This window comes from Brassica rapa, chromosome A02, assembly GCF_000309985.2.
Source record: "Brassica rapa cultivar Chiifu-401-42 chromosome A02, CAAS_Brap_v3.01, whole genome shotgun sequence".
In the NCBI taxonomy this organism is placed as follows: domain Eukaryota; kingdom Viridiplantae; phylum Streptophyta; class Magnoliopsida; order Brassicales; family Brassicaceae; genus Brassica; species Brassica rapa.
In genome coordinates, this window is record NC_024796.2 from 8029716 (window position 1) to 8171883 (window position 142168).

Below are 142168 nucleotides of genomic sequence, written 5' to 3' on the forward strand. Positions count from 1 at the left end.
CTGCGGATAGATTTTTTAATCTCACGCGTAGAGCTGTAACGACTCGAGAGAAGAACACAAGATATGACAAATACGAAAGAGGGTCCTCTTTTTTTTTTTTAACTTCTGAAATTCATTAGGAATTGAAAAGAGGTACAGAGGTACAGAGGACTCAAATAACCCAAACCACAGAGACACTCTAAAGACCTGAAAAGACACACCTTGCCTAAAAACAGAGACAGTTGAACCCCCAACCCACACCACACCAGAGAACAGAGGACACATTAGAGGAGACGACTTTCATTGACAAAGAATTCAAAAAGCCAAGAGGGATGACCAGTAGCCACATAAGATTGCATTCTTCCTTCCCTGGTAACACTTTGAGCAATGATTGCCGCTCCTCTATTTTCCTCCTTCAACACGCTCAATAGCTGGTAATCCGCAATCCCCTGCAGCAGCGTCTTTAGCTCCACCACCTGATAACGCAAGGCAGGCCACTGGAGTGGGTTTTGCACCGCCATGAAAATTTCTTTATAATCCCCTGCAAAAACTACTTTGGTGTAATGCAGACTCGACATGCTTTCCACTGCCCAAAGAATCGAAGCCAGTCTAGCTTCAGCCAAGCTCCGCACATTCGAAAAGGCTCTCCGGCTATGCATACGTACCACTCCTCTATGATTCCTTACAACCCACGCAACACCCATCCGGTTTGATTGCTTCACCCAATCAAAACCCACATTACACATCAACCAATCTTTTCGAGGGGGGCTCCAGTTCCTTTTAATCGAGACTACCTCATTTGCACTCCGCTTAGTAGTTTCTTCTTCTACTTCTTGAGCTAAAAACCACTCCTCTGCCTCATATACAGCCTTCTCCTTAATCTCTTCCGGTAACCATCTTCTACCCTTGAAGATCAATTCATTTCTGCTCTTCCAAATACCCCATAACAGCCACGGCCATGTTCTATTCACTGTTATCTCTCCACGTTTACTGTTTTTTAACTTTAACAGATAGTTTAGGTTTCCAAACAGACTTCCTTCATCAAAACCAATCTTTGGATGAGGGATCCCAGATAAAGCCCACACTTGTCTCGCTGGATCACATTGGAACAGAGCATGAAGAATAGATTCTCCCTCAACGCCACACGACTGGCATCTTTCATCAATCTGCAAACCTCTCTTGATTATAAGCTCAGACACTGGCAGTGCTTCACTCAAGACTTTCCACAGAAAAATCTTAATCTTGGGGGGCGAGGTGATTTTCCAAACTTCTTCTTTAATGGGGTTCAGAGATGGGAGCTCCAACACCTCAGGACAGCATTCCTTAATCTTTTGATCCCTCGCTAACCAGTAAGCTGATTTCACCGTCAAATTACCAGACCTATTATGCCTCCAAGTGAAAGAGTCCTCATGAGATATCGATGGTGGGTTTGAGAGTATCAGCTCCACATCGCTAGGGACAAAGACCTCTTGTAACGCCGACTCATTCCATTTCCTCGACGTTGAGTCAATCAGATCTCTAACCATAAGATTGACATCAAAGGTAATACATTTGATCCAAGGAGCTCTCAAACCCGTCTCCGGATCATCTATCCATTTGTCGAGCCAAACTCTCGTGTCGCCTCCATTCCCTATACTCTTTTTCAACCCCTTCTGAAGAAGCTCCCTACCATGAATGATGCTTCGCCAAGCGAAGGATGGTCTAGCTCCAACCGGGGCTTCTAAGAAGTGAGAGTTAGGGAAATACCTGCTCTTGAGAAACCTTGTCATAAGACACTCTTGATTATTAACCAGTTTCCAAGCTTGTTTGGCAAGCAAGGCTTGGTTGAAACTCTCCAAGTCTTTAAAACCAATTCCTCCGAGAGCTTTAGGAAGGCAGAGTCTGTCCCAGGAAGACCAGTGGATTTTGTTCACGTGAGCTTCTGAATTCCACCAGTAATTTGCCATAAGGCTCTCCAGATTTTTTATGATCGTTTTAGGTAATCTGAAACAAGACATTGGAAAAACAGGAAGGGCTGCTGCTGTAGATTTAAGGAGCACTTCTTTTCCACCTTGAGATAACTTGCGCAGAAACCAACTGTTTAGCCTACAATGCGTTCGATCCTTAAGATAAGAGAGCAACTCCACCTTAGACCCAGAGAAGCATTCCGGCATTCCAAGGTATTTGCTTGTGCCTCCAATGTTATGAATGCCAAGGATGTCTTTCAGTTGCGCTTTTTCCTCCTCCAAAATCAGACCCCCAAAAGAGACAGAGGACTTTTGATAATTAATGCACTGTCCAGTTGCTTCTCCATAAAAATTCAAAATCTTTTTAAGATTTCTACACTGTTGGACTGAAGCTTGGCACAAGAACAAACTGTCATCAGCAAATAACAGGTGGCTCACTGAAGGACCTGTTGTCGAGAAGCTGATTCCCGTGATCATTTCATTCCTTTCCGCCACATTCAGCAGATGAGATAAGCCTTCCGTGCATAATACAAATAGAAACGGGGAAAGAGGATCTCCCTGACGCAAGCCTCTTGAAGGAGAGATTAAACCGAAGGGTTGATCATTAATTAGTACTGCAAAGGAGACAGAGGTAACACACATCATCACCCAACAAATCCACTGATCATCAAACCCCAACGCCTTTAATAAAGACTTCAAGTAACTCCATTCCACTCGATCATAGGCCTTCGACATATCGGTTTTCACAGCCATAAACTCAGAAGAAATCCTCGGATGCATCCTAAGTGCATGAACAGCTTCATGAGCTATCACAATATTATCTTGGATTAATCTTTCGCTGACAAAAGCTGACTGATTAGAAGATACCAAGTCTCCCAAGAACGGTTGCAGTCTCCTAACCAGTATCTTAGAAACAGCCTTATACAAAACCGAGCAAAGGCTGATAGGTCTCAAATCTGCCATGTTCTCTGGATTTGTAATCTTTGGAATAAGACAGATGTACGTGAAGTTCCAGTCAACTGGTAAGGCACCTTTCTCAAAAACCTCTTGAATCTCTTGAGTGACCGAATCCCCTATCACACCCCAAAATTTTTGAAAGAACAAACCCGTCATACCATCTGGACCGGGAGCACTCTCAGCATTGATCGAGAAGATTGCTTCCCGAACCTCTTCCTTGGAAAACTTACAAGTAAGACTTTGGTTCATAGATTGAGAGACTTTCGGAAGCATACTGTGAAACACAGGATCATACGACGGGGGGTTAGATGATTTAAATAGTTCCGAGAAGTACTGGATAGCGACTTCGCCTTTAGCAGCATCAGACCAATGGTCCCTCCCAAATTTGTCTTTAAGCTTCACTAAGTAGGTTCTCGCTCTGTTAGCTTTAACCGACATGTGAAAAAACTTAGAATTTCTGTCTCCTAGTTTCAGCCATTTCTCTCTACTTTTTTGCCTCCAAAACATCTCCTCTTCTTTGTAAGCTTGCATAAGTTCCTTTTTGATGTTCTGGATAACAAACCAGCACGAGTAAGGCTTGGACTGGAACCATTCCAATCTCTCTTGCAGCGACTTAATCTTGTCCTTCGCATTAAATCTTCTTTTTCTCTTCCATTCACTCATCACTTTCCTGCACTTCCGGATCTTGAACGTTACAGAAGACAGACCTCTGTTTCTACCCCACGCCAACTCCACCTCTTTCATCGCATCAGGATGATGGAGAAGCCTCCTATCAAACCGGAACTGACCCCTTTGAATATCTGAACTTGCTCTAAGGTTCACCCATACAGGTCTGTGGTCAGAACCCCTTTTATCCAAAAAGGTTTGATTTGAATTAGGGAACCTTGTGCGCCACGCTTTATTGCCAAAACATCGATCAAGACAACACTGAATATACTTCTTCCAACGCTGACCCGCCCACGTGAATCTGTTTCCTTTACTGTCTAACTCTTCCATCTCACAGGACATCAACATCTCCGCAAAGAACTTGAAAGACGCCTCCGGTCTACTCGGCCCACCCAGCTTCTCATCATTACTTAGAATTTCATTGAAATCTCCAACGATCACCCAAGGCTCAGACCTCCCAATTCCCAAACTGGTGATCCGATTCCAAACTAAGCTTTTACCATCAGAAGCTGGCTCTCCATAGACGCAAGTCAAAAAGAACGAAGAGTCACCAAATTTCACAAGACAATCCACAATATTTTTATCCGAACTTTTAATACAAAGGTTGACATTTTTCTTCCACAAAATTGCTAATCCTCCACTGTATCCAATAGGATTGACAGTGTGAACTCGCTCATATCCCAACCAAACTTGTAAATCTACAACTACATTCCGACATTTCTTTGTTTCCATTAAAAAGAGAATCTCCGGGAAGTGGTATTGACGCAACTCCCGCAGTCGTTGAATTGTCAAGCCTTGAGGCCGCCCCAAGCCTTGACAATTCCAGCTCAAGAAGCTCATTGGGAATGGGGCAATCCCTCATTTGGGATCGCCTTAAGGCATACCGCCTTGTTGGTTGCTTTGATCTCCTCTTCCTCCACTGAACACTTCCTCTTCTTACTACCCATCAACTGTTTGCCCTCTCTTTGGTTTTCAGGCGGTGCTTTTACTTGATCAGTAAGGACCTTGATCCTTCTCTGCCTTGTTGATTTAGGCGGTCTTCTCCTCACTGCTGCTTTGTTTTTCACGATCCCGGAAGAACAAGGAGCAAAGTTAGAAACTTTTACTGCCTTGAACACCGTTGGAAAGTTAGAACAAAAGGAACCTTCTGACGCAATGTTATCCTCTCCATTCTCAAGTCTCAGAGCCTGCGGAGCAGAACGCAGAGAGAGCCTCGAGTGAGCTTGAAACGAAGCCGCCATAAGTTTGTGGGGATTACTCTGAACACTAAGCTCTTCAGCATCCTTCTTATTCTCCAAGTAATCAAACACAATTCCTTTGCCTTTGTTTAGCTCAGAAGTAAACAAAGGAGCTGACTCCAATCTCAATGCAAGCCTCTGCGACAGAGGATCCTTCTCTGCAAGCTTGACCGACCGTTGAATCTTGTCTATCTTAACCTCACGATTTTCCCCTGTGTCCGCCAAGAGATATCTTCTCATTTCCTCCAATACTTCCTTAGCTATCTTACACCTTCCCGTAGCAGAGTTCATGTTTACTTGTTCCTCCTCCAGAACACCAAACAAAATGTCATCCTCATCTATAACTCTTTTCTTTTTCTCTAGTTCTGCAGAAATCCTCTCCCTTCTGACTTTAGACTCTTCCTGTCTTTTCCTCACAATTAAAGGGCAGAGATCCTTTTCGTGATTGAGTCTCTGACATTCGAAACATCGCTTCTGAACTTTCTCATAGCTAAAACGCACCACCGAAGATTTTCCTTTCGACGTCACCACCTTCGATGTACGTAGCGGATTAGCAACGTTGAACTTCACCAAAACCCTAATGTAATCCTGTGTAATAGGCCTAGAGGGGTCAAAAGCCACCAACACAGTCTTCCCCACCAGATCACCTAGCGCAGTGAGCGCCTCTGAGGTGTAGAAGTTTACTGGGATATCTCGCATCTGAACCCAAAGCGGGATATACTGAAGAAAATCCTCAGGCGGGTTTTCTACCCATCTCTCCAGCACTATGACCCAATCATCGAACGTTTGAACACCTCTCTCCAAAATGTCTAAGAGGTCGTGTTCATATTTGAATATGAACTGGAACCGTTCTTGAGATAGCGCTATACCTCTAACCCTTCCCTCCTTCTGCCATTTCCTCGGCATCTTCATAATGAGAGTAGACATCTTTTGGCGGTCCGGGTTCAGAAGTCTTCCCATCAAGCTGAGTTTGTTTTCTTCTGCTGAGCTAAACTCAGGAAGATCTGGCATCGTAAATGGAACGTCCTCCTCATCAAGAGATAACGCCATTAAGGCTTTATCCATGGCAAGCGACATGGTTTAATGCTTTTAAATCTCGCTACTCTTCAGTCAATGCTCACCCACTTATTTCTCTAAACTTCAATGTTTGAAGAACAGGAAGAGAAACAGATGAGATTTGAATAAAGCAGGCAGGATATACCTCGAAAACACCCAAAAGCGTTGACAAATTCTTAACCAAACGTGTTTCAGAAAGATAATCGCAAATAACCAAGCGATAACAACTTATTACCCAACGGATAAAAACCTAAAGCCCACTTGGGGTGACTTACGAGGCGATATTCTCCCTCTTCTCTCTAAACGAAAGAGGGTCCTCTTTAAACAGCCTTTTTGTTTTTGTTTTTTTCTTAAAATGTGAATTTTATTTATTAACAAAACAAAATTGTTATGAAAGTCTAGATTAATACAATCAATTTTTAAAACATGGCAAACATGTCATTTTATTTATTTATAAAACAAAATTGTTATGAAAGTCTAGTCTCATTTCTTTTTTTTTTTTTTTTTTTTTTTTTTTTTGAATTATACAGAGGTATCCTGGCCTCACAGAAGTGATCCAGACTAGTCACGTGTTGCCACGTGTCGGTCCTCTGTCCCTGGCGATGCCGAAATGTTAATTCCCCAGTGGCCGGGATTCGAACCCAGGTGGCGGTACTCACAGCTGTAAGCCCTTTACCACTAGAGCTAGAAGCCCCGGTTAATCTAGTCTCATTTCAAGTCGAATTGAAATCAATCTATTGTAAGTTCCTTATGGATGATTATGATATGGGTAAAATGGAGGAGAGGCAAATTTGGTGCCAAGTTCGCTAATAGGAGAACGTAAAGCCTTATGTTTCCATAAAAATGTGATCTTCATTAGCCATTTATTGTGGCAACAAGCTATTCCAAGATCGTTTAGCAGCTCACGGTCCACGAACTATTTCTTCTCTGAAACTTTCGCGTTATTCCTAATTCTAACAAGCTTTGTGTCTGTCTCACTAGTTACATCCATGAGGGGTTAAATGATTAACTTCTCTGGAACTCAAAGCTTGGTGAAAGATACCTTAAGAAGTATTGTTTTTGGTTGGTTTGTCCAATGGTTATGTCTATATTTATAAATATTTGGGCATTGGTTTAAGGATTTAGAATCTTCTAGGGCATAAAACGTATTTACAAATCTTTGTATTGTTACAACTGCTAAAATCTTCTTTAAGTGCACGATATGATATTATAAATATTTAGATTCATTTTTATAAATGTTTTTTGAAAATCTCCATTGTTGAAGAAGTTAAAACACTTCGATCTGGAAAGGTTACACAATTTTTAATTGGTCGTATATATCAATTAATCCGAGATTTATTTCTATTTCAACATGTTATAACAAATATAACATCCTGTTTTTCATATCTTTTTGATATATGTTCTTGCATATATTGTTGCAATAAAAAAATCACAACCTACAAATTTCATTAAAAAAACTCATTTTCTGCTATTTTACAACATATTGAAACCATGAATATATAGGCTATAGGAAATGATAATCCGTAATCGAGTCTCTAAACCATGAATATACAGAAAATGTGTAAGTATAACAAATTATATTATGAATTATTATGTTAGAATTTAATGCCACTGTTTATATGTGTCCGTATCTTTTCTGTAAGATAATAGCATAAAGTATAGTTGTATATTTCTTCTTGCTTTTTAGATCGTACAAAAATATAAAGTACAATATAATGTAGTCTAGATTCGTTCTAGGTTTATGCACACAGATTAAAAAAACATATAATTTTGTATATTTTCAAAACAAAAACACAATTACCTATACATCTAATCATATTTCAACCAATAGAAAAATAAATTATAGAATCTTATTAATAAATTTTGCATTGAAACTCTAAAATAACGATACTTATTTTGAAACGAAAACTTTTTCCTACAACTACAATTAAATCGAAACAGATATAGTATAAAGTATATGAGTAAAATCAAATATCTTAGCTAAATTACAACTATTTCGGACAATGGTTTCATAAAAACAGCACGATTATGCTGTACAAAGTAAAATGCATATAATTCCGTTGTACTAATTGATTGGCTAAATAAATTGTTAGGATAGATATATAATGGGGTTTATAGTTAATAGTAAATAATTTGTTAGTCTGAAATTATATTATTTATAATTAATATAAATAACAAATTTTATAAATATCCCTAAAGATTAAGTCTAAAATTGTGTTTCTATTTAGAGATCTTAATTTATGGAGTTTCCTCCATTTCCAAAAATTCAAATTATCCTTTTTGATTGCAATAGTATGTTTCGGCCTGCTACTCAAAGAAAACTAGAACAGTTAAACAGTTTCTGTATCAACATCGAAAAAGAAAACTCTTGAGGAGTTCCTCAGTCTTATATAACTCGTAATCTGCCCTTTTCCGGGAAACAACGATCATCCCATGCTACTCTCGGCTTAGTTGTAATGTGAGCCAAAATCGTAATCTTTGGTTTTATTCTTTGAACAATCTTGTTTTCTACTAAGGAAACAAAAAAAAAATCTTTAACAAAGAGTTGTGTCAAACTAGTATCATCGATCATTTGGAATCTTTGTCAGTTCTGAACATATTATATGCGTTTACATGAGACTAAAAATATTTTCTTTTCATCTTTTAAGCTGAAAACCACAAACGAAAGATTCCTTTTGACGTTTGTCATTAACACACACACATATATATATATATATATATATATATATATATATATATTTATTAGGAGGAACTTTTTGTTTGTCAACAGTTGATCAAAATTGTCTATTAAATAATAAAAAGCATGATCTAAAAAAAGTTGATTTATTTGTGCATGTAAGTCAAATATTTTTTGATATTCATTAATTATTTGATAATTATAATAGTAATGATTTTTCAAAGTTAAATAAACTATAAAAATCCTCTAAAACTGTATAAACTATTTTTCAAAGTTAGAACACTGTCTCACAAACTAACAACTAACTAATTGACTAGTGATCAATATTAATGGTGACAATTATGTGACATAAATGGTCGTTTATGCAGATTCCAGCCACATAAGTATCATGTGAACGGAACCATAAGTAGTTGTTTGTTTGGCTTCTTGAGGCGTGCCTATGTTTATGGGTCCACCTGCCTTCAATCCCATGCATTCACGATTCCTTCATATAAGACTGAACCGCGTAGAGTGATCAGAGTTGGCTTAAGCACCCGACTATCTCAAGCTTAAAATAAATCAACATTGCACATCTAAACATCAAGATTAGAGGTGTAAAAATGAGCTAGCTCTGTCAACTCAACTCAGTTTATAGTGAACTCGAATCTTTTATGAACTAGTTTAATTCTGCTCATTTATTATATAAATTTTAATATTTAAATTCGAATTCAGATCATCTAAATTATAAATTAAATGAGATAACTCGCGATCTAATAAAAAAATAATTACAAAATAAAATAAAATACTAAAATAACTTCTCCAATATTATTTGAAAATTAAGTATTAAAAAATCCAAAACATTAATATTAAATACTAAATAAAACCAACACCTAAAATAAATTAAATTAAAACTAAAACAATGATCCAAAATTTATATTCCTCGTGAGAGTCTTAAGAAATTTTAATTAAAACAATAAATATGATAAATATAGAAATTATCTTTTTACATATGGAAAATAGAATTTATCTAATATATATATATATAATTATAAGTATAAAAATGACAAATCTCATGAGCAAGGCCTTGCCTGAAAAAAAATTGGCATAGAAGCAAAAAAAAATTGACCTATTATTTATATAAAATAAAGAAGGTTAAAACTGTGCCTACATGAATTTAACCCTCTACCTAACGTACACATCATGATGTTCTGACCTATTGAGCTACAACCACTTTACATAGTTATTGCCCTTGTAAAATATATATCTTGTCCGGAACCTGAAACACATGCTTTATTAACTTCCATTCAGGTTCGGTCCTGCTCATGAATTAGCTCATGTTCATTATAGATGGTTCATTTAACTTCTGATCTAATTTAACCTCAATCACTAAATCCATTTATTAAATGAATCTAAAAAATAGAGTTTGTGCCCATGATAAATCTAGTGGAGATAAAACATCTCATGAGTTATAACTCACATTGACATCTCTAACTGAAATTAAAATAGACCATTAACATAAGCCAAATAACTTACTCAATAATACGTCAACATTATTGACAATTTTTTTGTTATAATATTGTAACTAAAGATCATCTCCAATGTATTTTGTTATTTTCACTTCTAAAATAAATAAATTATATAATAGAGATGAGATATGTCCTAATGTATTTTTCAAAAATAGCAAATTCTAAATATAAAGTATAAAATAGAAAGAATGCTATTTTTTCCTCTTTAAATAGAAAAAAAAAATTAAAGATCTCTATTATACTAGAAGAAATAGAGGTAGATTAGAACAATTTTACCTCTAAATGTCATTATAGAGGGAAAAAAAAACCAATGCATTGTTAAGTATCACATAAGCTACTCTTTTTTTTTTTGAGAAAAGGGCTTTTAACATAAGCTACTTGTAACTCAAGTAAAAAGGCCTTTACTACACATCTAGCTTATCACATAAGCTACTTGTTACTTTGACCTGTTAACATTCAAAACAATTTGTGAATAATTTAAAGAACTCGTTGACTGAACAATTTGAAGTTTTCTCAAAAAAGAAAAAAAAATTAGCTTTGACTTTATGTATTGTTTATTTTTTCGGGTTCGAAGCTTTGACTATTTAGAAAAGTTCTTTTAAACAAACACTTCAATTTTTTTTGTCAACATCACTTCAAAATTCAATCTCGCTTATAATATTTGACATTTCCCCAAACATCACTTTAAGATCAATCACATTCATCTATTTTTGTAACATTCTAGGTGTACAAAAAAAACTTTTTCTAGTTTTCAAACGCTACTTTCGGCAGTAGGATGAATCACCTTCTTGTTTGCTTTGTATTAGTCGTTCACTTTTGTGTTCGAGTTTTTCAGTTCATGCCCATCTTGGTTAGATCTCTCATTCGGATTTCACAAGATTATATCACTATTTTTAGTCTTATTCGCTACTAAGTTAAACGGCTAAAATACCAATTACTTTTTCCATGTTTTTATTTTGTCATAAAACCAATTAAGAGGTATTATATTTTGTTATCACATTTTTTAATACCTGAACCATCCATATATTAAAATGATATTTACATCTTTAGCAAAAATAATAATAATACTACTTTCAATTTCTTTAACCGAAGATTACTTGTATCAGTTGTACATATACTTTTCATGATATGGTAATTAGAAAATATTATGAACAAATTAGTTCCTCAAGGCTTAACGCATCAGATGTAACTATAACTCAATTAACTCATAAAGCTTCAAAAACAAAAAAACACACACACAAATTACTCATTAATTCAAGAATATGCAAGAAATACCACACCCCGTTGAACATTTTTTTATTGATGCACTGATAATACACAAATAAATATTATTATATATTTTTGACAATAAAATCACATAACCATAAAATTTAAAGAATATCCTAATTAAATTATATTTGAATATAAATAACAATGCAATATTTATTTAATAAAATATATTATTAGATATAATTGTAGAGCCGGTTTAATTAAAAACTGGAAAATATAAATTTGGAGCCACTTCTATTTAAATACTTTAAGGGTCTAATTTCTAATCAGAAATGCTAACATCTCTATACATTAGTATTTACTCATCGACACTGTAAAACATCACATGTTCGATTATTGGATTTATGTTTACGTAGTTATAAGAATATTTTGCTTTGTGTAGGCCTAGGCACAAAACCAGTAATCTGAAATCTGAACCAAACACAGACCAGAAAACTCGATACATACTCAATTTAAAATGTTATAATACTCAAATAGATCTTGTTGGGTGTTACAAAACATAACCAGATTTAAAATGTTATGAATCGAATCCGAATGCGTAAACTTAAAAACCTGAAAACCACAACAAATGAAAATCCCAAAAAAACAAATCTGAGGAAATCGATCATAATATCCAAATTAATATGTAATATAAATATTTGAAACATAAATATGTACTTCAAATAGTAAATTCTATATTTATTTTGATATGATACCTAAAGTGAGTATTTAAAATTAAATAAGTACATTAAACACTCAATTTTATATAAACAAGTATTTAATTCTTATGTTTTGCTTTTAAATAGATTTTACTTCGGTATCTCTGAACCGTTATAATCCGATTTCAAACGATATATAATTATTTTATGGGTTTTAAAATGTAGTAATAATTAGAACCGAAACGGATGTATTATATCCAAACCCCGACATGTACTTACAAATTGCTAGAATTAGGATTTAGTGTGTGTTACAAATTAGAACTGAAATCCAAAAAATCTGAAATACTCGATCTTAACCCCAACGGATACTTGAATGCCCAGATTTATCTTTGTAAATGAAAATAAGCTCTCTTTTTCCTAATCTTACATCGGATTTATTACCTACCTGGTCCATGTAACCCCAGGATCGAACATAATGCAATTAACAAAAAAAATGCTTATGTTTTAGTTGAGAGAATCACGTAAGATATGTTGCTTTAATGTAGAGTTGTAGATAGACATTATTAACACGGCACATTCCTAATGTAAAAAATGTAGAAATTAAACTCAACTTCCTACATATATCCGGTGTATATAATGGAAACTTCTATTAGTAACGTAAAGCACGTGGACAAACGTAGATATGACAATAGGGCTGGGCAAATAAACTGAACCCAAAAATCTGAACTGAATCCGATTCGATAAAAATGAATTTGAACTCGACATAAATATCGAATGAATTTTGTTTTTTGATATTTTGGGTTATGGGTATTATCCGAACCGAACCCGGACCTAAATTGATATCCGACAGAATCCGAAACATTTAAAATCACAAAAAGAACTTCTACCAAATATGATCTTAATTCTTAATATGTATCCAAAATACTTTAAGATATTATTAAACTTCTAAAATGATTATCTATTACATTAAGGTTGATGGTGGAATGTGGCGGTTGAAGCCTGAAGTTTTTAGATTTTGGTTTTATTTTCACTGAATAATGTTTCTCATTTCATGAGAACTTAGTTTTTGTTTTATGATTTCATTTATCTGGTTTTCTTTCTATCACTAACTATGTTTATCTTTCGGTTGATTTTGAATGATCACGTTTGATGATTTTTCTTATTTTTGAATCAATTTTTCTTATGTTTTGGCTATTGAAATATGTACAAATCATGTATTTTAAATCAGAAAAACCGATTCATGTATATTTCAGTTACAAAATATGTACAAATCAGGTGTTTTAAAACCGAAGAACCGATTGGAACCCGAATCCGAAAGTACAATGGGTTATACCGGTTCTTTGAAGATTTACTAACCTCGACCCGAACCTGATAGAACCCGAACCGGTCCCGAACTGAAATTTTATATAATCCGAATGAGACTGATTTTGATAAACCCAAAAAACCAAAACCCGAATGAATAAAACCGAAACCTGATTGGGACCCCGAATACTCATATCTAGATGACAACATATAAATGCAGATAAATGTTTAAGAACTATGATTTCTGAAATCTTTGGGAGCATATAATATAACTAAATATGGCTAAATATGTGCTTTTATTGTAGCTTGTAGAGTTTGACTTGTATTCGGATTTTTTTTTTCTTTTCCTGAAAGCCTGAAAGACTTGTATGCGGATTTGAAGAGAATTAGATAACGATACATTTCAATACCCTAATAAATTCGCCAACTACTCATGATTCTCTGAGTAGTAAGCATGCACCGACGTCTGTATTTACACAGCCCTTTATAACATACTTAATCACACGAGAAAAATAACTTTCTTGCGGATGATCCGTACTATATTGTCAACACTGAAATTTGGGGTTACATGTAACGCGCAATGCAAGTCCAAAACTTTATCATTTTGATTTATATGCATTTATTTTGTTATTTTTTATACATGCGTTGTAGCGTTTAACGACCACATCTTATTGTTGCTAGGTACACCACATGTATATCTGGTTGGTTCATTTGTTATGCTTTTCAAAATTTTCACGACTTCTTTGATATAGTTTTTAAATTAATATTATACTAAAATGCATAAAATGGATATATTTTCACTTTAAATAGAACAGCCACATGATTTTCTATTTGAAAACTATGCATAGCTAGTCTTGAACATTTAGAATCCCAAAACATATAAATTATTTTTGGTCTATTAGTTATTAATTTTTGAACTTTTGTTAAAACAAAATCTCCAAATATACAAAATATAGGATTTTTTTTCTCAAAAATATATTAGAATGATTAAAAATAATGATGATATGTTTTGTATTTATAATTTAAAAGAAGATAAAAACGTAGAAACTAATAGTGTCCTAGCCCTTTTTCAAAAAAAAAAAAAACTAATAGTGTCCGGAATCAATAGTTCGTGGATAATCTATACCTTTACTTTAATATGTCAAATCTTGTATGTTTTTTTTTCTCGACAAACAAACCCTTTCGGCGTTAAATACCTAAAATAACTATTTAAGTAAGAAATTAATATTTAGCCAAAAGAAAGTTAAAAAATATTTAATGATGTAATTTCATATGTATTGGTAATTAATTGTTCATTTAATGTGAACCCAACGTACGATTCTTACAGAATCACAAAAAAAAAAATCTTGACTTCACAATTTAATACATACTTATCAAATAGGAAATCATTTATCTCCACATAATAGACAAAAAATCATTTTTCACCACCAATTCCCAGTATCCTATAATCCTTGTGTCTATCATCGGTCACTATCATGACTTAACCAACATGTTATACTCGTTTGTATTGGCAAACTTAAATCATCAGTGCTGACGCAACAACTTATTTGCTGGCATCCCTTCTTACGTATGTACTAAAAACAAATGTTGTCAAAGACTAAATTTAGGTTCCTGGCTTCTTGACCGGTCTTGGCATTTCTATTGCTTTTCTTGGTAGCTGCATGCGTGATGCCTCTTGTCTCGGAGTCACATAATAATATTGATGACTCTATCGTGTCGAGGTTGTGAGATAGGTGTAGTTGTGGCTAGTTGATTGTTCTCCTCCATGTTGTTAAGGAGATTTTTAGCTTTGTAGGAAAAAGTTTTCTGGAAGTATCCTTTTTAATAGTTTGTTGATTTTTTCTATGGTGAAATGCAATCATTTGTTATGTGATTGTGGTCATTGTGACATTCACACCACCGCTTCGGGTTCCGTAATGTTTCTAGTCCTTTCATTATCCGATGCCACTTGAAATGTGAATTCATCTGCTTCAAAAAAACAAATATAGACAGATGGACCTACTTATGATTAAGGTCTTTTCAAACAGGGAAAGAAAAAGTTTCTCTCTCCTTCAACTCTGTTCCATCTCTACGATCTGACACAGAGGAAGGAGGAGATGAAACCTCGGCTTGAGCTTCATATGGTTCTGGTTCCAGTCTATCAGATTCGATTCTGGGAGGCGGTGAGTCCTATACACCGACGTCGCCAGCTTAGTTTCCGAGAACCAGTGGCTCCGACAGCATCGGTTTCGTCAGCTTTAGTTTCTGGGAATCGGTGGCTCTGAAAGCACCGTGTTCTCCGGCTTATCGGTTTGTGATCTTCGGTTTTGCTCTCTCTTTGCTCAATCGACTCTCGATCTGAGACTCCATGTTGGTTGTTCTTGGGTCGATCGTAGATGGTTGATATATTTTTTTAAAGCGTGGATCTGTGGTGGGTTTGACGGGTTTGAGGACGGTGTTTGGATCGCGTCTCTTTCCGACGATCTCGGCATCTTGTTTCCGGTGTGTTTTCCGGTGGATGCCGTTTTCTGTGTCGACGGCGTCTTGCATGTCGGGGAAGAGCGGAGGCGATCTGATCTTACGACACGTGCCCTCGAGTGAAGGTTTCGATAAGATGGAGCGGCCTTGTGACACGTGTTCCTCTCTGGTGAGGATCATAATACGTATCCCGACCATGAATCACGTGTGGTTCGTTATGGCGCTTATGGGTTTGGGGTTTTGGGCTGCGGTCCACTTTAGTTTGCTAAGTTTGCCCTCTGTATTGGGCTCTATGTCCTTTTTGTATGGTGTTGTTGGGCTTTGCCTTTGGACTTGGTCCAATTAATAAAATCATGATGGAAAAAAAAAAAGACAGATGGACCTACTTGTCAAGGTAAAGTTAACAAAAAAATTTATCAAAAACAAATGAACTTAATATAGATACTATTTTTGAAATTCACATAAAATTAACAAATAATTATTTTTAAAAAGGATAATTTTATAGGAATTTTTTTTAGTTTATTTTCACAAAAATAGCATTCAAGGAGAAAAATGACCAAATTTTTTTTACTAAAGGATATAAATACATTTATACCCTAGGATTAATTAATATACTCTTAGGGTTTAGAGTTAATGGGCCGGGTTTTGAAGATAGAGTTTAAAATTTTACAAAATAAATAATAAATATTAAAAAATTAAAATAAAAAGGGCTATTTGATCATTTTCTTCATTGAATGCTATTTTGTGACAAAAAAAACTAAAAAATACTATTTGAGAGAATTCATTTTTTTTTAATGAAATGCAATTTTAAAATTGCATATAAATCAAATCAAAACAAAAATCATTTAAAAACCATGATATATACTATTTTTAGATCGTCATAAAATAAATAAAAAATAATTAAGAAAGAATAAGAGGGTGTATTTAATATAACATTTGAGGTGATTTGACATTTAATAGAGTTTTAGATGATATCAATAAGTTGTAGAGTTTTAGGTGATTTATGTTAAACTACTTTAGAATATAACTTAAAACCATGTGATCTGAGTTTTAATTTTTTAGCTAAGAAACTCCACCCAAACACCCTAAAATCACCTGAAAAATTTAAAGCTCCACAACTTAAAATATTTTTAGTAACAGTAGATTTTAGAGTACTCTACAAAATGTTAAGTTCAATAACAGTAGATTTTAAATGAGTTTTTAAAATTCATGTTTGAATAACAGTGATTTGTCATTTTAATACAAATCACCTATAACCTCATTTGAATACACCCCCCTAAGACTTGAAAAATATAATTTTTAAAAAGTTTGTAAATTATAAACTAGATTAACAAAACTAACATCATTTAAAATTATGGGAAATTTAATGTTTATCACTTTCATGGTACCACTTTTCATCTTTACCACCACTAAAGGGATATTTTCAAAAATATATTCTTCATTAAGTGGCAAAAGTCTCTTATACCCTTATTATCTATATATATAATAAAACATTATTTAAATAAAAAAACAAAAAAAAACTTATGTTTTCGAATTATACTTTTAAATTCAAACTTTTTTTTTAAAAAAAATTGAATTGTTTTTTTCGATTTTTTTTTCAAAATTTCTTTTTGAAAACCGAAATTATGTTTGAAACTATTTTTTATTTTTTGTTTTATATTTTTAAGTATTTATTTATATATTTATTAGAATCCTAAATTTCACATTCCAAAAACCTTACCCTACCCCTCAACTCTAAACCCTAAGTCTAGATTAGTTAACCCTAGGGGTATAAGTGTCTTTTACCCTTCATGAAAAGTGGTATCATGAATGTGGTATTTGTGGCAATTTCTCTTAAAATTAACAACATTGTTATTACTATATTTGAAAAATGACATAAAATTAAAAATAATATTATTTCTATTTGAAAACCGTAAGAATTTAAATCACTTATAATTAAAAAGGTTAAGCTACATAATATTGTAAATTTTCATATAAAATTTAAATATCAATAAAAGATACCAAATCACAATTTTTTAATTTAATATTTTAAAATTATAAGATTTCCAAAAACATTTCCAACAAAATAAAATATAATTTATATTATATAGGTCATTAATAAGTTTTTGATAATTTAACATTTAAGAGGTTAATTAAAAATGCATGTCCTAAAGTATGTTAAAAATAGATATATTATTTTTAAACCAATATGTTACTAATATAAAAATTTCTAACTTTACAATTTAAAAAAATTAGTATGAATTTTAATATGTATTTTTGATGTAATATAAAATTTCAGGCTATAAACCATTAACTATTCTTAAATAGAATATTAAGCCACTAATAACAATATGTTAAGTATTTATTTTTAAAAAGTCAAACATTCCAAAAGAAATATTTTTCCAAACTAAAATAGAAATTTATATAAAATATGGTAGATAAAAAAATAAATGATTAATAATAAATCATCTTAATAATATAGATACTATTTTGAAAATTAACATATATAAAATGCAATTCTTAAATAAAATCATATACATATTTCTAAGTACATATAAAATAAACTAACTAACAAAATAAATATCATTTACAATTAAAGAACATTATATACTATTTTTAGAAATATTACATAAAATTACGGAATATATTTTAAGAGAGAATATTATTTTTTTGTTTTAAATCATATATAAATTTAGATTCGATATAAAATAAAATACACTAAAAATATTTAAAATTAATAAAATTGATATATACTATGTTTAGAAAATGATAAAAAAAATTAAGAAGAATACAAAACGGTTTTTTTTTCGAAGCTATAAGAATTTAAATCAAACATGATTAAACAAGTTGAAGCTACATAATATTTAAAAAATTCATATAAATTCAAAATATCAATAAATTATACCAAATGACAATTTTATTTTAGTATTTAAAAATGTTAAAATTTCAAACAATATTTATTGGAAAATAAAATAAAAATTAATATTATGTAGCTCACGAATAATTGAGTTTTGTTTTTAAATATGATTCAAAACTTGAAGTCAAATGCAAATATGACATGTTTTGGAATTTCATTTTCCGTATTCACCCTAGAAGTTCAAGTTATTCACAAAAATGCAATTATTATTTTTCCAAAAATGAGTATTTTACTCAATCATCATCATCTTCATCAAGTATTTACAATATTGACATTATCATCAATACACCAACAATCATGAAACCAATTTCAAGCTCTAGATGCACCTAAAAACTAGATATACTCTTCCTATCATCAATTCTTATCCACACAAACAATTTCTCTTTCACTTTCTTATTAATTTCATCCCAAAGCACAATATTTCTCTTACAAAATTGGTGAGCTTATTGAAGTCACTCAAGTTCTTGATTCTTGGTCAATAACGAGTGGTTATCTTCCGGGGTGAAGTTTTGTGTCTTTGAACAAGTTAAGCAAGACATCTCACGGTTTCTAGGTATGATTTTCGTTTTTTCAGATCTGTTCGCGAAGATCTAGAAGTCCCTTGTCAATGCTAGAATAGTTTTGCAATTTATTAGTTGGTATGTTTTTCGTAAAGGACTTCTACAAACTTTTCTTTATAACCAAAAAAAAAATAGAAGATTTTTTCTTTTATAAGCAAGTTAATTTTGCAATTGACCGAAGTTTTGCAAATATTGACTTTTCAAAGAAGACTTCCGGAGAATTATTCTTACCATCACATGAAGTCTTCGAAGTGTCGCAAGAAGTATGTGTAGGTTCATTTTTCAACTGACAATAAAAAAAGTAAGCATTTAATATTAATTAGAAGACAGTCTTCTGCTTAACGACTTCTCAAAAAGTCTTCTTTGGTTTTATTCTGAAATTATATTCAAATATCGTCAACTAACCTATGCAGATTTCTTATGACACTTTGAAATGTATCGGTCAATCGCAAAACTAAGCTGCTTATCGAGATTTGTTTTTAAAACAAAAGCAAGCCAATATTCACAAAGGAGGACTTCTCTAGAAGTCTTCTCTAGATTAGATTTCTTAAGAACTCTTCCTTCGTAAATTTGCAATTGCAAAAATGACTTAAATGGAAGACTTTTACCGAATTATTCTCTTAGGAAACTTCTGTAGAAGCCTTTTACTTCTGTAGAAGACTAAAACATGATTAAATTAGATTGTTTTAGTCTAGAAACTTATTTAAAAAAGTTGGAGCTTTTTTTATAAACCTTATCGCCCTATCCGGTCAGCTTCAGAAGGAACACATTTAGTATTACAAAGTGGACTGGATACAACACTGACTGATCAAAATTTGAAATGCCTTACAACAAATACGAGAGGTAGCCAGATCGTCTATTACTGGAGTAGCATGTAAACTGCATAGGCCGAAACCTAAACCCAAACTAGCCAAATAGTAGAAACTTTGTTCTCAACAAGAATCGAATCATAGACATATGGATTTACACCATACTCCAAATCTAAAATTGCCAAAAGAGAATAAAAAAACCAGGTTGTTGTCCCTTTGGTATAAAACTAGTTTTGTCCATTTTTTCTCCTTTTTACCCTTTGTATTTCTGAAAACTAATGAAATAAATAATTTTGAGAATCAAAAAAATTATTAAAAATATAAACAATTAATAAAACATCCATATACACAAGCTGGTAATTTTGTTTTGTTCAAAAACTTGGTAAATAAGATTTTTAAGATACGTTCTACTAAAAGTAGAATGCGTCTTCAACATAAAATAGTATAGTAGAAAACAATTTCTAAAATAAACACGTTCATCTACTTCTTTTAGAACGTCCATTTTACTATTTACTAAATTTCTAAAAAAAAGGAATGTGCATTCTACTAATCGTAAAGGTATCCACTTTCCTTCCGAATGCATCTTCTACGTTTATAAAGTATTCTAAATTTTAGGGAATGTGTTTTCTACAATGTACTCTTACGTCTACTCAAAATAGAAAATGTATTCAAAATTTTTATCATTCTTCTAAACTTTTAGAACTCGCCTTCTACGGATAAGAATACCTGATTTTTTGCGAAAATTAATGAAATTTCAGTTAAGGAAATATTATAAAAATCTCCTAAAAATATTTTAACTTCCTAAAACGTGTTAGGGTCGATTTTACTTGAAAAAATTAAAGAAAAAATGATTCTCCCTTCTCTTCTTCATCAATCTATGGTTTTTCCATAGTTTTTCTTTTGATTCTTCTCACAAACTCTTGTTCTCTATGATGCATATCTATACCGTTTTTTTTTTTCGATTGCCTTTCAATTTTTTTTTCATTTTTTCCATTAACTTCTTTTTTAAATTCAAATTAACTTTTAAATTGTGTTTAATTAGATTAAATATAGGGATAGTTTTGGGATTATGAGAAAAATTATACTATTGAGACAACTTCATGTTGGTTTTATACCAAGGGGACAACAACCTTGTTTTTTTGTTCTCTTTTAGCAATTTTCCCAATCTTTTATCACTAGATTAACACTACTTGGTTAGAAAATGGGAATTGTTGATAAGGAGAAGATACTCGTTTTGAACTATATTTACCAAATGGAACAATTTTGATTAGTTTTCAAAATCTAAGAGATTTCAAATGGACCTCAAAAGAATAAGAGAGCCTAATCGATTCAAATAAATGTATTTGAGATCCAATTACTCGTAGTTTAATGGTGAATCATTGAGATAGGAGACTTCGGAAAGTTGTGGCAAAATACGATATTTTTGAAACCCAAAAAACAATGAGCCAAACAATTTCCTTGGATGAAAAAAGTTTGTATATCGGGATTGTGATGCAAGAAGAAGAACTTGTGTACTATGAATTTGAGATGAACGCAAACCTTCATTGTAACCATCTATATTAATAGCCAGGGATTGTCTTGACTTCAGTTCAATGAAAATTCTGCATAGACAAAGAAGTTTGTATGTCTTTGTAAGAATCACTGAGAATCATCAACTAATTATAAATGAACTATCATATCAAACTAAAACTTGTTATAGTAATTTAATTTGTGTACAAAATTGTGTTTTCTCCTAATACATATTAGCTGTTGATGCGTCCATTGTATAATTTAGAAATGTGAAATCGAATCAAAATATGTGCTAGTTCGGCCAATATGCTTGCATACCAGGTTCTTAATTAGGTTGGATTGTGTTTGACCAAAAAATAATTAAGCCGGATTATATTGAATGGAATACGTCTTTTCGCCGTTTTAAAACCTCGACGCTACACTTTTGATCATGAAATTTAAATCTGCCCTAAAGCTTTGTTGGAATTCGTATGCCGATTGGAGGCTACATTATCTAAAAAGGTAAAACAAGAGGTAGACATCTCTTCGTTAAAATACAAAATAAATTTACAAATAAAAAAAGTATTTCAGAAAATTAGGTTCTCCCAAAATTCATGGTTATCAGAATAAAGTATACTAGTGGGTACCCTCGTGCTACGCACGAATCTAAATAACTGTAGTTAAAATTATTTAATAACCAAAACTATCATTTCAGAATCAGCAATCAAAATAAAAATGATTATATTAACTAAATATTCTATAAATAGATAACAATTGCATAAAATAGTTGCATTCAAATAAAGAGGTTGTAAACCAAAAATTAGTTTGAAATAGATATATGTATAAAGTATTTTATGTTTAAAATTTGAGATATATACAACACAACTATAGTTTATTATATTTGATTCACTAATTTTTCTTTGTATTTTTCTTGTAAATAAATCTTCCATTAAGTTATGCATTTTTATTTTAAGTACAACAGATAAAGTTATGACAGATTATGACAAAATATAATCGAAAATATAATACTTACTGTTTTTGATATTTTGAGACCTAACATAAAATGTGAGGCCCAATAGAAAAATCAATTATGAAAATGAATATCCATATTTAAATGCTACAATAACAGGTTCATCATTCTCCAACCTTAAAAAATCCATGATATATTTTTAATGGCTACATTTTTTTCTTCTTTCATTGTTCTATTTTTTTATTATTAAAGTAGCAAACATTTACTTGGAGCTTTGAAGAGAAAAATGTATCTTGGAATGCAAACTCTATTTAACGTATTTTAGATGAATTGGGGTAATACTTAAAAAATTCTGATTTTTGTTATTTTGAAATTTCTACAAACTCACGGGTGAACTCCTAATTTCAAAGTCTTCACATTTTTTCCATCTGTAGTAAATACTAAATAGATAACATAATTTAGCTAAAGAGAAGTCACACAACAGATATTAAAATCAATTTATAAGTAAAAGAAGAAGATAAATACTTTACCTTGTTGCAGATAGATTTTTATTTCCCATCTTTGTTTCCTTCTAGAAGCTCTGAAACATAAGTATACTCAAATGCCATTTCCAATCTGAATTATTTTACTGTTTGGGTTCATACTATATCTTGCAAATACGGTGAAATTTGAATCTTTGAAAAAACAGTTAGAAATAGACAAAAAGGAAGAGTAATATAAGTTTAAGAAATTCTTTAATATTTCGATCATTTTAAGAAGTTCTGGAGTCACCATATTTCAAACTGCGTGTGGAAATATATATTGAGAAGAAAACAGTTTCAGGATAATGAAACGTGGGATGAAAAACTTTTGAGAAAATTTAGGACTTTAGATTGTTAAATTGCAGAAAAATAGGGGATTGGGATTTTTTTTTTCTCGGTCTCTTTTGCCTTTCTTGCACTACAAGAAAACAGCGACATACTAAGGGAAAAAATCGTCGGTATGTCGTCAGAATAACGCAATTCCGACGACATACCGACGAAAAAAGTCATCGGAAATAACTCTTCGAAAATTCATTTTTCCTCGGAAATCCCTCGGAAATTTTCGACGGAATTTCGACCACAAGTTCGTTGGAAAGTCCTCGGAATATTCCGAGGAAGATGTCGTCGGAATATCCCGAGGGATACACTTCCTCGGAATATTTCCAAAATTAAAAAAAAAATATAAATTTATTTTTTAAAATTGAAATTCGAAAATATAAAATTAAAATTGAAATAGAAAACATATTTAAAATACAAAAAATAATAAAATAGTTTTTATAAATAAAAAAAATGTTTTATAAATACAAAATTAGCTATAATAAATATAAATATTATTATAAATATGAAATCATCTTTTTATAAATACAAAATAGTTTTTATAAATACAAAAAATAATAAAATAGTGTTTATAAATCAAAAAAATGTTTTATAAATATAAAATTAGTTTTAATAAATATAAATATTTTTATAAATATGAAATAATCTTTTCATAAATACAAAATATTTTTTTAAAAATACAAAAATAATAAAATAGTGTTTATAAATAAATAAAATGTTTTATAAATACAAAATTAGTTTTAATAAATATAAATATTTTTATAGATATGAAATCATCTTTTTATAAAAATAAAATAGTTTTTATAAATACAAAAAAATAATAAAATAGTGTTTATAAATCAAAAAATGTTTTATAAATACAAAATTAGTTTTATAAATATAAATATTTTTATAGATATGAAATCATCTTTTTATAAATACAAAATAGCTTTTATAAATACAAAAATAATAAAATAGTGTTTATAAATCAAAAAAATATTTTATAAATACAAAATTAGTTTTAAAATATGAAATCATCTTTTATAAATCCAAAAATCGAATTTATATACAAAAAACGTTTTTTATATTTAAAAATAGTTTCTATAAATACAAAAATAATAAAAAAATTATAAAAAAATTCTAAATCAATTCAACACAACCAAATCACAATTCTAAACCTATTACACAACAAATCACAATCCTACCCAATCACCCTAACAAAAATCTATCAAAAAACTTCTAAAATCATCAAATCTACTTAAGAACCTAACAAATAGGACATAAGAGAGTGGGATAAGGTCCTTACATGATTTGTAAGGAAATGGAGAGGATTCGCCGGAGATATCGTCGCGAGAGAAGGTGGAGAACGCCGGAAGGAGAGAGAGATCGCCGGAGAGGAAGAAGAGAGAAATGGGGAAGAAGATGTGTTTCGAGTTTATAAAACCTAGGGTCCGACGGATATTTTCCGTCGGAATTTCCTCAGTATTTTCAATTTCAATTTTCGCGAAATATTTGGCGGCTTGTTTGCCCGGTTAAATGAAAATATTCCGAGGAAATTCCGACGGCCACTTAAATATCCGTCGGAATTTCCTCGGAATAATTTCATTAATTCGAGGAAAAAGAATATCATGTGCATGTATTTCTATTAATTTATATTGTTCCTCGGAATTTCCTCGGAATATTCCGAGGAAATTCCGAGGAACACATGTTTGGGGTTTCAAAACATCAAATTTTTTTGCCCTATATCATTTCTTATACAAATGCAATGCATACCATTGAGGAATCTTTGTATAGATGATCATAAACCATGAAATAACAAAATTTCAAAACGAATTGTAAGTATTCCCTTTACCGTTCATTAAAGTGTATAAGTGTTTCTCTTATGTTGTGGGGATTTCGTTCATACAATCGGAAAAGTGTTATATAAGTGTTTCACTTAAACAAATTTTGACTTCATAATCAGTCTAAGACACTTAATAGGGGTTATATAAGTGTTATTCAAACCGCAAAACGTTGTTTTCGGTTTAAAAACCCTACTTCCTCGGAAAAGCCTCGGAATATTCCGAGGAAATTCCGAGGAAAAACAAGTGTTCCTCGGAATTTCCTCGGAATATTCCGAGGCTTTTCCGAAGAAACAGAAACCCTAAAAGCAAAGCCCTGAATCGTCGGAAAAGCCTCGGAATATTCCGAGGAAATTCCGAGGAACACTTGTTTTTCCTCGGAATTTCCTCGGAATATTCCAAGGCTTTTCCGAGGAAGTAGGGTTTTTAAACCGAAAACAACGTTTTGCGGTTTGAATAACACTTATATAACCCTTATTAAGTGTCTTAGACTGATTATGAAGTCAAAAATTTGTTTAAGTGAAACACTTATATAACACTTTTCCGATTGTATGAACGAAATCCCCACAACATACACTTATACACTTTAATGAACGGTAAAGGGAATACTTACAATTCGTTTTGAAATTTTGTTATTTCATGGTTTATGATCATCTATACAAAGATTCCTCAATGGTATGCATTGCATTTGTATAAGAAATGATATAGGGCAAAAAAATTTGATGTTTTGAAACCCCAAACATGTGTTCCTCGGAATTTCCTCGGAATATTCCGGGGAAATTCCGAGGAATAATATAAATTAATAGAAATTCCGAAAAAATATGATTTTCTCGGTATTTCATCGGTATATTCCGAGGAAATATGATTTCCTCGGTATTTCCTCGGAATATTCCGAGGAAATATGATTTCCTCGGTATTTCATCGGTATATTCCGGAGAAATTCCGAGGAACCCCAAATTTTGGGGTTCCTTGGAATTTTCTCGGAAATTCGTCGGAATATTCCGAGGATCTCATTTTCCGTCAGAATGTCCGTCTGAATTACGCTGTTTTCTTGTAGTGTTGTGTTTAGTTTTTATTTTTATTTTTTCTTTGTAAAATTATGCCATGTGTTAAAGTTTTATTGGTTATGTAACTTGTGCTTTAGTATATAAGTGATAGGAACGAAACATAACAGGTAAACCTATATGTGTCTATAGATGTCATAAGTATGTACATGTTTTCCCATCTCTAAATTTTACCATTGGTCAGTTCCATATATAAAGAAAAATTGTTTCTCATGGGTGAAATTAGGAGTGGACTAAATATCTATAACTTTTAATTCGATCTACGTAACTCTATAAAGTAAAACAAATAATAATATGTAATTCATTAAAATGAATCAAATATCATATACTAAAGTTTAGTATCTGATACATTATATATATACATATATATATATATATATATTGTGAGTGTAAAATAATGTCAGATTTTGATTATTTATTTACCAAGATATTTTATAACTGTTATTTACAATTCCTGGGTACATATATTATATAATTATTCTTTATTTATACAAGTTTCACAATACTTTCATTTACTAAATTTATTATTTAGTTATTTAGTTTTAAAAATGACAATTTTTTATTTATAACAAAATACTGTTTTTCACTATATTTTAGATTTTTTTAAAAAATTAACTTTATTTTTAGGAATTGAATCAGATGACCAATTAAAAATAGTTATTTTATGGGATACCAAGACACTGAGTATTCAAACGGCATCAGAACAAATCGAATCATAAAATTGTTAATCTGTACGAAACAGATCACGAATATCTTACAGATATCCGGCTTGCGTTCAAGCTCTAGGTGAAATGACACGTTAAGATCGCTGAATTAATTATTGTGAGACTTTAGTAAACTACTAATTAACCATATTAAAACATGCAGGACTGTTACAATAAAGAATAGGTTGGGAGCATGGAACATGGAAGTTTTCAACTGTTCGAACTTCGAAAGAACCAGTACGCATTAAATTTTAAATCTCATGAATGGAATTCGTAACAATGAATTTGGCTGTTTACAGAACGATAAAAATGTTCACATTTTTTGATGAAAAAAAACCACCAATGTCAAATTTGGATTCCTAAGTAAAAATAAGTTGTGTAAGAAATTACTGATTCAAGAACCTATCTCATCGATTACAGGATAGGTTGTCAAAGAATGGATTTAATTATTACATGGGATCTCTTATTACATTAAACGAACAAAACAATATTAGAATTGATTAAAACAACCTTAAACCTAGAGTATTTGTAGCTGAATTTAGGGTTTTGTGTCTAAAAAAAACAATTTTCCCTAGATTATATATTTTGAAGTCGGCTAGATATTTTCTCGCTTTTGTTTTGTTTTTTTTTCTCTTTTAAACGAATTAATTTTGGACCATTTTTTTTTTTGTAAACTGATTTTGGACCAAACATAGAACCACAAAACAGACAAAGTCGCTTTGGAACTAGTTAGGTCTGTGGAACCACATTTCAGGTGAATTTGACGTCTAGTAAATATTACTGAACAACAGAATTTTGGATATATTCGTATATAAAAATATCTTGAGTAATAAAGACGACTCGTGACTGTCCTTGTGTTAAGAAAGTTTCTGTCTTTCGAAGTCTCTACCGTCATTTACGGGTTCCCATCTCACTTCCAAGAAGACTTTTTGTTTAACGTTTGTTTTTAGAAAATACGATTTAAACGACAAATTAGATAAATTATTTAGCGTATCTGTTTTGTCAAAATCTTATGTTTATACGTAATTAAGATATATAGAGGTGAAATGGAAACTAAAAAGAACAATTTAAATACTTGAATAAACTAAAGTTAGCATCACAAGTTTAGTGACAGATTGTTTTCTTTTTTTGTGAAACGAGCGACAGATTGTTATTAAGACTGTTTAATACGAAACTATGATCATCTTATATTATTTGATTAAAAACTTATAAACGTAATAGAACAAAGAAATTATTCAAATTGGTTAGAAATTTAATGCTTAATTAGAAATCAGTTAATCATAGATATAAAGCTTATGAACGACTTAATATATAGACATTATGTAGATGTATTATTTCCTTAGTCTAAATGTTTTAAGTTAGATAAAAAAAACGAAATAGTCCAAATTAATTATGACCGTAAGGAGAAGATGGTTCCATACCAGATTTTAGGAAAAGTGAGTCAAGGTTTCACATCTCGACTTTGACTGCATAATTTTCGCCATTAACAACGGAATGTTTATTTGTCAAGCCTATTTTCCACGTTAATACTTTTCTATTGAGATGAACATAGAAATTTCTATCAACTTTTTTTTTTCATAAATATATTTAAAGCATACTCCAACTTTGCATAATGACTATTTTTTGTTTTATCAATCAATAGTTTGCATTATCTGGATTTGTACTCCAATAATAACACAATCACGGCATTAACACAAATTACTGCAATATTTCTTGTTTGCATAATATTCGTTTCCGTTAGTTAAAGTTAATAATTATATATATCAAAATATTTACTATAAATCTTTGTAGGTAGAGATCCCCAGGTTTATAGTTATATATAAATTAAGTCTTAGAAACTAGTTTAATCTTCAGTTTAGCAGTTCTAACTACATGGGTAATATGGGTCGCAACGATAAGTCATAACCATTGTTTTTGTACATGAAACGTGTTAATTCTAGAATGATTTAAATTTATGTGCTCCGGTAAGACGTAAAGAAAATTTACTCATGATCAAGATCGACATATGGGAGTGTGAAAAGTGAAAACCAAAGTTCCTTAAGGTACACTATTTTAAAATTTTACAAAAGTGCACTTATTAGATAGTGTGATGTTTTCACAAAATAAAAAATATCGGAGTTTTAAAATAGTATAAATTTTTTTAGAAAAGTGCACTTATTAGATAGTGATGTTTTCATAAAATAAAAAATATCGGAGTTTTAAAATAGTATAAATACATCCGTAAATAATAGTAAATTATTAATTAAAATAATCAACGAACCTCAAAAAAAAATATTTCCTTGTTTTCTTAAGTTTTTTTTTGTTTTTTCGAGGTAAATTCGCGTTTATTCATGACAAAAACCTAATTTATTTTAAGTTTCACTTGATGTATAATATTTCACAAAACCAGTCAATTATGGAAGTTTATTGATCTACCCTATAACACCTTATTTAGGAAAATTTAATATTAACGTAAACTTTTAACATGGTGCATAACCGAGTATCTGTAAGACTTTAGAGTAAAAGTTATACATCAACAGTTCGATTAGGCATGGACAAATTATCCGGATTCGAAGTTCATGTAACAAATAGAATCTAATTCAACATAGATATCTGAATGGTACATGATTTCCTATATCCAAAAAATCAATATGAACCTGAACCGAATCCGAAAATTACAGGCATCCAAAAATATATGAAGTATAAATATTATATATAAAATATTAGTTATATTAATACTTATAATAATTCAAATATTAAAAATTATAATTATAATTTTAAATATATTATTTTTTTGGATAAATCGGATATTTTAGATATTTTTTGTTAGTTTTGGTTATTTTTGGATATTTTTGGACATGTTTGGATATACAAAAATAGACCCTAATCGGATATTTTGGATAAAATGGATTATTTTTCTATACATTTGGATCATAATAAGTCAATCCGAACCGGGTTTGATATTTTACGGTTCATTCGGATATACTCGATAATATTCAGATTTGCCAAGTAGTGAACCAATTATTTAGAGTTACCCGATATGTACAAATTTTCCTATTTCGAATTACACCGATATTCGAAATACCCGATCCAGATCCTAGTCTGATACTTGGATGCCCATGCCTAAGTTCAACACTCGTTCAAACGTATATAATCAAAAAGGTTGATACGTTTTCGTAATGAATCAAATAGACGACCCAATTAATGTAACTACGACTCTTCAGTGTCTGCCACGTTAAGACTCATTGGTGTTTACATTGTCAACACTATTATCACTTATATTACAAATTAAGGAAAAAAAATTAATGTATCGAGTTATCCTGCTCTATAAATAGGCTGTTGCTCCAACACATATAACTTCACCCGAAGAAACACTCCTCTTATTTTAGGCAAAATTTTCTATCAGCATTTTTTTCTTTAATATCTCTCTTTTTGTGATCTCTACCTCACAACATGGCTATGAAAACTTTCTTCGTTGTTTCTATGCTTCTCCTTGCCGTCTATTTGCAAACCACACTTGGTAAAAGATTCATGGCCTGCAAATTACTAATAGCTTTTTTTTAATGTACATATTGAAGATATCTACAATCATACAAACTAGATATAATCTTATCATACAATATCTTGTTAAATCTTTTATCAAAAAAAAAACAATATCTTGTTATTCCTAGAAAAAGTAAGGTATTTTTGTTTATTTTGAATCGAAAAAATCATATTTAGATCGGTAATTAAAAAAAAATATAGATCACCATTTTTCCGACAATCGTATATAGATCACTTAATGGAGGTTATATGCATGTAATAAATAAGTACCATTGCAATTAATTTCTTAGGGAACGAAGTCAAGTGCGAGAAGCTGGACAAAGACACGTGTGCGTTTGCGGTCTCGTCGACCGGTAAACGCTGCGTCTTGGAGCAGAGCATTAAGAGGAGTGGAATCGAGGGGTACACGTGTCGGTCCTCTGAGATAGAAGCAGACAAGGTCACAAACATTATTGAATCAGACGAGTGCATCAAAGCGTGTGGTCTAGACCGGAAATCTTTGGGTATATCCTCGGACGCACTATTGGAATCCCGGTTTACTCAGAAACTCTGCTCGGTTAAATGCTTAACCCAATGCCCTAACGTCGTCGATCTCTTCTTCAACCTTGCTGCTGGCGAAGGTACGGTGTTGTTAGACCTGTTCGGTTAAAATTACACATTTTCTCTAAATACATTTCGGTTTATTTTTTTATACTAGGTGTATATTTGCCGAAGCTATGTGAATCACAAGAAGGACAATCAAGAAGAGCAATGTCGGAACTTAGGAGCTCGGGAATTGTGAGGGACACTCTTGGACCGGTTGGACCGGTCAGGTTAGGCGAGATGGCACCAGAGCCAGCTACTTCAATGGACTACATGCCGTACGCACCGGCACCAGAGCCAGCTACTTCAATGGACCACATGTCGTACGCGCCCGCACCTGCGTCGTATTAATTAATGCAAGCAAGCATAGAGAGAAGACGTACCATGTCTCATGAGAGATCTGAAGAGAATAATAAAGAAGTTTGTGTTTAGTTTTTATGGTTTTATTACATCGTTTAATGTTTGCTTATTATGTATTTCATAAAACACACCACGATGCATAAGGAGACAGTCAGAGTTGTGCACGATCTGGTGAATTATACTTGTAATATCGTATTATATACTAGTAATCAGTTTGAGCTTATTGATACCAAGATATACTCAAAACAGATCATTCATTTATGTACTATACTCTAGCAGAACCTCCCCTAGCCCCAAGTATGAGAATTGTTTTGTGGGCTCGATTAAAAGTATAGAACAAAGCCTCTTCCTCGCTGCGTCTTTCTTCCTCTTCACTGCCTCTATTGCTGCCGGTGTAATCAATTGGAAACAGTAGTCGACAATGGTGAGTCAAAGATAAAGACCCATATGGGTAAGCTCTGCGTGCCCTGAAACGTCTGAGTGGGAAAGAAACAAGGTTTGCTGAGTTCACTTTGGTTTTTAACTTCAGCTCCGATAGTTTAGTTAGAAGAAATGTATGAGAGAGTAGATTTTGTCTGAATTAGTCAAAGGTTCTGTCTATCAAAGGCTAATTTCATGTGAAAGTTTGTTCTGTCATTTCTACTTCTCTTGATGGTTTGGCTTTGGGGCCAAAAAAAAAAACTGAATGACATTCCGAATTGTGATATATAGAAAGACTTAATAGGATTGATTTGGTTACTTATGTCACTAAAGTTGATTTACTTTTTCCGTCACACATCCGTTTAGAACTCCAGAGTTAAGCGTACTTAGGCTGGAGTAATGAGATGATGGGTGACCTATCGGAAAGTGATTCGCGATACCGTGCGAGTGAGATCAAAGCACGGGGAAAAGGTCATGTGGTAATTGCATAGCCAGTAAACAAGATTCTGACCTTGGAAAATTAACGCACCGTGGGGTCCACGGACCGAGTGAGCGGGTGTGGGTGGCTCATTAGCCGTGGGCGGTCGGAGCTTTATAAGTGGTATCAGAGCTGGTTAGCCATCTCGGTTCTGACCCGAAAGGCGTCTTGAGACCTATCATGGACGCAACAAGGACGTTGCGTTCTTTGAGAAGGGATGAATTGTAACATCCTGAATTGTGATATATGGAAAGGCTTAAGAGGATTGATTTGGCTACCTATGTCACCAAAATTGACTTACATTTTCCGTCACACATCCGTTTAGAGCTCCAGAGTTAAGCGTACTTGGACTGGAGTAGTGAAAGGATGGGTGACCTATCGGGAAGTGATTCACGATACCATGCGAGTGAGGTCAAAGCATGTGGAAAGGTCATGTGGTATTGTGGTGATTACAGGGTCAGTAAACAAGACTTTGACCTTGAAAAATTAACGCACCGTCCATTAGATGGAATGGGATCCACGGGCCAAGTGAGCGGACGTGGATGGTCCATTAGCCATGGGCGGTCGGAGCTTTATAAAATACTTGAATGTCGCTTTACCTGGTGGTTACTGGAAGGTGAATAGTAAATGTTTTTAATGTTTGCTGTAGATATGCTTGCAATTTAGAAGGCGAGGGCATAGTCTTTAAAACTGCCCCCAAATCCGAAGAGAGCAGCTTTGAGAAGAAACTGGGTTACAACTGTGGAGATACTAACCATTTACTTTCTCATTGTCCTCTTCCTTTGGAAAATGGTATGTTTGTTAAATTATAGTATGTTACTTTCCTGTGCAGAACCGGTCCTAGAAAATCTCAGACCAGAAGCAAGTTTAAAAAAATAGGCCGCTATTCTGAATTTCAAATCCAGGTTGGGCCAAGAGAGTATGCAACATTCAGATGTTGCCACTAGACTAAAGGTAATTTTTGAAAAATTATGCCAAAATTTTATTTACAATAATAAGGCCGGAAGCCACTGCTTCCTTGGCTTGGCCCAAGGACCGGCTCTGTTCCCGTGTAATCGTGTCTGTGACTAATAGATTCATTTATTGTGTGGAACATCTTTCACAATCCCTGGAGAGAGAGTTCACCAAGAGACCTTAGACCTACATACTTCACTTTTTTGTAAGTTAAAATCATTAAAGATTATATTTGGTTGTTTTTGTAGGAGAGACTAAATTCGCAAGTTGTTTCGTATGTAAAGAACATGGGGACATAAGCAAGAACTACCCTCAAAACAAGAATGGAGTTTACCCAATGGTACAATGCTCAAATCTTGTTTTGAAATTTTTCTTGTCCCTTCGTATAGAATGAGTTTCAACGAGTTCCATCTCGTCAAAGACTGCCCTGATAAACTAAACAGAGATTCAGCCCCAACAAAGCGTTCAAGTAACATTTTCTTTCACTTCTTGAGCTTCTAATTCACTCCTAGTCAATGTATTTTCGCTTTCACTTGAACTGCCTGTCAAGTGATTAGAGAGACAGCAGTAAATGCAATGGCTTTTATTCTTATAAAAAACCTAACGTTATCTCCCGCATGGAAGCACATGATTTGATGCTACACCAAGAGGGACACTCACTAAGTTCAGTGGAGACGATCTTGAGGACGATTTCTATGAAGAGCCTAAAAGCAGCAAGTAGATAAAGAGCTATGATGATGATACTACACTACACCTGATGATCCAGAGCAGAAGATCATCCCAAAAAGGAAACAAAGTCCAAAGGTTGTTAATTTCTTAGGATAATACGAGAGGATCTGTCAATTTTGTAGGAAAGAATTTTTTTTGTTCTCTATCTGCCTCTTACTCTTAGAGTCATTTAAGGAAAAGTTCCTATTTAAAGATTCATAACAATGTTATGTAATGAAACCACATCCAGTTCTGTTTCAGATCATCTCTAAACCGATCAAACCAACAAAGAACCAAATAGTTTAAACCGCATATCGTTTTGTCAACCAAACGGTAGACATAGTCCTCAAGTTGGATGGATAAGGATGTAAATATGCTAAAATTAGAGTAGAGCAGTTGTCCTAAAATAAAGCATGGTTAGGCGAATTTGAAGGATAGAGTTGAAGAAAAGGTGTGGTTTGATGTTAAAAGAGGAGAGGCATTAATGGTTGTCCGAGTTAGTCTCAGATTAGCCACTTCAAATCAAATTAAGAATCTCTTCTTTCCCACAAAAGAGGACAAGAACAAAACAAGAAGTAACATATCTCTAACATCATTGTTGTCTTAGGTTTACCTCCATCAACCAAACGCAATGGTCTGTTCTCTCATTCTCTTTTGTATCCTTTCTCTTTGTAATGAAGTTGTGTTATAGATGTTTGAATATTGTTTCTTGTTATGCCTTTATTTATTTGCGTTCACATAAGATCATATTGGTTTATTGTCCCATTTACAATCTTGGATTACGGTTTATCCGTATACTCATGTTTTGTATGAATTGGAAAGGCGAACGCAGCGTCAGGAATGGCGGTGGAAGACGAATGTAAGCTGAAGTTTTTGGAGCTAAAAGCGAAAAGAAACTATAGGTTCATAATATTCAGGATAGACGGACAACAAGTGGTGGTTGAGAAGCTTGGAAGTCCTGAGGAGAACTATGACGATTTCTCCAATTCCCTGCCTGCCAATGAGTGCCGCTACGCTGTCTATGACTTCGACTTCACCACTGCTGAGAATTGCCAGAAAAGCAAGATCTTCTTCATAGCATGGTACTTCACAACCCTCATGCAACACATGCACTTTTCATGTTACAAAACATTTTTCTCTCTAAACAACATGCACTACGTGGATTTGAATGTTTGGTTACACAACAAAGACGATAGCACAAATAACTAGATTAGGTGTTGTGAACTTATATAGATTAAGGATAATGGATGATGCATATTAAATTAGATGAATTGACATCATAAAATCAGTTGGTGATAAATAGATTATTTTATTTCTATTGCATATTTAATTTAAAATCCTTTCCAACAATTCCAATGTGATATTTTATTCACAGTAATGCATGTATATGATAGGTCACCGGATTCTTCGAGGGTAAGGATGAAGATGGTGTATGCGAGCTCAAAGGACAGGTTCAAGAGAGAATTGGATGGGATTCAGGTGGAGTTACAAGCCACGGACCCGAGCGAGATGAGTTTCGACATCATCAAAAGTCGAGCTCTCTAGATTGATATGTGCCTTATTTCTTATTATATATCCATAAATGATCCATCATCATCATTCAAAGTTAATTAAAGAACTTCTGCATGTTATGTAACTTTCTTGGTTTCATTCATTCTCCTTCTTCTTGACTTTTTTTTATTTGTTTACATTTTAAACTGACATGGGTTTTATACTTTGGCTTGAGAGAAGCCTAAAACCATGTAGTTTTCTCGTGTAATAGCTGCATACTTTCGTGGGAAAATAAAATATATTACTTTTCCATTGCAACGTTAATTACGACAATATGTGCAACAGAAACAACACAAAAGCATTTGAGTAGTTTCGTACAAGAAACTAGACAAGCTAGTTTTAGCCTTTTAAGAGTTTTTCTTTAATTTTAAGTGCACCAAAACGTTTTGAAGGTAAGAGGACGTCGGAAACATCAAGCCTGGAGACTTTACTCTCCAGAACTATCATTGGCATTATCTTTGGTAAAGCTCTTCATAATAAAAATTAAAATTCTTGAATTTTTCCTTGTATTATTCTCAATATATATGAATTCTCTATCAAACCGCTCACACTAGATATATCGTGGAAACATAGCAAAATCTGCAGAAAGAAATGCTAATCATGAAAATATATACTCTTAGCCAAATATAGATCAGAATACGGTATTCTGAATACCTATATACATGGTGATGCATTCTTAACAAATAAATTGACGAACCATTTGTCCAGGAAATTCTCTTGTACCGATTTGCGCTGCGCGATTCTTCGATGCGTTTGAACTATCATTACTCAAAATATTATATTCTTTAGACCTACGAAATGAACTTATTATTTTCTTTGAACCTACAAAATGGACTTTTCACTTGAGAAATGTGGTAGAAAAATTACCGCTTAACCGTAATCTCTCAGGTTAAGTTTCGAAAATTTATTCTTATTACCTAATAAAGACATTTATATAGTTTTCGTATCATAAACCTAATTAAAATACTGATAGAAAAAATATATATCTAAATCTAATTTTTTAAGTAAAACGACACCAAAACCCACAAAATTCGCTAACCGTAGTCTCGTATAATGAACCAGTTAGTTAAACGTGCTAAAGTTAGTCTCTTCATGGTAACATGTTAACACTTTGGTTTTGATAAAATGTTTGACCGAGTGAAGAAGATCCCGAACCTTCCGACAGATCTCACTATGTAATGTTCATTAAGAACAGTTGAAGCTAAGTCTGCATCTTTGCATTGTCTGGATTTACCATTCAAATTGTTCTGTTTACGCCTGCAGGATCCTCGTCGTCACTAATTGCAGCTCAGAAATCATCATCCAATTTGTTAAACTCTTGAAAAACTAGGATCAACGTCGACTGATAGCTGTTTCAAGTTCTTGAAACAAATTTACTCCTTGCAAAAAAAAAATCAATTTTATAGTTGTAATTTCAGTCCACATATACAGATTTGGAAAAGCATGTTGTTTGATGACCTCATCAATTTTACAATAATAAATAAATAAAACAAAAATATCTTAAAAATAGATACATAATATTATAAATAAATAATGTTGGAAGAAAAGAACAAAAAAAAAAGAATGTACAAAAGAAAAGAAACAAGCAATCAATACATGTTTTTATCTCTTGGGCTCACTCCAAGTCTTGCCTTCAAAGAACTCGTTAAGCATTCGCTCAAGATCTTCAGGAGTGAACCTTATGTACTTCTGTGGATTCTTACCACTTTCTATCATGGGCCTGTGAGACAACACCAACAAAGCAACAACATTTTTATTCTTGCTGAACACGAAACCACAAACTATATACCAAATCTATTTCATTTTCTTCAAGAACAAGAAACCACACAAACCTAATCTTAACCAATCTGTTTAAAGGTTTTTCTGAATGGTACGTACCCAAAACGTTTGAGAAATGATCTGAACGCAGGCAAAAGAACTTCCGCAACAGCAAGCCTGAGAGATTCACGCAGTTCACTGTCCGGAACAGTCCATTGGCATTGTCTTTGGTGAAGTTCTTCAAACTGAGAATTGAAAGTCTTGAATCTGTCTTTCACTGATGCTCTCGATATATTTGAGTTCTCTACCGGACCGCTCCCACTAGACTGAACCGTTAGACATTGCAAAATCTGGAAATGAAATGGCTAATCAGAAAAACACTCTTCAAGCATTTTAGAGCATAAACCTGAAACAAACATCATAAAAACCTTTGCCCATGAAACTCTCTTATACTGATTTGCGTGTTGCTGTACGATTCTTCTATGTATTTGAACCCAATCATCACCCAACAAATCCTTTGCTTCCGACCTGTGAAAATGTAAAAACCTACTTCAGGATTATGTGCTTAAGGCTTTTTGGTTCTGTATAATTTTTTTATTGACCCGGAGAGGCAGAAACAGAACCTCCTGACAGATCTCACTATGTAGTGAACATTGTTCATCAAGAAGAGTTGAGTTAATGCTGCATCTTTGTACTGCTTTGATTTACCATCCAAATTGTTCTGTAAAGCATGCATGATCCTTGTTGTCACAGCTCCAAGCTCTGAATCAGGATCTTTGCTGTCAAACTCTTGAAAAAGCAGCCTCAACGTCGATTGGTAACTGTTCCAAAATTTCAAAATTTCAAGATTGATGATTTCAATTGGTATAAATAAGTAAAAGCTACTTACTCGAACAAGAACTTGACATAGTTTATAACGTAGCTAGTAAGCGGATGCACTGTTCCATCCATAACCGCGGTTTTAGTAGCATCCTTCTCGACCGCTTCTTCGAAATCAGCAAATGTTTCTTGCGCTGTCTGAGCTAATCGTTTTGTCAGATTCAGCGCAGAGTCTTTCATCTCGGTACAAGGTTGGCTTCCAAAGACCAACTCAATCTACAAAAATGAAAAGAGATTAGGTGCGTTAATTAATACACATAATAGTGATGGAGTGAGAGAGAGTTAAAACGTTACCTCGGGTTTAAGCTCTCTCATTATTTCATACATATCTAACAAAACAAACAGTTTCTCGGGTGATCTCTTGCTTTTAGCGATAGCCTCCCCGAAGCTAAGAAGGATAGCTACACTATTAGCAGTAACTTCACCAAAACATTGGTCCCTCAGTGACTCAACACCGTCTAGTATTTGGTCGCAGATTTTCTTTTCCGCAGCAAATAACAGTTTCACCTGTATCAAGGCAGGCAGCAGCATAAGCAAATGCGTGTTAGACAAGGAACAAGCAATGGATCTAATTAAGGCATTTCTAGAAAAGATATATATATATATATATATTTTTTTTTTACAGATATTCGCATGTAATGAATCCAATTCCCAATCTTGGCCTCTAAGACCTCCCATTGCATTCTCTGAACATCATCTTTGCTAAGCCTCTCCACACCTAACTTCTTAAGGCTCTGCTCCAAAACTGCCGCACGCGTATCTCTAATAGATTACAAAAAGTAGTATGGATATTGGTACATAAATTATGTACAAAAAAAGGAGCAAATAGCTTAGTTTTTTTAATAACAAATTCATTTGAATGACCTTTGTTTATAAAATTCTGATTTGGAATAATTAAAGAAAATGAAAAAAACAAAATGTAAGATGGACCTGTAAGTTTTGAAAAGTTGTTGCTGATGACCAGCTTGAACCATTTGTTGGGCCAGATCATGAAGCAGAGGAAGAACCCTCGGGGGAATGACTGTTGGGACTGTGAAGATAGCGTTTTCTAAGCTTTTCTGATGCGGATCATGGCTCTTACCGCCACCACCTTCACCGTCTGTCGATGGTCGAAGATTGCTTGGAAGACATTCGAACAGGCGATCAGGTTCCATTGGTTTGCTAAAATATTTCGAAAGAAACAAAAAAGTCAAAACTGTTATAAACAATCCTTTGTTTCAGTTAGGCACAAACAAATCCGTGTGTAATTCAAAGATGAAACCTGTAGTTCTGCAGTATCTGTCTGAACTCATCCTCTAGCTTTGATAGAGCTTTAGAGAGCAAATTGTGAGCATGGCCAATAACTCCAGTGGCAGTACTCTTAAACATCTTGTTGTTGCTAAAGAACTTAATAGTGCCTCTTAGTTGATCAATTGCTTCCAAATAGCTTTCAAGATCCTCGTGTGGCCCTCTCAATATTTTAGCTTCAGCCTGACAAACAAAAATGACCAATATTTTATCCATTAAAGCTTCAGTGATCGACAGAGAAAGGAGAATGTTAACATCAACAAGATGAAAATGTTAAAAACATAAAAACGCCTTGAGGTGCCTCTTAACCGAGCATAAAAAAAAAAGAAATCGAGGAAACATCTTTTAGGAGAAAAAAAAAACAATTACGTGAAAGACAAGCAAACAAAATGAGAAGGTTAAGAGAAAGAGTAAAAAACCTTTTTACTGAGATCAAACTGATCCAATATAAGCTCAGCTTGTTTCAATGCCTTGTCTATATTCTCATGAGCTCTCCTTATTGAATGCGTTCTTATCTACACAACAACATACGCAAAGTCCATAAACTCAAAAATAAAATTAGCCAAATTATGGTGTCATTAATCTCGCATAATCCAAAACCTAATATCAATTTCCAACAACATATGATCAGATCTCAAATCCGACAACCTAGGATAATGTCAAGAGACCTGAGTGGGACGCATGGCGGTCTCAAGAGCGGAGAGACGGTGGTCGAAAGAGCCGAGGATACCGACCATGTTGTCGGTGATGGTTTGGCTTTTCTGTAGAGACTCCTTCATCAGACCTGCTCGCTCCGTTAGGGCTTCCATCGCCTGAGCCACCCCCATTTTGGATCGAAGAAGGGAATTGAATTGCGTTGCAGAAATGTTTTTAGGGAAACTGAAATTTGTTCTGCGATTTGGAGCCGAAGAATGATATTAAAGAGGTTCATGCGATCTTTGTTTAAGAGAAGCCCCACCTAGCGATAGATTCGCGAGTTTCACCTTTTTAGGTGATTTTGTGGGTCCCTTACTTCTTCTTCTTTTTCTTATTGTTAATTGAGCTACGGTTTGGTAACGGTCTTCTGGTTTTCCATACATTTTGTTTTTAATTAAAATTCGATCTAACCGTAAAATACCAAAGGAGGAAACCTAAATTTTAGTTTGGGGCAAGAGGTTAGTCTCAAAGGAGAATGTTAAATTCCTTGAGGTTTAAATATACGATTATACTTGGTTAAGACTGGGGCCTTGCGCAGAATAAACATTATATATGTAAATTATTTTAAGTATTATATTTTTAACATATTATAAAATAAGAAATATATATTGAATAATTAAAAAGTCAATAACTATTACTTATATAATTAAATTGGTACAGACATATTAATTAAATACAAAATAATAGTAACATATATAGTATATTTTAATATTAATATCTATTAAATGATGTTTTTTACTCATATGTTTTTTCTGATCATTTGTATATGTTATATCAAAAATTTTAAATTACGGAAAACAAATTTATTATTGTGGGATTAATAGTTTAAGTAATTTATAATATTTAAAAAATTTTAAAATGATATATTTTTTTATCAAAAAAAATTTGTTCAAATAAAAAGTCAAAATTAAAATATTTATGTATTTTTATATGGTATATAATTTAATTTAAAATGATATATATATATATATATTTATTTATTTATATATGTTTTACTCTTAATACTTTTAAATGAGACTTTCAACTGATATGATTTTGTAATCATTTGTATCATGTCATAACAAAAAAATTTAAACCATGGATCACAAAATTTGAATGTGAGACTTTTAACAGTTTTAGCAATTATACTTGTTTTTTTAAATTCAAAATATAACTATACAGAAAAATCTAAATTTTTATTATATGGTTATAAATATGGTTGTTTAATTTATTTTAATAGTTTAAAATTAAACAAATATAATATAAGATACACTTATTTTTATCAACTATTTATTATTCAAAATCATTAATTGTCAGATACTTTAGCCAAATTGGGCAATTCTGTAATTTTATTTAAGGAAATAATGAAGCACATTAATAATGTATTTATGGTTAGTTTAATAAAAACGTATTATATATTTAGATGGACCAACATATTTCTCTAAAAATTTTAAGAATCATTCTAATGATGACATGTGGCTATAAAAAAATGTTGTAATGCTTCTCAATTAATATATAAGGGATAGTTTGGGGCATGAATTTGATTTAACCGTAAAATACCAAAGGTTTAGTCTCATTCCATTGTTCCCTGCACTAGCATGCATGAATTCTTATCATAATGACAAGTTTTCACAATACTGTGGTTTTACCCTTCTTGTAAAAGTACAATGTTTTGCATTGTATCGCGAAAGAATACATGGAGCTATATATTCCTCCGCCTTTTAATGTCACAAACTCTGTCGGAGTTACTCTCACAGAGGAAAACTACATTCTCTAAAAATCTTAGTCTGGTAAAATTTCTTGCCAATCACTAGTGGTTCAAGTGATTTTAATAAATTTTACAGGTTTATTTTGAGTGTTTCAAAATAATAAAAAGTTTGATGAAATAGTATAAAATATTTTTTTTCAGCCAATAATGAAACTGAAGTATATATTTAACTTTCACAGATCTTAAAGGTCTCTTAGGTTGAAGCCAAGAGAGAGTGCAGCTTTGTGAGAATATTTACTGTTCATTTCCTTTTGTTGAGTACTTTATCAATAATTTACCAGGCTGTGTTATTTTGAATGTCGCTCAGATTACGTACTGTTCAGTTCCCTTTGCTTAGTACTTTGCCAATAGTTTATTGGGGTTTGGATGCATGATTTCCTTGTAATTCATTTGGTAAAACTTATTAAAAGGCTTATTTTGATGGTTATGTGATACTCGGGATATGGAAAAATCAAGAGAGAGTGCAGCTTCTCCAGAGGGTGTGAGACGACGCAATATACTTGCCGTTTTAATTATTGTTTCGAACTTTGTCGTTTCTCGCAAATGCTCAGTACAAAGCTGTGCAAAATATTTGGCTTTTCCATTTTACTACGCATTTTCACGTTCATATCACAGATTCATATGCTATACTCATGTAAGGAAGAATTTATTCCAAGCATATATTTAATCCTTTTAACACACAAATAAGGATTACATCATATCAAAATACATCCAAGTGACAACACAAAGACACCAACACAAACATCATTTAGTACTAGCAAACCCCAAATCTCAGCTCCCAGATTCTCAAAGTTGTTTCTGCACTGCCACAGCTCCGGCAGTACTGCCTGCCTCTCCCAACCCGCTTTCACCGGAATCCGAAAATCCTTTAGTCCCTACATGTGCAACAAAACATTGAGTAAGCCACAAGCAAATATAAAGACACCAAAACCTTATTCAAAAGCATCAACAAGTAGTCAAAGACGAGTTAGTTTTACCAAAGGAGGAGCTAAGTGGTTGTGATGACTCTTCAACTGAATTTGGAGATTTCGGCTTCACCTCCTCCGTACCACCGAGCCAATAGTTGTACACCCCTTTAATCGTCCCCACTATTCCTCCTTTCCCTTCCTCTTGAACCGCCTCACCTCCTTCTATCTCCTCCGGTAACTTGTCGGAAGGGATCTTCTCCTCGGCTACTTCCTCCTTTATCTTTGCCTGCTTCTCTTCTCCAAGATTAAGTTTCTCCGCGACCATATCAGAAAACGCTTTGTCTTCTTCTTCAGGTGTCAGCTTCTCCTCCAGATGATCTCTACTCGCCACAAATTTGTCTTCCCCTTGTTCTGTCTCATCCACCTCACTCCCATCGCCAGAGAAAGGCAGTTTCGCCGTCACAGGCGATGCAGTTTCTTTGACATTTTCGTCCTCAGTAGTCAACTTATCAGCAACTGTCTCGACACTCACGGGACTCTCGTGTTGCCCGCTGGAGTAACCTGTACTTGAACCAATCATCTCTGAGTAGGTGGTGGGTTTTACCTCTGCCGCCTCGTACCTTGTCTGCTCAGCCTGCGAATCGAAATCATCTCTCTCTTTCGGACCAGAAAATTCTGGTGAGAAGTGATCATCATCAGTTTCTGTCGGCAAGCCTCTTCCCGACCCAATCTCGACTTCCATATCATCACTTCTTGTCGGAAAATTTTCGTCTCCTGGAAGCCTGGTGGGTGAATCTTTGCCGAATGTAGATTCAATCTCCTGATCAAACTCATAGCCTTTCCCCAAAAAATCTTCCCTCCGCTCAGTTCCTTCTTTTCCAGCGCCGTTATCCTCTCCGATTCCAGATCCGATCGTCTGTTCAAATTCATGTCCCTTCGGCTTAGTTTCTGGTTTCCCGTCAAAAACGGTTTCAGATTCGAAGCTTCTTGTCGGGAGATCTTTACCGAGCTCTGTTTCTGATTCGGACGCCAGCTCAGTTCCTAGTCCTGACTTCTTATGATAATCTTCTCCAGCTTCCCCACTCCCTACATTAACTAACCACAACAAACAAATGGTTACAGATTCATAAAACCCTCTACACATATCCTCAGTTACGGTCAAACTTGTTACCTTGTTGGGTGTTGGACTGATAATCAGATTCACCACTCAGATCGTCCTCGAATCTTTTGGGCATATCGGTGTTGACTTCTCGTTGACCACCGAGCAACCCATCTTCACCAGGAGTTGTCACGTCCTCTGTTTCAGAGAGCAGAGAGACGGGAGTGTTCAGTGGCTCGTGATGAGTCACATCTGATGTTTTTACAGGATAAGACGGGGCCTCATGTTCGTAAGCAGGATCTCGTGATGGTTCGGGGATGATTCCGGTGTAATCAGTTGAATCCTTCGTCTTTGAAGGAACGATCTCCTCCGGCGCCGGAAGATTTGTTTCTCCGGGATGAGTTAAAGATTCAGGTTGGCTCGTTTTATAGTCTCTCACATTGGGAACTTCATTTACTGTGCGTTATTACAGAGATATTTAAAAAAAACGTTGATGTAACAACAACATAACCGGTTGATCATGTAGTAATATTTAAGGGATAGGTTACAAAGATTTAAAACCTGGTGCGACATGCTTCTCTGACTCTGCCTCGTCAGATTCATCATCTTCTTCTTCTTCATCCACCACATCGTGGTCTTGCTCGTTGCCATCAGTGCCATGATTAGTAAGCCTGTTCTTGAGCTTCTTAGCTTTTGCCTTTACTTTCCCCAACATTCTAGATGCTCGACTCTCGTGATGCTCTTCTTCCTCTGTACTCGAATCACAATCAATCAGGGAGATGAAAAACCCCAATGTTTTTGAAACTAGAAATCTAGTGTTTGTATACCTGGATGGTGAATCTGGGTCGGATCCTCTGTTTGATCCTGACCAGAAGAAGGACGTGGCAAATCCATTTTCCAAAGCTTTTGTTTTCTCTCTTTTCCTAGCTAACCAATCAAAACTCTGTTTCTGTGTATTGTGTTGTGTTTTTCCTATGAGAAAACTAGAAGAGGATTTTATAGAGACGCCGAGAAGAGTAGGATGAGTTAACTTATGACTGAACGAACTAACCTCTGACGCGTGATGCGTCCATTTCCGTGTTGCCACGTGTGTGACTTTTGCTCTCTTAACTTGAATGCTTGTATTGTATATGTCGATATTTTTGATCTTTTTTCTTTTCCTTTTTCTCGATGTCGGCATGATATTAATTTGGAAAATGGTAGATTGTCCTCTCACTCAAAATTGAAAATAATGATATTTTATGTCGGCTGGATCTTTTCTCTGTGAGAGGAGCTTGTCAACGAAACTTCTATTAATAGTATGTCGACGTTAAGGCCCATTATCAATGGCCTATTGTCCTCTTTTCCTTCGTTCTGACAATAAAGTCGGTCCACGTCTCGTAAATTTACAAAATACATTTAGGAGGGTGTCGTATCTAATATATTAAAACAGAAGTCATGACTTCTTTTCATGTATGATTTTTTTAGTTTGGACCATTACTAGAAAATATCATATTTTACATAAGTTCATTATTATATCTTTTAATATTTTTATCTTTTATTTGAAATACAAATAAATATATTTAAAATGCTGTAACAAAATCTTTTTAAATTTACTTTCAAAAATTTGTTAGTTTAATTTAAACTAGATCTCGACCCGCGCAACCGCGCGGGTTTTTATTTTCATTTATTTTTATATAAACATTTTGCTTTCAATTCTACATTGGTATATATTAATATAATTTTATCATATATTTTTAAAACATAATAATTTTATCGTATATTTTTTTATTGAATTGGTTGTTTCCGGATCACGTTTTTTTTGCTAGAAAAAGATTGATAACTATTTAGTTCCTATAATGTAGTAGACATATTATTTAGTTCCTATAATCTAGAAAGTGGATTATTTAGATCTATAATAATGATAATATTAGAAATTAAATGTAACATGACTTTCTAGTAATAGGTCCATTTTGCGCGGGTTTTTATTTTCATTTATTTTTATATAAACATTTTGCTTTCAATTCTACATTGGTATATATTAATATAATTTTATCATATATTTTTAAAACATAATAATTTTATCGTATATTTTTTTATTGAATTGGTTGTTTCCGGATCACGTTTTTTTTGCTAGAAAAAGATTGATAACTATTTAGTTCCTATAATGTAGTAGACATATTATTTAATTCCTATAATCTAGAAAGTGGATTATTTAGATCTATAATAATGATAATATTAGAAATTAAATGTAACATGACTTTCTAGTAATAGGTCCATTAAGTTTATTTTTAAAAAAATCACACATGAGTCAAAGTTGTGACTTCTCTTTTAATATATAAGATTATCATAAAATATAATTAGAAATTAAAATTAAATATAGTTTTGGTTTATAAACAAAAATTTAAATAAAATGAAATTAATTAATTTCAAAAATAAATTTACTAATAATTTTTAAAGATTTTGTTAGAAATAAATATTTATTTCTATTTTAATTTTTTCAAATTTGTTTTCTAATAAAATAAAAATCATGATTTTTTGATGAGTGTTATTTTTATTTGGACCATCATTTAAATTTTCTATTAAATGTATATCACTAATGCAAAATTATGTAAAATATATAGATAAAAAAATTTAAACTTTTTTATCCCACGATCCATGACAACATGAACAGAGGAAACAGAGGTACATGAGGAACTACTTGAACCACTCCAACAGAACCCTATAGATAAAAAAAATCATAGAAAAGAATGTAAAAGCCAATTTGTGTAGTTTGATACTGTAAGAACTATCATCAACTAGTGTCACTGCTTCTGATAAACCTACTTAACTTTTTTCTTTTTGTTGGCTACGATCTTCCAAATTCATACATCACCATAAGATTGGAACACCCAAGTATCCGACTCTTATTACCCTCTCTCAATTATTTTGCACTTGAGCTATAAGAGCACTATTAACCGTAAGTGTTTAAGCCTTTAAGGGATGTTTTAGCATTTTTTTAATTAAAAAAAAAAGTGCTTAATTACACATCACAAGCAACAGCTGTTCACAGACCCCACGGACACGTGTTAGTATGCAATTAGTCATTCATTTAAATTTTTTTTTTCAAACAAAAAAAATTTAAAAGCTTTTTAAACACCCCCACTTAAACAATTTTAGCTTTAATGGTGCTCTAATACACTCGGCTCTAGGGCCACTAGCTGGTAAGTGAAAACTTAACAGGAAGCACATATATTATTCCATTTTTTACATAAACAAGGATTACAGCAAGAACACACAGTGGCTAAACAAAGGTATCAGCGAAACCACACAAACATTTCAAAAGCAAAACAAAATCTCAGTTCCCAGAATCTTGAAGTCCCCTCTGCCCGGTCAGAGCTCCACCAGAATCCGGAAAGCCCGTAGTCCCTACCATTACAACAAAACATTAGCAAAACCACAAATTAGAAGAGTTGTAAAATACACCAAAATGTTAATCAATTACACAATAAAGACAAAAGAACTTTTACCAACGGTGGAACCAAGCGACTGTGAAGACTGGTCAACAGAATCAGAAGACTTGGGCTTCACTTCCTCCGTTGTACCACCGAGCCAAGAAGTGACAGCTCCTTTAAGCTTCCCCACCATTCCTTCTCCTCCTCCTCCTCCTCCTCCTCCTCCTACTTTCCCTTCCTCTGCTTCACCATGTTCTTTTTCCACCAATGTCTGGTCAGCAAGGATCTTCTCCACAGTCACTTCAACTTCCTTTGTGCTCATAGTCTTCTTCTTCTCTCCACCTCCAAGATGAAGTTTCTCAGCAATCACCTCCGCTAACGCCTTGTCCTCTTCTCCAGGTGTCAGCTTCTCCGCCAAGTAGTCTCTCGTCAACACACCTTTGCCTTCCACTGGTTGCTTCTCCTCCGCTCCACTACCACCTCCAGAGAGGGGCAACTTAGTCATCACGGTTGATCCCGTCTCTTTAACCTTTTCGTAGACAGGTGTCAACTTATCAGCAACAGTTCCCGCCACTTTCTGTCCGTATCCCGTGGCGGATCTAGGAGTTGCCTCATCTCCAGCGGAGCTCTGGTTCTTCCCGCTTTCTCCGGCGTAACCTAGCTTTGAGGCGACGGCGTTCTTCGCAGCTATAGCTTTATCGGTCACAAACGAAGTCGCTGAACCTATCTTCTCTGTGTAGGTACTGGGTTTTGCCACGTGTGCCTCTTTCGGAGGAGAGAGTTCCGGTGAGAACTGATCATGAGTCCCCGTAGGTAAATCGCTTCCCAACTCACTCTCGACTTTCACATCATCACTTCTTGCCGGAATATCTTTCCCTGTTTCAGACTCGTTCTTCAGACCAAACTCATGGCTTCTTGTCGGAAAGTCACTTTCAAATCCTCGTCCTGGTTTCTCATCTGTCACTTTCATCCTACCGAGAGACTCAACAATCTCAGGTACTCCAGCTTCTCCACCTCCTACACAACAAGAGTTTAAAGTTTCATAACATAAACCATTCGGACACGATCCTTAAGCTCCTAAATAAAACCTCATTGTTTTAGCAAAAAAAAAATAAAAAAAAATAAAAAAAACCTCATTGAATGTTGTTACCTGCATGAGTGGGATCAGTAACCTTGGACTGATAATTAGACACGCCACTAAGATAACTCGACCCTCCTCCTGGACCAGCTGGATCTTCCTCCAACTCTTTAGGCCTCTCGACGTTGACTTTCCCTTGACCACCGAGATATTCATCTTCACCAGGAGTGATCGTCCTGGTCACATCCTCTGTTGAGGATAACAGAGACGCAGGCGTCTTCATTGGTGTCTGATGAGTATCTCTCCACTCATCCCTATCCGAAATATCTGCCGGATAAGACGCTGCCTCGTGTCTATACAAGGTTTCTCGTAATGGCTCAGGTTCAACGGGTTTGGTGTAATCTGAAGACACCACCGGAAAAGCTTTTGTCCCTGGTGGAACGATCCCCTCAGGTGCCGGAACACTAGCTTCTCCGGGATGACTCAGTGACTCAGGTTGACGCGTTACACCGCCTTTAGTATACACTGTGCCATATAGATATGAATTAGAGAAACCGTTAATGTTATAAAAACAAAAAAAAAAACGCTATGGTTTTTCTTTCAGGCAAGGGACAAACCTGGCTTGCCGTGCAATTGTGGGTCTTGCTCGTCATATTCGTCGTCTTCTATTTCGACATCATGATCGTGCTCATGACCGTGACCATGTTTGGTAAGACTGTTCTTGATCTTCTTAGCTTTTTCTTTCACTTTCTTCAACACTTTAGTTGCTCCTTTCTCTTGATGCTCTTCTTCCTCTGTTCCCACAATATATTAGACAAATAAACATATATGATCAGCTTGGTTTAGTAAACATTAGTTTCTGGTTTAATTTAATATACGCTCAATTTAAAGTGAATGAAGACTAATATACTCAAGTTTCTCTCTCGTTCTGTTATGAATTCGAAAATTTGAAATATTGAAATTAAAAATCTACTTGCGCATATGTATATACCTGGATGGTGAATTCTGATTGGATCCTCAGCTTGATCATGATCATAAGAACGTGTCATCTGTGACTGCATATCCATTTTCCAACGCTGTGTTTTCTTTCAAGGGAATCAAACAACAAAACTCTCTCTGTTTCTGTGTATTGTTTTTCTTCTTCTTGGCATTTCTCTAAGAAGCATGAGGAGGGTTTAATAGAGAGACAAGAGAAAGAGCGATGACATGTGGCCGAACCATCTCCCTTTGGCTTGTAACTCTCTACTTCTGTAGGATACGGACACGTTCGATGTGTATGTGTGGTCCTGCCACGTCTCAGTGCTTTGTTTTATACGTGGCTATGTTGCCAAATAAATCATTATCCTAAACCTAAAGAAGCCTGTCGACGTAACTTGTATTAAAAGGTCTGTCCACGTTTATTGGCCGCCCATCATGTGGTTTGTTTACATAATTACATATGCACTGTGTGGTGTTTAAAATACATTTAACGGCACATTGTTTTGGTCGAATTTTGGTACAGCACTATTTCAAATCTCACTGCGTGCAGCCTGCTGTCTCGAAGATAGAAAAACGACACATCGTTTAAAGTTCTCATGCACCATTAGTTTTGCTTTTGCTGTATAATGGTAGAACTAGTTTAGCATGTTTTTTTTGTAAAAGAAACTAGTTTAGCATGTTCTTCTGGTATTTTAACTAAACAGTTTCATGGAGTCGGATATTATCCTCTCAACAATATTTATTAATTGATTTTTAGTAGTTATCTTTACAATCATTTTTTTTAAATGAAAAAAATGATAACATGATCACTTACTTCTAAATATGGCATGGACTGTACCAAATTATGGCTTCTTAAAACAAATTACGACAAAATACAATTATAGAAATTTAAATGTAAGATAATAAGTATATAATCATTACTATAATTATAAAAATATAAACAAAAAAATTTAAATCTTTTTTTAATAAAGTCAATTTATTGATTTTAACTTGAATGTAAGTGATCTTCATGGAGTAATACACTCAAGTACTGCAGTACATAATAATGAAAGGAAAATTCAACGCCATCTTCAATTCGTTTTGCTAGCATATCTGCAACTTTGTTTGCACTTTTTCTTGTCCATTGAAACTTAACATTCTGAAATTTAGTCGCCCACCATTGAATTTCTCTTCTCAAAAGAAAAAAATTTAAATCTTATATGTGAATTATTATTAATTAAAAAAATATAAAAATAACTAAAAATACTCATTTGTTTTACTGGTATTTTATATATTTTCAAAGTTTCTAATGAGAAGTCATCCAAAAATTGTAAAAATATATGAATATATTTCTTTATTATATTTAAAATATGATTAAACTAGGGGATTATTAATTCATTGTTTATATTTCTGATTTCTTAAAATTTAGTATATACATGGTATTATAATTCATGTTTAAGACAAAATACATTTTATATATGTAAAAAAAACAGGTACTTTACATTTTATAATATTTCTTTCTGTAAATAAAACCTTTTGTAAAATATAGATGTTTTACATCTCCAAAATTAATTATTTTTACAAAATATCTTTTAATATATCATATTTCTTTTAAAATAAATATGTCATTAGTTTAAAGAATGTAATATTTATTTACAATTTTTCATATGATATCAAGATTATTGTAACATGAACGATTTCGGTTATAGATATTTACATTTTGATAAGATTTTTGAAATGTTATAAGATAATTTATAAATCACTATATAAAGGATACGAATTATTGAATTTGTAATATAAAAGTAAAATGTAGTACAGAAATATTTCAGAAAAATCAAAATTAGCTTTATTTAACAAAACTAAATGATTAATTTGTAGTTATTTAAAAGTTAAAAACATTATTTTGAAGAAATAAGAATTAAAATCAAAATTGTACTTTAAATAAAATTATTTTTAAAAAAAATATTATTTCTACGCGAAACATCTAGTAATCCTAGGAACTCTAGTAACATCCAACAATATATTTATTTTGTTGATTTCATTTCATATCATTGCTTCATAGAGAACGGTACTTTGGTGACAGAAGATGAGTACTTCCCAAGAATCTACCATTGTTCAAAGATGCCAGATTTTCTCATATTGAAGTAGATGAAGTAAACTTGAGGGAAGTATTCACTCTTCTTGAAATGATTGAACCCCATACATGAATGCAGAGACTTCTATAGTTATCAACTCTGAGGAGCTTGTAGGCTCTAAGGATTATGATGTAAAGGATGATATCCTCACTACGGATTGGTGTAGTGACTAGAGTTTAATATCAAGAGGAAGAGCCCTTCCATAATAGAGTTCCTTAGGCCATGGACACCTAGCGAGCAAAATAGGCTTTACATTAACACCATTTTTCTTTTTGCAGTTTCTATCTTACGCAGTTAATGGATCTGGAAGCCAAACAAAACTGGTATGGACAAGTAGAGAAGCAAACACAAACATACACATTCTTTATTCACTTTCTTGAAGATCATAATTAATGGACCATATTGTGGAGTCTCTTTTTTAAAAAACCAAAAGCATGTTGCCCCAAAAAAAAGGAACCATAAGCTTTTTTACGCAGGACATAGCTCATATAACTTTTGATAATTGGGGTTATATTAATCTTTTAGTAGAGACAAAATGCATTTCAGAAAAATAACCCACTGATTTTCTTGACAAAGTTGAAAGTAAATGTTTTATGAGAGAAACGAATTCTATTAACAACACAACATATAGTTATTCTTCGTCTATGATGTTACAAACAAATTGTATTAGCATTACAGAATACTAAAACTTCTTACCGTTCTTGAGGTTTCTGACAGCCATCACAAGTTGTTGTCTTTCTCCTTCAACCTCTGCAAATCTCAAGCTTATCTCTGAATACCTCTCTTCCATCTCTTTCAACTCTCTCTCCATCGAACTGTTTTTGTTCTTACAATAAGCCAATTCGTCTGATAGCTTCGCTAGATTCTCCTCTTTCTGCCCATTTTCCTGTGCCCTTGCTTCCATCCTGTTAAAATTGTCTGTCATATTAGAATCTCAACACAGAAAGATTTACTTAAAGTGTTGTTATATCTACATACCTTGCATCTAGGATCTTAGTCATCTCCTCTTCTTTTCTCCGGATATCGACTTTCAAGGTTGATACTTGCTTCCTCAGTTCTTCATTCTCCATTTTTTCTTGAACAAAGCTGTTCTGTAATTCACTGTACTGCAGGCTAAGACCTTCTACTTCTCTCTTCAGATTCCCAAGCCTGGTCTCTTTCTCATCGTTTGAAGTCTTACTGACAATCAACTCTCTCTGAACTGTCTTGGCTTCCTCTTTAGCCAAAGCAAACTTCCTCTCAAACTCATCTCTTTCTCTCCTCCACTCTTGTATCATCTTCTCCGTTTCACTAGCCGCTGCACTCGATTCTTCCCTCATCTTAGTGAGCTTCAGGACCTCGCCTTCAAGCATCTTGACTTTCATCGACAAAGCCTCGCTCTTCTCTTCCACGCTCTTCTTCACCTCTCTCTCTTGTGTCATCTCTCTTTGTTCTTTCTCTCGCATCTCCTCTAGATTCTTGTTCTGCAGACGAAGCTCGTTGGCCTCAGCCAAAGTCTTCGCTGTCAGGCTCTCGTGCTCACTCAGCTTCGACTCCATTTCTAGAGAAAGCCTCTTGCATTTCTCCTGAAGCCGCTCTGCAGCTATTGCGTTTTTCCACCTTGTTTTCCTCAGATTCTCCTCTGCCTTGATGGCTCTTTGCTCTTGCTCCGTTTTCTCCCTCATCATTGTCTCCATATCTTCTTCGAACGCTCGCGCTTGATCCTCAACTTCCTTCTTCAACTCCTTCACTTGACTCTCGAGCTCATCAACCCTAATCAAACATTCAGTGTACTCCAGCGATTGCTGCTTCAGTTTGCCTTCCAGTATCTCTATCTGAGACTCCAATTCTTCTATAACATCCTTGGAATCAGAGACTTCTACATGCCTGTGCTTTTCCTCCTTCAAAGACTCGTACTCTCGAGTCAGATCATCCAAAAGAATCTCCTGCTCTTCGTTCTTTCTCCTGTAAGACTCCACCTCCCAATCTAACTCTTCCATTCGTTGCTTCAGCTTATCTACCTCTTCATTGTCCCTAGCCTCTTCTAGTGACCTATTCAGAGAAGATATCTCATTCTTCTTCTCCTCCAACAACTCATTGAGATCTCTCACAGCGAGAATCAAATTAGAGTTAGACTCCTGCGTCCTCTGCAGCTGCAACTTAAGGTTACTAGTCAAATCCCTCTCACAGCTCAGCTCATCTCTAATCTCCTCGATCATATTACTCGAGTCCTCGCTGACGCATCTCATTCTGCTTTCAGCGTCAGCTTCGTCTCTACTCTTCTCCACCCTGAGCTTCTCGCATTCCTCCAGAGCTTCGTCTCTTTCCTCCTTGAGATGACCAACTTCCTTGGACAGTTCTTGAATCCGTTTGCTCTCCTTAACCGCCTGTTTCCTCAAAGACTGTTTCTCCAGCTCTGATAACTCTGACTGCCTCCTCAAAGCTTCCAGCTCCATCTTCAGCTTCTCCACAGGGTCGGTTGAGTCAGTGCCAAGGGACAATCCTCTCTGGAAACTGTTCTCGGGGCTGTTTCTTGACTCGACGTAGCTTTCGTCTGATGTTGAGCTAGCTGACCAGTCTGTGTTCGACCTCCTGTGCCCGTTCTTGGTTGCGGGAACTGAGTTGTGCCGTTGAGGCAAGCGTGTGTTCCCGTCCGAGCCATCCATCCACCCTGATTCACCAATGGAGTCAAAGGAACTTCCATTCTTAGCCGTGTTTACATTCAAGCTCCTTTCCTGCAAAAGCAATTCAAACATTCAATTCAAAAGGACTTTGAGAAAGTTTTATAAACTATCCAAGAAGAACCCTTACATCTTGGTTATACCCCTCCAAGTCATCATTGCTAGGTAGACTTCTGAAGCTATCCTCATTGGAGAGTGTTTGGTCTTTATTTTCCTCATTAAGTCTGCAAGAAGTTGTTTGCAAGTCAAGAATCTCTTCTTAACAGGTAACTCTGATAATTGATATACAAACTATGTTACCTTGGATCATTTGCTCCTTGGATCTTCTCAATTGTTATCTGCACCAACCAACACCAACACACACACACATCTTACTATATAATCTTTGAACCTTCTCAATACTCTAAAAAGAGAAGAGAAGAGGAGATTACATTCAAGACAGCACCAGAGTTGGCAAACTTAAGAGGCAACGAGACAGTCAACGGCTCTGCTTCCGTAAGAAAATCTGCAAAATCAATCGAAGCTTCTCCCAAAAATCCAGATTTGGAAGAACCCTGAAAACCATTTTTGGAAAAATAGAGAGAAAACAAAAGCTCAAAAAAAAAGTCTTCTCTTGTTTTTTTTTTGTCACAAGAACTCGAAAGGACATTTTTGTTGTTGAATTCACTCACTGTTGCAACAACGAAATGGTAAATCTTCTCACGAACAATCCCAGATTTGGGTTCTTTAATAAGCTTCACTGAGACATAGATTGGATTCTCCCATGAACAGATCCCTTCCTTAACCTCAGCTTTCTCCAGCTTAAAGGTTGGCTTCCCAACATCATCAGGTACCAATGAGATCATCAAAGCTGCTTTCTTCAGCTTTGGTACCTTCACATTTAAGGTTACATTTTTTTTATTCTTCACAAATCTTGAAACTTTGATAGATCTAGTCAACACCCATTGTCTGATTATTTGGTTTGGAGAATTAAAGAGAGACAAAACAAACACAGACCTGAGTTGCCTGAAACTGAAGCTTGAACACAGCTTTGATCTTGTTCTTGTCGTTCCTCCATGACTTAAACATTGTTTCTCTCGAAAAGACCAAAACTTTACAAAGACCTTCACCCAAGATTCATATATAAAAAAAAAATAAACAAGGAAAGATGTTTTCTGATCTGTTATCAGTTTTGGAAGAATGTAGAGAGGAAGAAAACAAAACACAAAAACTGGTTTTACAGTCTGTGACCACTTTACTTGTAGAATATAAAGGTTGATTGCTACACTTTTCAATGTGAAACTTAATAAGTGAGATATAAGTAGATTCCATCTAAAGCTTTTTTTTTTCTTACCTGCTTTTTTTATGGGTTGATTAACTTTAATTAGTTTAATGTTGAGTGAAAAGTGCTTTTCTTTTTAATGCAGTAAGGCATATGTAATGTAGGTGTTTTTCTATGTGTCCTTAATTTTTAATAGACATCCCAACCTTTTTTTTAGTACACACCCCAACGTCTCTTTAATTTCTGAGTAATTCTTGGGTTCACCAACCAATAGTGTTTGAGTATTTGATATTTGATATCTTTTAAAAAAGGAAACAACATTAAATTTCCAAATAAGATTATCTTTTTAAAATAAAACAATAAAAATACATAAAAATAGTTACAAAAATAAATAAATAAATATTTTTAAGTCTTTAGCAAAATACTAAACTCTATACCCTAAATCTTAAACCCTAAACCCTAAACCTTAAACTTTGGATAAACTCTAAACGTTTGAAAATCTTAAACCCTAAATCATACATTAAAAACTAAATTTTAATAACACTAAACCCTAAATCCTAATCACTAAACCCTAAACCCTTGGATAAACCCTGAACCCTTGGATAAATCATAAACTGTAAATCAAAAATATTTAAAATTAAACTCTAGAGTTTATGATTTATCCAAGGGTTCAGAGTTTACCCAAGGGTTTAGGATTTAGTGATTAAGATTTAGGGTTTAGTGTTATTAAAATTTAGTTTTTAATGTATGATTTAGGGTTTAAGATTTTCAAACGTTTAGAGTTTATCCAAAGTTTAAGGTTTAGGGTTTAAGATTTAGGGTATATGGTTTAGTATTTTGCTAAAGACTTAAAAATATTTATTTATTTATTTTTTGTAACTATTTTTATGTATTTTTATTGTTTTATTTTAAAAAGATAATCTTATTTGGAAATTCAATATTGTTTCATTTTTTAAAAGATATCAAATATCAAATAATCAAACACTATTGGTTGGTGAACTTAGAGGTTCACCCTATGGGGTGAACCCAAGAATTACTCTTAATTTCTTGCGTGACTTCGAAAATCTTTAGTCTGTAGTAAATGTTATTAGGTGGAGAGTTTAAATCTGATATAAAAAGAATCTATAATTTTTGTTTTAAAATGTAAAATATTTTGGAAAATATTTAATATTTTAAAATGAAATACTTTATTACTATAGATTAATTTTAACTATTAAAACCAATTATTTTATTATTAATTAAATTATCTTAATTATAATTTTAAAGATAGGCTATGATAAAATAAAACATAGTTTTTCGTGGTACTTCAAAAACATGAAATAATGTAATAAAACAAAAAAATAGATCAAATAGTGTTTATTGATCAATAGAGCATGAATACAACGTATTGGTCATGAAACCCAAGTTATAGTTACTTGTTTTTGTAGTCGAAAGTAAATAATATTCTATATATCATCTCTTCTAAGTCTATGAGTCTCTTTTATAGGTAATTTTATTCAGAATTTATGTTAGATCTTTTCATATTCAGAAATATGGAAAGATCTCGTTTTTATTAGAAGTTTTCCATTTTATCGGGAGGTAGGAAGATAATATAACCCGATGACCGAATGTCGTTTAAGTAGAAGAGAGAAAGGTTGGCATTTTGCTCTAAATATGAAAAATTGCTTCTGAATCAACTATCTTCAATAGTGTGTCTTTTATCTCTCGATTTCGTGAATGAAGTTTAAAGATAACTTGTGTCTTACGACCGACCATAATAATATCTTCACAGCAGGTGCATGGATAGAGTGAGTAGACTGTCGCTTCTTAGAGGTTTTCTAGATTACCCTGATCTAGACCATAAATAAATATAGTAGGAGATGTCTCGTTAAAAGTTCTAGGAGAGACTATGATCTCTTAAGTCATTTTGAGGGAGCATGGTCAAAACAGATGATATATTTATCGTATGCTTTATAAGCGTATTGTCTTCTTTCTTATGAGCATAAAATTATGAGAAAGAATTTGCACCATCGGTTTGTTTAAAAAATACTCTAAGCTTTCATCTTTTGAAGCCACTTGATTTGGATCCCATTTTCTCGGAACATTGAGCAATTTTGATTTTAGGATGGAGATACTGGAGATGTATAGCCATGTCAATACTGCCATTCCTTCGGCTTTGTCTATGGATCATTTGTGGTATCTCCCATGATTATTTTCTCTTGCTTCTTTAACTGGTTTATGATATTGTTTGTCATCCTTATCGTTTTTTTTCAAGTTTTGTGGATCAGGATTCGTGCTTTTAAGAACGTTTGGATTTGTATGTTGAATCCTCCTCTTATTTTACTTGTGTCATGCTCGGGACAGTACTTATTCCATGGCTCTACATTGATACTTGGTTAGCTCCTTCTATATATCATCATTGGATAGCATGCTTTTTTGAAGGAAGAGATAGTTGTTGTGGTGTTATATTAAGAGATGGATACGTTTTTCTAGTTAAATTGTTCTATGTCTCTAAGCAGAAGTTCAACTTGATGCTGAAAGATCTTGTATAGATCATCGACCATCTTTTCTAGGTTATTGTTTCTCGTGAATTATTTTACAAGCATGTAAGTTAGAGTTATGAAGGAGTGTATTGATCCGTTGGGCAAGTTCATGTACCGTTGCATGACGGTTCTTGTTAAAGTTGAACCAAATCCTTGCACATGGTAGTTTGCATGAGTTTATTATGGATAAGATGTAGTAAGCATTTGTGTTTGTATTGGGGCCACATGATTTTTGTTATGAATTTTAGTTGAAAATTAATAATAGTCGATTCTTCTTTTTAAGAAGTTAAGAAAAATTTTATAAGTTTTTATAGTTGACATCTATACTAAATCATTTCATATATTTTCTGTATAGTAAAATTTTGTCATTTTATTTAGAGCCAGAAAGAACATAATCCCAGGACATAGATCATTTATACAAAAAGAGAAAGTTTGTGTCTTACTCGAATCATAAGACACAAGGGTGATGGCTTCTGAAATGTGAAATTGTGAGTTGAGTAAATTGTGTAAAATTTGTTTTTATTATACAGTAACGGATAATAATGTATTTATTGCACATTGCGACATTATTGATACTAGGTGGCACCAGAGAAAGAACAGCAACACCTTTATCTGCATGCCACATCCTCGTCATGATCCATCATGCATTATGTTATATACATACAGCTGTCCACACTATAGAATATATGTATGTTGCGTTTAGTGGAGTACAGTTATTTAATAAATACATTAAAAATTCTATAAATTAATATTTGATAAATTAATGAATATTATAGATTAATATTTTTTTCTGATTTAAAATCGGATAATATAAAATATAACATAATTTTAAAATATGACATAATTTGATAATATCATAATATTTTAAAAACTTTTAGTTAAATATATAGTTTTATTAAAACCACAAATTAAAAAAAAAATTAAAAAAAATTAAAAAACCACAAATTAATAATTATTATATATAATTTTATATAAACATAAAGAAAACATTTATTTTTATTTTAATTGAAAATAAAATATCATCTATAATTTTACTTAATTCCAATATTTGTGTGTTGATTATATGATTACATATAAAAAGGTATTTGTGTTGTATCATACATAACATATATCAAATATATCAAATAATTTGATTAAAATAAAATAAATTCAAATCTATGAATTTAAAATAATATATACAATATTGTGAAATAAAATACTTTTGTCATTTTAGGTAAAAATATTTGAAACTATAAATCTAAAAAAAATGAATTAATAATTTTATACATTAATAAACTATCATAGTTCTATTATTATTAATATATAAAATTTTTACTGTATTTTTGCATACGCAGCCATTCATTCCTTTGCATCAGGATTTTCATACAATCTTTACTAATTATACAAAAAATTTAGAGATATTTGGCTTGTTCTCGTAATGATTCAAATAAGTTTGATTAAACCATATAAAATCCGATTATTCTTGAAATCGAAAATCATTAGTTTGATTAAACCACATACTGTTAAAGAAGGAAACCTGATATTATAAATAGAACCAACACATGATAACTAATCTTTTACAAAAAAAAAAAAAACACATGAGGTGAGAACTAATGATTTTGATTTTTGTAATTAGAAAATAATTAGAGGCTGGATTAGACGTATATAAAAATGACGCAAGTTTTGGAAGCACATGAGAACATGTGCAACAACACACTGTCCCTTTCTTAAATGCACTCATTTTCTCTGTCTCCTAAATTTTTTATTTTTTATTTCGTCTTTAGGCAACCTTATTTCTTAATATTTGGTATAGTCAACAAGTTTTTTTTTTGTCTACCAGGTCCTTAATTTCTTCAATTAGGTCCAGAGCATAGTTTAGTCGGTACCATTGCCCATTAGTAATAAATAATACAAAAATGAATTAAAGCTTATAACTTTATCTATGGAGATAAGACATATCTTCATTGGGCCCTTTGGTTGTTAAGCTTTTGTGACAAAATGTCAAATAATGCAAAAGCAATTTTAACTTTTAGAGAAAATTGCTCATATAATCCAAAATAATTACTAAAATATTCTAATTAATCTGCTTATATTCCCTTTTATCTAAATAGTTATACAATCACATGATATAAGTAAATTGATATTGATATAACTGGTAGATTTGCTTAAATATAGCCTACATCAAAATTTATCTAGAATTCTAGCTTTAATAGCAGAACTTAAATTATTTATATTAAGGCCTAAAATGATTAGGCCTAACTTAAATTAGTTTTTTTATCAACATTACTAGGTCTAGGGTTTGATTGGGAAATCATAAGCATAAGCTCTTTATTATACAATCAACAAATTTTAGAAAATCTTTTAATAACTTTAGATTATCCAAATGCTCTTCACCAATGTTTTCATATGAAATTTTTAGTAGAATGTTTACATTTAAAAAAGAATAAAAATAAAATAACAATATATCACATTCAAATAGAATTTAATATAATTTATTATTTTTAAATAAAAAATAATAATATACATATATTAAAAAATTTATCCAATATTTTTGTTTTTATATTTATATTGTTTAAAAAACAAAATTTATCCTCCCGCAACTGCCCGCAACAGTCTGTAACTACAAACGCTAACTGTAACAAACTTTTGAATTTATAAGGTTTAGAATGATTTAAAGCGGTATAATAACCGCTACCAACCGTAAAAGTTACGTTTATGTGTGGTAGCGGAAAAACCAGTTATACCCTTAGTCTGACTGCAGTCAGTATTTATTATGTAAGTTGATTTATGGCGCAGTAAATCTTACTTACGAGTTAAAACGGTACTTATAAATCTATTAAAATGCCCAGGCCCAAGCCCACTAAAAATTATAAAGTACACGCTAGCCCAATTAGTTAGAATCGGAACAGATCGATGAGGTGAGAGTGGTGGTGGTGGTGGTGACTGTAGTCTGTTTATCAACGGCGAGAACAAAGCTTTCTTCTGATTCTAAACCCTCTCTCTCAATTCTTTGCTCGGACATTGTCTCTATTAAGAAGCGAAATGGGTTTACATCGTCGTAAAGTGCTTTCTTTATCCTCCGACCAACTCTGATTGTATCCATCTGATAACGTCTCCTGAGTGAAAATCGAGCCTTTCTCGGGTTTTGTGCTGCTCCAGCTTTCAACATTACAGGTAAGGTTTTGTCTTTGTGGCTGTGTTTTATTCATCTCTCGTTTGGTTGTTTCAGTCAGATGTGTTCTTGTTTTCCAGGGTCGAAAGAAGTGCTGAGAGTGCCTTGTAAGGTATGGACAAAATCAGTGGACTGTCTGATGACTTGCTGGTTAAGATACTATCCTTTGTTCCGACAAAAGTGGCTGTATCCACTAGTGTTCTGTCTAAGCGATGGGAATGTCGTTGGATGTGGGTGCCTACCCTCGAATACGATGATTTCGAAGACATTAATACTGACATTAAAGACATGTATCGTGTGTCTGTTCACAAGAATCTCATATCACACAGAGCTCCCATCATTGAAAGCCTGCGCCTCAAGTTCTGTCTCGGATCACTTCAACCAGAGGATATCAAACAATGGGTTAGCATTGCAGTCTCTCGCTGCGTGCGAGTGCTGAGTATCACCTCCCTTTCCGACGACAAGCCTGATAGTGCATTGCCGAGTAGCTTGTACACCTCCAAAACCCTCGTGACTTTGAAACTGGAAGGAAACAAGATTCTCGTAGATGTTCCTCCAACAGTTTGTCTCCCTTCCTTGACAACCTTGCAACTGTCATGTGTGACATACTTAGATGAAGCTTCTCTCCGGATGCTTCTATCCAACTGCCCCGTTCTGGAAGATCTGGTTATTGAAAGGGATACAGCAGATGACAACGCGAAAGGGTTAGTAGTTGCTGTCCCGTCCTTGCAGAGGCTATCGTTGCAGATAGACGGTGGATGTTGTTCTTATGATGGGTATGTGATAGATACGCCTTCTTTGATGTATTTCAAAGTTGAGGATTACAGAGACAGAGACGGTTTCTCCTATTTGATTAAGGATATGCCGAAACTGGAAGAGGCAGATATCGCTGTTAAGTATGGTCTCCAAGAGTTTCTCGAATCAGTCACATCTGTCAAACGTCTTTCGATTAAAGTATTGTTCAACAATGAAGAAGAGGTAATAATCTGTTTCTAATATATTCGCTTTCTTGAGAATGAATGAATTCTTTGTTATTAGTATAACTTTTTATCATGTCTTGTGTGCAGTCTATGTACTGTTCTTGTATTGTCTTCAGTCAGCTCCAACGCCTGAAGCTAAGTATATGCAATGACGACTGGTCAAAGTTACTTTTCCGCTTGCTCAAAGATTCTCCTAAACTCCGAGTCCTCAATCTCCACCGCGCTGTAAGTTTATTTTTCCTTAGACTCTTTGTATGGTGTAATCTTTAACTCTCTTTCTCTTCTAGTCTCGGTATCAACGCTTTGACGAGTACGAACGGAGTAGCTGGGACAATGAATGGAGCGTGACTCCAAACTGTTTGTTGAAGACTCTTGAAACTTTCGAGTATTCAGGGTGCATGGGAAGACCAGAAGAGAGAGCTTTCTTGAGCTTTTTCTTTAATAATGCTCGTTGCCTGAAATCTACATCAATCTTGCGCTAAGACTGATGTTGAAACTTGAAAATGATCTAATAGTCGGTCGTTTTGGAGTGTGGATCTTAGGTCTGTTTTGTTGTTCAGGAACTGGTGGGTTCTTTTAACTATGGATGTTTGGTTTTGTTTTGTTTGTTTTGTTGTCCAGGAATTAATAAATGTGTAGTGTGACTTGCGAGTCGAACCTCTTATTTAAGAAGATACCCAACTCAGGTTGTGTTTCTCTCTTGTCAAATGAATTTATTTCCTCTGTTTCTAATTTACGAAATGGTCATATCTTCTTTGGCCCATTTAGCTTTTTTAGGCTTCACTGGGAAACATTGTAAAAGTTTCTCCTTCAGACAGTTCCCAGTCCCACTGTAACTTCACCAAAAATCTTTCTTTTACATAACAAAGCTACATTCATTGGCACAGTAATGCTCAAATGATTAGACCGTTCATTACAGTGGATGTTATGGCTCTTGGGGTGGTTTTGGGGGGGGGGGGAATAAACTTGATGACCAGAGAAACTTGCTACAGTCAATCCCAGCAGCATTGCGTTCCAAAAGTTATTTACTGGGCTGATCTCGAATAGGTTAAATTTGAGCCTGTAAAGTGTAAACAGAATTAAAAAAGAAAAAGAAAAAAGAGTGTACACAGAATCAATGGCATGTTACGTAAATTCTACAATCGTTGACTGGTTTGCGCAACAACGTGCAGGGGTTAGTAGATAACAGATCCAACGGTCTAAAATCTATCATATTTTCATCTAAGGGTCATAAATACACACAATTGAATAAAAAATAAGTTAATTAACGGGGAGTAGCATGTGCGTGTTACTGTTAGCCCAAGTCCAATACAACAAAGTGGATAAAAACCAAAAAAGTCTTTAAAGACTGTCAAGAAGATTTCATGTTCTTCTATCATTTCTCGGACATCAAAGAAGATTGTAAACAAGACCAAACATGTCTGTCGTAATAAACGCCAGGATGGTGGCGTTTGCGGTACACGCGCTCGCCGTGGTCGCCTCGGTGATGGTGTTTGTTTGGTCAATATGTTACAGAGGTGGATTTGCGTGGGAATCTACCAACAAGACCCTCATCTTCAATGTAAACTTTTCTCTATCTCTTTCTCTCGTTGATTGATTTCTCAAAGTCATGATTTTATTTCCGTCTGACGAAAAATAACATTTCTGTTTTAATTGTGATGGTCGAATATTAAATCATTTTCATTATTTATAATTTTTTGTTTTTAATGAATGATCTTTATCTAGCTTCATCCTGTTTTGACTCTCACCGGCTTAGTAATTCTGGGAGGAGAAGGTAACAAAACAATAAGGAATTATAAGAAAAAAAAAGAACAAAAAGAGGATATTTTCTTACTTTTGTTTTTATTTTCAAAAAATATCAGCAACTATAAGTTACAAATCGCTTCCATTTGAGAAACGTGTGAACAAATTGATCCACCTTGTTCTCCACGCAATCGCCATTATTCTTGGAATCTTGGGAATCTATGCTGCTTTCAAGCACCATAACGAGAAACACATCCCAAATCTCTATACCATCCATTCTTGGGTTGGTATTGGTGTCATTGTCCTTTACGCTCTCCAGGTAAAATAATGAAAGAAGCTTTTTGAAAAGAACAATCTTTTGAATCCAAGTACTGAAGTTTTTTCAAAAAAAACTTTGCAGTGGCTGTATAGCTTTATTGTCTACTTCTTCCCAGGAGGATCATCAGCTCTCAGAAGGGACTTACTTCCGTGGCACGTTTTCCTCGGTGTCTTTGTCTATGTTCTTGCAGTTGGAAACTCGGTTTTAGGGTTTCTTGAAAAGCTTACTTTCTTGGAAAAGTCAGGGCTTGACAAGTTTGGATCAGAAGCGTTCCTTGTCAACTTCATGGCTATTATCACTATTCTGTTTGGTACTTTTGTGCTTCTCATTGTTTACTCCAAGTCTCCTCCCTCGGTTGAAGAAGATAACTATAGCTACTCAGCTATATGACTATTCAATTTTACTTTCCTTTGAAGTTTGTTTGTTTTAAACCTAATAATGCCACTTTCTTCTGTCGTAAATTTTCTAGTAATGGTCTTCAAACTTTAATTTCTTTAATAAATAATTTGTTTCTTGTAGTTTCAATGGCTTCAAACCGGACGTTATTTGTTCGGTCTGGGTGAACCAATCAGGTCTGAAATTAAACCTTAATATCTTAATATTAAACTAAAATCTGAAAATGGTTAAAATGAAAAAAAAAACTGATATGAATTTCATCTAATCTATTAACTTGAACTCTTATTTTAAATTTACTGCACCATGCGCATAAATAGTAGTTTCAAATATAATATTTTTTATTTTAAACTAAACATCATTTACATTTGAACATTATTATTTTTATATTTTAAATTCAACGTTTTGGAAAAAAATATAAATGTATTATAGTCTTATTTCCTTTTTTGGTTTAACTATGACAATTTAATTTAGTTTAAATATCTATAAAATTTAAATTACATTTTATAATTAAATTTTTACTTATATTATATTGTATTTTTAATGATAATTTATTTTAAATATATCTCTTATCATATATTTTATATTTATCTATATTTAAATATATAAATTCTTATAAGTTTGAACTTTTGTTTGTTTTAGTTAAAATATGCTAAAATGAAAAATATCAAAATTTTAATTAACCTTCTGAACCGATAAATTAAAATAATTTTAATCATTTAAAAATTAAAAATTTATTGATTAGCGTTGCTTTAGTTTTATATTTGTTAATGCACACTTATAATTAATTTTGTTAAAATATATGTGTTTATACAAAATATGATATATAAGTTGATGAACAAATTATATTTGTTGTTATATTCAGCTTATATTTATTAATGTAATATATATATATATATATATATATATATATATATATATTAATTTAATGGTGATTTATGAGTTATTAGTTTATTAATATACTTTAGTATTTTTTCCAAAATAAATATTTATATAGAACATATACATTAACGGTGATGTAGGAGTTCATAGTCATTATCTTTTTTTTTAAAACTTTACAAAAAATATAAATTTTTATAGTAAAATTATACATGTATAAGGTTATGCCATGCCATCTTTTTCTTGTTGAAATTGAATGGGATGATGATACATATGCGCTTATTTTTTATTAATGTAATACATATATGCAGATTAATATAACGGTGATATATGAATTATTAGTTTATTAATATATTTTAGTAATCTTGCCAAAATAAAAATTTATATAGAACGTTTATATAGAACATTTACATTAAAAGGCGATAATGAGTTAATAATTATTATCATATTAAATTTTTTTACTAAAAATAATATTTAAGGAAAATTGTACATGTTATAATAAAATTGTCATATCATTTTTTCTTGTTGAAATTGAATGTAATGATGACAAATATGTAAATCACTTAGTAAACAATGTTTAGGGGACTGAATCAGTTTAAAATTAATAAAACAATAACCAGTTAAAATTAACAAAAATTATCAATGAATAGCATACTAAATTTTAATTTTACGTTATAAGAAGTTTAGAACACGTAATATCAGTGAAATTAATGAAGCTTACATGCTGTATTTCTCCTTTTGTCACGGACACATGAAGCATATTCTTATGGCATGCTACTTACCTCTTTAATTGATCTAATCCATACCATTACTCACCAAAAATAACTCTCGTTATAAGCTTTCGGGATTTCATGATCTGTTTAACTGAGTTTTGAGTTTAAAAAAAAAACAATAAAATTTGCAGTTGTATCTTTTTCCCTTATCATAACAAACGAAAATGCAATCGAACCAGGTGGAAATTGATGAAGCTTTGGCAGCGTCTCTGCTGTATGATGATCCTGAATCGACAATTTGTGATACAGTTACATTAAGGCAGATTCAACAGCAACAAGGTAAATCATTTTTTTTCAAAAAAAAAAAACAAGGTAAATCATTCCTAAGATTTGTTTTAATGACTGTTTGATGTATTGCTTTTGATATAGAATTAGTTTAAATGACATAAAATCAAAACTATTTAGAATTTAAATAATTGTTATAAGAAATAAATTAGAGGGTAAAAAGTAAATATAATTAAGCCTGTTAAAATTTATATATTAAGATTTTTATGTGTTATTATAAACGAGATTTTGAATTAATTTTAACTTAAGAATTAATTTACATATTTCGATATCTATAAGTAAAAAAATAAAATAATAGATATGTACTAACTATTACATTTATTGTAGCTAAATCACAATTACTCCATTTATATTTTATAATATACAAGATTCTGATATAAGTTGGTATACATCTAGTATGATAAGTATTTTCACAAATTCAAGAGGTGTATGAAACTTATAAATTCTTATAATGTCTTATTAATATCTTACACTACTACCAAAAGTATCTTTTAAAAGACTATACTATATTATTTGTAAAAAAGGTGCTCATGTGTAAAAAGGTGTTCATGTCTTACTGTGTCGCAAAATTCAAAGATGTTAGTGTGCACTGTTCATTACGTGACCATAACAAACTTGCAGGACCTAAAGTTCTGATACTATTCAAAAAAAAAAAAAATCTGATATTATTAGAATTGGGAAATTTGAGCATATAACAAAAAAACGATATTTCATTAACTAACCATTTCACTCCCTCTCTCTTTTTTTTTCTTCCTATCTCTCTCTACCTTCTTACTACAAAACTAATATTTTCCTCAATATAGTCATTCAGCAAATTAACCTGTTAGAATTAGGTAATATCTATTTTTTGTTGCCAATTAAAATGTTGATTTTATATTTGATATGAGAAGAATTGGGTGTTTTGTTAGATGTAGGATCCCTTTTGTATATATATATCAATATACCAATTTTCACTCATCAGCTGTTGTGAGTTCTTGACATTGGTTGAAATTCACTTTAAACTCTGAGTTTGTGGTATTTTGTAATATAATTAATTAATTTATTTTTAGTTTTCTTCCTTCCTTCTAAGCATATTTTGTAAATGAAATTGATATCAAATGTTGTATCACTTAACTTGATATTCTTTTCAAACATATTTTCATCTTGTAGTGATGATCCCTCCGCTTAGGGTTTGTCCTCCTGAGTGTCCTCAGCGTATTGTCTGTCCGTACTGTCCTGTTCCGTATCCTCACGGCCATGATACTCTGCCATTTGTTTGCCTGTACTGTCCTGTTCCATATTTTCACGTCCATGATTGCCCTCCGGTAGTAATAATGACTATATCGTAAACGTTTGTTTGTTTTTAAGCTCTAACAAGAAACACATTCATTTTTTTGTTGACTGAAGGCTTAGAAACACATTAATTTACGCGAAAAATCTTTCCTTTCTTATAATATGTTAGAGTAGAGAAGCATTTACTGGTCATATCTATGGTAATAGCTCCACAGACATGTATAGACGTAGTTTCTCGGATATAGGGTCAAGTAGTGGACACGGTGATTCCGAAAATATGACCCTGGAGGTAAACGCAATGTCAAACCGAAAATTTCATCCATACTAACTCCTATCTCATGATATAATCTAATATATATGTATATATATATACCCCTGACATTTGTTCTCTTGGTGAGCAGGTAGTGAATGAGTTAATAGAATCAGTGGGAGACGTCAATAGAGGATTACCTCAATCAAAAGTCTCCCGATTGCCAACTCATAAGTACGGAGAAACACCCAAATGCAGGTGGTGGTGGGAAAAGAAAAAGAAGTTTGTCTCAGATGATTCGCAGTATGTTCACTGTATATTCTTCAACTTGTTTACATATAATTTTACCACAACTTCTTTACATATACAGCTTGTTGGTCCTCATTTCTATTTTTTTTTTTAATTTTGTGTGTATTGGTTTACTATACCATGATTAATCCATTTAAGAATCTGATAGTTTTGGTTAAAAGATATACAAGTTTTAGTTTCAGTTTGATTTAGTTTTGGGGTGACGTTATAGGTGTTCGATATGCCTAATCGACTATGAGAAGGGAGATAGAATAACCACTTTGACCCCTTGTAATCATATCTACCATACAGATTGCATTTCAGAGTGGCTGAAAAAAAGCACGGTATGATCATAAATTCAGTTTAGATTTTCATTTCATATATATAAACATGCTACGTTGGCAGAACTGAAAGTTCATTTATATATTCTTTTAAATGAAATTGAAAGTCACACCCAAAAGATATTCATATCTAAAAACTAATGCAATTATACATTATTGTTTATGCAGGTATGCTGTGTGTGCAAACGCAAGGTCTATTGTTAAAGTGTTCAATAGTAATTTATCACCAGATAAAATAATGAAACTCGAAGAATTGTCATCCATGGTGGAAATTCCTTTCTTTCTTTTTTGAGAAAAGGAAATCCCTTTCTTCTTTTCTATTATTTTAATGTTTTAAATGTGTTAACTGAGTAACTATATAAAGATTTGTTGTGCATATGATGTGAACATGTTAGAAGTATAGCAAACGTGTCAAATCAGATAAGTCAAAACTTTGAAACATAAAAAAATGCAAGAAAATAAATTAATATAATTCACGGCATAGATAGTTAAACGAGTTTTATTTTTGTTGAATTATAATATTAAACGAATTGAAGCATTGGCTTGACACACTAATCACATCTACTACATTTTCTCTGAGAGACCAAAAGATATAAGACTCTTTCCGAAACTCTTCAACCGTGTGTCTGAAGACAAAATAATACGGCATTAGCTGACCTCCCAATATTGGATCTTCAAGTTACCAAATCTTTAATATCAACAAGTCTACGGTTTTTTTTTATCAATGTCTATTTTTTTATAAATCATAACTATAAGAAAAATCAATACAGTCTACTAAAAAATGAATCCATTATGACCCAAATATATAATTTTAAAATTAACTATAAACAGTAAACCTTTCTTGGTTTCTGATAAATCATCAAATTAAAGATGGTAGTTTACCCAATGTTTCCAAGCTGTGTCAAGATTGTATATGTTATCATATGTAGAAAGAGTAAGATTCTACATGTTTATTAATAGATCAGGTGAGTTCCCATAATTTAAATAACCAAAAAAACTTCTACGGGCTTGCAGAAGAATGGTAAATCTTCCTCCAACAGTTGCTTATGAACCATTATATCCATGGATAATGTGGTTTCTCTGGACAGAACCAACTCGTTGAAGAAAAATCTTTTTATTTAATATAGTAAATAACATCTATGCTAATCATAACAAAGTTTTAAATGTTACTTTTATCTAATAATAAAATGATGTAAACAAAATAACTCCTACAAAAATTTAACTTGTCAATAAAATAAACTTAAATTATTTGAAGTTAGTCATTACAAATATAATATAATATATATATATATATATATATATATATATATTGATAACTTTTTGTTTTATTTAGGAAATTTGGTTTTTGTTATTTCTTTGCTATTTCATACACTCATGTTCATTATATAGAAGGCATTCCAGATCAAATTTCTTCATCTTTATGGAATTCACAATAATTTTATCTAGTATTTGCAAGTTTTTTTTAAAAAAATAATTTTATTGAATAATTTTATGTGTCTTTTGATTATTGTATTTAATTTTTTTTATTTTTCAGAATAAACATTTTATTTTTAAGAACAAACATTTACTTTAATAAAAATTATTTTATTAATTGAAAATCAAAAACTGAATACCAAAATCTAAAACAACCATTCATGTTTTTCAAAAAACATAAAATCTACTGCAAATTAAAAGACAAAAAATAAAAACCAAAATCTTAAAACTAAAATCCAGAAAATATGAATATAACCAACAGAAGAATTGGAATCACTTTAACATTATAGAAATTAATCAGTTTAAAATAAACAAAATTAAATCTTGGGTAACATATTAAAAGTGAAGTTGACGTTATAAGAATTTTAAACCCAAAACATCAGTGGAAATTAATGAACATTACATGGTCATAATGTTCATTTAGTCACGAGAACATGACACAAATTCTTACAGCGTGCTAATTACCTCTTTAATTGATCTAATTAATTTCATTAATCACAAAAAAATAACTCTTACTAAAAAAATTACAGGGTTCCATAAAATGGTAAGTGATGGGAATGATTGTGGCCTGATTCCTTTTGAGTTTCTGAAAATCTTTCAGTTTGTAGTTTTTCCTTTATATAACAAACAAGAATGCAGCCAAACCAGGTGGAAATTGATGAAGCTTTGGCAGCGTCTCTGCTGTACGATGATCCTGAATCGATAATTTACGATGAAGTTACTGCAAGGCAGATTCAACAACGAGAAGAAGGTAAACCGTTTGTAAGGTTTTGTTATAATAAACACACATACATATGGTGCTTTTTGTTTTCAGCTAGCCTTGATTTAGTATAATCATATATTTTGTAGTACTTTATATAGAGGCTTGTATGATTTCTTTAATTACTGATTAAGAAATCATCAATTATTAATTAATGTTTAAGTTATTACACATATTGTAAAATTTCTAGACGATTAGTTATGACCATCTATTTTTGTTGTTACAAAATTATACAGAAGCCTCTTTAATTTCTGATGAAAAGCTGGCAAAAGAATGGCAAGATATGGAAGGTAATTTTGTTATGAAAATTAAAATTACAGTTTGTAAGTTAATGCTATAAACTGAATATTAATCCCAGCCATTTGAAAGTACAATAACTGAAAGTTAGTGTTGCTAAAAATATTTGAGATCTGTCTATATCATTATATTATTTGATTTTTATCTCTATTTAATTATTTGATTCATTACAAAATTTTGGCTAAATGTAGGCTATCCTCAAATCTCTCTAAGTGATGACGAAAAATATGCTAAAATGTTGCAAGAAGAAGAATGTATGTGTTTTTTTTATCGCTGTTTTAGATTATTTTATTTGTCGAATACAAGTTTTAAAATAGAGGTTGGAGGTGTTGTACAATTGTTTTTTTTTTTTGTTGTTGTTGATGTATGTTTAATATGATCTGTATTACCCCAAGATTTGGAAAATCATGTTTTTCCAACTGACGACGTAAATCAAATTATCAATCAATTTCAAGACATGGAAGGTACCAAACGCATCTCAACATTATGTATATAAGTTGTAAAGTAATGTTGAAATAGTAAAAAATATTCATTTTGTTTTTAATTTGTAGTGAATGGTTCGACCTCCCTTCACTGTGGAAGTTCATCACATCAACAAGGTCATGTTGGGGGTTCCATAGATACTTCATCTCACAGTTTTCAGTCTCCTCCTCCTAGTGGTGATGTTGATCCTGACAATATGACTTATGAGGTATTCAAAAAAATGACGATGTTACTATAATTTTTTAATAGTACATAAGTAACACTTAATAATTTAGGAGATGTCATACGTCTGGTTAGGAACTGAATGAATTAGGAGAATCAATTGGAGCGGTCAACAAAGGATTGTCCAAGAGTAGAATCGATCAAATACCAACGTATAAGTTTGGCGCGAGTTCGTGGTTTAGAAAGAAAGCTTCTAGCTCCGGAGAAACTGAGTAAGAACTATTTTATTGTTTTATTGTTTCGTGTATGAAACTATGAATAGTTTATCTATATATATGTTATCCGTGATTCTTTTATATTTTAGTTACAGAATAAATATTATATTTTCAGCATTTTTGTATTTTTACAAAGGAACAAATATATCATTAATGAAAACTATATTTTAAAGTCTCTGATAATTAAAGTTATTTTAGAAAATATATTTCGTATAGATAAAACTGAGAACTCAAAAAAAATTAAGACCCATTTAAGAAATAAAGATTTTTTTTTTTGCATCATTTATTTGGTGTTTATGTTGGGATTCTTATTGGTTTGTATTGGTTTCGAGGAATATTGCAGGTGTTCGATATGTCTTATTGAATTCAAGAAAGGAGATACGATATCGACTTTGCCATGTGCTCATATCTATCATAAGGAATGCATTTCACATTGGTTGGAGGAAAACAAGGTATAAACATAATTAATTTTCACTATTTTGTCTACATAAATACATATTTTTATAGTAAGTACTGGAAAATACTTTTAAAATAACAAGAATTACATTTTAAATGTTATTGTTTTGTATATGCAGATTTGCTGCGTTTGCAAAGCTGAAGTTGGACCATAGTCCATAATGCTAATACCAGTTGTAATGTTATATTAGAATTGAGTGAGTAAATGAAAACAAAAAAGTATAAAAGTTAATAGCAATTGCTAGATTGTTAATAGAAATAGTAAAAGTATAAATCATATATATGGTTGAAAATATAGAATGCTATTTAATGAAAATTTCAATATTGAATTCGTTTTGTATTTCCATATGTCGTTGAAGGTATTTAATTTGCTTGATAATTATATTTAACCTTCAAAATAATAAATGATAATTAAATGTGAAATTCAGTTTTAGCATTTAAAACAGATAAGTAAACCGTATAAATCACTAGATAAACTAGGTATCCATAATTAAATCACTATGAAGGAAATACCAATCGTTATAGGTGAAATCGTCTAAAATATCAAAAATTAATATTACTTAGGGGGCGATTGGTTTTCCCGCTACCACCCGCAAACGCAGCTTTTGCGGTTGGTAGCGGTTGTCGGCGGTTAGCAACAATCACTCAAATCGCTCTAAACCGCTTCAAACCGCTCTGAATCTCATAAATTCAGAAGCTGGTTCCAGCTAGCGTTTGCGGTTGCGGGAGGGTAAATTTTTTTTCTCTTTTTTAAAACAATATATATACAAAAGTAAAAATATTTAATAAAAATTTTAAAATTGAAATTATGAAAATATTAAAATATATCTATTATATTTTAATTAATATTATAAAACTTTATAATAAAAGCAATTTCAATAAATTTTCAAAAATTTAAATTATAACTTTCTACATATAAATTTTATATTTATTATAATTTTATGATTTTTGATATTTTTATAACTATATTAAATGTAAATATTGTTAATTTATTATTTGTTTGTTACCGCATTTGGTAGTTAACCAGTCATAAGTCACCCGCAAACGCACCAATTTTTAACCGCAGTACCAGTCGTACAAATCTCTTAAAACCGCTAGAAACCGCAACCGCCCGCATCCACAAACTCTCGCAACCGCAACCGCAACCGCAACCGCTGCGTTTGAACCAGTCAGGCCCTTACTCTGACAGAGAAATGCATTGTTCTTGACTTAATTGCTCACAAAATTATTTTAGGTGTTATTAAGTTTTAGTTTTAGTTATGCGGGGTCTTTGGGTCGGGTTTGGATAGGTTCTTTCCAGGGTCATGTTTTCTATAATATTAAGTATTTTGGTTTTCTATTTATGTAGCTCCTGTCATTTATATTCCATGTTTTCAGACTGATTTTAACTTATAAAACTATGAGTTATTTCGACTAAAGAATAACAAAAAAAAACTAATCTACTGAAAGGAGATGAGACCGGATCGAGCCTTGGCGGCTCCAGACAGATCTAGGAAAATGAAAGACTGATATTAAGATCATTTTATAGTAGTGTTACATGGGAATGAGCTGAGAATAATTGTAAATGTCTGACAAAGGTAAAATAAAGTCTTTATCTCTGAAAACTCTGATCAATTAAAGCATGATAAGAGTGAAGTTCTTAGCAGAATATAAGAATTCGTATCTTAACTTTTAATTAAAAAAGTTAAGAACCAGCTCTTAAATATCGCAGAGATGATGCTTCAACATCAACTAAGGCTGTCCCGTTGCTCTTTTTGTAGTCGTGTTAATATGTGTGACGCTAATATTTTATTAATGGATTGTGTACCAGCAGACTTTTCATTTAGGATTTTATAATGTTAAAATGAGTTATATACAGTAGGAGTTTCCAAAAAGTGTGAAAGAAATTCAATTGAGTTCTTAAAAAAACCATAAGAGAATACTCATAATAGAATCATCGTTCATATAAGTAGAAAGCCTAACTTTCATTTCTTACGTTTCACGAGCCGATCACATTGCCTTGTCTTCCGTCCTACAACAGCATAAACACCAAAATAAGCAAATATGTCACATGAGGATACTAAAGTCCAACTAATGGTATTCATATTCAAGAATCAGCAGTTATATTGTATAACAAAAGAACAAGCAACAAAATCAGTATAAACTTAACGAATCATGTGCAAATATCCTAATCTAAACTGACCAAAAGACTTCATAAGATCTTAAATTAGTCTTAAACTATCATGTGCAAATCACATATCAGAATGCAAACTAACCGCAGAAGGCAATGTCCAGCCATCTTCAAGTGACCATTCCAATGATGGACGTAAGTCCTTTCTCAAAGCGTTGTAAGTCGCTCCTTCACCACGTGGTGGAGGATACAGTTCAACCTTCAAAAATAGATAATCGATTTAACTGAAGAATTCAAGCTTCTAATATCATATTCACTCCACTTTCACACTCTACCAACGGACAAGTAGTAGAGAATGAAACTAAATAACTAGAACAAACAACTTCACAACATCAATCTTCTTTTTATCTACCTGTAATGGTTCGTTCTTCTTCAATGCCACAACCGTTCCAGACCAGTAACAATCATCTTTATGCCAATCAACTAAGTCTCCTACTTTCCAAGAGCCACGAGCGACGTCAAGAGGTTTTTGGTCAGCCTCAATTTTACGGACTGATGGGTACGAGGGTCGAACCATTATCCACTCTTTCTCCTCATCTTCAAACCGCTGAAAGACTTGTTGCTCATGTATCTCTGAAGCGTATAAAATTTCAAGAATAAATTCACGCATAGCCATTACAAAACATTGTCAAGGTAATGATATTAGTTAAACAAAAATAAAATATGCAATGGAAGATAAAAGTCACCTTCTTTTTCGTAATCAAGATACTTCAAGCTGTAGTACAATGTCTCCTCCACTATGTATATCCTTACTATCTAATTAAGGATTAAAGAAAAAACACAAAGCTGTTAGTATTATGGTACAACAATATGAGCCGTTTAAAATCTGATAATATATATATATATATATTGCATTGTACTAGAAGCCTATAGATTCTACATGTGGTGAAGCACATATAGGCTCATCCACCTCAAGCCTCCAAAGTGAATTTCATGAAACGGAGGGTTGATGATAGAATTGGTATTTTAAAATGCTGAGACATTAAATATGCCTATTTGAAATATTTCAAAGGATTAATTCCCTAGAGAAACAGACTCAATTTACATTACCTTGCAACGAAACCAAGCTCCGCGATATCCATGTTCAAAGGATCTTACTTCAACAGTTTGACCATCTTTGAAAGGTAGGTTGGTTTGAGACATGTAGTATTTGAAGAACTGCACATAGTTAAAATTATACAACAAATTGAATTACGTGGAAAATGATCCATCATAAACTGTGATTATGTAAAAAATGATAATTGTTCATATCAACTGTGATTACGTGGAAAAAATGAACCATAATATATATATATATATATATATATATATATATATATAAACTTCTTTATCTACACCATTGTGAATAAACATACAAACAACGGTAAAGGTATTATACTATACAAATGTAGTAGTGTTCATTGCTCATATCAACCGTAAATTCAAAACAAAAATTAATGTTGACATAAAACAAAAATTAATGTTGACATAAAACAAATCAAAACCATGTCAATTTTATAAATTCAGTTTGTCAATAGAAAACTTTGGTTCAATACTAGTTTACTAAAAAGAATAACAGTGCCAGACAATAATATATTAGAACAACGTCTATCACGAGATGAGCTTCTCTTAAAGTTTCAAAAGCATATTCGCGGAATCTGCTTCAAAACCAATCAAAATCAACTTTGAAAATAACTGAGTATTTAAACCGAAAAACAAAGTCTGAGGCGATGGGGACATACTAAAGTACTCTTCAACCGAAAAATAATAAGAAAAAGTAAGCAGAAGACTATAAACACCAAGATTCTCGACCTCAAATCATCACGAGCAGAGAAAAAGGTGACATACCTGATTCGGTTGCGAAACAATTCAGATGTGGAACGAAACGATTTGGCGGTGGCAAATTATATATTAGGGCAGGAATCCTAATTTTAGAGAGAGAGATGCATATTTTATATGTCTAACGCTAACTTGGAAAACGCAGTAGGCTTGGATAGGCCTTTTAAACAAGAAATAAACAGCAGGGCTTGGCCCGCTTGCACCATTATTATTTTAATCAATTTCATTATATCGAAATGGTTTGTATCGTTTATCAATTTGATTTCGAACTTTTGGCATACTTTTTCTTATTATTTTCTTATGTTATGTATATATTATCATTCACATTATCATATTATAATATATATATAAGTATGTTACTATATTTTAATTAATCAATTTACTCAATTTTTTTCGACTTGAAGGGTTTGTATACCGAACAATATCTATTTAATGTGGCTTCTTAAAAATAAAATTTATTCGGTTTATATGGAAATAATAAATTCAAACCAATTTTTCTATTTTGACTATGTTTTACCGGATTTAACACTCATACTATGATTTGTATTTAAATCAGCACTTTTAAACATGATCCGACCCACCTGCGATCGAACCAGTAAAGTCGATGATCTGATATGTAATCGGATTTGAGTTTTGAGAAATACTTATTATTTAAATACCTCATAAAACCCGTAAACATTTCTAAAATCCAAGGCTAATCGGTTGAACCGATGGGTAATCAATATGTAATCCAATTTGATTTAAATAGTTAAAAGTTAATTTCAATTTTTTCATTAGACATGTAAGCATTTATTAATTTTAATTCTTATCGTATTTTTAATTATATGTCATAACTTCAACTTGTTATAAAAAATTGTGTAAATTATATTTTATAACTTTGACTTGAAATGACAAAAAATATAAAATAATTTTTAAAACTTTGCTATATTTTTAAACATGATAAATTATATATTTTTAATATATATATATATATATATAGTTATATATTAAAATTAGTTAAACTATTGACCTACAGTTTGTCTGCGGTTAACCCATTGACCAAAATAGTCCGGTTCAATGTTCATGTCACCTTAAAAATATTGATTTAAACATATTCTCATTTGTGGTATTTTCATATAATATTCATTTTTATTAAACTTTACCAAATTCATATATGATTTGATGGTTTAACATAAGCATTTTTTGTGAGCTAGTTATTTTCTGGTAATATTTCTTCAAATCAAAAGATTCATTCAAATATTTATTTTAATAATGTGGCCTATATTTGCATAGGCAAAATATTACGATATAATAAATACGAGAAAAAATCTGATGCATTTAGTTGTTAAGCGAAATTAATTAGATTCAATAATGTATTCCAAATATATCTTAATGAATGGCTAGATAAGATAAAAATGCAGTGACATTTTCTGTAATCATAAGTATGAATGGAGAACTTTTAGAGGTTTAAGTTGTTCAATAAATATTACCTTTATAAAATCTTACCATAATAATCACGTTATAAAGTCTTGTTTACAAAGCCTCAAGATAACCTTCTGCATCATAGCGTGTGCTTTGTTAGGATACAATTTATATTCTCCTCAAACATCATCGGAAATGTTTTAGTTAGGAAACATGAAATACACGATGGATCTTATTGTCCTCTTGTAGTTTTATGGTAAGCTACCTGGTCCATGCGTTCCAAAATTGTAAAAGACCATATTATTTTGCAAAAAGCTTTGCTTAGAGAAGATTGACATTATGGCATGAGCACAAGAAAGACCAACGAGCCAATCTCAAATACGAAATCCCGACGTTTGTTTCTTAAGACCAACGAGCCAATCACAATGTTTCCGTTTTAATAAGACAATCTCATGCGCCTTTAACAAATGGACTTTGCAATCTTTCAAAATAGCATGTCAAGATTTCAAACATAGCTTCAAGCTCACTTTTGTTACTGGATCCATCCTCAAAAAACAAGAGTCTTGGAAGATCTCTACCATACACTATCTTAAATGGAGTCATGTGTAAGGGAGACATGTGCAATTATTTATGGTAGTGTGCAATTATGTATGGTATTGAATAATTATACCAAATTAAATTCTGCCAAGGATAAGTATTTGTGCCATTGTTTGGTTGTTTGGGGTGAACCTAGGTGAAAAAACTTAAGTAAGATTCCAAACAACAGTTGAGAACCTCAATTGTCTGTCATTTTGAAAATGATACACAATACTAAACTTCAAAGTAGTGCCAGTCAATCCAAATTATTCTCTCCAGAATTTGCTCAGGAAGATTCTATCACTGTCGGAAATAATGGAAAGTGGGATATCTATGAAGACGTACAAACTTTTCTCCTACCACAGTCTCCATGAAAGGGTGTATGGAGCTCATAAAGTGAGCATATTTGATGAGTCTATCCCATACAACCAAGATGACATTGACACCCTCAGACTTAGTGAGACTCTAGTCTCAATGAAGTCCATAAAATTATGGCCATATCAAAGACGGCAACACAATTGGTTGAATAAGTCCAGAATCCAACATGGAATATTTGTGTATTTTGCACATATTGCACTCAGCCACATATCTCTTCACATATTTTTTCATTGTTGGCCAATATAATACTTGTTCAATTCACTTAATAGTCATGAGAAGCCCGGAGTGACCCCCGCCCTCCCCCCGAAATCGTCATGATACTCTAGAAGTATTTGTTAGATATGTTGAGATGTACTTGGCAGCACCAAAAGACCTTTGTAAAATAACCTCCCAGCCATAGTATAACCTAATTTAGGCATTGTACCCAGCATTAGTTCTTTTTATCATCTATTGAATATCTTCATTTACATCAATTTCATCAAAATATTCTCCATATGGCCTGAAGAAGACATTGTTAATGCACATAGCACTCCAAATCAGATCAAAGCACTTAACTATCTGCAGCTAGGAAAGTGAAAGAAACAAGTTCTAGGTTACTCGGCGGTATAACTCGGTTGGCAGAGAGCTAGGTTGCTTTATCTGTTTGTGGATTCATTGGGATGAAAGTCCCTTGCAATATTCTTGTGCTTAGGGGGTATATCCGTTCGTACCTACCATCCGAATACGATTTTGGGCCAAATTAAATACCTACTCCGTTTAAGCTAAAGTCATGAATGAGATAATTATTACGTATTCTAATATCCAAGATATTAATTTTGTCACTTTGGAAAATACCAGGAAATACTCATCCAACGAAAAGTCCAAAGACAAAAAAGATATATTCCGACAGAAACTACAGATATACGTATGACATAAGTCACTGACACAAAGAGAGATAAATTAGCTGGCCACTCGTTATTATTCCTTTTTTCTATAAATAATTAGTATTTTCATTATTTTCCCAACGGGTTTCTCTGAAACTAGAAACTCGACAGAGAATCCAGATGCTTTCCTAATATACCGATTTTCTCGGGAAAACAGAGGAGATCTGTGAAGTCAATTCAGGTTCTTCTATTGAACAAGAGAGAGAGAGAAAGGTCTGTACTTTGATCTTTGTAGTACACGTGGCGAAATGGGTTTGGAGAAATGTTGATGATCTCCATGTCCAAGTCCCAGAGTTCATGTAACATTCTTCTTCTGTCTCCACTGTCTTTGTCTTGTTTCTCATACTGCTAATCTCTCGTAGAGATCTTTAGATCCGTTGTTGCCTTTGTCGGTTTAACAAAAACTGAGAGAAAAATGATGAAGATGATGAGGAACAAACCGACAAATCTTCCGGCGACTTCTGGCGGCAGGGAGTCAGGCGGTCATGATTGGGAAATGAGACCCGGTGGAATGTTGGTTCAGAAGCGTAACCCGGATTCGGATCCTGTCGGAGCTCCACCACCACCGATGATCAGAGTCAAAATCAAGTACGGTTCGCTCTACCATGAGATGAGCATTAGTCCTCAAGCTTCATTTGGTTAGTCTCTTTACATATAACACATTTTTCAATATTCCTAAGCAACTTTGATTATTTGTGTGTAAGTTAAATTTTGGTAGCCATCACAATTTAGTGAAAGAATTAATAAATTCTGAAAAATTAATAAATTTGGTAGCCATCACAATTGGTAGCCATCACAATTTAGTGAAAAAATTAACAAAAAGTTATTTTGTACACCACAGTTTACATTTTTGGGGGTCTTACATTTGTCTATGCCCCGGCCCGGTGTGAGTTTGAATCATTTTGCTTTTTGATGCAGGGGAGCTAAAGAAAATGTTAAGTGGACCAACGGGTATTCACCATCAAGACCAGAAACTAATGTACAAAGAGAAAGAGAGAGATTCAAAGGCCTTTCTTGACGTTTCCGGAGTGAAAGACAAATCCAAGATGGTGCTTATAGAAGACCCCATTAGCCAAGAGAAACGCTTTTTGGAGATGAAGAAGATCGCCAAAACCGAAAAGGCGTCTAAAGCGATCTCCGATATTAGCCTTGAAGTTGACAGACTCGGAGGACGTGTAATGCCCCCCTTGTACTTTTCTTAAATTGTTTGTGTTTCACATATGCTGGTTTTGAAAGTGTTGCGTGTTTTATAGGTTTCGGCGTTTGAGATGGTTATAAATAAAGGAGGAAAAGTCGCCGAGAAAGATCTTGTTACGGTGATCGAATTGTTGATGAATGAGTTGGTAAAGTTGGATGGGATTGTAGCTGAAGGAGATGTGAAGTTGCAAAGAAAAATGCAGGTATGTAAAATAAATAAAAAATCATCGAAGCTTTCTCAATGTTTCTTGGGTTATTTTTAGTTGTAACATTGCAAGTTCTATTTATTTTTATGTTTTAGGCGACGAGAGTGCAGAATTATGTGGAAGCACTCGATGTTTTGAAAGTGAAGAACTCAATAATGGCTAATGGGCAGCAGAAACAGCCAAAAGGTCGGAGACTTGCAACGATTCAAGAAGATAGCAATGGACAGAGGCAAGAGCAGAAACCTATACAAGCACTTATGGGCATGCCTATAAACTACAAACACAAGAAGCAAGAGATTGTGGAGGAGCCTAGAAATTCAGGACCAGGACCAAATCTGATGGATTCTTCTACTAAATGGAAAACATTTGATCATCATGCTGCCACTCCATTGAGCTCGATCACCGCAAATAATCACGCCATCCCGCCAAGGTTCAATTGGGAATTCTTTGATTGAGAAACTCATATGGTGAGAGCTTCTTTTTTTTCTTTGCTTGTGTGGAGGTTTCTTCTTCATCTTCTTCCTTATCATGATTCTTTTGATGTACTTAGATTTTTGTGGGCGTTGTTGTTGTTGGTTCTGAGAAATAAACAGAGACGCTACTATAGAGAAGTGATTATGAAAAATCCTGATTCATCTGTGTTTTCCCTCTTCCTTACAGTTACTTTTGTTGCAAGAGACTGTAGTTTACAGTTACTTTTATAGCAAGGGACTGAAACCTACTTGATGAGAGAGAGGGTTACTTTCTCTCTCTGTCGGTTGTTTTTTTATGAAGTTTGGAAGGATTCAAAAAGCAGACAATGAGTGGTGGTCTCTTGTTTATCATTTCAGGCTGACAAAAAAAGTCTTATCAGCTTTTGTCAATAAGGACAATCTTAACTTTTTTTTCTAGAGCGAGGTAAAATTGTATAATCCAAGGTGGGCCATGCGATTTTGATTTATCACGAAAATGAGGTTAAATTTTCAAATCAGATATTTTCATATAGAATCAAAACTAAGTAACAGTTTTTTTCTATGTTTTTGTTAACACAAATATTAGTTGATATTGTAAAGAGACATAACTTCATATTCATATCACAGAAATACAGTACTCTAATTTCTAAGTGGACTTTGAGATCCATTTAGTGATGTTTTTGTGCTCTTTTAATGTCTTTACAGAGTAAAAACTTTTCAGATAAGTTTTTTTTTTAACTAAGGAGGGTATATTCAATTAGCTAAACACTCAATAAGTTAAAGAAAAATGAAACACATTAATCTAACTAAAATCATATTATTTTTTGTTTTTTTTTAGAAATTCACACAGTTATTGCTGATAATGTTGCTCTTAGTGATTTATTCAGAAACCATATGTAGATTTCTACATTAACCAAGAATAACTCAAAGTCTCAAACTTCATGACCTCTAAGCAGAACATCATGACCAAGTTCCATATCATATAAAAATGGCACGGAACATGATATGGTTATTATATATATTATCCCCAAATTGATTTAGCTTCAATTGGTGACTCGACCAATTGGAGGATTGTTCAGTGCAGTGTGGACCAAACATGTAATCATCAAACAAAATTCAAACACATCAAAAAACTTGATAGGAGCTAAAACAAATTGTCAGATGTCGGTAGAAGAAGACAGAACAAGTGACTAGTTAGCAGTAGTGTGCTTAAGTTACATGAGACATAAGGCAAAATCTTAAAAGAAAATAGTTGTAGTGAGAGAAGAAAATAGTTGTAGTGAGAGGAGAATTGAACATGGACCCTTCCTCACACATACACTCCACTCTACCATTACACCATAATAAACATTTTGTAATTTGGAGCCCAAAAAAAAAATATATTTATTTGGGGACACGAGGCAAAAATCTTTTCTAAAACATGGTGTGCACAGCCCTGGCTCTTAGGGTCTGACTGGTTTAACCGCAGCGGTTGCGGTTGCGGTTACGGGAGTTTGCGGATGCGGGTGGTTGCGGTTTCTAGCGGTTTTAAGAGATTTGTACGACTGGTTCTGCGGTTATAAATTTGTGCGTTTGCGGGATACTTATGACTGGTTAACTACCAAATGCAGCAGCAGTTAAATAATAAATTAACAATATTTATATTTTATACAATTATAAAAATATCAAAAATAATAATATTATAATAAATATAAAATTTATATTTAGAAAGTTATAGTTTAATTTTTTTAAAAATATAGAAAATATTTTTATTTTAAAGTTTTATAATATTAATTAAAATTTAATTGATATATTTTAGCATTTTTATAATTACAATTTATTTTTTTTATTGAATTTTTTTATTTTTGTATTTATATTGTTTTGGAAAAAAAATAATTTTTTTTTATCCTCCCGCAAACGCCCGCAACCGCAAACGCTAGCTGGAACCAGCTTTTGAATTTATGAGGTTCAGAGCGATTTGGAGCGATTTGGAGCAGTTTAGAGAGGTTTGAGCGATTGTTGCAAAACGCCAGCAACCGCTACCAACCGCAAAAGCTGCGTTTGCGGGTGGTAGCGGGAAAACCAGTCATACCCTTAGAAGCAAGTATCAGAGAAAGCATCGTAATAGAAATTGACAGTAATTACCAAATTTTTGATTAATCTTGATATAATAATCACCTGAATACCACAATATTAAAGCGTGTGTCCAATAGAAATTGACAAACAAAACGAAACAAATAGACTAAACCCCATTTCATTGATCAATAGTTTTTATTTTTCTATCAATTTGTTTGTTTGCATGTAATCACATCTATACATTACAGTAAACACATGAGCATGCGTCTTCCCCACATGTACTGGGGTCTCAAAAGGCTGTCCTAAACCATTTCTTTAATGTCATTGAAAAAATTACAAACTATATATTTAAATGTAGTATGAATATCGTCAGAAAATATCATTTTCCTTAATTTCAAATATATTTTAGATTTAGAGAGAAATGACAATGTTGAAAATGTAATTTTTTTGTGCAACATTGAAAATGTAATTATCACTAAATTGCCATAGAGCGTTCCATATAATGTAATTTTTTATTAAGTCTACACCAATGGTTATGCACGCCTAAATAAACTCCAAAACCACCCTCACCTACAATGTATTATGGAGTTGGTGAACAAGCCAGTGTGTTTCCGCTTTAACAGGCCTACCAAAATTCAGACGAGATTCATGTCCATCTTTTTGTAAGCAAAGCTTAATATAAAGATGCAGATAAATTTTAAGGCCAAATCTGGAACTAGATGATTATTCATTTATTTCTGTTGTGTTCTCATTTATATTAAACTTCGACCATATAAAGTAGTTGTAGTCAGAGGGTCAATGACGAGGTCAGTGAAGTTATATGGCTTCTCAGCTTTCTCTTTAACCTCTCCTTCTGATAGTTCTCAGACAGAGAAGTGAATGCAAGATAGTAGCAACGTATATTAAGCCTGCCAGAGCCGATAAAATGATCAATTTTGACCCCAACAATTTCCGTCGTGTCAAATATATCTAACAAATAGTCAGTGCCAAATACGACCTCAACTCAATTGTTATTCAAAAATACTATCTGAACTTCTTGAAATGTGCCTAAATCAAAATTAACACTAACAGAAGTTAGTCAACCGTTAACAAGATAAAATGACATTGTTTTGATTTTTTTAAAAAAATGTTCATAATGATGCAGATAAATATTTGATATATTTCTCAAATATTTATTATTTATTTTATTTGTTATTTAGATAATTATCCTTATTGTTTTAGGGTTTTATAGTTTTATTATATATAGTCGTCTATGCTTAAGTTTGTATTCAATTTATGAATTGATGATTTATTAATAAAAATTGAGAGTTCTCTTTGTTTCTTGTTTTCGGTAGATCATTGGTGATCTCAACGAATTTAAGAAGATATTGATCTTAGGCATTCTTAGACTAAATAAGTTTTTTGTGATTATCCTAGTTTTTCGGCTATTCTCAGAATCAACGGATCTCTAGTTCTATCCTATAAAGCTTCCGCTACATCAAACCTGTGCCATAATACCCTTTAAATTTTCTCAGAATTAACGGATCTCTAGTTCTACCCTAAAGTAACTTTTTGAAATATTATTACAAATTCAAAATTATATTAATTACTATAAATCTTCATCTTATCCAATTAAAACTTTGGTGATGATTGTTTCTGATTTATATAAATACATATTAACATGTATTTTACTTATCATATCTTTAATAAACTTATATCTTACTAAAATAGAAATAATAAAATATTTATAATTATAAAAAATTAAATATACACTTAAAACTTTGAAGCTATTTATAAAATTTTATAATATAAATTATTTTTATTTTTAAATTTAAGTAGGAATTTTTTTATTTTTCAAATTTAATATTATATATTTGTGATATTTTGTTCAAAATGTTAAGAGGCCTCTTACCTTTCTTTCACTAAGATTTGTTTTTCAAAATATTAGACATATTAAACAATAACTAAAATATATAAAAACATAAATATAAAGTATATTATATTAATTTTGAAGAAAAAAATTACCATTCAAGGTTTAAAAATTTAAAATAGTTTATATAAAAAACTTATAAATAGTTTCAAAGTGTAAGTTCTTTTAATTTCGTATAATTTATAAACCGTTTTATCTTGTTAACGGTTGACTAATTTTTGTTAAAGTCAAAGTTTGATTTATGCACGTTTTAAGAAGCTCGGGTAGTATTTTTGAATTATGATAGAGTTGTGGTCGTATTTGGCACTGACCATTTGTTGAGGTCGTATTTGACACGACTGAAATTGTTGGGGTCGAAATTGGTCATTTTCCGCCGGAGTCACCTAACTTGTTTTTTGAAACTAACCACCTAACTTGTTGTTAAGAGAACAATAGCTGAACCAAATTCATAATCTAGATCTAAGCCTATAATCCACCAGGCTCGGGACCAAAACATGTAAATAGTCCCGTTCTAAAGCATGTGTTTGGAATTAGGACATAGACCATTTAACAAAAAGAAAAGGCAGTTCTAATCTGAGGATTATAATGGTAAACTCATGTTGTTACTAATAAAAAAAAAGATAAAAGATGGAGATCATGACCTTACATGATGAGCAGGACTAGAGTCTAGATTAACGATGTTTTATACCTAGTTTCTGAAACAAAAGGGGGAAAATGTTAACAGGTCGTTCGTGTGAATCTCTATGAATCAATGAAGAAGAAGATAATACTTTACTTTTTATTTCTTTCAACTTAAGCGGCTATACAATGTGTTTATCTCTTTATATACACAAGTAAGAGAAACCCTAAAGCTCACGTTAGCATACTAGAGCATCAGCATCTAAGCAATGGAATCTGTTAAAGGTAGAGAAGTCTTGTGCTGTAATCTTCCGACCGTGAGCTGTCCTGTTCGTACGTTGATGACGACACTGTTTGTTAACGGCTAGTGCAGAAGGTGTTGTGGGCTTGCTACTCTGTTTGTGTATTTGTGAGCTCGGCCCAATGGTGTGTCTAGAACCTTCTGCACCAGAAAGAGTCTTTGGCTCACATAGTCTAATATCCCCCCTCAAACTTGGAATCGGAGGAAGGGAGACTCCAAGTTTGCTGCGTAGCTTGAAGAACGCGTCTTGGCCTAGAGACTTGGTGAACACATCAGCGAGCTGGAGGGATGCTGGTATGTGCTTGACCTCGAGAGCTTTGAGAGCAACACGTTCTCGAACATAATGATAGTCTAAGTCAAAGTGTTTTGTCCGTTTATGGAACATGGGATTAGCCGTTAAGCAAACAGCTGAGAGATTGTCACAGAGAAGTAAGGGAGTTCGCTGCTGCTTCAGTCCCATTACAGCAAGAAGATTCTGAAGCCATACTATCTCGGAAGCTGCAATGGACATTGTCCTATACTCAGCTTCAGTTGACGATTTGGAGATAGTTTCATGACGTTTAGCCGACCATGAGATGACATTGGACCCAAGCATTGTACAGAAGCCGCCAGTAGAACGTCTTGTCTCTCTGCAGCCGGTCCAATCGCTGTCACTGTAACATAGGAGTGTAGAATCCGTGTTAGCGCGAATTGTGATACCAAGCTGCAGGGTTCCTTTAACATAACGCAAGATCCTCTTGAGAAGAGTATAATCAGATTGACTTGGAGCATGCATCCGTTGACATATGTAGTTCACCGAGAACTGAAGATCAGGTCTGGTGAGCGTTAAGTACTGTAACTTGCCCGCTAAGCTCCTGAAGTGTGACGGATCAGAGAACTGAATGTCTTGACCAGGAACTTTGTCTAATTTCAGTGGGAGAGGAGTAGGCATAGGGGCACAGTCTGACATGCCTGCAGTAACAAGAAGATCAGTAGCATATTTTTCTTGGTTCATGAAGAGACCGTCGAGATAATGATGGACTTGGATACCCAGAAAGTAATGCACCGGACCCATATCTTTCATTCTGAAGACGCTGTTCAGCTGAGAAAGCAGATTTTCAAGAAGCTGATTGTTGTTGCCTGTGAGAATCATGTCATCTACATACAGGAGGAGGTAGATAACATCCGAGCCCTGATGGTAAATGAACAAGGAAGGATCGGGAAAGCTACATTTGAAACCATACTCAAGAAGAAATGAGCTGAACTTATCGAACCAGGCTCTAGGCGCTTGCTTTAAGCCGTAGATAGCCTTTTTTAACTTCCACACATAGTCTGGCTTCTCAGAATCAACGAAGCCTGGAGGTTGGAGCAGATACACTGTTTCTTTCAAATCACCATGCAAGAAGGCGTTTTGAACATCAAGTTGTTTTAGAGCCCATTTCTTTGTTACTGCAACATGAAGAACAGCTCTTATAGTAGCAGTGCGAACCACAGGACTAAAGGTTTCAATATAGTCTATTCCTTCTTCTTGTTCGTTTCCTTTAGCCACCAGTCTACTTCTTAGTGTGAGAACACTGCCATCTGCATTTCTCTTTGTCTTAAACACCCATCTGCTGCCCAATGGGTTTTGATCATCTGCAGGTGGTACTAGCTCAAAGGTTTCTGTTTCCTCCACGTTGTGAATCTCTACTCCCATTGACGCTGTCCAACCTTTATGTTTCAGCGCAGCTTTGACTGATTTAGGCTCAGCAAACTCATCTTTTATAGTGAACAGAGCGTATCTCGGGTTTGGTTTCACTATACCTGCTCGAGCTCTTGTAGTCATAGAATGCACTGGAGGATCTTCCTCTTCTAACTGAACCGGTTCTTCTATCTCAACTTCATCAACCACAACTTGTTGGTTCTGATCTTCATCTTCAGAATCAGACTCATCTTGTACTACCACTGGCTCAGCTTCATGAACATCACGGCGTGGTGGGAGTTCTTCCGGGATGTCTTGATTTGGTGGAGGAGCTTGACTCTGAGGTAGTAGATATGCTTCTCTCCAGGCATTGAGAAGGGAAGAACGCGAAGTTTTATGAAACCGTTGATACATATCAGCATAAGGAAATGAATTTTCATCAAATAGGACATGCCTACTGATGAAAACTTTTCCTGTTGGTGGATAGTAGCATCGGTAACCTTTATATTTCTCATTGTAGCCAAGGAAAACACATGCCAAGGACTTGGGGTCGAGCTTGTTTGTCATATATGGACGTAGTGACGGATAGCACTTGCAACCGAAGACTCGTAGAGCAGTGTACAGAGGTGGAGTTTGATGTAGCATCTCATAAGGACTCTTCTTGTCAGAAAGAACGGAAGAAGGAAGCAGGTTGATTAAGAATACTGCAGAGAAGAAAGCTTCCACCCATAGCTGTTGTGGTACACGCCCATTGTATAACATAGTGATGCCCAACTCGGTGAGATGTCTGTGTTTGCGCTCAGCTAACCCATTCTGTTGGGGTGTGTGAGGACAAGATATCAGTTGTTTGATACCACTGCGAGCAAGATGTTGAAGAAACTCTGAGCCAATGAATTCACCTCCTCCATCGCACTGAAACTGCATAATCTTGTGTTGAAACTGAGTTTCCACTAGTTGTTGAAATCGAATGAAAACAGAATAAAACTCAGACTTCAACCTCAAAGGATAAAACCATGTGAATCTGGTATAATTGTCAATAAGGATAACATAATATTTGAAACCTTGAGTAGACACAACTGGACTAGGACCCCACAAATCACAATGTATTCTTTCCAAAGGCTGAGTAGACACAAACTCAGAAGATAAAAACGGAAGCTTACAACTCTTCCCAAACTGGCAAGCATCACAAACAGACTTGGAGCTTGACTTATTTAAAACGATAGCTTCAGACTGAGATAGAAGCTGAAGAACGTCCTTGTGAGGATGACCAAGCCGTTGATGCCAAATCTCCTCACTGGTGGCCTGCTGTCTTGATGAATAGAAAGCCTGAAACCGAACATCCTTCAGCACATAGAGATCCTTATTTCTGTGGCCTTGTGTTATCACTTGCTTTGTCACCTTGTCCTTAACCAACACAGTTGAATCATCAAACGTAATTTCACAAGGATAATCAGATGTTAACTTAGAGACAGATAGTAAAGACTTGGTTATATCTGGACACACTAAAACATCTTGTAAAGGTAATGTACCTTTCGGTGTTTGCAAAGCAATTGATCCCACATGAGTTATTGGAAGATAGTCACCGTTTCCAACAATCACTTGATCGTTTCCAAGGTAAGGCTCAGCAGATTGAAGTTGTGATCTGTCACTGGTGATATGCGCTGACGCAGCTGAGTCTGGAAACCACTCGTGACCTGACTGTTGTGGATTATCAGAGAGCCTAACCGTAGCGAGAGCATCATGAAGAGTAGCTGGGGACTGATACTCTTGATCAAATCTGTTGTAGCAGCGGGGAGCAGTGTGTCCATAACGACCACATATTTGACACATGGGGCGGGAGGATGAGTTAGATCCTGAGAACTGTTGGTGAAATCCTCTTCCTCTAGTAGAGTAAGAGCTTCTTCCTCTGTTTCCTCTGTTATTATAGTAGCCACGTCCTCTGGAGTAGTGACCTCTGTCAGAGTGAAACGCGAGATGTGGTGTTGTTTCAGGAGCCTGGTTATGGACTTGCAGCTTATCATCAAAGTTAACCAGCTTAAACACCGCATCTTCATATCTCATATCTGGAGTTGAGTCCATTGAATGTTCAATGACAGTACATATAGACTCATACTCCTTTCCCAACCCACTCAAGGCTCCATAGATCATCTCTTGATCTGAGACTGGAAAGCCTATAGAATCTAACTGGTCGCAAACACTCTTGACTCCACTAAGATACTCAGACATCGGTTTTTGATTCTTGGACATACCTTGCAGCTTACGCTGAAGGTCAAGCTTTCTTGTTGCTGAGACACGGTTATACTTCTTCGCAAGGCTCAGCCAGACCTCATGAGCTGAGTTGAGACCGTAGACAGATCTGAGAGCTTCTTCCGTCAGAGAACCAAACAACCAAGCCATAACTAGCTGGTCACGACGCATCCACTTGACGAACTCCGGGTTGGCTTCTTCTGTAGCCACATCCCCGTTTCTGACTGTGACTGTAGGATTAGGACGAGGAGAAGACCCATTTATGTAACCAAGTAGTGACTGACTTGAAAGGAAAGATTCAAACTGTGTCTTCCATAAAAGGTAGTTTGTAGAAGAGAGTTTTAAGGTGACACACTGTGAGATGCTCAGTGACGGAGCAGACAAAGGATCCATGGATTCGGTCATGGCTCTGATACCATGTGAATCTCTATGAATCAATGAAGAAGAAGATAATACTTTACTTTTTATTTCTTTCAACTTAAGCGGCTATACAATGTGTTTATCTCTTTATATACACAAGTAAGAGAAACCCTAAAGCTCACGTTAGCATACTAGAGCATCAGCATCTAAGCAATGGAATCTGTTAAAGGTAGAGAAGTCTTGTGCTGTAATCTTCCGACCGTGAGCTGTCCTGTTCGTACGTTGATGACGACACTGTTTGTTAACGGCTAGTGCAGAAGGTGTTGTGGGCTTGCTACTCTGTTTGTGTATTTGTGAGCTCGGCCCAATGGTGTGTCTAGAACCTTCTGCACCAGAAAGAGTCTTTGGCTCACATAGTCTAATAGTTCGAGGATAAAAGAAATGAGAGCTGTATCTAAAATTGTTTAAGTTTCTTTCTCTTCTGGAGAAAAAATCGAAAATGATAAGATATTATTTTAATGGGCTCTTAAAGTGGACTTGGCCTATACATATTGTGTATTTTGACTTTTAGGTTTATGGGTCCGAATGGTGACTGCGGATTTGGTAATATAAGCGGTGTGGAATTAGAGTGCGGGACGGTTCAACTGCGATTCGTGCGGTTTGCGGGACAAGTGCGGTTTTAGTAAAATTAGCGGTACGGAATTGTGTTGATTGGTGAAAATATGTTGTTTGCGGAATTGAACAATTAAAAAATGTTAAAAAAAAAAAACAAATTGTAAAAGTGTTATATAACTCCGACAAATCAGTGAAGAGGGTTCGAAGTTTCGACAAGTCTACTTGATTAATGGGGCATCTTTTAGTTAAACTAGACAGTGGACACCTATTCCAGACACAGATTGATTTTTTTCTTAAATTATTATCGATAAATACTATTAAAATAGAGTCACTATTTTTGTCCTTTTGACAAGTCATAATAAAACTATTTAATTAATTACACATACTTAATTATTTATAATAACCAATCAAATATGTAACATTTCTATAAATTCTTAATAATGAATCAATTTAACTATAAATTTCAATTTTTTTCGGCAACAAACATTTACAGACTCATGTTGACTCTATAAACTAAATTGGTAACTCCGCATCCATTTGAACGACGAAAGACAGTTGTTTTCTAGCACTGTGTGCTAAGATATACGCCCCGTATATTTTTCGTCCGGGATACATGAACAATGTCTGAGTGAGAAAACTTCTTTTTAAAAGCTTAATGCCTTCCAGGTAACTTTTAAATAAATTTTAATTTTATTTTAAATTATAACAAAATTTGTTGATAAAGTCTAACAAAATCTTACTAAGAATTTTAAATATATTTCTTTCAATAATACATTAATTAATTTCAGAATTATCAATAAATTATCATAATTTAATCTTAATTAAAAAATATTATAAACCAAAATACTAAGATTATTTATAAATTTAATAATTTATATTATATTAAAATAGAAGCATTATATGAATTATATATGATAAAATTATATTATCTTATTTTATTTTTAAAAATGTTTTTATTTAAATAAATTATCATTCACCATAAAAACGGGTCAAAATTGTGAACTATGTAATATTTTATACAAAATGTAACATTATTAATATATGTTGAACTTTTATATCCACGACTAGATATCTTCGCAAAACGTTATTTGAAGAAGATTCTCTATTTAGTTATTCTATATTATGAACTCGAAAACATAATAACAACTAATACAAAATTAAAATATATAAACAGATCACTATATATTACTAATGTAATTAAAAAAAACTAAAAATAAGATTAAAGATTACACAAAGTCATATATTTGAAAAGTTTTTGATAATATTAAAACTATACATTTGTACAATGAAAAAATACTCGTATGAACGTGCAGGTTAAACTCTAGTTTTTGTTAAATATAGGAACTAAAATACTTTTATATTTAATTTTTTTTTAAGTTTTTAATTAATACAAGCTATATGTTATAACTTTTTAATTAATACAAATTATATATTATAACTTTTTAAATGTTTTTCTATTAATATATAGGGGAACTCAGAGGAAGGTCTAAATATATTTCAAGCATAAAAGTTAACTCTTCCACTTGATCAACCTGCAGTACGTGCAGAGCATAGTTCAAGTTCCGAAGTAGATATTCTTGTTTCGTACACTCATTTAAACTCTAGGAAGATCTAAATATATTTCAAGTTCCGATCTGAAGATGTGCTTTATTTTCCAATACAAAAAGATTGACTGACGTTTTGCTATTTCTAAAATACTGCTCGCTCTAAAATATTAAAAGTAGGTTCTTATAGAATTTTCATGCTTATTAAAAATATATAACTAATCTCTATGGTTAACTAATAGAGCATCTCCAACGTAAAAATCAATTTTTTTTCAATATGAAATAAAATAAAATATAAAATAAAAATGATTTAGTCCTATATTATTTTTAGTGCATAATGGAGTAATAAACAAACGAAAAAATACACCATCTATAGAATAAATCCATCTTTTACTTTATTATTAAGTGAAAATAGAATAGAATTAGAGCATTTTTTTTAATTTCATATTATATTTTATTCAATTTTAAACTAAAAAATAGAATAGAGTTGGAAATGCACTGATTATCTCTATTGCGCAATTTTCAATAACCATCAACCTATAAAATTTAAGCAGTTTAAATATTTTTGATTAATGTTTCCTAAAAGTATACAATTAACTAACATCAATTAATAAAAGTAACTTAAAAATCTTGAAACTTTTTTTGTTAAACAATTTTGTTTAGAAAACCCTATTTCTGAGAACGGAAATAGTAGTACTTATTGTTAGGCATGGGCATTCGGGGTCCCAATCGGGTTTTGGTTTTATCCAATCGGGTTTCGGTTTTTCGGGTTTATCAAAATCAGCCCCATTCGGATTATATGAAAGTTCGGTTCGGGACCGGTTCGGGTTCTATCGGGTTCGGGTCGGGGTTAGTAAATCTTCAAAAAATCGATATAACCCAATATACTTTCGGGTTCGGGTCCCAATCGGTTTTGGTTTAAATGTACCTGATTTTTACCTATTTTATAACCAAAACATGAGTAAAATCAGTTTTTCAGTTTTAAAATACCTGATGTGTACCTATTTTGTAACAAAAACTTAAGTAAAATCGATTAAAAAATAAGGAACATCAACCGTGATTATTCAAAATCAAACGAAAAATAAACATATTTACTGATAAAAAGAAAACCAAATAAATAAAAGCATAAAAAGAAAACCAAGTTCTCATGAAATGAGAAACATTGTTTAACAAAAACAAAATCAAAATCTAAATACTTCAAGATTCAACGGTCATCTTTAACCATCAACCTTCATGTAATAGAACCACCAACCTTCATGTAATAGATAAATATTTTAGATATTCAATATTTCTTAGTGTATTTTGGATACATATTAAGAATTGAGATCATGTTTGGTACAAGATCTTTTCGAGGTTTTGAATGTTTCGGGTTCTATCAGATATCCATTTAGATTCGGGTTCGGTTCGGATAATACCCATAATCCAAAATACCACAAAACAAGACATATTCGGTATTTACGTCGGGTTCGGATCGGTTCGGATTCATTTTTATCGGATCGGATTTGGTTCGGGATTTCGGATTCGGTTTATTTGCCCAGCCGTACTTATTGTTTTGCCATTTCTCCATATATAGTGCGGGGAGACATATAAGCATTCAATAAGCATTTGGTTATAAGATATTGTCTTTAAGATTTGATCAGGTCAATATCCAAAAATGTAAGTGTAACCAGGGTCGACTCGAACACATTTAGAGTTTGTGGACAAAAATATTGTATATAAGGTAATTTTTTCAAAAAAGTAAAACTAAAATTAAATGTAACTATTTAATCGATTTTATTATTTTGTATGGAAATTTGCAAAATAAATTTAGTTTTACATAAATAAAATCAAATTTAGTTAAAATATATTTATATATCTTTGTTTAAAGTTACACTGTGTAACTGCGTAAGAAAGTGTGCTCGCAACAAAAGAAATGTAGTTGAAACTTTTGATTTCGCTAAAGAAATGTACAACTTTTGAAACTATATATCTTTGATTTCGCTCCTACCGTGAGTTGAACCCAAGTGGCGGAAGTTACAGCCGCAACTCCTTTACCACTAGACCAACTCAACGTTGGTAAAGAGGTAAAAACACCTTTTATTTTACCAAAAAAAAAAAAAAAAAACTTTTGATTTCGCTAAAGATATGTACAACGACTTTCATAGCCAACCCCATGGGCTGTAGACCGGGCGGGGGAGGGGGAGGGGGGTGGACCATGGTGCGTGACACTATTAGCAGCTATATAAAGTTATCTGTCCCGAAAAAAAAGTTATCTGTATTTTTACATTATTATAACATCAATTCTACTTGGTTAAGAGGAATTTTATATCAAATATGTGTACATGTATATAAGTTGGAATATGTAAGAAAAACAATATATATCAAAGAGGAGGAATACATATATTGATTTTGGGGCGATATGGGAGATCGCGAGAAAAGTCTCTAAGTATCTGGTCAAGGATTACAGAAATCGATAAATATATATTTATTACTCCTCTTTTTCATTCGTCATATGTTGGAACTTGGATGTGCTCGTCGAACTAGTCTAGGTCTAGATATTTAATTATATTTTACGGTATAGTTTGATCCAATTAACAGAGTATCATATTCAAATATGTAAAAAAAGGAATTAAATTTTGCTTTAGACTTAATTTTTGTTTCTTTTTTTATTATAAAGGGCAGCAAATCTTTCGTTTAAAATCAAGGGAAATAAAAGCACATATACATAACAAACACATAAATTAAGTTTGTACACGTAACAATCTATAGGCTAGAGTATTCTGTCTATTGTGTATAACATTACATTAACTATTCTTGATCAACCACAACCGTTTGATCATACATGCATTTCCCATCTTTTTATTTCTTTTCTTTTTTTTTACCTTCCCAATTTTATTTGATATATATGTTTTGTATAATATATAATTCAACTAAATAATTATCTTTATAAAACATACTGATTTTTATACACACGTTATAACTTGAAATTTTTTAAAAACTAATTTTTAAAAACTGTTGGATGGAAAGTTATACTATATTATATCTTAATCATATTAAAATAGAATAGTACACATGATTTAATGTATATTCAAAACAATGTTTTGTTAATAATTATAATATACTATTCCATTTGTCCCAATAGAATAATTTTCTCTTTATCTCTATCTTATCACATCAAACACCTTATTTTATTACATGGTCACTTGCTTAATATTTTTCTCAATATGTTCATTCTACAAATTCACCCTAAAATCAATAAGTTTCTGTCGATAAAACAAAACAAAACAAGCATCACTACATTTTATAACAACTACTCTTTCAAATATATCGTTAATTTTGAATAATGAGTAGTAAATTACTGGACAAGCGATAGCCGAGAAAATGAACAGTCTATCTCTCTCTAAAGAATTTCTTTCGCTATATTCTATAAAACAACATCTTTAATTCCGGTTCGAGGCCTACCAGTGCCATAAACTCTCTTTTTCCCTTTTTTATATTTCTCTTTGCTCTCATCTTCATTGTTACTCTCTTCGTCTTCTTGCATATCATTATGTACTATCGGGGAAAAAAACTAGAGAATCTTTAAACTTTGACTGACATTACTACTTTGGGGTGAACCGATCGTCTATTATGATCTACCATGTAAATCATTTGGACCGTAGACCAAGTCCATTCTAGCCATGTAGTGATAATTTAGTTTCCTGGAGAAATCGTATCCATGAGTGATGTGGACACACACCAAACCTCAAGAAATTACCAATAGACTACCACCACTTGGTTATCCACTCAAGAAATATATACTCACTCTGTTTCTAAATGTATGTAGTTTTAGGAAAAAGAGTTTCTTTCACAATATAAGTAATTTACATATTTCAATGCACATTTTTTATTTATTAGATATTGTGTGACCAATAAAATAATGTTAAGCTTTTTATAATTGGTTGAATTAATTGATTAAATGATATATTTTTTTAAATAACAATTTTCTAAATATTTGTGCTTTTAAGTAAAACTATTTATAATTAAAAACGGAGGGAGTATTATTTTTTTTGGTACGAATTGGCTCTATATATGAATTTAACAAACACTTGCAATGTTACCTTCATTATATATATGCAAAGACTAGTTAATAACTTCAATAATTTACCTATATTTGAAGATGTCAAACATGTTTTAACGTCCAAACAAAAAATTCAAATGCATGTGGCATTGGGTCACCGCATGCACAGTACGTGATTCATACGTCCTTTGAAAAATATTAATACTTTTAAATTCTAAGTTGGGAAACAAATTTTGCACAAAAAAATAAGTTGGGAAACAAATTAAAAATTGTAAAACTAGTGACATGGCCCTTTAACTTGAAATGTCTTCATCACAATAGCAACACAATTAAGGGTCACTGTAAAATATCGAAGTAATATGAAGATGCATCTTATAGACCCTGTAACTTGCAATGTCTTTATCAGATTGTGACAATCAATTGTTAGAAACCCAATTCTATAAAATATCGAGAATTTGCATAGTAGACTTCAGCTATTGGTTAATAACACTTCTATATAAGACTATACATTAATCATTTGGGCTTAATTACAAGGAATATGTCTCTCCAAATGAATCAAGAATCATGACACATTAACATTAATTTATAAGAGTTGTTAAAAAAATGAACATTAATATATAAGATTCTACACGTGTACAAATATCATCGTATGCGTATGTAGGTACGGCTCTTGGGCATTTCGGTAGGACGTGAACTAAATTAGAATTAATAGCGACTGTTGAAGCTAACCAAAAGACTAAGCGATGGCAAGAACAGCAAAAGCCTTTTTCTTTGTTCCGCTGTCATGTCTCCTTCAAGCCCACCGCACCACTTTCTATCTTCTCAACTCTGCGTTTAATAAATTATTCTTCATTGAGTTAAATGCTATTGGGCATTATGATTATTTAAGCTTTGACTTCAATAATTCGAGAAATCTAACGAGGGATATGAAGCTTATAGGCTCTTTAATATTAGTAAACGGAGTGATGGTATACGAGGAAACGTGCGTAGTCCAAGGAATTGTGTATATTATATGCATTTATGGTTCTGTATTTGATTAGAATACAAATGGTGATATGATCATTTAGAAGATCAAAATAAGATTTCTTTTATATTGGGATTACAATATTATACAACTAGCACGCGTCTTTTCAGTAACACCCCTTCATCAAAAGCAAAAGCCTCAAAAGTAGATCTAATTAAGACAATTTGCATCAAATGGACCTCGTACCACTAGTCACAAAATTCATTTCATCCTCAAGTTAGCAAATAATCATCACAACCCCATGTATATATTACTCAGTCATGCATTTAGGGTCACTCAGACATTTTGTTTTGCTCTCAACACACTCGTTACTCTTTCATCATCAAGGATTTTCAAGTTTGTTCAATACTGCTCCAAAGTTGGTTAAATTATATCGATGGTTGCGATCGTTTGCAATCGTATATTGGTGAGCTTAATACTCCATTGACCTAATATCTGTAAAGGGGCAAATCGTGTAGCTTTTCTTAACATCATATATCCGGCTATTGAGCTCTTTTTGAATCCGTATGTTTTACGGGCTAGGTTCTTTTTTACTTAGAAAAGTTTAAATGTTTTACATCAACAGCAACTAAGCTGACTTGACCTTGTTATAGTATTTTTATTTTGGATGTTGTGTTTGTATCCGAAAAAGGACATGAGTAAAAATATTAAAATAATTCCATGTGGATGAAGAACCATACGCAATCATTGACGACATTTCTTTTAACTTTTTAGAATGAATATATTCAAAACGCGTTTTAGAATGAAAAACTGCTAAATCCAAAAATTACACTTTATTACTAGTTTTTCATCCGGGTATTTGTTTACCATTGTGTAAAACTAAGAATTTTTTCGAGAAATTTTGTTGGATAATTTCAAGACTTGCAGATCAAGTTAACTTATTAATAAGTGTTTAATAAGTCAAATACACGAAAAGAAAATTTAAAATAATAATAATTTTTTTTTATTATTTAGATTATGTTTGTGTTAGCGAATTCTCTTTCACTATAAATATAGATTTAATGGAAAAGTGTTTGGTGTTCCATAAAATCTAAAAGAGAAACATTAAAAAATTTAGTTTTAAGAAATTTCTAAAATAATAAGAAAAATTGTTTTATAATCTTAGGCGTTCCTCGTAGACTTTCAGTCTTGTCATCATGAGTTATATTACGTACATACTATGTTACCAATTGCACAACAAATAATTTTCAGAAGACAATTCATTGTTTTACTACTAATTTAGAGTATTCGTGTACTCTGGGTCGCGTAGTTTTCCATGCACCATGCTCTAGTTTACCTTGTCGCCTCCATTGCTCCAAGACTACGCAAATATTAAATACCTAATACTATAAAATTTGGCCTGACCTTTTGAGGCCGCTCTATAGTCAATATGTTATTTGAATTCTTGATTAATTAAATTTTATTTTTTTTGGCTTCGGCTAGTTAACTAATTATTTTGGGTGTGTTTCATAATCGCAGGTGGACGAGACAGAATCTCCTGAATTTGGTCACTATAAGGTACAAATGCATGTGATTACATTGCTATTTTATTAGTTTATACTCATGGTCGTATAATAATTAATGTAGTCATCAGTTTTTAATTATCTCTTACACTTTAAATTATTGCTGGCACCATCAAATAGTTTAGAAGGTGTCTATGCTATGTATAATGTATGAATACTCTTAAAAACTTTCTTAGAGAAGCTAGATGCTTTAATTTCTTACAAATTTGAAAAATAAATATTTAAGAAATAAGTTCTCAAAAAATAATAACTCTTTTGTGGTGATTATCTTGAGGGACCTTTGGACCTAATGCAGAGAAGTCCATGTCCAAGCTAGTGTGATCACTGATGGAATAACATGCGGTAATCACCAGCTCCCATAGATGTCTTTGGTGGTCTCCCCAACGGATTATGTCCAGAATTTCAGTGGACGGTCGCTAGTCATAATAATATGATTAATTGCAAACTTAAAAAAAATCACTATATTTATTAAATTCTTATTGGTTTAGAATTATTAGAAATATATAATCACAAAATAATAAGTATTTATAACTGAAACTAAATACTCCCTCTTTTCGAAAAAAAATCTGTTTTAGAAAAATATATATATATTTCAAATTTTCATTGCATCTTTATTAAGTAATAATTATAAATTGTAAACTTCAAACAAATAATTGCGATTGTTGTATTGTGATTGGCTAAAACTATGGTAAATAATTAATCACAAAATAATATATTTATAATCAAAATTTAAGATGTTTTTTTATATGCGTAAATGTTTTAAAACAATAACATTTTAAAACGGATATAATATAATTTATTATTATATGTAAAAAATTCTAAAACTTGATTTATTTTGAAGCGGATGTTGTATTCATTTTTATTTAGAGAATGCTTACTTCGTTTCATTTTAGTTGTCGTTTTAAGTTTATGCACATAGATTAAGAAAATATTTATTTTTCATAATTACAAAATAAAAACACTATTACCTATACACCTAACCATATTTCAACTAACTAAAAAATAAACAGTAAAATATTCCTCATAAATTTTGCATTAAAATTATAAATGACATTAATTTTGAAACAAAAATTTTACTTTACAACGACAATTAAATTGAAATAGAGGGAATATTAGTTTCCATAATGATTTAGCTGACGTGCATTAATGTTAAATATTCTGTGAACACGAGCCAACTTTCAATACTTCTTCTATTTTGTAATATTTTCGGTAATATTTAACGTTTAAAAGTTTTTGGTATCAATTTATTTGACATTTACAGAATTCCAAGCAAATAATGATAAAATATGACTTTTTTATCTTTACAATTGATAATGATACAAATTCAATTTTAACACTAAACAGTAATTGAGAAGGTTAAAATAGAAATTGCATCATTTTTCTTAATTTATGTGCAAATTTGTGTATAATAACGAAGGGAGCGAGTAATAAAATAGCAATCTGACCAGTGTTTTTAAAACTAGACCGATCCAATGGTTAGACTGGATTCAACCATGAACCAGGTATATAACCGAGTTGGATCTAATAATTGGTTCAACCATGAACCGATCATGTAATCGGATTGAATTTTAAAGTTATTAAATTATTAAAACTATCAAAAATCTATAAATCATCTATATGAACATAAAACTAATTTATATTTATAATGTTTTATGTTTAAAAGTTATTTATATTTTAATTATGTATCATATTTACTAACATTACTTTTTAATTTATATGCTAAAAGTATATTAAACTAGATTATTGAACCATGTTTGATCCGTTTAAACTATATTGAACCGTGACCTAAAAAAATTTCTGGTTTATCTTCGGGTCCGGTTTTAAAAACACTGAATCTAACGGAGCAAAAAAATGGCTCTTCATTAGGAGAAGTACGCACCCCTTATCGCTAATCAATTAATTAGGAAACTAATTACAAATATTGGAGTCGTACTTAATTACTCAAATAGTGAGTGATTCTTGGCATTGTGTTTCCTAACCAAATCTTTCCCATTCCTCGTAAGCTGCCACGTTGAGACAAGATGGTGCATCATTCCTTCCTGGATTATATATACATAGATTAAAAAAATTAATAATAATAAACTCTTTTTTTGTAACATTTTATTAATAAACTATGTTCACTTTTTTAGCATATTTGTTGACATAGTTCACTTCGAAGGTTCTTTATCCACGTTCAGTTTGAGCACTTTTGTTGACGTCACAGTGTACGTTTGATTTAATAAATTAAGACTTACATGAAAACTGAATTGACTATATATTATTTTGTAAAATTGGCTCCAAACTGGAGGATTAGTTTTGAAATGTACATTTTTTGTTTAACTAAATCAAAAGACGCATGAAACAATGCATTAACGTTACCATGTCAGAGAGAATTGAATACACAATAAAAGTTAGTGCGGGGTAAATTCGGGTGTAGGAATTAAGATCATTACAAATTTACAACACAAATCGAGGATTCAAACCAGAATGAAAATTTTGATAGTTCGGATCAAAGTTGAGCATCGAACTCAGATCCATTTGTAATAAATGATTTAATCAAATTTAGGCAGTCAAATTAGAATTAAATTTTTGAATAGACTGGATTTTGTTTTAGACTGGAAAATTATTTAGAAAGTAATCAACCATTTTGATCACAAAAATCAAATAAATTTAGATAGATGTAGTTAATACCAGATCACATAGAGTAAACGAAAACAGTAAACACAATTTGAAGTTATAAAGTCGTTATACTAAAATTCACGTGCCCCATTTCTTTTTAAAAATTCTCGTTTTACTTCGCTTAGCTCCATTTTTTCTTATATCAAATGATATATACCAAATGAATCTTTCGAAATTATTGTTTATCGAATACATGAAACCTTTTCAAGTGTCTTAAGTGAGTTTACTTTGGTTGTTTTGTAGAGACAGTGCCCTTTGAATGCTTAAAAAGGGGATATTCCTACAAATTATTTTACTGTTATTAGTGGATACGAATCTCTATTTCGTATTATGTTAATCGAATGTAGCCAGAGCAAATAACAGATGTTTATCTTTCCAGTTAAAGAAAAAAAAATTATCAACTAATCCTAAAAAAAGTCATGAAACAAAGCAGGCTTTCTATCACTCCTAAAGACCTCACTTGACTCATTCCTCCCTAATAATCAACCTTCCCAACCTCCACGTCTTTGTCGTCGCCGCCTCTTCCACCATCCACCGCTGTGAGCTCCCTAGCCCTTGCCGCCTCCAACTCCCAATTAGTCCTACACGTCGCCACCATCATACCACTCACACACACTATCTGCGCCGCGAGCATTCCAAGCCAAAGTCCCTTGAATCCAAACCCAAACCAAAACGTCATAACCATTCCCATTGGCATCCCAACCACATAAAACGCCGCCATGTTAATGTTGGCTCCGATCCTCGGCCTCGCTGACCCTCTTAGAACGCCGCACCCGGTCGTCTGAGGGCAGTTTCCAAGCTCGCAAAGGCCAACAATTGGTAGAACCATCAAAGTTAACTTAATGATTTCCTCATCATCAGTGAAAAGCCTAGCCCACATGTTTCTGACTGACACGGTGAACGCGAAAGCCGTAAACCCTAGAGCGATACTGAGACCGAGCCCAACAATGGCTGCTCTTCTCGCTCTCTGTGGCTGGTTCGAACCCAGCTCGTTTCCCACACGAGTGGAGACTCCAAAGCTCAACGAGTTAGGGAAAATGTAAACAAGAGAAGTTATTTGAATGAGAATTCCCATTGAAGCAATGGTTGCTTTAGGGTTTACAAGTAACCCACAAAGCACGATCATGATCTCATAGCACCACCACTCGAGACAAACCGATACACAACTCGGTATGGCCAGACCGAGAAGTTTCTTCCATTCTCTCACACTATCTCCACACGACTCCTCTGAAACCTCACCTTCCTCATCTTTACTTAGCTTGTCTTCCAAGAAAGCGATATAGATGAAGAGAAAGACGACAAGGTTGATGTTTGAGACAACCCCACTTAAGGCGATACCTTTAATACCCAAACCGAGATAGGACACGAGTAGGAACGTGATGGGAAAGTGGAGAACACTCGCGACCGCCGTGCAGATTGATAGAGGAAGAGTCTTTGACTGTGTCCTGAGATAAACTCTTAATGGGTGTAAGAAAGATTGAGCGATGAGATCAGGGACAGAGTAAAGCAGGAAGGTGTGAGCTTCGGACACAAGCTCCTCGTCCTGTTTCAACTTTTTCAAGACCTTGTCGATGTTGATCCAGAGAAGGAAAACTGGGAGAGATGTGAAGAGGAGGAGAGCGATTCCTCGCTTGATCGTAGCCATGACGAGGTTATAACGTTTTGCGCCGAAGGCTTGGGAGCAGATTGATTCAACTCCCATGGTTAAACCGGAGAAGAAAGAGTAACCGGTTATGTTGGCGAATGCGAGGGCTAGGGAGCCGCCGGCGAGTGTGTGGTCACCGAGGCCGCCGAGGAAAAATAGAGAGACGAAAGAGCGAAAGTAAAGGAGGAGACCTGTGAAGACCAGTGGGAGAGAGATTCTTGCTATTAAGATTGCTTCATTTGCGAAGAGGGAAAGGGGAGTAGTGTAATTTGGAAGTACATGCAGTTTCTCCTGATGAGATATTTTTGGGAGTAAAGGTATTGTAACTTCATTTCTGACACGATTTAGTTGACACATTCTGTTTTGTCTATATTTTATTAATGTCTGTGAGAGAGAAGAAAATATAGAGAGATAAAGTAAGAGAGAAAATTTTATTCAGGTGTGAGGATGGTTGGTTAGGGGCATTGGGTTTATATAGGGAGAGGTGGTGGTCAGTGAAAGAACCTATTCGATAGAAACTTCTCCTTCTCTGTTTTTGCAATCAATTCATGTTTATAATATTATTATGTTTGTTTTAACTTTTCAAAGTCTTAAGTTTACACGCAGTGTGCCCCACACGTTGAATTAGAGTCAAGGAGAAGTTGCCAGATGGGTCTGCGAATAATTAACAACATTTTTTCACATAAATTGTTAGTTCCGTAGTTTTTCTTTGTTTAGTTCTTCGTACTTGTTGTAATTTAGTGAGTAAGTTTTAGCATGATAAAGATTTTGTTTTTGCTGGAAACACAGGGAGAGGGATACAGTACAAAGAAAATTCTGATCAATAAAAGATGCAAGTTAGTTTAATATCCAAAGTGGAATTGGCTGTGATGTAGATAATATCTTATCATTTATTTTATTAATTATTTTAGATAATTATCTTTATTGTTTTAGTATTTTATTGTTTTCTTATATATAGCCGTTTAAGATAAAGTTCGTATTAAAATTTTGATTGATTAATAAAAGGAGTTTTCCTAAAAAAGTTTCTATAAACCACTGAAAAGAATATTCTCAACCGTAAGAGTTTTTGATTAAGCACTGTGAATAGTATTCATAAATTCTAGTTTCTGGTTATTTTTAGGATCTACTTTTATTCTAGAAACTTCCGCTACATCAGGCTGGTTGGACATTGACCAGCAAAATAGTTTTCAACACTAGAGGCAAAAAATAGAAATTATTTTTGCGACCAAAAGCAGAGAACTTGTACTTTGAAAAAAACAAACATATTACTACATTTCCTGTAAATAAATAAGAACTAAATTTATAGTTTTATACATGTCAAATCTTGAATACTGATGTTATCCAATTTTACCAAAGTAATCGTAATAGACAAAAAAATTAGTTATTGGACTAAAACTATTATTAGAAGATATATTTTTAACGTAAAATACCTTCAAGATTTGTATTTACTTAACTTTTTCTAACAACTAATTGACAAAAAAAATTAAAATTCAGATTTTTTTTTAATTTTAATTTATTATAGAACTATTCAGTTATTTTTTTCAATAAAGATTCATGAAGAAATTATTTAAACTAACCTGTCGAACATAAATTATTTTTTGACTTTTTATTTAAACCTTTTGTACATAATAATAACTCATGCGGTCTATTTGTAATTAATTATGTCTAGGTCTGTTCATGAATTTATGGTAATGTATTTTTTTATCATTTTAAATCTTCTATGAAAATATATCGGACAAAGAGAACTGAATAATGGATACTTTTAGGGAATATATGTTATAAGATAATATGTATAATTTACGTATGCTTTCTAGTTTTTGGTATTGTTTAGTCTTCTTTTCTAATATATTTTATTTTTATATAGAGTTAAACGAAAAATTGTACTATAAATAAACCTATATATAATGGATCACATAATAGGCTTCTAAAATAGAAGATAAATAAGATAGATTAACTAAAATGATCAAAATTATAAAATAAATATGGAAAGCTTAGAGTCGTTAAAAGAATATCAGTTTTTTTTCTTTATAACTCGGAAATATCCAGCGGACCTAAGTCCAACTAACTAATTTTTGGAAGTTTGTTTATCAACATCAAGCAGATCGTTACTCGCACTAGGTGGTCACAAGCAGATAAATTTGAAATGGTAGGTTTTGAATTGGGACTGTTTAGCATATTTTCAAATCCGTTTTACCACTTGACCATGCTTGTGTGATTATAAATGTAGTAGTTTATAAAAATTTATAAGCAAGCAAATTTGAAACTTATTTAATGAAAGTTTAAGAAACTTTTATGTATTTAATCAACACTTATATTTATCTCAATGTCAATAATAATTTATTTAAATAAATATATCTATATATATATATTATAATATAATATAAAAATTTTAAATTTCAATGAAATATTTAAATTTATAATTACATTAAATAATCAGTTTTAGAAAAGAAATAAATACATGGTATTCTAAAATTATTAACAACTAACATATTTTCTATGATAAAAGTATTTAGTCTGCGTTTTTAATTAAAAGTATGTACAAGCATTTTGAAGGACAAATTGGAAATAAGAAAATACTATATCGTAATTTTTTATAAACATAGTAAACAAACTTGAAAATTTAAAAAATATTTAATGATACATTTTAAGAAACTTCTATATATAAGTTCCAAATACCTAACAAACACTTATATATATATATATATCAATGTTAATATTAACTTATTTAAATATGAATACGTGTACTAAATATGAAAATTAGAATTCAAATAAGGATAAATTTTTAAGTACGTTGAAGTAATTAGTTTTGAAAAATCAATAAATACAAAATATTTTCAAATTATGAACATATAAGGTATTTCTATGATAAAACTATGTGGTCCGTGTTTTTTTTTCTAATTAGAATCTGTATACACATTTTGCAAGACAATTTGTAAAGTAAATAAATAATACTATATGCAGCATTATACTATCGTATTTTTACTTTTGGATGGAAAAGGTTAGCGTTCATCGTTATCATGTCGAGTTGTTGACGGTGGCCACTCGTCGTGCAAGTTTTTCTGCAGTACCTTTTTGTCATTTATTTTGTCTTCTTTTATTTTCTAATTTATTTTGTCATCTTCTGTAGTTACTAAAGTCAAATACTCCTTTCGGTAAAGATCTTCCTCCGAAAGTTCTTGTACTCGAGTCAGTATCAAAGAATCACTGAATCACACGTGTTGCTCTGATCAAGATAAGTATTCTATCCGTTCTCGAAAGTAAACTGTTTTAGATTTTTTATTTCTTCCATAAAAATATATTTTCTAATATATGTTTAAGGTACTTTTTTATACTTTTTAAAAAATATTAAATAAAAATATTTGAATTGATTAAATTTCATTGGTAAAAAGTTACTGGAAAATGTATAATAAAGTACAAAAAAAATTAAATTATAAATATTTATTAAATTCTTAATAAACGTAAACAATTTAGAAACTCTTACTTTCGGAAACAGAGGAAGTATCACCAATGGATCAAATTAGAAATCAAAACAAAAGTACCTGTATTTTTTTCATCTGTTGGATTAATATCAAATAAAAAGAAAGTTACGCTATGCCGATAGAAATACACAACCTTCCACAGTCATATGCCGACAAGGTGAACAATACCCTTCAGAGACAAAGTTAAACCAAGAACAGATATATAACTAAACCTAAGCAAACCATCAATTGATCACAAAATCTTTTGGAGCAAACAAGCAATCATTAAAGATGCGTAGCCGGACGATAACTGAAACAAGAATAAGCGAAAAAGCGTTGATGATCCAATTATTTTAGATGAGATATGAGCTCTAAGACACGTTCTGCCAAGGAAACACGAGCGTCACCATTCAAGAACAAGCTTTAACTAAAAGAAGCCACAAGAAAATGGATCTAACATCCCGAGCAGTCAACGAAATAGACGGTTGACAATCAACTATTCAGGGATCAAACGCGATTAAGTTAAAGCTCCACAATCCCTTACCAAGTGATCCATAGAAGCGAAAAGTAAATGTTTATACAAATGAAAAGTGATTGATCAAAAAGAAATAGAAATTAAAACTGAAAAAACAACACCAAAGGTCCAATTTTTTTCTTGGTTACTTAGAGCATCTCGAAAGACCTCTTATTTTAAGATTTGACCAAGCTATAAATATAAAGTTTGAGGGTGTTTTTCTCGAAAGCAAAATCTTATATTAAACCTTAATATTTTTATATTTTACATAATAAGTTCTTATCTTTAACAAAACTTAACTAAGAACACAAATCTTTTACAATTTCTTTACAAATACAACAAAAGTGTTATAAAGAAAATTAATAAATAAAATATTATAGTAAAACATTGTATGTAAAACAAACAAACAAACAAACAAAATCACTAAATTTAAATAAATTACATAATTATTTATTATAATTACCCCCCTAATGATCTTATATATGATCAATTAAGGCATTTCGAAGTGAGATATGATTCTTTAACTCATGGTGGAGCTACAAGAGCCAACTCAATACAGAGCCACTATAGGTGGCTTACAATATCTGTTTTTAACGGGTCATTTTATACTATCAACAAAATGTCTCGGTTCATGCACATACCCGCCGATGAACACTGACATGGCATTCAACATATCCTGCAATACTTATCAGGCACAATGACAACATGGATACTTCTTCTGGTAAACAACACACATTCTCTTCATGCATTCACATATGCATTCTCTTCATGGATTCACATACGCAGATTGGGCAGGGAATCGAGACAACTACACTTTGATGGGGGCATATATCTACTACTATGGAAAGCAACCAATAGCTTGGTTTTCGAAGAAACATATAACCTTTGCTCGCTCATCTACAAAGGCTGTGTACCTGTCTATTGCTTCCACAACAACATAAGTGTGTTGGCTTACTTCGTTGCTCACTGAGTATCACATTGTCATCAACACCAAAAATATACTGCAAAAACATAGACACAACATATCTAGCTGCAAATCCAATGTTCTACTCTAGGATGAAGCATCTAGCCCTTGACAATCACTTTTTTCGAAATCACGTATAAGCTGGACGCGTGCAAGTTTTGACGTATCATCGGCGGATCAGCTTGAGACACACTAATTAAGCTTCTCAGAAGAAAAAAAAAACTAAAAATTTTGGATCAAGATCGGCCTCGTCTACGGGGTCCGTCTTGAAGGGGCATATAAGAATATATATATATATATAGTATATTAGCATCTATGATTGTATATTTTCATCATTAATCTCCGTTTACTCTGTATATTATGATTCCATAATTCTCTCCTATATAATTGTAAGAGAGCCTATTGCTTTGTTAACGATAATCACTCAATTGCACAATCTAATAGTATCAAGATTAGTCACAGAAAATCTGTTGACTACAAATCTTAAATTTTGACCTTGCGTAAATTGTGTATAGCACCAAGAAAAAAATCTCTGTGAGGGAGATAATATAGAATTTATTTAATACCTTTATATCTCCTCTGAACACTTAGTCATTTGAAGTAAAAACGAATCATCAGCATGTTTGATACACAGTTGGATAACGTGTCATTTGAATTACAATCAATGACGTGTCAACGAGTATCAACTAAATTCATCGGATTCCTGGAGGTAAAATCAAAATCAACATCTCGTTTCACATTTTTCAATCTATCCACTCCAACTAGAACAATATTTTAATGAAATTTTAATTGTAAACCTTGGTAATCATATCACAAGTGATACACTGTTATATAGTTGTCCATCAGATAATCATCACTATCGTGGATCCTAATATATATCTTCGGTTTTATAATACTTGATGTTTTGGTGTATTGCACAAATATTAAAAACTTTACATTTTTTTAAATAATATTTTTAAAGATATAATTTTAAAATCATTCAACCAATTATAAAAAACGTATAATTTTATTGGATGAACATTTTTTAATAAAATCAAAGTTAACTTTAAAATCTCAAAACACTTTAATAAATCTTATGTTTTGAAACAATAAAACCTCTTAAAACAGAGAGAATATTAATTATAGAATCTAAAAAGAGATTAAACAAAAGTATTTTCTTATAGCCGAAAAGAGTTTGGAAGTTTGTGAAAGTCAAAAGAAGGAAGCGCTTCTTGTTGGAATAAAAGCAACAAAGATAGGAGTGGAAGCCAAGGGGGGATTCATCACACTTTGAAGACTTTCACATCCAACGGTCCACATTCCCCTAATCACATTTCTCATTTTAATATTCAATTTCTTTTGTTAACTCAGTGTAATCTAAATAAGTCGGCAAATTGGAATTAAACAATACTGTATTATTGACACACAAAAAAACAATACTTTGTTCAAGTTTAAAGCAGGTAAATGTACAGTCTCCCCTTTTCAATTCTTTTCTTCTCAAAAAAAAAATTTGCCTTTAATTTTAAGATATTCCCAACTTAAAATCAGATAAATATGTCGACTCATGTATCTAATCAGCCAGTTGATTTAAAATAAAACCCTGCGAAATTTGATTACTTTCTTCTTTCTTCAAAATTTAATAAAGATATTTGCCGATTCGATGACATTATATGTTTCATGAACATGAAAATGGATCGGTGATAACAAGTTAAGAGTTGATGTACCTATCACAAGATCCTTGTAAGATGGAAAAGTAAGCCTCCGTTCACTGCTAGCCAGTGGCGGACGCAAGTGATGAGGAATGGGGTCACGTGCCCCCAACTAAATTTTATTTTCCTACAGTAATTACTTTTAATTTAAGAAATGCTCCATAATCCTACAACTAGACGTAATGAAATAAAATGTTGTGCCCCCATCTAATAATAACTCTGCATCCGCCCCTGCTGCTAGCATTTGCAAATGATCGATAGTAATGTGTTGAAGTTGCGTTTTCTAGACTATCATGTTTCAACAAATGAGACACTCTCTTTTTCTAGTAATTTTTAGACTAGTAATAAGTAACCACTATTTCACTCACTCTTTACAGTACCTCGCACTTGTATTAATGTTTACGCCTAACTTGATATTCCCTCTTTTTCATCCTCACTTTAGTTAGTTACCCATCACATAAAACAATAGTAGATAATATATATGGAATTATTACCACCGTACGTATGAAACTCGTACCACCATATAATATTCTGTTCTCACCATATTGGTTCATAGGTGGGTATTTAACCACCGGCAAGCAATTCCCACAATCCAATGTTTTTTTTTATTTCACAAATCCAACTTTTTGTAATATGATCTTGCGTTTGAATTTACATTTGTATTTAAAAATAAATATTATATAAATCCTTTTAGAAATATTATATGAATATTAATAATATATATAATAATAAATTAGAAATAATATATAAATCCATTAGCCGTAAGAGTCTTGAACACATAAGTCAAGATTATATTAATGTACTATTGGTCGCGTAGCTTTTCATGTACCGTGCTATAGTTTACTTTGTCGCCTCCCTTAACGCAAATATTAAATATTCCATCTGTTTCATTAAGATATATTTTTTTAGAAAAAAGTTTGTTTTACGATGTATTGTTTGTGTGTTTTTATAAAAAAAATTATAAATTTCAAGAAAATTAATTGATTTTATTGAATTAGTATCGGTTAAAGGATTAAAAATTACAAAAAACAATACATTTATTATAGTAGTTTAATGTGTTTTCTTAATATGTGTGAAAATACTAAAACGTTTATTTTTGTAGAACGGAGGGAGTAGCTAATATTGAATTTAATATTTTGGTCTGGCCTTTTGAAGCCGCTCTATAGTCAATATATTATCATAATTTTTACAAAAAGAAAAAGTAATGTAGTTACATGCATTTTTAGCTTATAGAGACCAAATTTAGGAGCTTCTGTCCCCTCGACCTACGATTATGAAACACAGCCAAATAATTAGCTAACAAGCGAAGCTATTTTGGTTGTGATTACATTGATCTTATATTTGTTTGTTTCATGGTCGTACAATAATCAATATAGTTATCTGTTCTTATCTCATAAACTTCAAATTATTGATGGCAGCCTGGCATTATCAAATACTTTAGATTTCTACTATGTATGAATACTCTAAAACGTTCCACTTTTTCAATTACACGGTCTAGATGTTTTGAAAATATAACTAATTTCTTTTAAATGTATTACCTAAATATATATTGAATTTGAAAATTTAAAATTTCGACCGTTCGATGGACCACTATATAAAACATAAGATTAATTTATGTTAATCAATCTAATATATGTTAATTGATCCTCCCTCGTACATATTCATTTTTATTTAGGGAATGTTAACTTCCATTAATGTCAAATACTATGTAAACACGAGGAAATTTCAATAATAGAATAGCAATTTGACGAACCATAAAAGTGGCTCTTCATTAAGAGAAACTAGATCTTGACCCGCGCCCCCGCGCGGGTGTTAGATTTAACTTGCGTTCAATGTAAATTTGTAAACCATTTATTTTATAAAATGTCCATTTATATTTTTATGTTTTGTAAAATATTTAGAGTAGAATATATTATATTATAATATAGATGTTTGATAATAATTTCTTATATGTACGTAATATTATATTTATAATTTTATAATTGATGCAATTTGATGTAATTGTAATATTCATATATTAACCTATTGATTTTTTTTGTTTATTTATTTAAAAATAATTTAATTTTTTACAGTAGGTTTTTATGAATTATTATTAATTTTATGATATTATATTTTAAGTGAAGCGGCAGATTAGTAATTAAGAAAGAAATGTAATGGCTAAATTTGTTAATAAAAAGAAATATTTAATCTGCTATCCGTGTTTCCAAACAATTCTCATTTAATCTGCTATCCAAGTTTCCAAACGACAGAATCTGTAAAGAAGAAATAAATACAGTGACTAAATATGTAAATAAAAAAATATTTAATCTGCTATCCTTGTTTCCAAACAATTTTCATTTAATCTACTATCTAAGTTTCCAAACAGTACCAAAAGGTACTTCAGTTTTAATAATATAGATGTGTACCCCCTAACGCTAATCAATTGATTAGCAAACTAATTACAAATTTTGAGTTGTACTTAATTACTCAAATATCGAGTGATTCTTGGCATTGTGTTTCCTAACCAAATCTTTCCCTCTCCTAGTTAGCTGCCACGTGGAAACAAAAGATGCTTCATAATTCCTTCTTGGATTATATAAAGATACTAGGATAAGACCCGCGCCTTGCGCGGGGTTAGGCAATGAAGTTGAGATTTGTTAAACTGGACATGATTCAATGTTTTGATCGTTTGTTTTATCGACAGATTACATTTTGGTTCTAATTGGTTATTTTATTTAACCATAATGGGCAAGATGAAGAATATTTTTATGTGATATGGTTATTGAACTGACTGAGGGGACTGATGGGCCAAAAGCCTTTTAGTGAGTTTATTTGATCGGATCTCAATGGCCTTTTCTGAGATAATGAGCTAAAAAAATGCATCCATTTTTAATAAATGGAGCCCAAAATCATAAAGTCTGAATCATATCCTCTAAAGTAAATCCAGCTACGATGCATCATTTCCTCACTCATTTTGTCGGTTTTTTTTTATTTCTTCTCTCGCATTCGTCCGCAAAATTTCTTCATAGACTATCTAACATCCCAGATAGCAGATCAAGGTTCGACTTTTTACTGTCCGACTATCTATACATCAGGAAATTCGCTTCTTCGATCAAGATGGAACGCGCTAAGGTTAGTCTCCATTTCCCAATAAAAAAATTAGTTATGATAGTTTTCGGATCTGATATTGAAAAGCGTATTGATTCTGGAAATTTCATATTCCCTGCTTCCACTCTGTCCTTGTAAGATGTAGATAACCCGGACATGTATTAGATTGAGGTTTTGAAACAACGCAAAATAATTTTCGGCTATATAAATCGAATTGCAAAATCCCAATTGATATGGATGCAGGTTTTATATTTGTTATCTTCTTTGTTGCACAGAAGATCGATTATGTGATGCTTGTAAAGGGGATATCTGGGTGTTTCTATCTGGAAAAAAGGAGTCGGTTGAAGAAAGTGGATACACTGAACAACTAAATAATAAAGCGGATCCTATGCTGATTTAAGCAGGTATTTTCAACAAAACCTTTTGGTAAGTTCTATTTGTTAATTAATCCTAAAATATGAATCGAGAGTAATGTAATGCAGACAATTTTAACGCCATTAACAAAGCGAGGCATACAGAATTCGTAACGATGAAATATTGCCTCACAACTGTCCGCGCATTGTGAAGAACCTTTGTTCAACTTGATTCAAGGTTAGCTTCCGAAAGCATACATGTTTGTGATTGGGTTATGAACTTCACACGAAATCATTAAATACAAAATTATGAGATTAGGAGTATAACTATCCATAACTATAAATTTCTTTGAAAAGTGAACAAAGATATCAAGTGTAAATATAAGTTAGATGTTTTAGAAACACGAAATAATATTATTCATAAGACAACGAATAGGTAGTAAAGCACATTAGCATAGTTTAAAAGAAAACCATAATAGAGCAGAAAAAGAAACAAATAAAAAAATGTAAAGTCTTGTAGAAAACTGCGTAAATTAAAAAAAACCAAACATCCTTGTCATACTGTCTGTCTTCGTGCAAGTCGTCAATAGGCATGAGGTGGAATCCTGCAAAATATTAAAATTTTTAAAAAGGAAATGTAAAATCACTTTTATGGGTTAGCTTCCTTTATCGGTATACAAATGTAAAGTACTACTCACTTTTTCCTAAATTCTTCAATCTCTGGAATGTTAGGCTCAAATACAATCTTCGAACAACCTTCAATATTGGTCATGAATCTGAATCCACCTACCGATTTCAAATTGAAAACTAATAACTTAAACAATGAAAAGGTAAGCGTTATATACATTGTAATATAAAGCTATATATTATTACCTTCGTCCCTTTCAATTTGCCAAACACTTAACACACACAAAACAACATTTGCTTTCCTTGAATTCCAATAAGTTAGTAATTCAACAGCAGTAGTTCCATATGCAACACAATTAATAGGACTGTACCTGCCATTGATGTAGTTAAACAGTGTCAGATTATGACAAAATCTAACAAAGTTAGATTTAACAATTGAACTGTATAAATGTGAGAAAAATTACTCTGGATTTATTAAGCTAAAAACCGTTTTAGGTTTCACAATACCAGCAGCAACTTCAACAAATTCAAGGTTCCCAACAAACACCAAAGATCCATAGATGTCTACACGTATAAGCAAACCGCAACTCAAATTTACGAAGTAAAAGACCAAAACTTAGTTTGATTTTGTAGACTGTAAATAATTAAAGATAAGTTAATGCAAGACACAATACCTATGCAGAACTTGGGATGGGCAAGGCCTCGGATTATGGTTTTAAAATCTTTAAAAACATAGTAGTTGCATGTCAATCGTGCTTCCAGCTTGGTAATAACGGTGTTGACGTTGGTCACAACATGGTAGCGGTTTGTTGTAGTTTTGACCATACGGAAATTGTGAATCAGTTTGAAATTATATATTTCATACCATTCACCTTCCTTGACAATGATTTTGTTTGATTCCATGCATTCATCATGAAATGTTCCTTGAATTTTACTACCCTATATAAACAAATACATCCTAACGTTAGTTATGGCCTCAAGAAAAGATATACAATTTATGAGAAAAAAACACAAACCATCTCATCCACAACTAACAGCTCTGTCTCTGAAGTTGTGGTCCTCCATTTGCTAATAACTTGAACACGAATAGCAGGTTTCTTAATCTCATACTGCAGTTTTGACAGTAAGGTAAAAGCAGACATAATTAAAAGAGGTTAATATAGAAGACTTTGTGTGTGTTTTTGGTGCACTGGCATGGACGTATATATATATAGGTCTTAGAGTAATTAGGGTTCACATCTAGTTTAATAACGTGCATGGCAAAGAAAGAATAGATTTAAACCTAGATGTATAGGTAATAAAATATTTGTAAGCTTGTTTACGACAGTGATAAATATTTTTTTTACCTTTGCGAAAACTCGGTGGTACACAGGAAATCTAAAACATTAGATATGTTTGCAATTAAATGTCACGGAATTGTTAGAGCAACGGCACTGTAGATATTATGCTACGTATCGAAAGTGAATAAAGAAGCGTGTTAGAATCATTATTGGAGATTTCCTTAAGCGTGTAAGTACACTACAAAGTACTCTTTATATGTTAAACACAATTTCTATAGTATTTAATGATTATATAGTTATGGAAAAGTATCTATAATCTCGCATTCATTATTATTCCAGTATATTTTTAAAAGGCTCTCATATACCTTGATGGACCAAGCGACTTCGTGCGCACATCTAATTCGATACAGAAATACCTTGGACCTTTATTTAAAGTTGGACGGGACCTTATTAGTACTCCGTAGTTATTGGATTTTAGTTTTTTTTTTAAATGTGGCCCACTTTTGTTTGCCGTCCTATGTACATTCTGGACATTTTTTCTTATTGTAAACGGTTTCTACGATTATATATATCATCTGACTACAAAGAAATGACGAACTTGGATATTAAATGCAGTATGCTCTAATACTCATAATTAGCTGCTCCATAAATAATTTATAACTACGTGCAACTATAGTAGATGGGTTGGACAAAACGTAAACAATGTTATGTACTATTTAGCCTTTATGTTTCTAATCTTAATTTCTAAAATAATAGTGATGCTCAATACCAATAATCAAGTTATATAGATTCTTGCCAGTTAAACATGACATATGCATTCTAGGTAGAATGAGTTGTTTTACTACTATACTAACCAAATTTTTTATAAATAATGACAGCCCTAACACGAACATGTCGTTGAACATCAACAAAGGAAGAAAAAGCATTCAAATGGATCTGCGTTTCCACATTGCAGTGACGGAAAATATTATACCGAATAGGTCAGTTCACAATAACACAAAATAGTTCTAATTCAAAGTAGATCAATGTTTGACTTTGGTTTAGGTTTTCTAGCATTTAGGTTTACTCGTTGTAGCCTAGCCTTAGTGAACCCCGGATTAAGTCTCCGCTTGCTTACTGATGTTTGTTAAGCTATATACCTGCTTGAAAAAAGATCAATGCATTTGTTGTTATCTTATGTCAAAAGAATTAGTTTTTCAGTTAGTCAAAATAATAGTTTCTAAACAATCCGTTACGGTGTACAAATTTATATTTTATACGTCTGTTAAAATATAAGATAGTCGAGCAAAATGTAGATGTCATACTTCAATGAGATCACTCCTTCACGAAATCGACATTCTCTTTAAAACCTACCATGTAGACAACACAACATGTAACCGCAACTACTAAACGCACAATTACAGTATAATTTATGTGATAAGAAAGCATATATGTTTACCAACCAAAGCTATGCCAAGTATGTCGAAATATTGTCAAATCATTGCTCATTGTCAAACAAATTCTGGAAAACTTCTTTATAGACAACATTCATGGTACTATTCTCCTGTTTTCCATCCTTGTCGGTTATCAGAATCTTTAATCCTTTCCTTGACTTCACCCGAGACACAGCGACATACAACTGTCCATGGGAAAACACCGATTTGGGTAGATACAACCCTACGTTTGATAATGTTTGACCCTGGCTCTTGTTGATTGTCATCGCAAACGCAACCTTTAATGGGAATTGCCTACGCCGCATTTTAAATGGAAGCTTTGTATCAGATGGCGTAATTAACATTCGATGTAACCATACGATCTCACCGACTCTAGTTCCTGTAATCACTTTCGCCTGTAGAATATGATTTGCCAGCTGGGTTATCTGTAAACGCGTTCCATTGCACAAACCCTCTTCCGGATCGATATTTCTTAATATCATAACAGGGGTTCCAACTCTCAGTCTAAGAGTATGGTTTGGTAACCCTGAAGTTTTTATACTATTGAGGAATTCCGGAGAGAAAATAGAATCATCTTGCGATTTCGTATCAGTTGGATCGATACTGTCAGAACTTAAGTATATCTTCTCCTCACCTATAACGAAAAACACATTTTTAAAATATTTCTTTTGCTTACGAACTGCTAAGTATTAATTGAAAATTGCGGTTAATATATAGTACAACTTGACGCACCTGTTAGCTGATCAAGCATGTAGTTGTTTATCACCTCAACATCTGCATTTGTTGGACACAAAATAGCTCTTTCTTGAAAGAATATTGGATCTCTAGAATCTTTGAAAGTGTTTCCATATACTTCTGAAACAATAGCACGAATTGGATCATTAGCCTCTTTAATCAATAGATCTTTCGGAATATCAATCAGAACTTCTCCACTATTTGGTTCATTGATTCTTCCATCTCCCAAAGCCAATATCCAGTCTGAGAATTCTTTAATCTCTTCAGCTTCGCGAATATTTGTTTCTGCTAACAACCTCATATTTTTTGACAGTTGAAGAACTTTGCAATGCTTCCACAAGTATGAATAATTAAGCGTCGCCATTACAATGTCGGCCCTATTTCCCCTTGGAATAACTGGTAATATCTGTCTGAAGTCCCCTCCAAAAACGACAACTTTTCCGCCATAAGGTGTTCCATCTGCAGTCTTCATAATATAACCCAAACTCCGATCTAGTGCTTCAAAGCAGTGTCTACTCATCATAGGTGCCTCATCCCATATAATTAAAGAAGATTTTTCTATTACCTCGGCTTGATCACTGCCTGGTTGAATATTGCAAGTGGAGGATTCATCTGGATTGATAGGAATTCCGAACCGTGAATGAGCTGTTCTCCCACCAGGTAGTAGTAAAGAGGCAATGCCGCTGGATGCCACATTAAGTACAACATCACCTTTAGATCGTATTGCAGCTGACAAAATATTCCACATGAATGTTTTTCCTGTTCCTCCAAATCCATAAACAAAAAAAACTCCACCTTTTTTGTTTATAACTGCAGATATTATCTCCTCGTACACTGATCTTTGCTCATCTGTCATCTGCGGAAGCCATTCAGCGTGTTTAACACGCAACTCATCTCTTGGATAGTTGAGCTCATCCTGTAACAACTGATTCTCGCAGAGGGAATTACAGTTATACACTGGCTTTGGCATTGTTGTCCATTTATCCAAAGAAGTATTCTTCTGACGTAGAATAGTTTCAATCATAATCAAAGTTGAATTAAGAATCTCTTCTTCGGTCAAAATCAGACCTACAAAAACAAAATTACGATTTTTTTTACTTAAAGTAAATTAACGCTCCTTACCATATAGACGTATACATTAACAATCAATCAGTATATACCTGGATTACGTCGTTTTTTTCGCTCCATATAAAGCACATCTTCAGACAAAATATCTTTAGTTTCTTCCCAAACTAATTTAGGCATAGACAAACTATCCGATATCAACATCTTAGCAAACAGTTTGCGCGCATATCCACTTGATGCCCAGAAACTACACTCTTTCAAACCTTCAATATATTCTTTGTCATCATCCAACAGTCCAAGGTCGAAACATGCATCCTCATAACTCGGGTGAATAACACCATTGACAGTTCTGATATCTGCATAGCACGTTGGGCCTTTTACCTTATTTATCAAAACCCTTAGATAATATTGCGGACCTGAACCTGGGGATACCGGCGCCAATCTACCTATCGCAAAACCTTTCTTCCGTGGGTTCCATTCTTTCTGTTTTGCGTCGTAAACAAATCTTGTTGGCATTTGCGCATATGTCAGTTCTCTCGCCTCGGGGTACTTGATACAACATTCAAACCAAGCTAAGAACATTGTCTTGCATAAAAAACTGCGTTCCATAACACTTGAAACCGTATCACCCTCCCTGTATATAACCGGTTGTTCGCCTTCTAAATGGAATGTAAGCTTCTCCACGGGTGTAGATCGGTAATGCGTTGGAAAAGCCAGTATTCTCCACGTTGCTTCGCAAGAAGAAATATACCTGGAATGGATTATATAGTTGTTGTTAACAGTACAACATAGCTAAAAAAACCGTTACCCAAGTAAAGCTCTTTTATATATACCTGGCCTCAAAGTACTTTTTAATTTCATCAACTTGTGGTTCAACGTTTTCTGAGGCGTTCGTAGTGACAGAGGCTGCTGTGACCCCAGATGCATCAGTATTCCCTTCAGCTGCAGACTCAGTTGTCGATTTTTGAGTTATTGTTGCGGTGACACGATCTTGGCCCTTGTTGATGTATTTAAATAAATATTTTATAGATCTTGACTGATTACACCACTCCACGTTGATGTGTGCATTGTAGCTAAGTAAGAGTTCCTTGTTATAGGGGACTACAAACCTGTTGTCACATTTAATTCCCTTCTTCTCAATGAAAGCTCCATTGTCCCTTCTTCGATACACGGGGTACCCTTGAGCATCTACTGTCGTTGTCTCTACAAAATTCCGTGGAAAAAACTTGCTACATCGTCCATCTACCATACATGGAGATCCTCTGTTCACAACACCACATGGCCCATGAATCATCATGTTTTTCACAACTTCATATAATCTCGGTTCAGACTCTTTATCAGGGATTTCAGCAGAAATTATACGATCTATATCTTCCGCTCCCGGTAGCTTGTGCAACGCATCCATAAATAGCAGAATATGCGCATGTGGAAGGCCTCGTTTTTGAAACTCGACTGTGTAGATTGCTGTGAGTAATACACTGAATAAGTTAGGTATTATAAAACGACATCACAACCTATCTTTAAAATTCACAATACACACAAAGTATATACATACCAGCAACAGTTTTCCCAAGCAGATATTTCTTTGTAAGATCGTCCATTAACCTATCCAACTTAATCTTGAAGAGTCGACAACACAGTTCGGGTCTGTCCTCAGCCTTTAGATTAAACTTCTGCATATACCTTTCCAGCTCAGGCCATTTTGGATTACACGTGAATGTAATAAATAGAGAGGGAAATCCAAAGTATTTGCAAATCGTCATGGCATCTAAATACATTTGATGCATATATCGAGGACCCCCAGTGAAAGAAGCTGGTAAGATAATGCGGTTTCCCTCAATAGACACATTTGAATGACCCTCATTTGCAGCAGCAACAAACTTACTGAACTTTAGCGTCCTTAGTTTTGCCTGGTTTTTTCTGATGAATCGAAGACGGTGGCTTTCAATCATAGTATATGCATCAACCAGAAATTGTTGCAGTAGACGTCGGCTGAGAAGAAGAACATGCGATCCAACTTTGCGAATCATAATCCGATAGGAAAAAAATTCCCTCATGCTTATATTAGGTTTCTTGTTTTTAGTTATTCCTGTGAAACCATTTTTTATTCCTAGACGAAAACCGTCCTCACCGTAAGGGAAAATAAGAGGATATTGCATAGGTAGATAGCAAGGATGCAACTCATTTATCCTCTTAAGTTTCCCAGACGTTTTCTCTAGAATAATATCACGCTTGTCCATATTCTCCCGAAAATCACCAACAACCAACGCAGCTACTTCCGAAGCTGTGGGTAGATTGGTAACACGTCCATCTTGTAAACGCGTATGGAGCAAGACCAAAGACAGTGTTTCCGTATCGTCTGCGTCATTAAATCTATCCATAACATTCCGAAAAGACTTCACATGAACATTGCATGCCCTCAACATTTCCATAATTTCCTTTACCAGATCCGCCCTAATTTTGCTTTTCTCTTTGTTCCCACTGCAACATACAAAATTGAACCAGAAACACGATAAGTGATAGGGTAGTATGAAGAAAGGGAAATAGTTCTATCGACCTTATTACCTCAATGCAGACAATCGATTTTGAACTTCATTCTCTGTATCATGGATATATAACTGAGAAAACTTTGCCGTCTCGTTAGGTTTTGGCTTCACACTTCCAATTAAATGATAATTCTCCCCATGCATCTTGAAAACTTTTGGACCCTTTCCCGTGTTAATAGAATTATCTATTTTCCCTCCTAGTGATGTAAAGGAAAACATCATGTTTAAGGGTCTTATATTGTCCCGATAATGTTTGCTGATAACATCATCATTAGTAAGCAGCCTTAAAAGCAGTTCCGGTGGTTCTTTAAGAACAGGAAGCTTTATTTTGCCTCTCATACAACACATGGTGAATACTGGATTTCTTGTCTTCCTGCCCTTCCCTATTCGTTCGTTAAACCAAAATAGCGCTCCACAGTATGCACATTCGTTGGTCAAATCTCCGTCATCTTTATACTCTGCCAGTCAATTACTTGTTATGATGAATTCAACAGGGTCTTATATAGTTTGTCATATACTGTTGGGTTATTTTAAACGTATGTATCATTTTACCTTCTTCTTTTCTGGTAGGCGGTCCAGACACTGAAGTTATGGCATTACTCTGCGTATTCCCCCCAAATGAATTTGAAAAACATTCGGACACCTTGTTAATGTATAACTGACGTTGCTGCCTCTGGGCGAGAGTACCATTTTCGTCAATGTCTGAATCAGAGTTCAAATCATCTGCATCATTGCTAGAACAGTCCCAGTACTCATCACCCGAATCTACACACAAAGAATAAAATAAAGGTGGTTTACTTTTCGCTTCAAAATTATCAAACAACATAATGAAAAGACAGCATATAATAAAGTATTACCTTCTTCATCACTCTCATCTACTGTAGTAAAAGTTTCCACCTCCGGGGCTGTCTGACAACTTACATCAACTTCGGGTGCGAATGACTTATCTAAAGGCTGGGTAGGATCACAGTCGATAACTAAACCAGTATCATGTCTTCGTATCGATGACAATGTAGAAGACCAAGTTATAAAATCTGGATCCTTTACAGGCTGAGATATGGTTACGCTGTTATTTTTAGATACGTTAAGCAGAGTATCTGGTTTCATTATCTCTTGCCCTTTCGACTTTTTCTTGACTGGACAATCCAAATCCGTCCCTGTAACGTAACGCAAATATCCGTTGAAATATGCGCAGAATGTAAAATATATTCTTAGTCATAGTTTTCTTAAAACAAATAAGAAGCATATAATCAAAACTACCTCTGCTGTTCTGATTCGCATTATCAACGCCCGGGGATACACATATGGAGTCCCTTCGACTCAATTTTCTCTTTTGCCCCACTTGAACTGGCCGTTGATTAGTGCCAACTCTATTAGAAGTTCCCAAAACATTTGTTATGTCATTAAAGATAGTGGATCTTGAATTGGTCTCCCGGTTATTCTGTCGGAGGTCCTCCTTTTGTGTGACAACTTCGCCTTAGTTAATAATATGAAACATGCATGAGTATGTCTGTTAAGAAACATCTATGTTTGAATAATATTATCCTTTCCTAAATGACTTCGCATACCAGACAGATTCATGGTTTGCTGACTGTTCGAAACATTTTGTTGAGTGTTGGAGCAAATTATGTTACTTTGAATTCGCCCTGCTTTCATACGCGTTGTAGAACTCCATGCCACCGTATTCACATCCATTCTCACTTGATTTGAAGTCTGTTGGCGAACTTGTTGCCTCTTCGCTCCTTTATGTATTGGAGCATACCCTTCGCTGAGAGGCACTATGATTAACCATAAAGCAAGTGAAAATCTTTATTAGTAAACGTAGCAACAATTTATTCGTATGTATAAATTTAATTGAAAAGATATAGTCAACGACCGTCTGTCAATATCATTCCTCTGAACAACTCTTGATTACGCAATGATGGTTGCTTCTCTGCTACGTTTATTCTCACTGGCACATCAACTTGCGAAATAGGCACTACAATTTTAACATAAAAAACAGCAACTACATTGACTCTCAACTTACAGAAAGAGGTTATATGCTACCTAATATAATTTAACGTACCCTCTGTCAAAACAATTCCATTGCAGAAACTCCTTCTCGTCAAAATTTCTGTAGAACTGGATTCTAAAAGATCAGCTGACTCTGTATTAGAAGAGTGAATATCATTGAAATTTCGCTTGTTTCCTAAAATTTGACGCCTATTAGCCCTTGCATCCCTCTGAACACTATGAATATTTCTTGATTCGTCTTCAGCGCTTCCCATTGCGCGGATCTCTGCGGATACAACAGTGGCGTATTGCGAAAATATATCAAATTAACATTAACGTTTTATAGATTAGAAAAACGCACGCTTCTTTAATCTCGTTTGGCTTAAAATACGACGCCTTTGGGATCGTGCAGCTCTGTATGTCCCTTGTCTTCCAATGTGATTTACAGTGCTTTGTGTAAACTCACCAGTGTCTCCCACCGGTATCTCTGCATATCATATAGATGGGTAGTAATTTAAAGTGCTTAGCAAGGATAGAACCAAAATTCTTTTTTCACCCATCAAACATATAGTGCTTACCTCCACCATCCGTTGTATGCGTGTGCTTATCCATGGTTGCTACACACGGAATAAACAGTCAATTACTATTTTTATAAGAGTAAAAGTACTTCCCCTATTATGGAATCACTTTTAGGGAAAGTAAATATATGTCATATGGGAAACTAATCTCATATCTCTTACGCAAATATATTACATCTGTCATCCAAGTTTTGTATCATGATACAATTAAAGAGGTCATTGACATGGCAGTCAAATTTATTTTGTAAATTTGTTAATAATTGCTGAATCTTAAACAGTGCGTCCTTGTATATTTCGGCCATAGCACGTTAGATTTTATTTCAGTTTAGTAACTATTATTGTTACTCAAAGTAGGCAAGGGCGATGACAATAAAAAACCTGTGTAATACTTGACAAAACCAAAACACGAAATCAATGTTTCTTTGATAATTGAATATTCCGGTACTAAATAGCGAAATTCAAAAAAGAGTAAAGTTGCAATGCAGCACCAGAAAGCAAATAACATAAAATTGAAAGAGGCTTTCTATTATATATTAAAACAGGAGTAAACTCCACTTTAGTTGCTCAACGTAAACAAAAAGCAAAACACCAACTGAAAGGAAAAAAACCAGCTATAATATTAAAAATCTATAGAAAGCCTCCGTAATAGCTCATCGTCAACACTCTTCAGCCACTTTTTCCTAATTTCTCTTGCTTGATTTTGAGTGGACATGATTTTTTGCTCACGGAACTCTCGTCAAATGCTTCCTGTAAATTCAGTACGGGCCCACGTAAACGCTTCGCTGGTGTGGACTGATCAATTGAAACTGAGCTCGGTGACGACGATCGGGGTAGCGTCAGATTAGCCTATAATGAATAGTGAAATCGATACGAAGTACATTTAGAATATAACCCTACACGAATTAACAAATTGACGAATTAGCCAGTAGATATACCTCAGGAGCATCGGATTGGGCTGACATATATGGCACCATCGTGTCTTCACTTGCCTAGAAAAACGGAATAGTTAGTTAAAAAATCTGGAAAGGTAAATAGTTTTGGGAGACCAAAGTTTTTAGGCAAATGTGAATACCTTAGGCGACACGAATTGCTCAAACTCCTCAATCAGTTCTTTGTTGCTGATGATTTTCATCACCTTGTAGGTATCATGTTTGTATTGTAAATTCTCCTTCTCAATACTTAGCTTAAAGAGAAACGTTTTCCCAATAATACTGTTGAGAGCTTCAGGGATGACATTAGTCTCTTCCAGCTACAATGAACAATTGTATATATTAGCACAAAAAAAACTAAGAAAAAACGCTTAATAAACTTAAAACGGATTACCATATCGTTTAGCATCGGTCCTGCAAGCTCAGTGCATGGTTGACGAAGAAGTTGCACAGCATGGTTATCAAACAGAAGCAACTTTGTCGTCAATCTTGTTTCATCAACAACAACCAAATGCAACTTGTACCTAATTCATAATAAATTGAACTCATATAGGTATGCTGTTTATAAAGTGAATCTATGGTATAAAATATACCTTACTATAAAAACAAAGACGTGTTCCTCACCTTGGCATTATCGAAGGTTTATACGTGTTGCATTTGACACAAAAGTATATATGCCCCATCACATCTTCGCCACTACCATCTTCTATGGTCTCATTTGGTACAGTTAAAACTTTTTTGGAACACACTTTGCAGCTAAGATAGAACCACCCCATATCAGCGTCAATAGAAACAACCGTGCTCATCAGAATGCACCTCTCCAACTGAAAAATTTAAAAGAGTTTATGCTAGGATACGAACGCCCAGATTTTAAAAAGTTAACGCAGAGGTATAACGCTAACCTGTTTAGTACAGAAAAGCTCAGCGATATTCTTTCTGCTTGTGTGCACAAAAAAATCATCCTTATCAGACACGCCAGAAATTGCTCTGTTAGGATTAGCCTCGACAATTGATAAAGACATGTTATCCTTTGGCAACCTAATGACAATAAAAGATTATACAATGTTAGTTGCTAATTAATATATATTTTTAATAACATTCAACATTGATGAAAAAACTTACATTTCAATAAAAGCATGAGCCTCTGCGCTCGTTGGATTGACAAAGATGTCAGAAACATTGTAAGCGTTTGAAATGCTATACTCATCTGATACAAATAAAGGACCATCATATGAATTCGTAAAGTACAACAGTATATTCAGTATTCAATAATTCAATTTGTACCTTTCCACACTTTAATCTTGCCAAACCTTAACACAAATATGACAGACTGTCCGTTACTTCCTTGGATAGCATCATCAATATCATTGGCAAATTTTCCCCACAGGACAACTGTAAGCCGATCATCCCTACGACACCATTTGTAAATACACCTTTCAGATACGCTAACAAACACAGTGCATTTCACCAGGAATTGATGGGCAATATATTACTGATGGGGCACACAAATATGTGTATAATAAGCTTACACCGAGTCACGCAGTTGCAATGCTATCTTATTTGTATCCTTTCCATTCACAGCAACAACTTCAACATTACTCACCTCGACAACCTGTCCAATTACATCTGCAATATAGAACAGATAGACCTTTTAACACTTAATAGACCACTATAAGCGAAAGAAATGAATTCAAAATATGATTTGAGTAAAGGGAAAGATCGGTACTAACCAACCAAATAATCAGGGTTCATAGCCCCTTCAAGAACCTCTCTGTATTTCACAGGTGAGAATTCCGGGACATTATCTGTCCAATCATCACAGTAACGAACACGGGTGGTGGAAAGGAATCCGATTTTGTAAGCATGCTTGGACGTTCGATAGGAACCAACAGATTGGGTTAGTGCAAAATTGAGGAGTATTTTCCTGTAACCTTGCTTCAGAGCTGGTTCAAACTGTGCAACCAGCTCTTTCTTCACTGATGCATGGATTCGGTCACCCTAAGACATGTAACAATAAATAAGACAATAAGTTAGATTTCATGCCAAAGAGAACATGAAGCCATATAGACAAACATTTTGGACAGAAGTACTGAAAAATATTTGTAAAGTTACGTTTGAATCAATGAGCACCATCTCCATAGTTTCTCCACCGGCAGCCGAATATTGCTTCCATAATCGAATCACTTTAACCTTAATCATCCACATCGACTTCTACGGTTTGAGTTCAGAGATCGCGCTGGTACGCATCATTATTTTTTTTTAAGCTTTTGTGATGAAGGTGTTTCTGTGTATTGAAGTCCGAAACTCTCGAATTGGTTATATAGCCATGGTATTTAGGGTTTGTATTGAATTCAACGTGAAGAGAAAGCTAAGTATTAATGACTAAATATTTACTCACATTCAATACATATATATGTGTATGGTACTAAAGTTTCCAAAACTGTTTGCTTGATAAAGAAGTAGGAAAGTATGACGCCATTAAGTTTGCTTGATAAAGAAGTAGGAAAGTATTACGATAATAAGTCTGCTTGAAAAAGAGTTAGGAAATTGTAAGGCGTCAACCTATATCGCTATATCTTGGTCGTAGGAGCAATGTATATAGTGTTTATATACATAAATACATTAATATGGAAAATAATATTTACATAGCGGCAAGAATCCAATAATATTAATATAATTCAAATTCACAGACGCTACAACATTATAATAAATGTTTGTTTTCCAATATTTTTTTTACCTATTTACCAAATCTCAAATAACAAAACCAGTTATTCCTCCATATATATATATATATTAGAAATATATATGATAATAACAAATATTCTTATACTTAAAAGAAATACTAATTGTTTAAATAAAGGCGAGAAGAATATACTTCAAAACACGAAATAAACACATGACTTAATCTTTCCAAGAAGCTTAACACCCTGTCATTTTTGAACGGATGAGTACGTTGTCTGATTTTAAAAAAATTTCCGCATGTATGCACGTAAATTCGAATGTAACGTCCTAAAGATGCAGATCACGAAGAATAATATTCTTCTCGTTTGGACGTGCTTTATGAAGTGTTGCATAAACAACTTATACTTGCATGCGTGAAAGCTATACACGACAAACAAACTAAAATCGATGCGGAATTAGGCATCATAGGAATGAAACAACAACTCAGACAATACATAATAGAGTAGAATGAAATTGAAGTCAAGAATCGTTAAAGAGGCTTTCTTTAATATAAAAATACCTGAGAAATCAACAGATAGTGCTTTATAGCTAAAGCAATATAAGTTTGCAATATTAAACAAAACAAAATAAAATAAACTAACTCCCTTATAAAATGCAAAAAATGAAAGCCTTAATATCTCTAGAAACTCAACCAAATTTTAGCCACTTTTGTCTAACTTCTCCTTCTTGATCATGACGGAACTGAAACAGTTTGATCCCGAATTCTGAGCATTGCTCTCACCAAAGTCCCTGTTCAAGGCCCTTATTCGTTTAGCAGGCCTCATAGCAAAAGAATCTGACATATCTGCTAAATCGGAGTGAATGTCCATACTATCAATGTTGGTGCCTTCAGCTGCCTGAAGAAAACCAACGTATAGAATGAAAAAAACTAAAACAAAATCCTTTGTAAAATATGAGATCAACCAAAAAAAGCTAGCTTACATTCGTACAACCAATGTCCTGATACCGATTTTTCGAATTCTTGTCTGTAATTAGCTTTAAGACCGGGTACGATTGGTGTTTGTTGAGTAGATTCTCTCGTTCAATTCCTATCTTGAAGAGGTATGTTTTACCAACTACAGTGTTAAGCGCGTGTAGGAGGACATCTGTTCGGGCAATCTACAAAATTGCAAACAAAAGATCAGAACTGGAGATTCCACATTAAAATTATGTACGACGCAACCGTAAGATTACAACCTCCGGTTTATCGGATGGTCCACCAACATGTAACAATGGTTGATTGAGTAGTTGAGCAACATGATTATCAAACAACACAAACTTAGTGTTGGTTGTGTTATCAAGCACAACCAAATGCAACCGATACCTACATTATACACAGTTGTTAGTGGCCTGAATTTTTCAACGTGTATTGCAAAGTAATGAAAAAATAAAAAAATCCCATACCTAGTATCAGTTTTTGGATTGTAAGTATTGCACGTTGCACAATAACAACATTGCTCGAGCACATCATCCTTATACTTTGGCACACTCCAGACTTCCTTAGAACACACTTTGCATGTCCAGTAGAACCACCCCATGTCCGCATCAATGGCAGCGACTGTGCACAGCACAATACACTTCTCAACCTTGCATGAAAGTAATGATTCAAGTTAAAGTCACAACCAAGTTGAAAATATATTGTTTGTAAGTTAAAGAAACCAATAGTTAATTAGACATTTGTAACAAACCTGTTTTGTTTGTAAAACCTCCGCAAGTGTTTTTCTAGGTGTAGGGCGGAAGGAAGCATCTCCATCTGAGGAACCGTTTACCCCGGCTTCATACTGTGACTCCACAATGGCTAAAGGGAGATCATCCTCTGGCAAACTAATTATTCAAATCCATCAAATATAATAGCAGGCAATACATTGAAACTTTCCATGCTCACGAATGTCCATATCATAAAAATAAATCAACTGATAGAGGCATAAAAAAAACCGTGAATACCTAGCAAGGAAATTGTTAACCTCAGTCATCGCCGGATCCAATACAATATCACTGATATTAAAAGCATTGCTGACACATAGTTCTCCTGTTATAACGATCAATTGGTACGTTAATTTTAAGCTCTTAATAATTTATGAAATAATAGTAAACAAAAACGCTTTATTATAATTACCATTCCACACGTTGATTTTTCCAAAACGCAAGACACATATGGTTGTGTACTCGCTTCGCACCTGGATTGCATAATTAACATCACATGCAGCATTTCCCCACAGCACCAATGGAATTCTTTCATCACTGAAATTAAAAAAAAAAATATTAAATAATAACATTAGAAAACAAAACAATTATATTAACGAAAAAGAAGGTCTCGATCAAATAAAATGAAAACACTTACTCGGAGTTTCGCAATTCCACACAGAGTTTCTCTGTCTCCTGTCCATTGACATTAACATGTTCAATGTGACTAACCTTAACAATATGGCCGATTATATCTGCATATAAACGATTCGTTTTGTTTTGTAAGATCTAATAAGTGGTGCAATAAAGAGTACATTTTTATAAAAGACACTAACCAATTAAATAATCCGGATTTAGACTGCCGTCAAGCACTTCGTTGTACTTCACGGGTTGGAATCCGCAAAGTTCCCCCGGCAGTTGTTCACTGGGTAGGACACGGGTTTTGGATAGGAAACTAATCCGGTAAGGATGCGTTGTTGTTCTATACGAACCAACAGAATGCACCAAGGAGAAATTGATGAACATGTTTGAGTGTCCTTCTTTCAGGAAGGGATCGTATTTAGCCACCAACTCCTTCTTCACTGAAGCATGAATTTTATTTCCCTGTGTATAAAACGGAGAAAGAATTATGTCAAGAGATGCATGCATATCCCCTATAATAGTACATGGGAAATGTTTTAAAAAAAACATCCAAACCTTAACATCGCACAGAACCATATCAATGGTCTCACCACCACCACCAGTTGTTTGTTTCCACAATCGAATAACCTTCACCTTGATCGTCCAGCTGGTTTTGAACGGTTTCAAATCGACAATAGAAGTTACAGATGCCATATTGTGGGAATCGATTGTTTGTTCTTATTGGCAGCGTCGCAATATGATGTGCTCAACCAAAGGTGAAAACCGAGCTTTTTTTATAGTAATATATTTTAGGTTAAATGTTTCGATGATTAAGAAAAAATCAAATATTGCACTTATGAAACATTAACTAAATTCCCAAAAAAAAATTGGAATGTTTTACCTTGGTGAGAACGTTTTCCATTTTACTTAGGGACTTGCCGTCATAGATTTTTTTAGAACCCTCTAGCAAGTAAAAATATCTTTTCTACGAATTAAAGGAAATTATAACGACTTCTTAGGAAAGAGCGTACCAGTATTATTATTATTTTTTTGTAAAAAAGCCATAAAAATCATACCATTATTATTACATATTTAGTTTTCCGTATGTGCTCCAATCTATATTTAATCAAGCCTTGGGGATTAAGTTTTACCATATTCAATTTATTTTTCCATTTCCTTATAATCCAGAAGTGTGCATGCCAAGTTTATTCAACTTTCGACGCTATACCATGTCAAAATCCCGGTTTGCGAGAATTCAAATAATACTCATACCGACTGTTTTATTTCACATATGGTTCGGTTCTAATTAAAATTATAAACCGGCCACCAGCTTTACCTTGATCAAAACTCTGTTATTTACAGAACACTATTGACATTACTTCTATGGTTTCTTAGCAACGTGTTAATTTGATTGTGTACTTTTAATTATAAACAGATACATGATCACTTAATCCCAACGTCTGAATTAGACACGATAGATGACGCCATGGCAACCAACTTTCGACAGTTCCATGGTCTACGCTAATTATTGTTCATGACGTCTTCTTATGAAACAATTCTGAGTAATAAAGGCTTCACAACCATACGGATTACTTTCGATATACGTGGCCACGCGACAGTATCCACTTTACTGTATGATCTTTTTTTTATTAGGATGAAACGCTTCGTTTATACAGTGTTTGATCGTTTTTAAATTATGTGTTTCTTTCGTTATAATACATGAGCCCTTTTTTATAAATATCGATGGATATGGTCACATTCTCTAGCATTTAATCATGGACTCACCAATTTCTCAATTGATTATGCAGCTGACACGTCACCTTATTTAACATCCTAATTGATTGACACCTAAGATGGGCTATTTTTTAATTAATACAAAATTGAGGTTATAATTTTTCAAATGTTCCTCAATTAATATATAAGGGATATAAGTAATAACCTATTGTTCACTTCTAAGGATCTATCCACGTTCAATTCGAACTTCTTTTTTTGTTTAATAAGCACTAAGCACTCTTCTTAATCTCTTTACATCAGATTGTACGTTTGTTTTAGTAAATTAAAAGATACATGAAAAAGTGAACTAACTGCATATGCTACTGTTTTGTAAACTTGGCTCAAACCAAATTGGACGATTGATTCTGAAATATATTTTGTTTTACTAAATCAAAAGACACATGAAAGAAAGCACAGTGAGAGAAAATTAAATTCATACTAAAAATTGTTGAGATGTAAATCCAAGTCCAAGAATTAAATGACTTCGAAGGTTCAAAACAGACTGAACAGGTCTGACTACAAAAGCTGCAGGGTCTGATGTGCCGCTGGGTTGAAGCTCACATGCCTTAATTCTTCTACAGTTTAGTACACTAGATTGAAGTAGTATGAAGTCCTGAATATTATTTTGTACATATACATTCTTTTGCTCTGATCAATAAATTAAACATTTCATCAAAAAAAAGCTAATAATTATACACGTTTATATATTTAAAACTCTATATTTAGACTATAGATATGTATTTCTATATCTACCTGAGCTGAGCGGATATCCACTTTTATTTTTTTTTAGTATTTATGATTTGTTTTGTTTTAACCGATATTGGTTTTTAGTATTTGTCTTACTCAGTAGTTTATGGATATCCAGATTTTTTATTCGACTCGAAATAAATAACGGATCGAATCAAATTTGACTGATAAAATGCACAACCCTAGTATTTATATTTTTTTGTTCGAAGTTTCTATACGTTTTATATGTTATGATTATTGTAAATCTAAAGTCTCTAATACTAAAACCAGATGTTCCCATTTTCCTACAAATTGTCGTTCACTTTACATTTCTTGATGTTATACTTGTTATACTTAAGTACTGCATATTTTCCTAAAATTATTCTATATATTTTTGTACAAAAGAACATGATTTTCAATTATTTACAATCTCTCTTATAACAATAATATATACCACAATGTCGTGTATAACTTTAATGAATAAGAATGGCTAAAACTAGCGAATGAAAATTCGTAACTATTGATTATCGAAATAATACATAATTGGCGACACAAGCATAATGCAAACAATAATAGTTATCTAAGAATAAAAATAATAGTGAAAAAAACCAAAAAAATAAATTTTATTTAATTTACCAAAAAAAAAAAGAAAAATAATAGTTATCTAAGAAATGAAATATATAAGTGAGTCGTCTTTTCCAAAAAAAAAAACCCAAAAACATACAAGTGAGTCTTTACTGAAGACAGCGATTTCGTAAGAAGTAAGTACAAAAAAATAATAATACATGGAATCTTTTGAAGTGTCCCAAGTGAGTTTACCTTGTTTGTTTTAAGAGACAGTGCCCTTTGAATACCTAAAAACGGGATATTCCAACAAAATATTTTACCATTTATACGTAACTCTATTTCGTATTATGTCGATCGAAATATCTATATATATATATATATTATTTTTTTTGTCACAATCGAAATATCTATATAGAAAGATCAAATAACATATACATTATTACATAAGAATGAGTTGTAGTTAGTCTTTTTAGTATGGTAGTCTTTTGACAGATTGCACATTATGCAAGGGTCTCGGACATCTAGAACCCGTATAAACTAGGTGACTGACTGTTCTAGTACTAATTATATTAAGAGTCTAACTGGTGATCATTTGGGAAACAAGATGAACAAATAAAAAATGAATGTACGGGAATAAAATAGTAGGAATGAAAATGAATAGTTGTTTCTTATCAAATTTAAGGAGGAATAATTTTGTTCTTTAGTTTTCTACCCAAAAAAAAGAATGAAAGGGAATAAGAGGGAATTATTATTCCTTGTGAATGGTGATTTTTTGTAGGAACGTTAGAGAATGCATTATTCCTCGCCGTTTCCTGGTCACCATTCATACCTTAAGGGTCTGACTGGTGACCATTCGAGAAACAAGAGGAACGAATAAAAAAGGAATGTTCGGGAATAAAATAGCATGAATGAAAAGGAATGGTTGTTCCTTATCAATTTTATCAATGAACAATTTTGTTCTTTAATTCTCTACAAAAAAAAGAATGAAAGGGAATGAGAGGAAATTATTATTCCTTGTGAATGGTGATTTTTTTTAGGAACGTTAAGGAATACATTATTCCTCGCCGTTCCCTGGTCACCATTCATATCCTAAATATATGGTGAGGCTAATTGAAGGGTGGGCATTGGAAGATCATCTCTGATATTCCCGTATCTACTCTAATATTCTCGTATCTACTTTCGTACTAGATGACTTCCCGCGATGTCACGGGATAATATAATTTAAAGCACTCTTTAGCCACCTCGGCCAAAATTGACTTACGAGCCCAGCAAAAAGCTATGCAAAAAAAAAACGAGATGAATGCAGCCCAAAAATAGCAACACCCCTACGGATAATTCAGTAATCATCTCATAGATTCAAATCCTGAAATAAAAGATGGAAGAATAATCCAAACTGTTTGAGCAGAGCATCCATGAGCTATCATATCTCGAAGGCGAGAACCTAGTTCTCCGAGAGGAAAACTCAGCCCTCAACACTTAACAATGTAAGAAAGAAATGATGCAAGTTTCGAATCCACATTTGGCTTATGCAGCCCTTGGATACTCTAGTTGAGGGACACAACACGATTCGACTGAAGGGGCAATACTGCTGACATTAACCGAGGAAACCCGACTGAAGATGATGATGATTCCAACATGGACAAATACACGGATATGCAGGAAGCAGACACTCTGCAAAGAAATCAAGAAACGACTTACATGGAAGAAGCCTTCTCCAAGACATTCAAAGCAGTCTAATGACTGATAGAAAGGCTTCCATGTGTCATTCCCCCGATCAGGAGAAGTGCTCCTTATTCCTATGCGGATACTCCTTCCGTGGATGATATCATCCTGATCGAGATGCCGATGAAGTTCTCCTTCCCAAATATCAGAATGTACGACGGAACTAGTGATCCAGATAATCAAATGGCCCATCATAAGCAACATATGCTTATTGTAACTATATATAAATAACTCAAGGAAGCCACCATGTGAAAGGTTTTTTGACTCGAAACTGACCGGACTCGACCTACAGTGGTACACAGTGGCGGAGCCAGCCAAAATGTTTATAAGGGTCAGTTTTAGAGTGAACATATATTTTAAATGGGTCAATAAGCCTATTTTATTATATTTTCTCAGTTTTTTCAGTAAAAACACAAGCAAAAAAAAAATTCCTTGATTTCACATGGGTCATATGACCCACCTCACCCTTAACTACCTCCGCCACTGGTGGTACATCAACTTGCCTGATGGATCGATACACTCCTTCGCAACCCTAACCGATCAGTTTTGAGCAGAAAAATCATAGAAAAAACGGATGACGATCTATACAAGATCCTACAACATCAAGATGAACCTTTGCGTAACTACTCAACACACTTCAGCAAGGAAAAAGTATACATCCCCGGATGAAACACCTTGACAACCATCTGCACCACAAAAGAGGCATGCTTCATGATGTGGACCTATACAAAGAGCTGACAAAGAACTAGTGCATAACCATGGAGGATGTATTATGCCGAGCATGGACACAAGTAAAATGGGAAGAAGATTCTAACATATATTAGAATGCTTCATCTTTCTCTTATATTTAGGAAGATTCAACTATATTGTGAGATATATGAATATTTATATATTTATCTGAATTTTTTTCATTTTGTACCTAAAGACGAGAGGAATCATCTGCCCTGAAAGCCGGAAACTAGAAGTAAGCGATCGATATCCTTCTCTAACCCGAACGATCAAATTTTTACCTAAAGATTTGTTCATGGATTAGTAATTCCCAATAAGTTCAATTTTTTTTTGAAAATTACATATAATTTTGATTTGTAATGTTTAAACGGATGCTTCAGATATTTTATCTTATATTGTTCGTTTATCGTATTCCTTAGGTTTCTGTTTGAATAAAATAAATGATCTCAAATGAAAATAATTGGATTTGGAACTAGACTGGAAATTCGGAATGGGAAAGGCAAGGAACTAAAGTCCTTGAAATGCCTAGAGCTAATTAAGTTTATTTATAACTAAAATAAATTTGATGTATAGCAAATATTGACGTCAAAACACTAAATTAATACAACATTTCAATACAAAACTGAATTAAAAAAAAAACATTTACTGTACTTTTTGTCTTTGACATGTACAAAAAATATTAGATGAGAACACTAAACTAATACAACATTTACAAAAATTATTTAAGAATAAACGATACTTTTTGTAGTTGTACTTGCAAGGTCTTTGTAGTTGACATATAAAGTCTAATAGGAAAGAATCAATTATCTACAATCACTTTTAAGATTCATTATACAGTTTTTGGATTGGGGATGGCTCTCAATCATGAAGGGTTTTGGGTCATCATCATAAACTTGAGATACTGATCATATAACTCCCACAACAAGAGCCCTAAAATTGTATCTCTTGCGAGGCTCTTCAAAGCCATTTGAATCCAGCCGGTAGATGTAGTAGTACCACCACCATCAGAAGAATCTCCTCTTCCCACCAAATCCCTAAACCGGAGATCACCAGAGTCCGATACCAACGCGTAGATCACACCATTCATGTGTCCTTTTCCGATCACACCCACCACCGTTTTACACCCATTCACCGCCTTACTCCTCTTCAACGACCAAGCAATATACTGCCATATACCAAAATTGTCAAAAACATTTAAGCAGTCTCAATACTTAGCATCAGCATTCCGTTTCTCAGTTTGGTCCGGCTAGAAAATTTGGGTTCCCTCCGGTTTGGTGTTTAAACTTTTTTTTGTTTTTTTTTTTTATGTTTAAACTTACAGTGTCTCTTTCGTGTATTAGTGGCTGTAGGAGAGATGGGTATGAGAAACTTAGCCGTTCATAAAGCTGCAAACTTCCATTGCTTTCATCGGTCTCTTGTTCCTGTTGCAATGAATATACAACCGCTTATTACAACTTAATATTGTCGACATTTTATGGAAAGAGAACAGAACCTTAATCTCTGCTGCGGATACACTGGATGACGACGTGATTGCCCGAGTAACACCCATCACCAGATTAATCTTCTCTCCCCATTTCAAAGAGTCCCAGGCCCTTTGAAGCTACAACGTTACAGAGTTATGTCCCCAAGTGTAACTAAAAGAAAACGATCCTTTTACTATAAAGATCCGCATAGAATTACTGTTATTTCGATAGGTCGATCTCCAAGAACCAGCTGCGCACCAACTTCCTCAGACGCTTTCCGAGCAGCTCGAAACTGCAAGCAAAGTTTGATCAAAGAACAGTCTCAAAAAGTTCCCTTGGTGGGTTCTCAAAGACAAAGACAAATACCTCATCACCGAAAGGCCGGTCAGCGACGGAAGATAACTTGGAAGAGAAAACCGCCAAGAGAAGTCGCAAAGCCAAAGCAGTTTGGCCTCCTATAAATCATCCCAACACCAAAGAATCAATCATTTCATCAACGTTGAAGTTGAAGAAGCTTTTATTAGTTTACCTAAGTCTAAACTCCGACCAACAGCACCAAGAAAGCCTGTTCCGGACAATGACAAGGCTCCAGACTTTAAGTTCTGGTCTTCCTCTCCGACACCAGAAGTGTACATAATCCCAGCTCTGCAACGTGTTACTGTCAGATACGACAAAAATCTCAAACCTGGAACATAATAAAAAAAAGACTTTCCTGCTACGGCAGAGCTCGACAGCGACATTATCTGGCTTCACCGTGCGTACCACGCGTTCGACATGGGACGCAGACTCCTGGGAGATATGAGAAGTGCCGACGAGCCAAATCGACTCAGGCTCCACGAACTCCTTGCGCCAGGGTGGAGTTGGGCCGAAGCTCTGCTTCTGGACAAGAACCAACGTCCCGTTATCTGCGAGGTCGAGCAGCTCCGGGAAAGTGCTGGCGATCGCGGCGCGTGAGTCCGACGCGAGGCTGTTGCGGAAGTCGAAGTCTGGGGGAGGAGCCTGGACGGAGGCTTTGATGGGTTTGAAGAAAGGCTTTGAAGCGAGGGGCTCTGAAGTGAAGAAGGGGAAGGTCAGTGGATTCGAAAGGAGTTTCATCGGATGATCAAGATTGAGATTTCTTGATTTTTTTTTATCGTGTTTGTGTGAAGAATTATTGAATCTTTTGATGATTGGTTTTGATTTCATGTGGGTGGTTTTTGTGGTATACAGAGGATGCACGTTAATGGCCACTCATCTATGAATCACAAACATGGAGGAAGCATTAGTCAATATTCAAAAACTCTAGTATTTAATTATATTCCTATTTTATCATGTTTTAATGTTCTGGTTTTTGATGTGTTGTTTGTCTAAAGATCAAACTCAAGTCGATTCTTGAATGAGAGTTTTGTCATTAGCTTTGTCTGTCTTTCTAAACTCTTTCCTTTTCTCACTTGATAAATAGGATTTAAATTTTAAAGAAACTATATGATATATTTTTACATATCAGTACAACCACATTCACTCGCACATTTTCTGCTTATCACATCAATGCTTCTCGCCTTTACATTCTTTCACGTCATCGGTCTTAGTATTGTTACTATTGTATCGGTTCAGGAATCAGGACAATACAATTATTTGGGATAAAAAGAGTCTTTTTCCTTAGGGTTGTTGGACCGGTTGGTCATGGACATGGCGAGATGAAATATTCACCTCGACCTCCTTATACGCCAAATAGTGACGGGCTGGGCCTGACCAACAGTACTCTTTTGTTGCCATATTTTTGTAGCTCATTAAATTAAAGAACAACCGAATCAAACCAATGGATACATGTTCCAATCTCAAATGAGTATAATATAGATCAAAAATAAATCTAGAGCAAGAATGAGAAAAACTCCATTAGAGAGTATCAAGAAACTCTTAGAAGAAGAAACTAAAGAACTTTATGATATTTTCTGATTGAATCTCTTTCTCTGTAACGTTATGCACTTGTATTGTTTCTCCCGCTGAACGTCATGATTCACTCATCTTCTACCATGTAGCTTCTTAGAGCATCTGCATCAGTAAACTTCATCAGAGCCGGCTCAATAGTGTTATGGGCTCTAGGGCGAAATATTTTTTTTTTACTCTCTAAAATTTATATATAGATAATGTTTAAAATATTTTTAAAATTTAATCAGTAATATTTTGTAATGAAAATAAAACTATCTACATAACAAATAATTTGGACCCTTTTCAATTTTATTTATTATATTTATAATTTTTTATATATCAAAATATAGATTTATAAAAAATTAGGCCCCTTAATTAGTATTATACGGGGGGATACGGGCTTGGACCCGGGGCAGTCGCACCGCTTGTCCCCCCTAATAAGCCGGCACTGAATTTCATGGGGAATTCACACAGTTTTCGAAAAAAAAATATTAAAATAAACAAAAGAAGTGAACCTGTCTCCTGCGAGGTCACTGCACTGAACCCGGGTCATCACTGTAGCGCAGGTCCCACGGCACGTGACGGCCCACGATTGATCCGATTAATTATTATTATTTTTTAAAAACAAAAATCAAACAGAAAAAAAATAATAAAAAAATACTTTGTGAACCCCTTCCATGGGTTCACTGATGCAGATGCCCTTATGATTTCTTCTTAGTGATACTGACCAACAACTATGCCACATCATCTAGTCTTTACTTTATTTCTTGTATCAAATGTTTCTCTGTTGGAGAGAAGATTCCATAATGGAATACAAAACTGACTTAAGACTGTGGAAGGGTACCCGGTAATGACCGGGGGGAAGCAAACAAGTAATATATAAGGAACTTAGGTCAATCCAATTACCGCCAATTGGTTTTAAGTTAAAAGTTCAAGAAACTAAATATGATATCAGAGAAGGTTCACACCCGGTCCCATTATCCGGCCCAAAAAGTGGCACGACCAATCCATTAATTGATGGCCCAATAAGGTTCAATTCCGCCGAAATAGATAAAAAGAGCATTAGCTGGGAGGGAGTACGATGAAGTTTGTCGATATTAACTGTTATATACACCATTATCTCGAGGGAGAGTGTTAGAAAGATGATCCTACATTGAAATATGATGTATCTCAAGCTTAGAATCCTTTCTTTTACTTGTCAGTCAATCTGCTGAAGGAGAGTAGCAACCGATCGTGAGCAGTTTCTATGGAGGCGTTTATTTCTTTATGTCCAAGTCCAATAGATATATCGTCACTTGCCAATACAACAGCAGTAGGGGCCTGCCTTTTTATAACAAGAAGTTGCTCTATAGTTTTATAAGATCTCTAGATATGCACAACTTATATGATACATATAGTCTAGTTGCAAAAACCTTCCAATCTGATACACCTACAGGCGGATTCGACCAACAGAAAACAGTAGGAAAAAACCAAGTACCACCATATTTGAACATCTAAAAAATGGAATGGATAACATATATCAAAATATCAAGATACATGTTAAAAAAATTATACAAAAAGAGTATTCCTCTCTTAACTCTCTCCACTTCATAAGCATATCTAAGTTATCTCCAGCATCCGGCACGCGCGTGAGTTGCGCATGCGATGCTGTCGTCCTCTCTCCTCTATCCTCGGTTTGAATTTGGTTCCTTCGTGGTCATCTCTTTCCTCTGCCTTGCTCGTTGCTCTGACTCTGAAGGTTTGTTTGGTTGAGCCTCTGCTCGCGAGGAAGCGCGACTCCGGCTTGATCTTTGTTGGTTTTTGGAGCCTCAACGGGAGGAAATGTGGTGTCTTACGGCGGGGCTCGGTTTTTGGGTTTTCATAAGATAAATTTTGCTTTTGATTGCGCATGGATGTGGCTCCAAGCTGTCAGCGGTTCTGGTTTGTAGGTCCTGGATCTGCTCCCTTTACTTCTGCTAGCGCGATGTCTGGAGACGTGTGTGGTTGCTTAGTCTCGGTGTCATGGTGAGTCATACCCTGTTCTAATAGATACCATGGTTGCCTCATAGAGTCCGCTACTTGAAGACATGTTTAGTCGTCTGGCGTGTATCGTATCTAGCGGTGTTGGTGTGTGGAGTCTCGCCACATTACGGTTTGTTTGTTGTTGTCTATGGTTTCTTCGATCTAGCACTGGCGATCTCCCATCCATTTTGTCTTGCCTCTTCGTGGTGTTACATCCAGTCTCTTATTTTGAAGCTTGTTGACGGCTTCATTGTTGTTTTGCTCATGTTTATTTGGTGGTTGAATCGTTATAACGTGTGGAAGCAAAAGGTTACTGTTTCTCGGTTCTCGATGACGGCGTATGACGATACTTGTTGTGGTATGTCGTGGTATGAGGTCATATTGCTCTCCTCGGTGACTCCATTCAGAGTTTAGCACATTTCTTTGCAGGTCTTCGAGCTTAAGCTGGTTCTAGTACATCGGTCTTCTTGTGCCCGTTTTTTGCAGCTTTCTCGGTTGTTGTTTTTTTATTGCGATGAGGTTACTGTGTCTCTTTGTTGCGGCTGTGTGATATCTTTACTGGCTGTTGGATGTGTGTGTATTTGGAGGAAGCCCTCGGTGTCTCGCTGTAGGTGTCAGGTATGGGTTCTTCATCCTCATTCCTCTTTGAGCTTCATGGAGCGTAGGATTCGGCGAGGAGGAGAGTTGGATGCTTCAAGCGGATTAATTTAGATGAGATGGTGAAGACGAAAGTGTCTGGTGTTGTGTATCCGATTAGTTAAAGCTATCAATTTCAATGTTGTATCGAATTTTGCTTGCTTCCAGGTATTGTTGGGTTGCGAGTCAATCCCGCCCCGCTTGCCCTGCAAATCCGCGGATTGAGTGAATTTTAAAAAAAAAACACTTGACCCACAAAAAGAAAATAAAAAATCCGCATACGCCCCGCTTAAACCCGCAGGTGATCTGCTAAACACGCGGACAATATTAATAATAATAAAATTTATTTTTTTAATTTTTTTAATTAAATTAATAATAATGATGTATTTATATTTCAATAATTATTAAAATAGTTTTTGTTTCTTTTTTTTTAAAAAAAAATTGTGGATTGGCGAGTATCAGCGGTTTAAATTTGGTTGACTTATACCCGCGAATTAATTTTTTTTAAATCACTCGCTGCATCCGCCCTGCGGCGGATCAAACAGACCGGGTCCACGGATAATGATTTTAATTCTCAGTTCTACTTCCAACCCAAATTTCTCTGTAACAATGCCCTTTCGGAAAGAATTAAATTTAAAAGAAAAAAATACATGTTGTT

The 142168-nt window shown here is 33.3% G+C and overlaps 18 protein-coding genes and 1 long non-coding RNA gene across 23 annotated transcripts in view; 8 read left to right on the forward strand and 11 right to left on the reverse strand.

Moving 5' to 3' along the window:
- Positions 1-4384: 4384 nt before the first annotated feature.
- On the reverse strand, positions 4385-5863 carry LOC103852265. The gene has a single exon (XM_009129178.1). The coding sequence runs from the start codon at positions 5861-5863 to the stop codon at positions 4385-4387; it is 1479 nt and encodes a 492-aa protein (XP_009127426.1).
- A 9489-nt stretch (positions 5864-15352) lies between these two features.
- Positions 15353-17249, forward strand: LOC117131869. Its single transcript, XR_004455291.1, has 2 exons — positions 15353-15522; positions 15609-17249. It is a non-coding gene; the product is annotated as an uncharacterized LOC117131869 (long non-coding RNA).
- Positions 17250-30161: 12912 nt separating this feature from the next.
- Positions 30162-31551, forward strand: LOC103852106. The gene is made up of 3 exons (XM_009129001.3): positions 30162-30357; positions 30671-31000; positions 31078-31551. Exons 1-3 carry the CDS (start codon positions 30291-30293, stop codon positions 31311-31313), a joined length of 633 nt encoding a protein of 210 aa, XP_009127249.1. The 5' UTR covers positions 30162-30290; the 3' UTR covers positions 31314-31551.
- Positions 31552-34359: 2808 nt separating this feature from the next.
- On the forward strand, positions 34360-35685 carry LOC103852105 (actin-depolymerizing factor 12). 2 transcript variants are annotated; one of them, XM_033285524.1, is made up of 3 exons: positions 34360-34516; positions 34715-34964; positions 35277-35685. In XM_033285524.1, exons 2-3 carry the CDS (start codon positions 34723-34725, stop codon positions 35425-35427), a joined length of 393 nt encoding a protein of 130 aa, XP_033141415.1. In that variant the 5' UTR covers positions 34360-34516; positions 34715-34722; the 3' UTR covers positions 35428-35685. The 2 variants fall into 2 exon arrangements, with proteins under 2 accessions (XP_033141415.1, XP_009127248.1); XM_009129000.3 differs by having other exon boundaries at positions 34363-34516; positions 34705-34964.
- Positions 35686-36859: 1174 nt separating this feature from the next.
- LOC103852104 (exocyst complex component EXO70A1) lies at positions 36860-40517 on the reverse strand. Of its 2 annotated transcripts, none has more exons than XM_009128999.3 (11): positions 40026-40517; positions 39777-39872; positions 39332-39540; positions 39001-39231; positions 38694-38832; positions 38365-38577; positions 38081-38286; positions 37815-38012; positions 37620-37719; positions 37312-37541; positions 36860-37153 (listed from the first exon to the last, which is right to left on the reverse strand). In XM_009128999.3, the coding sequence occupies exons 1-11, from the start codon at positions 40182-40184 to the stop codon at positions 37036-37038; spliced, it is 1899 nt and encodes a 632-aa protein (XP_009127247.1). In that variant the 5' UTR covers positions 40185-40517; the 3' UTR covers positions 36860-37035. The 2 variants fall into 2 exon arrangements, with proteins under 2 accessions (XP_009127247.1, XP_033141414.1); XM_033285523.1 differs by having other exon boundaries at positions 40006-40214.
- Positions 40518-42435: 1918 nt separating this feature from the next.
- Positions 42436-44894, reverse strand: LOC103852103 (low-temperature-induced 65 kDa protein). 2 transcript variants are annotated; one of them, XM_009128998.3, is made up of 5 exons: positions 44635-44894; positions 44369-44557; positions 43880-44263; positions 42778-43794; positions 42436-42675 (listed from the first exon to the last, which is right to left on the reverse strand). In XM_009128998.3, exons 1-5 carry the CDS (start codon positions 44699-44701, stop codon positions 42587-42589), a joined length of 1746 nt encoding a protein of 581 aa, XP_009127246.1. In that variant the 5' UTR covers positions 44702-44894; the 3' UTR covers positions 42436-42586. The 2 variants fall into 2 exon arrangements, with proteins under 2 accessions (XP_009127246.1, XP_009127244.1); XM_009128996.3 differs by having other exon boundaries at positions 42778-43803.
- Positions 44895-46990: 2096 nt separating this feature from the next.
- On the reverse strand, positions 46991-49596 carry LOC103852107 (low-temperature-induced 65 kDa protein). Its single transcript, XM_009129002.3, has 5 exons — positions 49290-49596; positions 48916-49092; positions 48371-48823; positions 47296-48237; positions 46991-47194 (listed from the first exon to the last, which is right to left on the reverse strand). Exons 1-5 carry the CDS (start codon positions 49363-49365, stop codon positions 47124-47126), a joined length of 1719 nt encoding a protein of 572 aa, XP_009127250.1. The 5' UTR covers positions 49366-49596; the 3' UTR covers positions 46991-47123.
- A 2321-nt stretch (positions 49597-51917) lies between these two features.
- Positions 51918-55324, reverse strand: LOC103852108 (myosin heavy chain, striated muscle). The gene is made up of 7 exons (XM_009129003.3): positions 55047-55324; positions 54722-54922; positions 54482-54604; positions 54351-54388; positions 54181-54274; positions 52369-54104; positions 51918-52295 (listed from the first exon to the last, which is right to left on the reverse strand). The coding sequence occupies exons 1-7, from the start codon at positions 55116-55118 to the stop codon at positions 52073-52075; spliced, it is 2487 nt and encodes an 828-aa protein (XP_009127251.1). The 5' UTR covers positions 55119-55324; the 3' UTR covers positions 51918-52072.
- Positions 55325-57223: 1899 nt separating this feature from the next.
- LOC103852111 (putative FBD-associated F-box protein At5g56700) lies at positions 57224-62688 on the forward strand. The gene is made up of 4 exons (XM_009129004.3): positions 57224-60986; positions 61065-61962; positions 62052-62189; positions 62252-62688. Exons 2-4 carry the CDS (start codon positions 61099-61101, stop codon positions 62444-62446), a joined length of 1197 nt encoding a protein of 398 aa, XP_009127252.1. The 5' UTR covers positions 57224-60986; positions 61065-61098; the 3' UTR covers positions 62447-62688.
- A 197-nt stretch (positions 62689-62885) lies between these two features.
- On the forward strand, positions 62886-66871 carry LOC103852112 (transmembrane ascorbate ferrireductase 1). Its single transcript, XM_009129005.3, has 4 exons — positions 62886-63525; positions 63690-63738; positions 63827-64026; positions 64108-66871. The coding sequence occupies exons 1-4, from the start codon at positions 63382-63384 to the stop codon at positions 64414-64416; spliced, it is 702 nt and encodes a 233-aa protein (XP_009127253.1). The 5' UTR covers positions 62886-63381; the 3' UTR covers positions 64417-66871.
- A 3742-nt stretch (positions 66872-70613) lies between these two features.
- On the forward strand, positions 70614-72568 carry LOC103852267 (E3 ubiquitin-protein ligase BIG BROTHER). Its single transcript, XM_018656411.2, has 5 exons — positions 70614-70731; positions 71589-71728; positions 71818-71954; positions 72301-72409; positions 72533-72568. The coding sequence occupies exons 1-5, from the start codon at positions 70614-70616 to the stop codon at positions 72566-72568; spliced, it is 540 nt and encodes a 179-aa protein (XP_018511927.2).
- Positions 72569-74217: 1649 nt separating this feature from the next.
- Positions 74218-79471, reverse strand: LOC103852113. Its single transcript, XM_009129006.3, has 6 exons — positions 76411-79471; positions 75634-75741; positions 75270-75339; positions 74936-75156; positions 74669-74782; positions 74218-74424 (listed from the first exon to the last, which is right to left on the reverse strand). Exons 2-6 carry the CDS (start codon positions 75724-75726, stop codon positions 74392-74394), a joined length of 531 nt encoding a protein of 176 aa, XP_009127254.1. The 5' UTR covers positions 75727-75741; positions 76411-79471; the 3' UTR covers positions 74218-74391.
- A 253-nt stretch (positions 79472-79724) lies between these two features.
- On the forward strand, positions 79725-81725 carry LOC103852114 (BAG family molecular chaperone regulator 1). Its single transcript, XM_009129008.3, has 4 exons — positions 79725-80317; positions 80598-80854; positions 80933-81079; positions 81178-81725. The coding sequence occupies exons 1-4, from the start codon at positions 80095-80097 to the stop codon at positions 81535-81537; spliced, it is 987 nt and encodes a 328-aa protein (XP_009127256.2). The 5' UTR covers positions 79725-80094; the 3' UTR covers positions 81538-81725.
- Positions 81726-95739: 14014 nt separating this feature from the next.
- Positions 95740-104126, reverse strand: LOC103852115 (protein DETOXIFICATION 50). The gene has a single exon (XM_033284896.1). It carries the CDS (start codon positions 104066-104068, stop codon positions 102542-102544), a length of 1527 nt encoding a protein of 508 aa, XP_033140787.1. The 5' UTR covers positions 104069-104126; the 3' UTR covers positions 95740-102541.
- A 7272-nt stretch (positions 104127-111398) lies between these two features.
- LOC103852271 (replication protein A 70 kDa DNA-binding subunit D-like) lies at positions 111399-135871 on the reverse strand. Of its 2 annotated transcripts, XM_033284895.1 has the most exons (10): positions 130562-135871; positions 130201-130468; positions 130023-130119; positions 129798-129922; positions 129626-129710; positions 129370-129505; positions 129086-129267; positions 128879-129005; positions 128624-128800; positions 111399-128538 (listed from the first exon to the last, which is right to left on the reverse strand). In XM_033284895.1, exons 1-10 carry the CDS (start codon positions 130697-130699, stop codon positions 128341-128343), a joined length of 1533 nt encoding a protein of 510 aa, XP_033140786.1. In that variant the 5' UTR covers positions 130700-135871; the 3' UTR covers positions 111399-128340. The 2 variants fall into 2 exon arrangements, with proteins under 2 accessions (XP_033140786.1, XP_033140785.1); XM_033284894.1 differs by having other exon boundaries at positions 130201-135871.
- Positions 117160-124065, reverse strand: LOC117131937. Its single transcript, XM_033285168.1, has 13 exons — positions 124032-124065; positions 123920-123940; positions 123527-123739; positions 123338-123439; positions 123120-123239; positions 122319-122618; positions 122014-122226; positions 121481-121919; positions 120471-121396; positions 119749-120379; positions 119011-119666; positions 117848-118918; positions 117160-117749 (listed from the first exon to the last, which is right to left on the reverse strand). Exons 1-13 carry the CDS (start codon positions 124063-124065, stop codon positions 117160-117162), a joined length of 5316 nt encoding a protein of 1771 aa, XP_033141059.1.
- On the reverse strand, positions 124868-127165 carry LOC103852270 (replication protein A 70 kDa DNA-binding subunit E-like). The gene is made up of 11 exons (XM_009129181.1): positions 127073-127165; positions 126691-126958; positions 126490-126586; positions 126245-126369; positions 126083-126167; positions 125863-125998; positions 125585-125784; positions 125355-125484; positions 125104-125280; positions 124967-125020; positions 124868-124924 (listed from the first exon to the last, which is right to left on the reverse strand). The coding sequence occupies exons 1-11, from the start codon at positions 127163-127165 to the stop codon at positions 124868-124870; spliced, it is 1422 nt and encodes a 473-aa protein (XP_009127429.1).
- A 254-nt stretch (positions 135872-136125) lies between the features above and the next one.
- Positions 136126-138243, reverse strand: LOC103852117 (traB domain-containing protein). Its single transcript, XM_009129012.3, has 7 exons — positions 137678-138243; positions 137495-137610; positions 137332-137420; positions 137183-137257; positions 136995-137102; positions 136822-136923; positions 136126-136667 (listed from the first exon to the last, which is right to left on the reverse strand). The coding sequence occupies exons 1-7, from the start codon at positions 138148-138150 to the stop codon at positions 136365-136367; spliced, it is 1266 nt and encodes a 421-aa protein (XP_009127260.1). The 5' UTR covers positions 138151-138243; the 3' UTR covers positions 136126-136364.
- Positions 138244-140109: 1866 nt separating this feature from the next.
- LOC103852118 (ethylene-responsive transcription factor ERF025) overlaps positions 140110-142168 on the forward strand; it is a 4749-nt gene continuing 2690 nt past the window's right edge. Inside the window, exon 1 of the mRNA XM_033284897.1 lies at positions 140110-142168. This exon is cut by the window's right edge and continues 2690 nt beyond it. The gene's annotated coding sequence lies outside the window, so the exon portion shown is untranslated.

Excerpts from the sequence above, each read along its gene's own strand:
- LOC103852106 (XM_009129001.3), top strand. The coding sequence starts at position 30,291 with ATGGCTATGAAAACTTTCTTCGTTGTTTCTATGCTTCTCCTTGCCGTC. Across the intron at positions 30,358-30,670 it reads CTATTTGCAAACCACACTTG|GGAACGAAGTCAAGTGCGAG; the intron begins GTAAAAGATTCA and ends TTAATTTCTTAG. Across the intron at positions 31,001-31,077 it reads CAACCTTGCTGCTGGCGAAG|GTGTATATTTGCCGAAGCTA; the intron begins GTACGGTGTTGT and ends TTTTTATACTAG.
- LOC103852267 (XM_018656411.2), top strand. The coding sequence starts at position 70,614 with ATGCAGCCAAACCAGGTGGAAATTGATGAAGCTTTGGCAGCGTCTCTG. Across the intron at positions 71,955-72,300 it reads TCTAGCTCCGGAGAAACTGA|GTGTTCGATATGTCTTATTG; the intron begins GTAAGAACTATT and ends GGAATATTGCAG. Across the intron at positions 72,410-72,532 it reads ATTGGTTGGAGGAAAACAAG|ATTTGCTGCGTTTGCAAAGC; the intron begins GTATAAACATAA and ends TTGTATATGCAG.
- LOC103852111 (XM_009129004.3), top strand. The coding sequence starts at position 61,099 with ATGGACAAAATCAGTGGACTGTCTGATGACTTGCTGGTTAAGATACTA. Across the intron at positions 61,963-62,051 it reads TGTTCAACAATGAAGAAGAG|TCTATGTACTGTTCTTGTAT; the intron begins GTAATAATCTGT and ends TCTTGTGTGCAG. Across the intron at positions 62,190-62,251 it reads TCCTCAATCTCCACCGCGCT|TCTCGGTATCAACGCTTTGA; the intron begins GTAAGTTTATTT and ends TTTCTCTTCTAG.
- LOC103852115 (XM_033284896.1), bottom strand. The coding sequence starts at position 104,068 with ATGTGTCAACTAAATCGTGTCAGAAATGAAGTTACAATACCTTTACTC.
- LOC103852108 (XM_009129003.3), bottom strand. The coding sequence starts at position 55,118 with ATGTTTAAGTCATGGAGGAACGACAAGAACAAGATCAAAGCTGTGTTC. Across the intron at positions 54,923-55,046 it reads TTCAGTTTCAGGCAACTCAG|GTACCAAAGCTGAAGAAAGC; the intron begins GTCTGTGTTTGT and ends TTAAATGTGAAG. Across the intron at positions 54,105-54,180 it reads TGGAGGGGTATAACCAAGAT|GAAAGGAGCTTGAATGTAAA; the intron begins GTAAGGGTTCTT and ends TTGCTTTTGCAG.
- LOC103852271 (XM_033284894.1), bottom strand. The coding sequence starts at position 130,699 with ATGGCATCTGTAACTTCTATTGTCGATTTGAAACCGTTCAAAACCAGC. Across the intron at positions 130,120-130,200 it reads AAATCCGGATTATTTAATTG|ATATAATCGGCCATATTGTT; the intron begins GTTAGTGTCTTT and ends GTTTATATGCAG. Across the intron at positions 128,539-128,623 it reads AGGACATTGGTTGTACGAAT|GCAGCTGAAGGCACCAACAT; the intron begins GTAAGCTAGCTT and ends GGTTTTCTTCAG.
- LOC103852104 (XM_009128999.3), bottom strand. The coding sequence starts at position 40,184 with ATGGGGGTGGCTCAGGCGATGGAAGCCCTAACGGAGCGAGCAGGTCTG. Across the intron at positions 38,833-39,000 it reads CAACTTTTCAAAACTTACAG|AGATACGCGTGCGGCAGTTT; the intron begins GTCCATCTTACA and ends GTAATCTATTAG. Across the intron at positions 37,154-37,311 it reads TCATTTCTCAAACGTTTTGG|GCCCATGATAGAAAGTGGTA; the intron begins GTACGTACCATT and ends GTTGTCTCACAG.
- LOC103852107 (XM_009129002.3), bottom strand. The coding sequence starts at position 49,365 with ATGGATATGCAGTCACAGATGACACGTTCTTATGATCATGATCAAGCT. Across the intron at positions 49,093-49,289 it reads AATCAGAATTCACCATCCAG|AGGAAGAAGAGCATCAAGAG; the intron begins GTATATACATAT and ends TTGTGGGAACAG. Across the intron at positions 47,195-47,295 it reads GTCGCTTGGTTCCACCGTTG|GGACTACGGGCTTTCCGGAT; the intron begins GTAAAAGTTCTT and ends TTGTAATGGTAG.
- LOC103852270 (XM_009129181.1), bottom strand. The coding sequence starts at position 127,165 with ATGTGGATGATTAAGGTTAAAGTGATTCGATTATGGAAGCAATATTCG. Across the intron at positions 126,959-127,072 it reads TGGTGCTCATTGATTCAAAC|GGTGACCGAATCCATGCATC; the intron begins GTAACTTTACAA and ends TACATGTCTTAG. Across the intron at positions 125,281-125,354 it reads GACCGATGCTAAACGATATG|CTGGAAGAGACTAATGTCAT; the intron begins GTAATCCGTTTT and ends TGTTCATTGTAG.
- LOC103852113 (XM_009129006.3), bottom strand. The coding sequence starts at position 75,726 with ATGTCTCAAACCAACCTACCTTTCAAAGATGGTCAAACTGTTGAAGTA. Across the intron at positions 75,340-75,633 it reads GAGCTTGGTTTCGTTGCAAG|ATAGTAAGGATATACATAGT; the intron begins GTAATGTAAATT and ends ATCCTTAATTAG. Across the intron at positions 75,157-75,269 it reads TCTTGATTACGAAAAAGAAG|AGATACATGAGCAACAAGTC; the intron begins GTGACTTTTATC and ends TATACGCTTCAG.
- LOC103852114 (XM_009129008.3), top strand. The coding sequence starts at position 80,095 with ATGATGAAGATGATGAGGAACAAACCGACAAATCTTCCGGCGACTTCT. Across the intron at positions 80,855-80,932 it reads TTGACAGACTCGGAGGACGT|GTTTCGGCGTTTGAGATGGT; the intron begins GTAATGCCCCCC and ends CGTGTTTTATAG. Across the intron at positions 81,080-81,177 it reads AGTTGCAAAGAAAAATGCAG|GCGACGAGAGTGCAGAATTA; the intron begins GTATGTAAAATA and ends TTTATGTTTTAG.
- LOC117131937 (XM_033285168.1), bottom strand. The coding sequence starts at position 124,065 with ATGGATAAGCACACGCATACAACGGATGGTGGAG. Across the intron at positions 123,941-124,031 it reads GCATACAACGGATGGTGGAG|AGATACCGGTGGGAGACACT; the intron begins GTAAGCACTATA and ends TATGATATGCAG. Across the intron at positions 123,740-123,919 it reads GATACCGGTGGGAGACACTG|AGATCCGCGCAATGGGAAGC; the intron begins GTGAGTTTACAC and ends TTGTATCCGCAG.
- LOC103852112 (XM_009129005.3), top strand. The coding sequence starts at position 63,382 with ATGTCTGTCGTAATAAACGCCAGGATGGTGGCGTTTGCGGTACACGCG. Across the intron at positions 63,526-63,689 it reads ACAAGACCCTCATCTTCAAT|CTTCATCCTGTTTTGACTCT; the intron begins GTAAACTTTTCT and ends ATCTTTATCTAG. Across the intron at positions 63,739-63,826 it reads AGTAATTCTGGGAGGAGAAG|CAACTATAAGTTACAAATCG; the intron begins GTAACAAAACAA and ends AAAAAATATCAG.
- LOC103852103 (XM_009128996.3), bottom strand. The coding sequence starts at position 44,701 with ATGGATTTGCCACGTCCTTCTTCTGGTCAGGATCAAACAGAGGATCCG. Across the intron at positions 44,264-44,368 it reads AGAGAAGCATGTCGCACCAG|TAAATGAAGTTCCCAATGTG; the intron begins GTTTTAAATCTT and ends AATAACGCACAG. Across the intron at positions 42,676-42,777 it reads ACCACTTAGCTCCTCCTTTG|GGACTAAAGGATTTTCGGAT; the intron begins GTAAAACTAACT and ends TTGCACATGTAG.
- LOC103852265 (XM_009129178.1), bottom strand. The coding sequence starts at position 5,863 with ATGTCGCTTGCCATGGATAAAGCCTTAATGGCGTTATCTCTTGATGAG.
- LOC103852105 (XM_009129000.3), top strand. Across the intron at positions 34,965-35,276 it reads AAGATCTTCTTCATAGCATG|GTCACCGGATTCTTCGAGGG; the intron begins GTACTTCACAAC and ends TGTATATGATAG.
- LOC103852117 (XM_009129012.3), bottom strand. The coding sequence starts at position 138,150 with ATGAAATCAAAACCAATCATCAAAAGATTCAATAATTCTTCACACAAA. Across the intron at positions 137,421-137,494 it reads TGGTCGGAGTTTAGACTTAG|GAGGCCAAACTGCTTTGGCT; the intron begins GTAAACTAATAA and ends GATGATTTATAG. Across the intron at positions 136,924-136,994 it reads TATCCGCAGCAGAGATTAAG|GAACAAGAGACCGATGAAAG; the intron begins GTTCTGTTCTCT and ends TCATTGCAACAG.